This window comes from Passer domesticus, chromosome 3, assembly GCF_036417665.1.
Source record: "Passer domesticus isolate bPasDom1 chromosome 3, bPasDom1.hap1, whole genome shotgun sequence".
Taxonomy (NCBI): domain Eukaryota; kingdom Metazoa; phylum Chordata; class Aves; order Passeriformes; family Passeridae; genus Passer; species Passer domesticus.
The window spans coordinates 60,312,911-60,457,089 of record NC_087476.1 but is presented as its reverse complement, the minus strand read 5'-3'; the positions used below and the strand labels follow the sequence as shown (position 1 = coordinate 60,457,089).

Genomic DNA, 144,179 nt, shown 5'->3' with positions numbered 1-144,179 from the left:
TTGGAAAGATAACACTCTGGTTAGGTAATCTGTTGTTTTGAAGGATCTTGCTTTTATTAAGGAAAACAGTATCTATCTGCGTCTATCCAGCTTAGCTATTTGCAGGACACTTATCTCTGCAGTGTCTGAGAGCTAAGCACGATCATTAAGGGAAATGCTAACATGTTTAAATCCTAAATGAGAACCGCATTATGGGATAAGTTCAATTTCATGTCATAGTGGGAAACCTAGAGCCTTTCTGAAGATGAGCCGAGTATTGAACACAAGCTGTATTAGCTTTGTATGCTGGGATTTTTTTTTCCCTTTTTACTTACTGTTTATTAGAGACTTTAGATCTTGATAGGTTATAAAGCTTGAGGAGGGGGAAAAATGATATAATAAAGCCAAGCAGCATCAGTAGATTGGAGAGCAAGAACCACCTGCCACTCCGTGAGCTGCAGCTGATGAAGGGTACAGAAAGAAATGATTGACACCAGCACACAAACACACGCCCCGACTAGACACAGCAATATAGCTCAATAGCAACGTTATATCCTGTGATGAGATGAAAGAATAGAGGCTTTAAAAGTAAAACACTTTGGAACATAAACTCCCCATATATTGGAGTGAGTCCCTGAGGAGCAGCAGTGTGCCCCGTGCCCCTCCTTTGCTCCTGCTCGCGACAGATCCTGCTCCACAAGCAGCAGGCAGGTTCAAACAAGGTCAGAGTGTCTGGCTTCTTGGCAGGAGCTGTCCTTTCTGCAAGCTTAATAAATGGAGTCCAGGTGCAGGAGATACTCTTTGCAAACATATCCTCCATTGCGCCTATAATGTTTTCCATTGCCAGCGCTGGAGCTCCCAGGTTGTATTAGTCCCCTGCTGATCAGAAAAGGGTTTGACAATGACCAGTTGCCAAGAGAAGGAACTTAATCAAATTAGAATGCATAACATTTCTGAAAAACATACCAAGAATTCAGAGCTGCATGCAGCTGCCTAGAGCAGAGGTCTTGAACACCCTGCCCACAGGCTGGAGTTTTATTTCTCTGTGGGCCATATGGCACATGAAGCCTGGAAACATGCTTACTTTCATAATAAAATGCTGCTCACCCACCTGGCTACAAAGCTAACCTTTAAAAGCAAGATAAGCATAACAGATAAAGAACTCTCTTCCTTATGTGAAATGAGACCTCTGGGAAAAATGAATTCCTTCCACCTTTTTTCCTCCTTTGCACTGCACTACAGTGGGATGTTCACTCTGAAGCCTAGTAATGATATTAATCTCTGCACACAAATCTCTGTCAAAATGACCAGGTATTGTCAAATGAACTAGGAAACAAGAAAGAAATATAAGGCTGGAAGAGACTTTCTAAATCAACAAATGCAGTTACATACTGTCACTGGTAATAATGTTACTATAATATGAACAGTCAAGCCTAGTTTGAGAAAAAAATGAAAATGCTGAAGGAAGACATGGGAAGGAAATTCAGAAGCAAAAGAGTTGGGGCTGGAAGAAAGAAACAAGCAAGGGAAGAGAAGGGGAAAATAAAATGTAAAAGGGTAGCAAAAGAATGGGAGAAGGTAAAGGGGTACCAAAAAAATGGGAACAAGTGACCAGAATACTTCGGAGGCATATTTTCCTGCTGAAGGTAGTAAGTACAACTTGAATAGCTGCTGACATCTCTGAGCCTTGTTATGTGTGAGACACATGGCAGTTCTGATGGTAGTGTAACTTCCTCTGTAGTGTCACTGCTGTGGTGTAGCAGGTAACAAATTTTCGTTTGGTGGTGTTTGTTTCCTGGGAGCACCTGAGTTTTACTTGGGGAGTTGCAAAAAAATAGTATTTTGTCTTGAGTTTTCCTGACAGCACTCTCTACCTGTACAATTGGAGACACAAAGAGTGTAGTTGCACAGTTAGTGCTACACATGCAGGCTGTGTCTAGTTGTGGACCACAAGTCCACAAGAGGCATTATTTCTCTTCCCTACTGGATGAATCACTCAGCTAGCTAGTGTGGGTCAAGTTCTGAATTGTAACTTGCTGCGTTACTTCATCTCCGCTTTGTTCAGTGAAAGACACGAGAACCCACCATGGGATTTAGATGTCTATCCCTCTCTATATTCAATTGAGACATTTGGAAGATGCAATATAATTGGATTTTCATACCAGTTGCAGCTTAAATCAAACTTCATTATTGGCTCACTCAAACGTCAAATACAGGGAAAGTTGTGAGTGACTTTGGATGGGATAAATGAACCTAATAAATTAGTCATCCAGCTGTGTTATAAAAACAATTTTTTTCTGGAGTGTTTGCTTTCAACTTGCCAAGCAATGTCCCAGCTTTCTATGGTTGTGTAGCAATTTTGAGTAGAGCCTGGCAGCAATACCTAACTCACCGTTAGCTTTGTCCTGTGTAGAGTGTCTGTTAAGCTGGCCCCAGCAAGCTGACTTTCCTTTGCAAATTGGTCAGGACTTAAAACTGTCTCCTGTCACTGCCCCTCATTTCACATTAACCTTAACTGATGCCCAGAAGGACCTAACTGCAGGGCACTGGAAACAAATGTACCAGAAATCCATCCTTCCACAGTTTTACCACCAGGCATTAGATATATCAGAGATCATTCTATTTAATTTATGAGGTGTGAGAATCAAATAACCTATATAAAAATTTATGTTGTGTCTCTAGATGTCCAATCGAGATTGAAATATGTCTGGTTAACTTCCAAATAAATTGACTCCTCTAGAGTTTTCACTGAATTTTTCTCCCAGGCTAGAGTATGATTGAGTTTTATAGGTTTAATGTTGTGAAGTAGCACCTTAGAGAGAGTAGAGTTGAGACATTTGCCCAACCATAGGCATATGCTATTGTTTCAGTACCCGTGAGGGGGACTCACTTTAGAGGGAGTTTATGGCTCTGCTTTGTCTGTAATTGCTGATTAAAATAGTACCATAGCAATATTTAAAGAGAGTCAAGCCCTACTGAGGGATAGAGCCAGTGTTGTGGGAAATATTTCTGGATGAACTCATGCTTCCCAGCCAGCAGAAATTCAGCCATCATGTTCAGGTTAGCTGGGATTGGAGAAAAGGAAAGATCTGACTCACATTCTCCTGGGATGGGGGTGAATGTGGGATGCTGATACTTGTGAATCCATTTGGCCAAAGACCCTCTTCTCTAGAACATAAGCCAAACATCTATGAAAGCACATAAATTCAGGCACCCTCCTGCAATGTGCCCCTCACAGAGAGCCCTGAAAGCTGCTGGGACACATGCTGAGGAATTTTGGTGGAATCTCTGCGTCTTTCCTTGTGCCTGGTGTTGGTGCATCAGACTTTCCTTCCTCTCACCTGCAGTGCAGATGGTGGAGCTGAACATGGGATATCGTTGTCCATCCTGGAGACGCAGGCACACATATAGTCCTTCTGGATGTGCAGGTATGTTCCCCCTTTGGTGCCTCTCTGGTTGTTGATGCTATATCACCATGCCTTGAAATGTAGGTGGTAGCTCTAGTTAAGGGTGGGTCATAGTTTAACCCCAGCCAGCAACAAATGCCAGGCTGACACAGCCACTTGCTTACTCCCCCACCAGTGGAACTGGAGAGAGGATCAAAAGACTAAAGTCCAGAAAACTTGTGGGTTTTCATAAAGACAGTTTCATACGTAAAATAAAAGCTGTGCCTGTAAGCAAAGCAAAACAAGGGTCAGTCAACTCCAGGAAAGCAGGGTTGCAGCACGTGCAATGGTTATTTGGAATACAAGCACTGCAAGTCCAAACATCCCCTCCCCTTTCTCTTTTTTCCCCTTGCTTTACACAGTGAGCATGATGTCATGTGATATGGAATATTCCTTTGGTTGGTTGGTGTCAGCTGTCCAGGTTGTGTCTTCTCCCAGCCTCCCACGCACCTCCAGCTCCCTTGCCAACATGTCTGTATGAAAAGCAGAAAAGGCCTTGGCTCTGTGCAAGCCCTGCTCAGCAATAACAAAAACATCTCTGTGTTATCAACTCTGTGCTCAGCACAAAGGCAAAACACAGCCCCACAATAGGTACTGTGATGAAAATTAACTCTACCCTAGCCCAAACCAGCACAGGGTGGAAAGCTGTACTTTGCCTTGATTTACCTATAATATAGTTGAGCTGAGTACCATATGTGGGAGAGAAAACCCAGCACTAGCAATGTTTTGATAGCAGTGGGGAGAGGACTTGTGTTGGTCAGGGGACAGCCTCAACAAAGGGATTGTTTGTGCACAATTACATGAGAGATTAAGCAGATATTAAGCAGAAGTCCATTGCAAATTTGTCATTAGCACTGAGCCTAAAACCTGCACTTTTAACACTCTTTATCCATTCCTAACAAATATTTTGAGTAATGTTAATCACACCGGAGAAGTAATTTGTGCAAAGACTGTGCACAAGACTATTTTTTCTTCTGGAAAAGTAAAAAACAAGATTGGAGAATTGACACAAGATCTGTGGTTTCACAAGCCATTATTTTTTACCCTGAAATCTTTCTTTTACTCTAGTAAATCTGCTGCAGGAGTTGTATTTTACCCTGCTGGGTAGGGGAGCAGCTTTGCCTTACTTTTCATATTGTGTAACATTTCAGGCTTTGACTTGATGATTGTAATGAATTTTGTAGGGTAGGCAAAACAGCAAAACAGAAACATCTGAATCTCTGTTCTTTTTGTGAAAACTTACAGCTGGCACAATGATTAAACTTCCTTGGGTCTGCTAAATCCTGTGGGAGTTCTTTAAAATTATAGCAGATTTCATTGAGTGTATGTAGCAAATATGACCTATGATTCCACCTATGTTTTCCTTTAGTTTAATTCCTACCCCTCCACTTTGCTCCTTTCGTCAGCTCTTTTTTAACTTCGCCCCGTCCTTGATTTTTTCCCGGAACAATCCAGCTCTCTTGGGCTTAGTCTTCATTAAAAAGGAAAAAAAAAGTTATCTAACATGTCTTACCTAACAGCCCTGTTTTTTCCAGTAAAGGTGAGAAAGGTGGTTTTCTTTTCAGGCCTGCCAATTCTTGCCTTTTCTTCTGAGATTGCTTGCCAGCGTGGAGATGGCTTTGTGTTGTGAATTCCTCTTTCACAGTTCTGCTCCAAACCGGGTTACAGCCATCAGGTTGTGCCGAGGTTGCCATGCAGGTATCCATTCAGAAAGATTTCCAATGAGAACCAGCAATGTTTTTCCTTTGAAGTGCTAATAACAGTTATTGTCGGGTTCTTCCTGTCCTGGGTGACTTTACATAAGTGATTATGTATGTGTGTGAGATAGCAAAGCGGGGAAAAAAAAGCAGATGGAAGAGCAGTAATAACTGGGGAGTGGATGAGTCCACAGCACATGGGCAAAGGAAATGCTGGGAGAAATAATTAGTGCTGTAATCTGATTTGCTAATAATCCATTTATAAAACAGTTATGATATATACTTGTAGGAATGTGAATGATCATAACGACAAATGGTATTACTTCCTCCCCTCCCACTCTGTATTAAAGAACCTTAATTACTTGATGGCTCAAGACTTTGTGGGTGACTCATGCTACAAAGAGTCAGATGCTCACAGCACATAATGGAGCTCTTGAAAAGCTTTCATAATGATGGCGGGCTTTGCACTACTTCCCTCCCATACATCCCTCTCTGCCAAAAAGTTATTAGGCAATTTAAAATAATTAAAAAAGAAATAATTAAAAGATTTTACACACACAGAAATAGCACTTGCAGCTAATTATGTAAGTCTATCACTTCTAACAGTGGAACACAGTTACTATTATCAGAGCATTGCGTTAGAATTGTGACGGATAATCCCCTGGTCCCATGTTGTACTCTTGCAAGTGGGAACTGGTTGTCTAGGTTTTTACAGAATGAAAGAGGTGTATGGAGCCTGTGGTCTAGCCACAGCTCTGCCATGAGAAGCTTCCGTTCAGCTTTGTTCCCTGCAGATTTTTACTTAATTAAAACGTAGCAGGGAACGCAAACTCCTTCATCTAATCTTAATGCGTTTGCACAGGGTGTTCTGCTAAACGTGCAGGAGCTCCTGCATGTTTGCAACTCCTTGTAGGCTTGGGGTGGCAGAGTAACTTCCTGACAAGGAGACTATAGGTGTGGGTCATATTAAGTGAAGTAAATGACAAAATTATCCTATGGTCTTGCTGTCAGCAGCATGGGCACCATCTCTATGAATACAGTGATAGGAGTGTGAGGTAATTTGTTTCATCAATCAGCAACACAGAGCTTTCACATGAATAATGGCAGTTGCATAATGGTGAAAAAAATTACATTGTAATTTTATTGCCATAAGTTAATATTCTACCCAAATAAAACCTTTGACACTTTAGGCATTCAGAATCTAATTATTCAGAGAGAAATTTGGCCAAAGAAAGCGAGACAAAACTCCTTCCACCTTTGAAAAATATCTGTAATGCATCATGGCTGCTCATCAGACTGCCCCTAACACTGGACAGTCAATAATCCAACCATTGAACACTGATAATCCAAAGGCTATGGCAAAACTGTAAAACAGCAGCAGAAAGTAATTTTTGGATCGCTTGAATTTTATTTTTTTTTTTAAGAAAGCTATTGGCAATGTTATCTTACTATTTGTTTCATCTTATTTATAGAGGTGTTTGGGTCCTCTGAAGTGGTATTCAAACTAGAAAGTTAATTGAGCACTCCAAAACAGGCTCCAGTGGAATTTGTATCTCTTTGTCCTTTGCCTATAAATGAAACAGAGAAAGGAAACCAGCTTTCGTGAGTACCTGCATTGTTTGCATCTTAGGTTGTAATATGGGCTAACAGCAATTTCCTGACATATGAAATGCTTTTGGAGTTATGAATAGATTTTGCTTTTTAAAAGCTAAGAATTATAATCATCATGCAGTACTTTAGGAGTGGTGTAAGACAGGTTGTATTAAATACCATCATTAATGATCTAAAAGAAAAAAGCGAGAAGAATATGATTACAAAATTCAGAGGATATTGAATTAGGAGGACTAGAGAGAAAATGAGATAATAAAAAGAGACCTAAAGAGATTATAAAGGTAGGCAGGCATTTTTATAGAAACTAAGATTCATCCCGGAAAACTGCAGGATAATAAATCTGAGGGAAAATAATCAGAAACACATATCTCCAAGAGGAAGAAGAAGCCTGGGAAGCAGTAATTCTGAAAGAAGTAAGATGATAATGGTTAGCCAACCAAGCTTGAATTTGCCATATCATAAAGCTGCAAAATGTCCAAATGTAGTTTTAAGCCACAAATGCCAAATGATCATGTCACAAGACTGATAATCTTTTTGCAAACACATTATTACAATAAAATGCAGAACAGCTCAAGCAGTTTTCAACTCTGAGTGGTGAGTTTTGATCTATTTAGTCACTGTGCAGTGTCCTCACTAAAATTAATACCTACTTTAAATTTTTTGAGATATCTGCTTAGAACTGGTGAGGTGCTGTTTTGTTCACGCTGCTGTGTGTGTCGCACAGAACCACTGTGGTCTTCAGCTGCTGTCCACTCAGGTGTGGGAATGCAATGCAATGTTGACAGCAACTCTCACACACTTTCTTCTTAAGTGGAAGGTTTGCATGTGTGGGGGGAGGATGAAATGTGCTCAGAGCTGATACTGGCAATGGGTGGGTTGAAAACCTACCCTATCCAAGGAATGGTCAGTGGGGAATAAGTGATATGATTCATGGTGATTTCAATTAAGAAATTTCAGTCTGCAATTGAGATGTGCTCAGAGCACACAGGCAGGCTATCGCTACACCTTGTCTGAGTAGTAAAAACACACAATTATAGAGTTGATGACTTTTGCATTGCCCTCATCATGCCCTCAGTTCCTTGGCCCTGGACCAGCAGGTCTCTGTGCTATTTGCATTGAGCCACAGCCGAGCAAAACTTGTTTCCAAAAAGTGACATGGTCTGTTACATATGCTGGGCCGAGACTGCTGGGCATTTTGCAGAAGAAAAACGACCTATTGAAGCTGCTGCAGTAGGCAGTGACAAGCCAGCACAGTGAGCTGAGGACAGTTTTGATGTATTCCCAGGAATGAATATTGCCAAAGAGGAGCTCTGTGGGTCAGGTGAGGAATTCCATTGCTGAAATTGGTTCCCACAGTATTTTTTAATGACTGAAGTTTTCAGACCAAGGTAGATTATATTTACAGTCTCCCTATTAAATCATCATAAACTTTTAATGCTGGGAATATGACCTGTTCAAAAAACCAAATGTAAATAGCAAAAGTTTGGAGTGGTTATTGAAACTGCTGTCAGTGTGAATCATACTGTCTTACCCAAGAAATAAGCTGCTGGGTTTAATAAGGCAGAAGTTGTGAAAATGAATATCTTTTCCAAATAAAGCAAAACTAACATTTTACTGTCTTCTGATGGTTGAAAATTTATGGTGGCAGCTAAGATATGAATGAAAGCTAAATAGTCCTATTAATTTGATTACTTGTTTCCAGAGCCATCAGACATGTGGAAAGTAATATCGTGTGGGAAATGGTGTAAGATTTACACTCGCCCGAGAGAAATCACTGCTCCGTCTATCAGATTTGATAGGTGTCAGAGGGCCCTTTGAAAATGAATAATAAGGGAACTGAATAATAAGAAAGATACATAGCTGTTTAAAACTTTTAAACATTTGGATGAATTCTTGAACTAATTAAAACAAAAGTTAAAGTGGAAGTTTTTGCATATATCTGGAGTATGGTAGAACTGCTCAGCTGAGTGTGTGAATTATCTCATGCTCACTGACATGATGGTGGTTTTTGATGTGCAAAAGATTTTATGGCCATTAAAATTAGGCAAAATTTGCGTTGAGTTAGTGTCTGTATCCTTCTATGCATTCATAGTACAGGAGAACTCAACCATATCAGGACATTGCTGTTCAAGCCTTTGCACAGACCTGAGCCATATTGTGTTTACAACAACCCCACAAACAATGTCCCTTCAATTTATTTTATGTTAAAATTTGCTAAGCTATTAAATGTGATAAAGTCATCTCATCCAGGGCAGCAATGGGCCCCTGCTGCTGTAGCAGTGATCACAAGCCCATGCCTGTTTCTTGCCTCGTGAGTGCCAATGGTAGAACTCTTCAGTAACTTCAGTAGGAGTGGTGTTAAACTCTAGAGGAGACTTAGACAAAAAAAATAATTGACCTGAAGTGGTGAACAAATACATGTCATGTTTCATCTTTGTGCCTTTTTCTGCTGGGGGGAATCCTTTGCCAGACCAGCCTGGGGAAGTTCCGTTGTGGAAGTTAGCAGACTTGAAACAAAGCACTGTTCATAGCCTGCATTTCCCATCAAACACAGCAGCTGCTGCACAGCCTGCCACAAAATAGGGTGGATTAATCTCTTATTCTTCATTTGAAAGGCTCTGTATTAAAAGACTAAGGTTTAGGATTTTACATCCATTTAATACCTGGCTAAGTATTGGGGGTATGTGTTCAGATATTAATGTGACTAAGAAGATATATGCTTGGGTTAAGGTTATTTCAAAAAAAGAAGCTCTGTCATTAATAATTTTTGGTCAGGAGCTCTGCCCGTCATCAGGAGATAAATCATCTTCCAGCAGCTGTGACAGCTCTTTAAGTCTGAGGCCTGAACAGCTTAATTGGGGAAATGATCAATTCTAAGATACATAGTCAAGATTACATCCTCGGTGCAGTAAATTCTTTCAGGAATGAACATGAATAAAATGAATATATTTATGGAATAGTGATGTAATTCAGAATCTTGGCTGTTAGGAAGCCTATGCATCTTCATTCCTTCCCTGCCCTGTAGCAGTTTTCTGAGATTCCAACCTCAGATACTCAACTGTGAATGGTCTGAAAACTACTCTAGGTGAATGCAGATTTTGTAAGAATGAAGAATCTTACCAAATATTATGAATGAATAAAAAGTCTGTGTTTCCCATTTAGTATTGTGAGTTGACTGTACCTTATTTTTCTATATAAGTAGTAAACATAAAAGAACACAGAAACAAAACAAAAAAAAACCCAGAACACCAAAAAGTCCTACCTGTGACTTGCTGGAAAATATTGCTCCTTTACAGTGACAATTATGTGCACTGACCACATCTGTAGTAACACAGATCCTATAAGCAGGTGCTTCCTGTACTTTAGGTGCCTGAGCAGCACTTGAAAATCCTATGGTTTTTCTTTGTGCCTTTCTTGAATTAATGACTTTTCAGCTGAGGTCACCTAGAAAGAGAAAAACTGTTTCACCTTTTGGGAATGCAGGGAGTTTCTAAGGGGTGTGATTTGTTACATGGAACAACTGGCAAGTTTTCCTCCGGACATTGTCATTACACGATTCACTGGCAGCACTGACTTCTGCCTGGAACTTACTTTGAAATGGAGGATGGCTCCCATTGGTGTATATGTGTTGCTGGAGTTTCCAATCCTGCCTGCTTTTTCTCCCCAGTGAGAGTTTCCAGGCACAAGACACCAACAGCCATGGAAGGGGGCCGTGGCTGTGCTTCACTGGCTGGGCTCAGGCTAGGAGGGAACCAGAGCACGGGCAGGGCACAGGGGGAGCAAACTGGTGCTGCCAGGGAGTCTGTGGCTGGCCTGGATGTGGTTGTCCACCACTCAGTTCTGCTGCTGCTGTTGTAGCAGACCAGGTGCTTTGCAAGCTCTCAGTGTTGCTTGTGGTAGGGGAGAGTGGTGGGCAAGCACCGCAGAAATGTGCTCCAGAGCCTGCTAGGTATGCACCAAGCAGTTTGGTTTCAAATTAGATTATTTTCCTTCTTAAAATGTGTCGTGCGCCTGTACATGTTCCCAGGGATGACAAAACACTACAGCAGCCATTTGTAAATCATGATCAGTGACTTTATGTGGAAAAAATGGCTTCAGGTTATGTGAAGAGCATCCATTCATACACAGGTTCTTGATTAACCTTGCAGGTTCCCATTGAGCTGTTACAGTGAATAAAGTAAGAGGCTGCATGAAAAGCACTTTCATATTGACATGAAGAAAAGCAGACCAAGTGCTCTTACAGTGTATTTTGTCAAAATAATTTTCATGCTGATGTTTAAGCCACATAGCATAAATATTTTCCATCTAGCAGGCAGTGATCATGAAGTGCATTTTGGATTGCATGACTCAGGCCATCAAAAGAAAAGCTTTAACCATGAACTCTATGAACTCTAAGGAAAACCTCCAGCTGAGCTAATATAATGTATTGGAAGTGACTTGGATACCTTCCTGTCTGTGGTGCTTTTTAATGAAATCTGTCCTCCCCCACTCTGAATGTGTGAGTGTGTACTTAATAGATACAGGGCAGTGAACTCCCCAGGATTAGCTAATGAAAATAGCACTGTAAAATGAATTGAGCAAATCAATACAGCTGGAATTTTGAGCACTGTGACAAATGCACCAACCCAAAATTCCCCTCTCCCACTGCGGCCAATATTTTATGTGCAAGTATGTGTTACAAACTTCCAAAATGAGACTGCTATTTGTAAATTAAAATTGACTCAGGCCACAGGATACTGCTTAGAGAAGCAAAGGAGAAGGGAGAGTTCTTCAAATAGTGGAAGATGGGACTGCCCTTGGAAAACTCTGGGTCATGCTTGCCATTAGAAGGAAGACCGAGGAAAGCCTTGTGAGCTATGCTGGTGTGAGAAACGATGTTCAAATGTGTGAAATAACATGGGGACTGGAGGATCTTGGGAATTTGTCCAGGATCCTCTGAAGCTTCCTGCCCAGTTGTAAGAGCACTGGGTGAGGAGGAAAATTACACACAAAACAAAATGCTGTGGATGGGCCGAAAAAAAAAGCCTGGGTGCCTTATGTAGTCTCAACTTTTGTGACTTTATAAACACATCCCCCTGTTTCCTCCAATGTTGCAAGAATCCTGGCTTTGGGGAATGCAGAGGAAGCTTAGATTTACTCCATTTCAGGAGGAATTTTTCATCTTTCATGCAGGGTAAGTGACACATAATTTCAAATGTGAATGTCATAATTAAGTCTAATTATTTTACCATACTTTTGCCTTCATTAGACATTGTGTTTGCAATAATTGCTGTAATCAACCATATGGTTAGTATTAACTCGTTAACTACATGAGGGCAGATAATCCCTGCAGGAGGAATAGATGACTTCCAGGTCTGGAGGTGTCATGCTGAGTCCCATCACCCCAGAGAATGGCAGGGTTTTGGCTTTCTGTCACCTCTCACAGATGAGCAGGAGAGAAAGGTTTCAGACGCTTCACATAGCTGGGTTCAGAGGACATGAAAGCCCCAAATCTGTGCTTTAGACAAAAAAAGCAAATATGTCTGTTATCTCTGCAGTACCACAAAATATGTCTCTGTGGGTTTTCCTTGTTCCCAGGGAGCAAGGCTGGACAGCTGGCTGATTTGGGGCAGCCTCACCAGGCAGCTCCCTGTGGCCCAAAGCTGGGCACTTTTGCAAGGCAGACTGCCAACAGAAGTATGAAGTGAGTCGGTAGGAAAACCTCTATGTGCATTAGTACTTACATTTATCGGGAGCACCAGCTTCAACACTGTGGAATTCAGGTGTAATTTCAAGAAGCTACTACTAGCATCTGAGTATGTAATGATGGTATCTACCAACTAATTCTCTTTTTGCTGGCTTGCTAATAATTCTGTCATCTTGTTCGTAATGATTATACTCTCAAATTAGTTTTTACAGTTATGATTTAAAAAAAAATTTGGTTTAAGTACACTGTTATTTCTGGGGTTTGTAGGATATATGTTAATTTTTCTTTTGCAGTGTGCCAGGTTGCCAGAATCAGTTAATCAAGTATTTCATCCTTCTGTGTGAGGCTTGCAATGTACAATGCTTATTGAGTAACATCTCACCTGACCTGCTATTAGGTGTCTTGTATTTTCCCTGATCTCACCATAAGTGGACTTCAGTTAGCTATAGAGCAAACCAGAGAGCAAAATTTAATCCTGATGCTATTTTTCAGCCAAATGTTTAATCCATATGTTGATTTCTTCATTTGTTCCCCCTTTTTCTGTTTTCAGGAAAGCAAACGAAAAATGTATTCATTCGTAGAGCCAACAGTGAAGACGTTCAGAGCTAATCCATGACCTCTTCAAAATCTTTAGTGGAGATGCAGCAGGTTTCTTCAAAAGTTTTCTCAGCTTCATGGTGGGATTGGTGGTCAAAGACAGACAGACAGTGCAAAAAGATCCCAGTCCTGACTGACTTTAGCTGAAGTTTGGTGAGGTCCAGACAAAGAGCCCTTACCTGGAAGAGCCAGTACCTTCTGGGTACCCCTCTCAACAGTGATTAGGAGACAAAGATGATGTCCTTGTGCTGATGAACACCTGTCTTACTCCTTTAGCTGGTGACAATAAGGAATGCTTTCAAACTTTTTATGTTGAACCTGGGCTTCAGACAGACCCCAGAGGTGCGGTGATGGGCCTTTTTTTACAAGGGAGGGAATCTTTGTATCCCTTGGATTTGTTTACTTCACTTGTACAACAGCATCCTTCTGATACAGGTGGGGGAAGATTTCAAAGTCCTCGGAAATGAAAAATGCATCCTGGTTTCCTCTTGCTCCTGTGGCACAATCTGAGATTGCCCTCAGCTCCAACAGGTGACAACTCATGGTTCTCCTTTTGCACAAATGATGCTCCTTTTGTACCAATGGAAAGGACTTGCAGGGGCTGGATTCAGCTTATCACGTAGATCAGTCAGGATGGTAACTTTACAGCAGGTTAACAGTTTACTCCCTTGGTGGTCCTGTTCCTTTCCAGCCTTGGGGAGTCAGGGAAGCAGCACAGAGAGGGATACCTGTCTGAAAGGTGTCTATGTGGTATAGTGACACCGGTTTTTGGGGCACAAGGACTAATTATTTAAAGAAGTTTTGACAGACCTTCTGCCAAGGTGCAAAATTAAAACTGGTGATTTCCAAGACATTTTTTACTCGCTGGATATACGCTAGTTTTTCCTTCTGGATAATTCCTTGACAAAAAAGAAGGTGAAGAGGAGTTTTTTGATGTCTGCTCCAAATAGACCACTTCCCAAATCCCTTCTTTGTGATTTATTGTGATTTGTAAAAAGAACAAATGGAGCCTGTATCAACTGTGTGAAGGAAAATGGAGGAATTTGTTTTGTACTGACTATAATACAGAGGATTTATTATTACTCCTAATTGTAAATGTAGTGAGTGGAATGGAGGCATGGAGGCATCTTTTCATGTGGACAAACAAATGAGGTAAGTGCTTTTTGAGGTGTGTAGAGATAAAACCTCAAACACAAGACATTCTGAAAGACAGAAGAAAATCTGTGGCTGAATGCTCACAGGGCTTGTGTGGACTTTGGAAAGCAGGCTTGTGTCTCGCAAAACATACAAAATCCTACCAAGCATGGAATAACCACTTCATCATTTTAAATGAAGGCTATAAAAAATTACAGTCAGCACATAATAGGTGTTTTGCACCCATGCTAAGTACTGCCAAGAAAATAGTTACCTAAGTAAATCAATAAAGTATCATTCCCTTCCAAGGTCTTCCTGTCCCAGTCCCTGAACCTCTCATTTCAGAGGAGTACTGAAACCTGTTCAAGATTTATTTTTATGAAAGTAAGCATCTCTGCATTATCAGGCAGTGAAGAAGTTGTTTACTGCTACTCCAGTAGTGTTGAAAAATCTCTCTGAATACATACTTGCATTGTAGCTATCATAAAAGTGTCTACTAGCTATTGGAGCCCTCAAATTGATTTTTTTTCCAGAAAACAAAGAGTTCAGCCTGAAACCTAGAAATTGCTTCATAAGGAAAACCATTTGTGTAGAGAGAGATGGACTGAGGTATCCTGTCGCATATGATGTTCAAGTTTGGTATAAAACATTTCTATTCACATTCTGTTAGCAAATAAGCCTGGGCTGAGGTAGCAGCACCTGTTCTGGGTTCGTTTCCTATAAATCAGTCTAGATGTTTAATATGTTCCTCATTACCGGGGGGGTTTGAAAACCAGCAATACACCTGAAAACCAATTTGCTGGCATTAATGTTCCAGCAAAGTACTGACTTTCCAGTTCACACTGTCAATTATTGGCAGGAAACAGATTCTGACTTGGCCCTTGTCAAGGATAATACAATTCACAGTCATACTACTCCAATCAAGCTAGGCAAATGCGATGTGCAGGATATGCCATTGCGAGAGCTGGAATTCCAAATCTTTAACAAATGCAACAAAATCTTTTCACAGCCACTGCATATATAAAATGATTTTGTGAAAAATTTCAAAAGGAAAAGACAGTGAAGAAAATCTTCATCTGTTTGCAAAATGTGTGAATGATAGAAAAGCTGACTCAGCTTTCCTGGCAGCGAAAGGCTTGCCCTGCTCAGAGAGGTATCACGCCAAGCAGGTTGGCAGAGAAATGCTGCAAAGGGGAAAATGGCTCATGCTGTGTGCATTTGCCCCAGACTCAAACCAGAGGGGTATCCCTTCCTCTGCTTTTGATCTCAAAACACTTTAGGAGAATAAGGAAGCAGGGGAGGAGTGCTGACCTGCTTGGTGCAGGTGAGTGGCAGACAGGTTTCTCATCCTTGAGAACCACAGAGCCATGAGCTCCCGGGGGGAGAGGCCAAGGTGCCAGGTTTCAAGGACCTCATAGCACCTTAATAGGTATCCAGGGGCTGCATGATTACTCCTAATGAGGGACTAAGAATTTAGGATGAGATTCACTTTTACTTTAGTCAATTAAAAGTTACATGTCTATTTGAAGCTACTTTTTTTGGACTTCTTGCAGACATCACTTTCTTAAGCCTTGGCTTGAAGCCTTAACTTTATCTGAATGGGGTTTCTCACAATTCCAATCAAGAAATACAATTTCGTGAGATGTGGAGAAGACCAGATGTCTGCAAGTCTGAAATCATTAATATTTTAGCCAGAGTGGACGTCCTTGGGCAAGGGGGCAAACTTGCATTACTTGTTGGCACTATGATGAGTGAAGGGGGGGAAAAGTCACGCTTATCATTGAAAAAACACAAGCACTCCTTCTTGTGCCTCATACCTGTGAGCAGGATGCATCAGGTTTTAGCAGACCTGGCACAACAGTGACTCTTTGACATTATCCTCCTTCTCCCAGACGGAAAATGTCATTACCAGTATTTCTTCATTGCCTGAGCGTGTTCTCTTTTTTATTAAATTGAAATACTGGGTTCAGAGCAAATGTTAGTTGGGAGCTTTATGTTTCATGTCCCTTGTTTAACTTGAAATTCATCCTGTTTTTTTGCTAAACTTACATATAAACCCAGCATTTTTGATTAAGTTTCTCATTTTTACATCTTGAATAAGCCTGTCTCATTGATGCCTGCCTTTCTGTTTCCATGTACAAATCTATCAAGACCATCAGGAAATGGTTTCACAAACAGAATTTATTACAAAGCTGATTATGTATTAATATATACAAATGACAAATCTAAAACACAATGTCAAAAAAGCAAGAAAATGCAATCAAGAATTTATTATTCTCCCATTACTATTCAGCTGGGAAAATAGCTGCTCTACTTTACCAAAATAACTTCCCCCTTCCAAACCTTACACCCAACCTGGGTTTTCTAAGTAAGTGCCACAGAAGTATTTGTAATAAAATACTTTAATATATAATAATATCAAAAGCTCACTGTAATATATCCACCTATTTTTCTCACTTCTATATTCCATGCAGGCCTATTATAAAAATTCATTGTCAGTCATACACCTTGTATATATGTGAGTGTGTGTCTAAACTTACAGGTCCATTTTAAAAATGGAATAATTTCTGCGTTTCAGAACCTTGCATCTTGTTCTGTTTTGTACCTGTTTTTCCAACATTGTGGGTAAGGTTTCTTCTAGGAAACATTCACACAAGTGTTTCTCCCCAAAAATTGCCTTATCCCAAGTCCCAATTTAACTTTTCCCAATTTTTTTAAAATGAAAAACAGTAATTTGAATAAAATGCTTTTGAGAATAAAATTAACACTTTGCTTTTCACCTTGGAAGTGACATTATGACAACACCATGTCTGCAATACCTCTTTTATACCCCAAGGAGTGACTGATAACAGGCCTTTTTCAACTGAAGGACTCAACATGCTGACCATTTGTTGCCTCTCATGTTGTGATATATTAGGAGGAATGGGAAATTAATTATGCCTTGCAATGACTTTGGTTAGCAACAGCACTGCATGTTACGTTGGCACCATTATATTTACTTGCCACATATATTGCTAATTACAGATGAATTTTGTATGTGACAACTCCTTTGTGCCCACATAGCAACTGATGAAATCTCTCTCATTTACTTTTGGGGAGTCCGTGGTAGCTGTAGTCCTATGTTTGTCACCAGGAGCTGGTTCAGTGCCACATTATGTGAGGGAATATGGTGGTTCTGGACAAGAGGAGCAATGGGAACAAAGTGGTTGATACGCACACGCACACAAACACGGACACAGATCGTACAGCACACACCATGTGCTGCACAGATACTTGTTTATAGTGCTATCTCCAGTATATATGTGCTTGTGTATTTGTGCACATACACACATGCCCTTACGACTGAACTCCGAGGCACCCTGAGCACAATAAAGAAATGATCTGCCTGTGTTTCACACAGGGCAATCACTCTGCAAGCTCACGTGAGAAGTCATTATAATAGTTACTCTATTTATGGAGAAATGTGTAGCTAAAATGTGGGAAAATTATTGTTCTCCATATTCTCACTTTTTTATTGAAGAAACAAATCACACAGTAAATTACATCTGATTTGCATGAAATGTTGCATGCACCTAGAGCTCAGCATGAACCTGGGAAAAGACATTGTTTTAATTCCATTGCCTTTATAATAGTTTGTTTCCTTTCCTTTTTTTTTTTTTTTTTAAAGATAAATTTTCTGAGCTGTTTCTTATTGGGCTTTGTTTGTATTTTATAGGCACTTCTGAGTATAATTTAATATCTGCAAATTACCATGGTGAGTGAGAAAAAAGTAATGTCCACTACTTAAGTGGATGTAGAGGAGAAGAAGGAGGGAGTACCTGTCTGCCCCATGGTGATAATGGATACTGCCCAAGATGGGATCTGCTGCCACTTGTTGTGGAGGTAATTCCTGAAGGAACCAGACAATATGCTGAATTAGAAAGGACCCACAAGGAACATACAGCTCCTGGCCATGCACAGGACCATCCCCAAGTGTCACACCATGTGTCTGAGAGCATTGTCCAAATGTTTCTTGAACCCTACCAGGATTGGTGTTGTGACCACTTCCCTGGGGAGTGTCCAGGGAAGTGGTCACTGTTCCAATGCCCAAGCACTCTGTGTCTGAAAAACCTTTTTCTAATATCCAACCTAAACCTGCCCTGGTACAGCTTAAGGCCATTCCCTTGGGTCCTGTCACTGGTCATGAGACATCAGTGCCCATCCTTCCTCTTGCCCTCTGGAGGAAGCTGTAGACTGCAGTGAAGCCTCCCCTCAGTCTCCTCCAGGCTGAACAGGCCAAATGACCTCAGCCACTCGTCATATGGCTTCTGTTAAAGGCCCTTCCACCATCTTCTTGGCCCTCCTTTGGACACTCTTTAATAGTTTTATACCCCTCTCATTTATATTGTGGCACCCAGAACTGCCCCCAGCACTGGAGGTGAGCCCACTCCAGCTCAGAGCAGAGTGGAAAATCCCCTCCCTTGCCCAGCTGGCCATGCTGTGCCTGATGTCCCCCAGGACAGGCTTGACTCTCCTGGCTGCCAGGGCACTGCTGACTCATATTCAGCTTGCAATCAACCAGGACAACCAGGTCCCTTTCTGCAGTGCTGCTCTCCATCCCCTCATTCCCCAGGCTGTGCACACAACCAGGGTTATCCTACCTAGATGCAGAATCTGTCATTTTCCCTTGTTGAACTTCATCTGATTGGTGATTGTCCAGCCCTCAATTTGTTGAGGTCTCTCTGCAGGGCCTCCCTGCCCTCGAGGGACTCAAGAGCTCCTCCCAGTTTTGTATCATCTGCAAACTTACTCAGCATCCCTTCCAGTCCTGTGTGCAAGTTGTTTGTGAAGATGTTGAAGAGCACAGGGCTGAGAGTGGAGCCTTGTGGAACCCCACTGGAGATAAGTCACCAGTCTGATGTCACCCCATTCATTACAACCCTTTGTGCCAGACTGGTGAGCCAGTTGCTCAATGATTGCGTGACATATTTGTACACCCATGTACTGGACATTTTGTCCAGAAGGGAACTGTGAAATACTGCAACAAAAGGGAGGCTTCTGTTTGCCTTGGGCCAACCCAACATGCTGAAGATTTTGGTGTCTTCTTTTCCTCCTTTTTTTTCCCTCTTCATATCTTTGGATGCCACCACTAAGCTGAAGAACACTTAATTCCCCATCAAAGTTCCCCTGGGAAGTCTGGAAGATGCAGAAAAGCCCTACATGCACATTGGCCAGAGCACACAGCTGGGCCAGGTCTAGAGAAGAGCAATATGCTTGATGTGAGGGTGCAGTGACACTCTGACTCCAGAGAGTAAACAGATAAAACCTGAAGGCATTAGGGAAAGCCTGCTCTGAGGTTTGTCAATAAGATCTGTGTAGGTCTGAGTGAAAATCTGCCATGCAACAGAAAAATGGATTTTTGCTGAAGTACCCCTTTATTATTTGCAGTGGGTGTGTACCTTCCATAGAAAACTGTGTTTTCTTTAAGTGTATGCTTGAATGTGGAAACATTTTTGTGGAGATACTCTGCCCTGTTCATGTAGTTGTAAGGGACCAGGATGGCTTAGCAGGGATTGGCCTCCTGTTAGAGGCATCCAAGGTGGGAAGGTGTGTCAGACATACATGTGTGTGCACATGTACACCTTGGTACAAGCTCTTTTGCAGAGTTGTTGCACTGGAGCCAGAGAAGACAGCAAGGGGCTGCAATGGTGTGCAACAAGAGAGTGTGAGCCATCAGCATGAGGGTGGAACACGGGGCTCCAGGGAGAGGCCAGGAGAGGGCAAAGGCAGCAGCCACTAGGGCAGTAGAAACAGTTTAGTCTCTGTTACTGTCTTTCCCTCCTTCTCCCCTGAGTTCACATCTGTCAGTGCTTCCTAGGAGTTACAGGTCAGTTGATTTTCATTTTCTCCTGTCAGCTAAGCTGTATTCTGGCTCTGCCTAAAGTTGCTGTGATTCACCATTGATTCTCTTGAAAAATGCCCAGTACCTCAGGACTTTCTCACCATGTGAGGCACAGTCAGATGTTAGAGAATGCAAGGAGGTAATGTGGTATTAGGCCTATAAATACTTCAAAATAAAGTATTTTGGATATGAGTCATGGTTTTCTCATAGTTAATTGCTGCTAGAAGATCCCAGTTTTCTAGACAACGGGTTCTTCAGAAAAAAGTTTGAAGGATGGCAGCAAAAAACCAAAAGTGGACAAAAGTATTTCAGCTAAGCTGGCTTAATAAGCACTCGTATGAGGGACAAATTGGGACGATGTAAACACAAGAGAAGGAGGATTTTGTTTTTTCTTAATTCTGAGAAGTACTTAAATAAGAATCTCAAATGATAGCCCTGGTGAAAGTCCCAGTAAGGTACATAAGGCATGCAGTTGTAGGATAAAACTGAAAAAATAAATAGATTCTTAAGAAGTCTTTCTCCTGGGGTTTTCAAAAAAGAACTGCTTATTTCATAATCTTTACAAAAACACAAAGATTGTACAGGTTAATAATTATGCTTCTGGTCTATGTTTTTTCTGGGAGTGGTCTGTGGAGAGCACAAGTGGCCCTGGCTCAACATGTGAGCACTTGCAGTCTGATCTGAGCTCTTGCTGGCTGCGGGCTCTGGCTGTTGTACAGCTGTCAGCCAAGTCTGTGTGTGGTGACAAGTCCTGTGCTGTGGCTGCTGCTCTGTGCACCATTGTGTCAGTTCTGTCCCGTGTCTGGTGATGAAAAGGAGGTACAGTGGGCAATACTATGCAGTCAGCAACATTTAAAACAAATGAAACATTTTTCTTCACATGGATTTTATCTGAGCAAGCTTCTCTAGCTGGTATGTGGAAGTGTTAAACTCATTTTCATGTGTGTGTGTTTCTAACCAGGTATTGTATACTTCCCTCTTTTATGTTGCTGAAAGCATACTGCATCTTGCTAGAACTGTTTAGTATGCTTCAGGACTCAGAAACTAATCTTGAAGTCTAGCCTTGAAGGGTATGATCTATTGCAATTAGAAATGTATTGCTTTGCAATTACTATTACCACTTGTTTTTACCTGCAGGCATAGAAATAAATACCTGTTGCCTGTGGATATTTATACCCTCTAAATTCCTGCAAAGAAAGCAGTCCTAATTTCTGCAGCTCTTCTGAGGTAAATGCTTCTGCAGCATTCTGGGGATGCCTTTAAGTAAACCTTGTGTCTGCTGAAAAGTACCATAAACAATGACATCTGGGCTGTAACTATGATCATGCAATTATTGTCACCTGTCTGCAGCAAAAAGTTAGAAAATAAGTGTATTTAGAACACCAATCTGATCTGAAAAGTCTGAAGATTGCTGCAGTTGCCTAGTTTTGGACATATTATGTGATTTCTTCATCTGGAGAATAATGATGCCCAGGCACCTTTTTCATAATTCACCCTTCAGTAATACTGGAGAATGATGTCAGAGTTACCATGTCTGTATCATCCCTTGCTCTTGTGTATGATAACCAACTGTCATCAGTATTGTATTTTTGGATATAGCAGGAGCTAATACTTTGGATGTCTTTGCTGCTCTGTGTCAGTTGCTCCATGGGCTGGATGGAGTTTTCAGGCTATAGGCTGAAATTTGGAAAGGAAGCTGATGTAGGTTAAAAATATTCCCTGCCCCACCTTGCTCTTTGCATTTTTTTGCAGACTTGGGTAGACTGAAGGGCCCAGGTCACCATGTGCTCCCTTACACTGTCAGTGCAATTTAGGGGATGAGGGTATGTGCATGGGGCCTGGAGTGCAGAAGGATCGTTGGCTCTGAGCCCTTCTGAAGAAAACCACCATAGATCAGACATTTTCCCTTTCCCACTGGTGGAAGTCTAGAGCAAGTCTAACACAGTTGGCCAAGGCTGGTGTAGCAGAAAGCTGAAATTATCCCATATCAGAAGCTGCAGGATTTGATGGATATTTTCAGACCCACTGTAGATGTTGTTTAACCACCTAAAAGCAGATGGTGGCATTCACTGAGAGCTGTGTGTGAAGTGAAACGACTCTCTCAGATCCTGCCTGGGCTGACTACTGCCAGACAAGACTGGAGACAGTACAGTGGCACTTGTTGGGATTTGTTTATGGGAACAAAATCTGGCATTATTCAGCATGTGTTGGGAGTGCATGCTGGGGATCAAAGTGTCTTGTGAACAGTTAGTTTGATTGGAGTTCATGGAGTTTGCCTCAAAAACAAGACATAAAGGGAGGGGAATTTGCTTTGCTACTTATACTAAGTTAAGGGGGATGGCATCTCCTGGCTATTGCTTGCTATCCAGACACCGTAGGGAAATGAAATTGAGCAATAAGGGACTGCTGTGTGCACCATATACTGTCAAGTTAGTGTGCAGTGCTGCATTGAGGAATGGTGGGATGCAGCTTTTCAGCACAGAAACATTTTGAATGAGTGATTCAATGAATTTCATCACCTCATCTAGTTATTCTCTCTTTAATTTCAAACTTTCAAACAAAACCTTTGACCTAGAGCTAAGAGTGGAGACAAATCTCTTTACAAAAAAGAAACTAGTAGGATTTTTAAAGTCAAATTTGAAATTCTATCCTTGGCAAACCTATTCCGTGAGTGGGCTGTAAGCCTTACTGGAATCCTGTTCAGCTTTTACTTTCTAAGTGTTTAGGATGCTGACTGGTAAAAACGGATAGAAACAGATCCTTCTCAAATTGTGCCTTATAAATCCTACAACTGTAAGAATATATATCTCTTCCTATCAGGTCTTGCAGACATACATATCCCTACATCACAGCATTCCTTGAATCCTACACAGCAATACAGTTTAGGAGAGTTTTTGCCATTGTTTGAGGGAAGATCATCATACTATAAGCTGTACAAACCACAAAGCAGAGTGAAATTTCTTTTGTACAGCAGCAAAAGAGATTTCCTGCTGATAGGTGAATGTAGGCGATATAAATACAAGAGCAAGGTTAACACAGGTGTCACACGCACTTTCACCTTTCTCACTCAGTTAATCAGATCCTGCTGGCTTTTCCAAGGGGGCTGAAATTTTCCATGGGCCATATCTTGAAGTGGCCTGCTGTACCTTTGGTTTCCAGGGTCCCCCTGTGTGGGAAGAGAGGGGAAACCCCTGTTAAACTTGAAAGGTGGAAACACCAGGGAAAGGTGTAGTCTTGCTCTGCTCTTCACTGTGTCCCATTTTCCTCCCCTCTTCTGAATGACCCAAAACAGTCTCCTGCCCAGTGCAAGCGGGAGATTGCTACACATTCTTGAAACCACCCATCACTCCCACCAGTGCTGTTTACTTGACGTACACATACACAATATAGCAATAGGAGCAAGCATAGCTTGCCTTGCAGCATTACTCATCAGCAAAGAGCAAAACCTGCTACGTATCCTACCATGCTGAAATGGGCTCTGTGGTTTTGTGTAAACAATTCTCACATTATTGCATCCTCTCACACATGATTGTTCTGAAGCACTTAAGCAATGTGAAATTATCCTCAATATAGTTGCCACAGGTGAAAAAAGCCTACAGTGTGTTTATGATGTGGTTCAAGTTAGTCATTGATTTCTGGACCTACTGTAGCTCTTCAGGGTATATCTCAAAGCCAAGCAATGTCCTTGAGAGCTGGCTGTTGTATCTGGATTTCTGAATGAGATAGAAAAAGTGCTTCAAAACCTTTGTATGACCTGATCATCAAGTCTGACTTCTCCCTTTGAGGGTAATTTGTATGTCCCCTGTGAAGAGGTGATTCTGTAACGCAATGAGTTTGGGTTTCTGAAGACAAATTAAATAGTCTGGATATCAGGAAGTGTCTTAGCTACTAGGATGTGATGAATTGGGGCATGCTCCCCTGTTTGCCAGAACACTTTTTTTTCCCAAAGTTATTTCCCTCTAGGCAGGGGAGCTCACTAGAGTTGCAGAGCCACGCATTTTAGAAAAATGGTAGTGTGTTGGCATCACTGCTTGTTCTTGGACTTGCAGGCACATAAAGTTAGCCTGCCACGTGGTGCTAATAATACCTGGCTGTCCTGCTGGGCTCATTCTGGGGAAATTGCAAACTATTTCTCATTAACAGGAGAATGATTATTGTCCGCAGCTTTTTGGTGTAGAATGGGAGCTGCAAGGTATGAATTAGCACACCAAAGTCTCTCAGAAAAAAGAAATTTGGACTGTAGGCCAGCCAGATTTCTAGGTCTTGGGCAAAACTCTGTCCCTTCTTATTTGGGGATCTGACTAAAGCACTGAGGTTTTGGTAGATGGACACTGAGACTTGTCCTGTGCTCCAAGGGCCAGGAGAACAACACCCAAGACTGGTACAATGTCAGATTTGTTTGCTGTTCTCATTTGGGATGAAAATCCCAATCGTATTTCTGTTTCTTCCAACTTGGAAAGGCTTCTTCCAGTAGAAGCAATTTCCCAGGACATATAACTTGATTTTATTACTGGCCTAGTTGGGAGATTGCCAAGGGGTGCGTCTTCCACCCAGTCCTGAATGCTGTCTGTGGATGAGGTTTAATGGACAGCAAATTAAGACACATGGACAGTCACTGACTGCAGTGCACTGCTTTTCTTGTCTGTGCTTCATTTGCAGAAGGGGATAAAATTATTCTGATCCATTTCTGTAAAATGTTTTGTGATCCTTAGCTGCTTTTTATACTTTATTTCTTCTGCTGTTCCTAATTCTCTGAGAATAAATTATGAAAGGGTAAAAAAAGAGCAAACATGCATAGATTTATTTTGCTTGAGCTCATAAGGATATATACATTTTCAATGGACATATGGATTCCATCCTTTTCATCAGAATGGAGAAAAAAAGTTCTTTCAATGGGATTGCTAGGAAACTGTCTCTTCAATGGGTTTGCTAGGAAACTGTCCTCAGTTACAGGCTTTGTAGTGAAACACTGGTTTAATGCTTTTGTAGTCTGGAGAACACATACTATGATGAGAGATGCTGAAAAAGAGGTATTGTGTATAATAGAAATATTTTTTTTAAAAAAGTCAGCTTCTTAAAATGATGTACAAAGAAAATTTAAACTGGTTTGTTGTAGATTTTGTGTATTCATTAGTTATTTTTCTTGCCACCTCTTATGTATTTTTAAATGTTAGTTTTATCTACCCATTTTCCTTGCTCCTTGGATTAAAAGTGGAGAGAAAAAAGGAATAGAGAAGTCCCAAAACTGGAAAAGTGAAAAATTGTTTTACTTGACAACCCCAAAAAATTATAAAATGAAAAATGTATAAGAAATAATTTATTTCTGGGGAGACAGTAATTTTTCACATTATAAAGTTTCAGATAAAACTTTGACTTGCCCTAATGATGTTTAAAGCACTGAAACCCATGCCCCCAAGTCACAGCACAGGCATACCCAGAGCCTTGCAGTATGATTTCTGCAGGATAATTAGCATTCTGCATAACAGAAGCCAGAGCAGTGAGGCCAGGTTTCAAAGTGAGAAGCAACGAAGGTTCCCCTGAAATCGAAATTGTGTGTATGGGTTAGATGTAACCAGCCTGGAAAGCTGCATGGTTCAGTTGTTCTTTTAACCCTTTATTGATTAAGGTATTTAGCTCATTGTAGAGGTGCAGTGACCATTTCTGAACAGAATGTGGCTCATACCCACCTTTCCCGTTTCCACTGGTTTCAAAACAGATTCTGTGTTGGCTCTGTCACTAGTGGTCAGGTTCATAAATGAACAATATTCTATTCTGTCTGTGCATTTCTATCTGTATTTTTCTGTATTTATTTTAGGAGGCTGTGGGGTTCCTCCTTCTTTTAGCTCTCCAGAAATACATATATTTTTTAGATGGGCCACTTTTGCTACAAAGCAAAGGCTTGTTCCCAATATCTCTCTGCTACTGTAACACTCTCATGGGAGAAGGTTTTTGGGACTTGATATCACCGTTACAAAAGATGGATGTTTTAATGTTTAACCTGTTAATGTGCTTTTCTGGCAAGACATGTTCAATTTCTGATTCCACCCCAGATTTCATGAGTAAACACTTAGGTCTATACTCCTATGCTTCTTCTGAAGCAGCTAACACCTGTAAAGGTCTGACTTCATCTCTCAGCTCTTTTAAGCTTAAGCAGTATGTAACCACATCAATAATTTTTTACTAAAATGCATCAAGGTCCTCAGATAATGCTGTACTGGAGAGTCAGAGAAGCTGAAATTTGTCCTCCTGAGAGCTGATGTCTGGATGCAGATTTGTGCAAGCATTTTTTGTCTTTCTTGATGCTTCCAGATGGTGAGGTGGTGTGGAGTACAGTTGGGAAAAGGGGATAGTTTTCTGATGTCATATTTGTTGTGCATTCTCCTGGCCACTTTCTAACTGGTCAGCAGTTATAGTTTGGACTGCAAAAGCTTAAAGCAAGTAGAGAAACTCCACCAATAATCAGTGTGCTTTCAAGAGACATAGTCTTAGAAGAAGCAATGATAGGGGAGGGGGTGTGTGGCAAGTTACAAATGAACATCAGTGACTCCTTTAGAGTTGCACAAAATTAACAGAAATGAGATCTCTAGTTACTGAAGAGAATCTTCTCTACTGAGATAGCTATTAAAATAAAACAATCAGAGATTATGGCACATGAGAGTCTTTTTAATTGTTAATTTGCCCACTTCAAAATGACCGTACAGTGAAATCTCTGTCTTTTTAAATAACATTGTTTTCCTTAAAATTGGTTTCCCTTTTCAGCGTTATCTTTCTGAGAGCACTGTGGTGATATTGTTGGGAATTATCTATCCCACACTGAGGAGAGCCTATCTGAGGCTAACACAGTCCTTGCAAAGTGCAAGGTAATTAACCATTCTCCTCCCCCTATTTATCTTGATTTTTGCTTCCATCTAGTTGTTTTTCATGCTTGTAAAGTATAATTTGCATAAAGTTTTAGCACTTTCTTCCTACACAACCCCTTTCTCTCTGGTCTTTCTCTCCACATCACTGCAATGAGCTGAGCATGAATTATCCTGGAGCAAGGGTGGGTGAACTGTTCTGCCTGTGCACAGCAGCACTGAAGACAATGGAGCACAGCATCCACAACTGACACAATTCTCACTTACAGAGACATTTTGTATGGTAATGAACTTCTGATGGCAAGACCAGACTTTTTTGCTTCAGGCAATACCTATCTCTGATGGGAACCTAATTTCCACCCACAAGGACCTTCAGTGTAAAGGAGTGAGCAAAGAATGATGCTGAGCAGTGATGTGACTTTTGGCTTTCCTTCTATGTTTTGCCCAAAGCCAAGTAAATAGAGCCTCTAGACCAAAGCACTTGGCACCTGGTGTTTCCTTTCAAGTGCTTCTATAAGCCAGGCTCCTTTCACTACTGAATTCTGCAAATGAACTTCTCTTTAAAGCAGTCACTGCTTCCTTTGTAATTAAGCCACAAGGCATATCAGCATAGCCAGGAAACATTGACCCAAAAGCTAAGTGGTGATGGTCAAAACTGAGAAACTGCCATGACATGGCAATGTTTGAAATGAATAAGAAGGGGCTTTGTTGCATTTATTTTTGCTGTTTTGGGCAATATAAAACAAAGCAAACACGGAGGTACATTGAGATTCAGGTACCTGTATTTACACACTCTTTATGACATGCAAATCACGACTCTGCTGAGTTGTTTAGTGGAAGGTTGAACACTCAGAGCAATTGTTTCTAGTCTGCTCTTAGCTCAAAGTCTATGGCTTTCATTTTGGATGCAAAGAAGGGCTGATGAGAGCCATAGTTTGTTTTTCCCAACTAGGTCAGCTGGTTTAATTAGAGACTCTGTGTCACCCTCCACTTCTTACTTCCCCAGGCTACTCAACTGTTTGAATAGATAATCCCAATTCCTAACAATTACAGCTACAATATTATATATTTTGCAGAGATAATTCTTTCAACTGAAAATTTAGGGCTGCCAGTTACATCCCCTTGTATTAGCTCCATATCACTAGGCAGAGCCTGGCTTTTCTTTCTTACCTTCCTTGTGCCATGCACAGCTTTTCCCAGGACTGCCAAAGCACTGGTCTGCAGAGGTGTCATTCAACACCAAACCAGATGGGGTGGTGGGACCACTGTGGAGATTCATGCATTTTTGTTTCAAAACAGGTTATGGCAGTTTGACTGGTGGCTCTGCATCAGCAGGTGCAAGTTAATCTGATATTAGCCAGGTTTCAACTGATTTAATAATGTTCACACCCAAAGTTGGTTTAATTAACTTGGATTTACACCAGGCGTAACAGGGGACATGTCGGTTTGGTTATTAATCAAAGGAGTAGGTGCCAGCAGATCTATCTCTCCTCCCTTTCAAGCTCTCCAATAGATTAATGATGTGACCTTGGGCAGATCTCCAGGCATGTTTTTCCCTTGCTCTCCTTGGCCTGGATATAATCAATTTCTCAGAATAGATGCAATACTGAACTCACAGGCGTCTGTGAAACTTAATTCCCTGTGTGCGGAAAGGGTCTTGGCAGCTGTCAGGGAGTGCAGCCCCGTGGGGAAGGGGCAGGGCTTACTTGCTGCCTGGTCCATCCTCTTGCAGAGCAATCTCTGCCAGGAGTCATAGGTGCTGCCATCCGTCACAGCAGTGGCACCTGGCTCTAATCCTGAACTGAAAGTGCATGGAAGTGCATTGGAGATGGTTGGCGTGGTCCTAACCAAGAGTTTGTTCTCTGTTTTGCAATATAGATGGGAAAGCCATCTGATGGCTCATTTTTATTTTTATTTGGGCCAAGGCAAAATGGTCCTCTTTGGGAAACCAACTTCTTCCCTGATTTGCCTCTGTGTGTGGACCAGCTGTAGCAATATGTCTGGCACTTGCAGGGAGAAATCATTGCCCTGCTAAACTTCAGCAAGTGCTGCTCTTGGTCAGCATGGTCAACAGGCTGCTCCTGTGCTCCTGCTCTGGACCCTGCTGGGCACCGCTGCCTGCCTCCCAAGGACCAGAGTACTTCCTGCTGAGGGCCTGATGCCACACCCTGCTCCATGTGGGAAATGTAGTCTTGTCGACTTCTTGCCCAACACCATTTGGCCATCTGCTGCTGTTGTTACCTGATCAAGCCTTTCTGCATCTTCTTTTGCCAGTCAATCCGGCACGTATAAAAGTCCTCCATAGCAATCTGTTAATTTTGTCCTGATGTGGCTTTGCTGGGTACTCCTTTTTCACATTTCCATTTCTACTTATTGTTATTCTGGTTTGTGCTCTTCAGTTTGTTTTTCTCAGACAAACCGTGTTTTCAAAAGTAAGAGAAAGGACCACAGTAATTACAGTGGTTTTGTTAGGGTCCTATTTTGGTGCACACAGGTACGGGATCATGAATCTCTCTTTGCAACTTCAAAAGGAGTCTAGGGAGAAGAATTGCAATGCCTCTTATTTTATCCCCATCAGAACTGTTAGTGATAAGGGATTCGCATTTCTTAGTTGTCCACACTGGTCCAGCATGAGCTTCTTGATCAGAACTCCTAAATAAATTAGATACTCCAGCCTCATGCAGGGGCTCTCCAAAAGAGTAGGAAGTGAGAAAACGGAATATGACTTTCTGCTCAGAGCCCACTTATGGGCTTATTTAATAGATGGAGTTTGCACACAATTAACTAATTATGAGCAGAGTTAGTGCTTGTGGTGAAGAGCAGGCCTTCGAAAATAAGTGCTCGGCTTCATTTGAAGGGCAAACACTTGACACTCAATGTGAACTTAAGCAGGAACTGACTTTCAAAGAGAAAATTGTCTGTCAGATTTAAGTCTACACACATATTCGCTTCAATATTTGGGATTCTAAGCTCTTTGAAGGTAGTCTGTTCACTTCCCCACAAAGCACTTTTTTGTTCACCTTCACAGCAATTTTCTCTCTTCCCTCTCCCCCTCACCCCCAATCCCCTTAATGTTACAAAAGAATTCGCTTCTGGGATGAGATTCTGCTTGCTGAGTTTCAGCCCCAAATTATATTTTAGAGACGACTTTGAAATTCCCTGTAAGTGTGCTCTCATTATTGGATATCTTTGATACAACTTTAAATACAACTGTGCAGACATTGCTGCCATTAGTGCTAGGAAAATATAAAGCCTACACAGAGAAAGCAATAGTCAGAGCCAAAAAGCCCCTGTGATAGATAAAAGTAGGGGTATGTTTCAGATATGGGACCCCAGCTTCGTAAACATTGTGAAACTCTCTGAATTAGTCACTTCACACAATACTCTTAAGGGAGTTTTAATCAGACCGTGTTGTGTAGGGGCTCATCCTGAATGGATTTAGCTTGGAGAAATCACCCTTCTCAAAGCGCTCTTTTTTTCCCCTTTTTTTGACACTCCTCTCTCCTGGAGATCAGTACAGCAAAAGAAGAGAAGATGTAAAGCAAAAGCAGGCCAATCAAAGCAGTATTGTGTTCAGTATGAAACACTCTTGAAGCATGTTCACTATAAGCTACTGCAAACCACACACTTTTTCAACAGACTGGAGGACCAGTTCCCAGCTGGAGGGAAACACTGGTCATGTAAAGAGAATGTGGACATCACAACTAACAGTAGAAACTCCCTGTCACTCATGTCTTTTCCAATAAGCCAAAGCCTTTTTGTGTTTTTCAGACTGCTCAAACTCCTCTTCCCAGGGGTCAAAGAAAACAGGCTAAACTCAGAGGTGGAATTTACTGCTCCAAGATGGATATCAGGATGGGCAGTGACTCATCATCCCTCACCACTGCAGATGGCAGCCCTGTGTATTTGGAAGTGTGCACAAGTTTCCTATGCAGCCAGGGCAGAAGGGTGCAGCAGAAACCAGCCCATGCCTGCATGAGCCGTGCCACAACTCGTGACAAACTCTGCTCTGCCTGGGACTGTGGGGGCTCCCTGGGACAGGCTGCCAGTGCAGTACATGAGCAGCATCACAAGCCAAGCAGCATTACCACCACAGCTTTTGTTTGTCATCACAGTTTTCCTCCAGAATGGAAATGGGACGTTTGTGGATTTACCTTTTTTTTGCATTTTATAGAACATTTAATGTACTATGTATCAATGTGTACCACAACCCTCACCATTTCAAAGTATCCTCATATAAGAGGTGCTTTGAGATCATGCTCTCAGCATGGAGAAGAAGTAGCAAACTTTGAAAGGTTTCTTATAGGGTTTTATGAATAGGGAATTATGAGTGGCAAATTGTTCCAGGAGGCTTGAAGTTTCTGAGGTGTGCATGTGCAAAAAAGACCTGTCAAAAAATCAGGGTTCCTTTACATGAAGCTCCTCTTGCCTGATTTGCTCTATCAACAGGGTATGTTGTACTGATCCTCAAGAAGCAGGAGGAGCTAAGTGTTTCTGAAATCCTCCTGCTGTGTCATTTTGAAAAGTGGTATTCATGTAATGTGTACCCTGGATCTCTTATCGTCAAGCCATTGTTCTGAATATTTCTGAAATCCTCATGCTGTGTTGTTTTGAGAATAGGTATTCAAGTACCACAGATTGCTTAGTGCTGAGCCATTTCTTGCCTGTGTCAGAGATGACAGAAAGAAGCAGATGACAATATGGCTGGCACTGGTGGAAAAAATGCTATTAAAACTCATCAGAGGCAGGATCCAGGGTTCCTTACTGAGATATTATTTGATCAATTGGGATGCATATGGATTAACAAGGAGATGATCCTGTCTTAACCAGCTGATATAATTTTTATTTTGAGGCAAGACTGCAAAGAACTGCCAAGAGGCAGCCGGAGATATAATTTATGCAGGCTTCATTATGCTTTTGCAACAGCAAAATGCAACAGCAACAAATGCAAAAAGGCTAATGTGTGAGGTCAGCAGCATGGCACAGGGGTGATGTGCTTGAATGGATTAAGGGGTGGCCTCAATATAGACTGCAGAGAGATCCTACTGCTTTGGTGTGACCTGAATGGAGGAGTAGAGAATTACATGGACAAGAACTGGACTGTTACTCTTATTCATACTATTTATCTGAAGCCTAAGGAAGATGAGAATACTGTAAAGCAAAATATTTGCAGATAATGCAGAAATACAGAGCGCTGCCACTACAAAGAAACTACATGTGTGATTGGGAAGATGAATGACCTAGATAAAATTAAAGTAATGAGGAGCTGGACAGAACAGAGGACCAGACTCTAAAATATCATACTATGCAGAAATGCAGTTCAGGAAAATTTAGTTCATGGCTAGCAAAAGAAATTTGAAAGATTATAACTGGTGCACAAGTGTGCAGAAATTTACAGACATCTTTGCAAATATTACATAGTGGGTTTAAGTTTCTAGAAATTACCCCTCTTTAGTACTGCACAGACCATACCTGTACTATCATCCTAATTTCTGATCAACTGAGATTAAAGAATTATTATGGTGATAGACAAAGATATAGCAAGAGCAAACAGAATAATGCAGGAATGGGGGCAAACTAGTTGTCCCAAATATACCAAAGGAATTAGGGCTGTACTTTCTTTCTCTTTTATTGAAAGAGAAGACTGAGAGGTGAGATAATTTTGCTCCATGAAGATCTTGAGGGAATAGGAAGAATGGTTGATGCAAGACAGTTTGAATCTGTGTCAAATGCAAGAAGCAGAGGGCACAAATTAAAGTTTTGCATTATGTGGAGGGAGGTCCCGCAAGGAATTTAGTTTAGAATTCCTTTATGCAGGGAGCAGATAATATACAAGATGCTGAAAAGTGCACTCTGCTATACAAAAAGCCCAATGGGAACACAAATTTTTACTGCTATGTTCCCCAAAGCCGCATCTTTGTCTGAAGAGTGCTTTAAAGACAGCACCATTCTTCTACAGAATACAGGAGAGGGCTATAAGAAAAAATAACCTATCTCATCCTCGTGAGAATACTCAAAGTGTTTCTCCTGGCTTATTGGTAGCATTTTCGGAGAGACTGGATGTCTGAACCCTTTTGAAAATTTTGGCTGTGAAGGAATTGTTGCCTGGAAGAGTCAGTGAAGTGGCTTTGAAATTACACAGGACTGGAACTGAAATTATGAGAGCCCTTTGGGATGGAGGACTGAGAAGACTGAATTTCTGCTTTGACTTAGTTTTTGCAAGTTTGAAAGGATTAATAATACTGCAGCAGAAGAGATAAAAAGCACATTACAAAGTCTGTAAGACACAAATGAAAAGTGGCATTATTTGAATGACCCAAAAAAATTACTTGGACGATACATTAGAAAAGGATTTATTTGGGATAGACCTGATTTTGCAATGGATGCAGGTGAATTTACCTGCTCCTCTGGCACACAGGTAAAGGGTGGGTGAAAATATGAGTTTAATAACAAGAAAATCCTGAATTCCCCCATCAGCCTTTTTCCTTCCCTCTTTCTCCTACTGGTTAAGTGAAAGAAATCTGCAGTGGCTTACTGAAAATAAACAAATCCATAAGGTTTTACTCCACTAAATTGTGTCAAGATTTTTTTAAATGCAAAGCAAACGCTTATAAAATATTTGAAAAAAAGTCTGACTCAAAGAAATGTGTTTGGCTTCTCTTCTGCCCCTTTTCATTAGGGGATCTGTGGGCTTCCAGCATTTGAAGGACTCCTTGACCTGTCAGTGACATCTGCTAACATATTACACTCAGCCTTGCACGCAAAATGCTTGCAAGACAGTCTGAATCCAAACCTCTGAAGCAGAGCAGCAGCTGTAAATGAGTCTTTCATACAAAATAGAAAAGAACTAACCCTATTACTGTACACATCCAAAAAACGTAGGCTGTAACCCTTTGATGTCTGCAACTTGATTTTCCCTTTCTTCCCTCAGTGCATGCACTGTCGAGCATCACTTGCTGACACCCAGAGAATTGAATGCACAGAGAAAGACAAGCAGGAAGGCACCTGATCCAGTCATTTACAGCATAGAGTATATACTGCTGTACAGTGAATTATTTTTACATAGGTAATTAATAATGGAGAAACAATGTAGTGACAGTGTAAGTCCCAGGGGAGAAAATTGTCAGCCTATTTATTCATTTATTCTTTGCTAACTAAATTGATGGGATAGTCTGATGCCTTTCTGGATTCCACATGGATGATGAAACTGCAAACAAGTTTCATTTAAATAACAGGCAAATCTTCCAATTAGTCAAAGCCTAATTCTTATGCCTTGAAATGATGAACTGCATGTACTGTAACCTCTGTCAGTTTGAAGGGGAAAAAGCTGTCGACCAAAAACCCAAGACATTGATCTGAACATTTTAGGCACCAATTCAAATACGTTAATCTAGTGTGATTTGCCAAGATTCTGTAACTGTCTTCTGGATTCCTAAGTTCATGTTAAATGGGATATCATTAATTCTTTCATAGAAACTCATCTTTTAGCTATTGGAGAGTTTAGTGCAACTAAAGCACAGTCCTCAAGAGTATGTGGAGGATAGCATTGGATTCTGCTCTCTAATGCATGGCCATGTCCACTTTTCTGTGTGTTTTATGCTTCCAGAAACTGCACCTTGCACAGCAGCTGAAACCCCAGCTTCAGTAGGGGAAGGATTTAGATAGTGACAAAGTGTCACTAATCTAAAAACAGATTAATGTCCAAAGACGACAAACACAAAACAAATATCCCATGGCTATTTCTGTTGTGAGACAGGCATTTCTGCAGGAAAAAAAGTGAGCTCCCAAAATGTGCCTTTTAAGTAAAAATATTGCATTTTTTCTTCTGGCTTAACCTTTCTCTCAGATTTTGTCTACTTTTGCATGTTTATTTTCTGATCTTTGTAAGTTAAAGAACACTTCTACTTCAATATTCTTGCATTTTTAAAATGCAAGCTTCTGGCTGCCACACGTGTGGGGCAAAACCCTCCAGAGCACAGTGAGTAAAGAAGGATTTTTGCTACAACTAGCTACAGATGAATCATGATAGATCATGTTATTTCATTGAATTTATCTTCTGAATATTAGATTTAAGAAGCTGTGTCATGTTGAAATATTGAAATATCTCCAATGTAATCCACTGTAATGCATTGTTAGAAGTTTTGAGGGGGAGAGGGCAGTGAGAGAAAGGGCTGGCTGGTGTTAGATAACCAATAATCTGCACAAACTCTTGGAGCTGGCAGCAGAGCTGCAGTCTCAACACTAGTTTCAGCCTGGGAGCAATTGACACTCCCTGTACCAGCTATTTGGCTGGAACTTAAATATGTCACTTGGCACTGAGAGTTGATGAAAGCCCTGTTATTTTCCAGGCTGAGAGCTAAACGAGACTGTAGCCTTCCTAAACCATTGCACAGTGCTTATAAGGAAATGTTGGTTTATCTGAAGTAATTTAATCAGCCTGATCATTAGATGAATTTGCTACTTCCACACTTTATTCTAATTGTGTTTGCTCATATGCATATTACACTTTTGCCCAGTTATTTAGTTCTAATTAATAAATTGGAAACAAGCATGCTGCGAATGCTTCCCGAAGAGGATCTTCCTGAAATGGAGGACTCTGCAGGGAAAAGAAGCAGGACGACAAGACTGGAAGGTTCTCTCCAGAGCCATCCTTGTAGACCACTGAAATCTGGGGCTGGAGCTGGAAAATCCACCATCCACTGAAGGCCTGTCATCTAAAGCTAATACATTTTCTCTCCTAAGTCAGTGTGCTGTGTAAGTACTGCATAAGTTCTGTGTTATTTCTTGGGAGATTGCTAATGTTTGGGACATGAACACTGTTGAGAACAGTAAAACACTTATTGTTAAACCAAAGGAATATGTCAACATGTGCCCCTTCACTGTACTTATCTCAGGGTCCTTTTCTTTCCATGTTCCCTTATTACAGTGCTCTTTGTGGCTGCACTGTCCATCACACCCCACATCACTTCCAAGATGGTGGATAAAGCAAGCCCTTCCTGCAGAGCAACACTAGAGCTCATCGTATAAAACTTTCACTGTGACAGCTGCAAACTCAATGCTTTTTTAAGAGGAAAAAGTGTTTTTATACACACGGTCTTTTAGGCTGAAGTAAATAATAATCTTACTTTTGTTCTATTCAAGGACCTTTTATATGTGCTCATCTTTTGTCATCTTTGTGAGTATGGAGATATCCTGTGACTGAGAGACAGAATGAGTGTTGTCATCTCTCTCTATTGCCAAGCTAGTAGCATTTTATGTGCCATGTATCGAAGTAAGACTGATGCTTGGCACAGCTTTCAGTGCAGTGATCTTATGTAGCTGCTGTCAGGAGTAAGGTGATGACTTTGAAGGAAGCCAGACTGGAGCTTAAATGCACCATAGTATTTATGCAGGAACACATTACTAAATATGACCAAGAAAATGTATCTTCAAAGTTTTAGAGAATATGTACTTCTCCCCACTTCTTTTGTATTGGGATGAAGTCAAAATCTTTTGTAACAAAATCTGGATGCTACACACAGATTGCAAAGGATTACAGTCTTTGGAAATAGCATCTGGTCTTTGAGATGCTCTTGTACAAAGCACTCTAGAAAGATGTATCCTTTCTCTTTGGGGTGAGCCACCTGCAGGATATAAAGAGCAGGGTGCCTGCTCAGACAAATGGCCTCAGACTCACTGGCTGGTGGGAGAGGCCAGGTCAGAGTCAGGGTAGTGGTGTGCTCTTGTTGTTCACACTGGTGGATTATGAGTGTGCTCCCAGCCCTCTGTAGGCCTCTGTCACCTACTCCTCTGAAGTTATGCCCAGGTGAGGTTTGGAGGGTGGAACTGGTGAGCATTTGTATTCATAGGCATACAGATGAAGCTGAGTGAAACCCAGGGAGGTGGGACAACGGGAGAGGGACCAATCATGCTGTGCTACTTCTCCTGCCCACTCAGGGCTGGAGAAGTGCCAGGGAAGCACCCAACAAGTCATGGTGTTGGCAGTGCTTCCCAGCATCTCATACTGGGTCTCATCCTCTTCTGCAGGAACTCTTGCATTCTGAACAGGTCCTTATTCACTGGAGCAGGGCTGGAGCTGCCTTATCTTGTACAGACATGAATTCCCTAGTACTGGCCTGGTGGGTCTTCTGAGCAGGAAGCTTTGGTCTCCTATTATCTTCCTTTGAATGTTGTTTTGGAACTACTTGGAATGTGGACATTTGTTCCCATTAAACATTTTAATGTTGAATTTGTGGAAAAACTCCTACTAAAAAATCTGATCAAGTTTCATGCTTTTTTATTCTACAAGCCTTCTCTGTTTTAGCAGATGCTGTTGTTTATAAATGCCTCTGGGAACATTGTATTTTGAGCTTTTTTTATTTGGAGAAAAATATGACTGTGATGGGGAATGGTGTCCATCAGAGAGGAAGAGGTTATGTGGAAGCTGAAGCAATAAAGTTCTCAGAGAAGAACAAGAAAAGAAAGACAACATGTAATTCAAGAGGTCTGAAAATGAAAGGGAAGAAAGTTCATGAAAAACTGTGTATGCATGCAAAATTGTTGAACTAAAATATATTCTGCATTCCAGCAACAGCCTCTCTGGATTTTAGTAACTTGTGAGCCTAAGGAGTTAATTTTTTTTCTGCCTTGTTTACTGTTTTTCTGCCCCACTGTGAGTTATTTTTTTAGTGTCAGATCTACATTGACACTTATATCAAAAAGCCTGTGATTTAACTTGATAGATCAGCTACTGTGAGGGGGTAGGGGTGGGTAACTGACCCTACTATTGAGATATATGATGCTTATTTAGAGAAATGACATATATTCTTGATGAGATATACAGACGCAAACTGCAAACTTCTGATTCAAGGTTACTTACAAAAAAAGTAGAAAAATAAGCTGGTTTTTTTTTTTTTTTAGTTTTGCCTTCCTTTCTTTTACTTAAGAAAGGAAATAGAGTTTTCAACCTTATAAATACTATATACTGAGGATGACTCAGGGAACAGATGACCTTTGATACCACTTGACACTTACATGGGAATGATTCAGCAGGGGTAATGGTTTTAGTTAGGTGGTGGTGGAATTTGAAGTTCTTGTTTATGTCTACACAAGCACAACTTCATGCTCACAGAGGATGCACTCCTGAGATTAGGAGATTCTCCATTGTTTCATGTAATATTTTAAAAAATGTGATTAGTGGGAAATAATGCTCTCCTGATGTGTTTTTCTGATTCTAACCCTTTGAAAGAGAGTCAAGAAAGAGATCCATAAGCTTCAATAATGACTTTGGTGAAAAGTCAATGCTCCTTAAGCCACGCCTGAAGACAGAAGAACATTCTTCAGTGTGGTTGGATGGGAAATCTACATTATCTCTTTCAAGGTAAATGCTGATTTTGCTGTAAGAATTTCAGAAAATGAGTGGTTTCATGAAAGTGAATTATTTGCTAATAAAGCCCAAGTGCAAGAAGAAATATCTACTTTACTCTGAACAAAATTATAAACATTGATTTTTTCAGTCAGAAAAAAACATTTTCTTTTGTGTGGTAATGATAAACTAGGTCAAATGAAATGTTTCACTTGAACACAACTCAAGTTTTGGCTTTTTCTTTTTTCAGAAAAATCCTTGGCCTTTGAAAGTATTCTCTGATTCTATGGGATTTTATTTCTGAGGCTCCAAAAACAATTTCAATATCAAATCTTTATGGATAAGAAAATTATTTGCTGCCTAGCCCTTCTTTCTAACAACCTCTTGATATCTCTCTCAGAAAGTTTACAAATAGGTAAATTTCTCCGCATTTCTTTGTGACAGAGAGAAGTTTGGTAACCTTACTAGAGATTTATAATTTGTTTTTTTTCCCCCCACACAGGCTCCTTTGTGAGGAACTGTGACAAGATGCTTAATTTACAATTTTCAATAGCAAAAAATAATAAAAAAATCCCACAAATATGCATCAAAACTCTGCATGGTGGCTGAAAGAGTTTAAAAATTTGTGGCTCAGTCTGTTTTCTATTTGTGATAATTTTGTATATTATTTTTTCTTTTTGTCTATTTATGACTATTTTTAAATGGCTTACATAAGAGGTCTTCTTTACATCCCTTGCCTTTTACTAGAACAAAGCCTCCTGACCATCAGAAAATGGATTATATTTGGAGGAGTTCTTAATGAACTGAAAATTGAAAACTAGGCCTTTAATCCTTAACATTGTGTGAAAATTCTTCACATTATTCTTCATTGTCTTAGTGTCACTGGAAATTAAGATAGGAGAATCTTTCATGAAAAGCATCAAAAGCAGCCGCAGCAGAAGAAAACAAATTTAAGAAAAGATGCTTGAATACCAGAAAACTGGAGTGATGAGTGATCTTCATCAAGCTCTGGGGTTTGGGTGAGACTACCATGTAAATCAGGCATGAAGAATTTTTTTTTCTGAAAGAACAGACTGTAACAGCAGCGTTTTTTGGTCTGCAGTTAGTCTGCACATTTATCCAAGCTATGTGAAGAGATTTTGGATTTTCTGGTAGAAGTTGAATGGACTTCTCCTGGTTGACCACCATCTTAAAAACTTGAAGAAAGCTCCTCAGGGAGTAGCAACCTAAAGAAACTTCTAGATATAATAGGTAATTTGTGGAGGGACACTTTTTTATATTTTGTTTTGTTTTTTCCTCCCTTGCCATTAAGATGGTACATCCAACCATATTATTTAGCTAGAAACAGTGGATTTCCAGCAAGGAATCACATAGTAATACTTTATTAGTGAATTATGGAGCCATCACACCAGGCCATTGGAGGGAGTAACTCTGATTGCACTGTAGCTTTCCAATAGGAAATTTATATAAATAAATAGCTTTCCAATAGGACTAAATGAAACAATGGGACTTAGAACAGGTTGATGCAGCCTCCTCTAAAATTACTCAGGCCATTTGCAAGTTCTCTGCAGTTTCAATTGCAGTCCTACAACTACCTATGGTTATTCATTAATCAGATACTTATAAATATGCAAGGAATTGAGAGGGAGCTTCAATCTGTAAGCAACCCACCTGCAAGAACCTGCAATTAGGGCTTCTGTATTCCTAAAGGTGTCAGACCTGCTGAGCACATGCACACTGCTGGATGTGTATTAGAGTTACAAGATGACTGCAAACCCTAGGCAAATATAAAATAATCTTGAAATATATCCAGAAATAACAGAGCATGTCTGGGAAAACTAATTTTTCCAAAGTGGCCCTAACAATGATTTTTTATGTTGGGAATTACAGGCAAAACTAGTAGTATTGTACTAGAATGTTGAATCCTGCCATTCCATGCAATGAGACAAAGAGGACTCGTGAATCAGACAAGTGAATCACTCTTGTTATGTGTGAATTTGAATTGGTTTTGTTAGCCACTGGGTTAACAGGAAAGCACATTGCAATTTCCAGGAGAATGACAGATCCTACACATAGACAGTGAGAACAAAGAAATGCCTTGGATTTTTTCTGTTTTGAACTTGGTATTTGTAAAAATGAAAATAGTACTTCAAAGCTTGGCAGGAGATTTTAGTGTTCATTTTATCCTCATACTGCTGTTAATTCTGACTGTTTAGCAGGTATGTGTTAATATCAATGTAATACTTCTGAACTTGCTTTGGATGTCCCTATTTTAGGCAATCCTGAACAGGTTGTATCACAGTTTTGATATTTAAATCCCCTTCCTGATTCTTCAGCAGAATAGAAATTGGGCTTGTGATTTCTTCCACAGCACTTCTGCAATACAGATTTTATTACAAATGATACCACTTTAGGCAGAATAGACACAAGCAAACTGTAAGCTCAGAATTGCCCATTGTAATCAAATTGGCTATTTTCCAAACAATTCAGAGTCTCTCTCCCAGTGTGACCTTTCAGAGCCCTGCACTCAGCAAAAGAGGGGTATATTACCTTTCATGCACTAGTGTTCATTTTCAGGAGAAAGGCAGGATTATTGTTCAAATTCTGTACAATTACACCTGAGCACCTCATTGTTTTTGGGGGGCTGGGGAGGCACACACAAAAGAGTCGGGTTGGCATTTGGTAGAGAGATGTGTCTGGCCTTACACACAGGAGGGAAGACACAGAAAACACTAAAAGCACACTCTGCAATAAATATGTGACAAACTGAATGCCTAGAAAGAGAATGGATACTGCCCTATTTGTCTGGTTATTCTCGTCAAGCTGTGCTGATGCTTTCCAGAGGTGTAATTGGACATAATGCATATGTTGAGCAGGCAGTGGGGGCAGATGGGACAAAGAGGATAAAAGAGCAAATGAGATCTGGAGTTAGGGATCCTTTCAGTTGGGCCATTTAGGCTCTAGACTGTTTCTCACTTTCCTGTTTTCTCCCCCAGCATTATAGCTGTTCTTAGAAACCTTTGCGTTTATATAAATACTTTAGGAAAAATCCAAACAGTGATAGATTGCCCAGCAGAAAATTATTTACATGAAAATGCCTGCCTAAGCATAATTTTTCCTGAGATGACATCTGCTTTGAAAATACAACACAATTTCATCTCACATGTAAAAGTAACACCCTCGCCCTTTTTTTTTCCCTGACACCAGGAGATGCATAACTTGCTGACAGTATGTGGTTGATAGCTGTATCAGTCAGTCTTAAATAGTCTATAAATCCAAGTACAGTGTAAAATATCATTGATTTATGTAATTGGGAATTTTTAACAGTACAGTTTTGTGTAACTATGTTTGTTTTTCCCTTTTCAGAACCATCTTCCCTGTGAATCTGGAAGCAGTCTCTGATTGTACAGAGCCTCTATGTATTCCATCCTCGTGCTTCCCTGGAGTATAAGTTATGATATATCAGCATTGTCTTTGAGGTCTACCAAATCTGTGGGTATGCAATATGCTGAAGTGTGGAGATGGAATGAAGTTGAAAGGATTCATGAATAAAATGTAAGTGGATGATACTTCAAACTAAAGCACAAATACTGCATTGCCTAAATTGAAAGAAATAGCTCCTTTTGCTCAAGTAGGAGCAGCAGCAGTAACAAAAAGCCAGGATTATTGTGGCCTTTGGTCTGGGACTCATGTGTTGTCTGAGAGTGGCACACAGAGCTGTTGGAATGCTTTCTTTCCACATGATGGTTGCAGATGAACTTTGGTGAAGAAAGTAAATACTGTACTGTGTGCATAGAGAGTCTTACAGATCTGTGTGAGGAACTTTGCCAACTCTAAGCAATCCCCCACAACCTGCAGCACCTACAGAAATAAATAAGGCTTTCAATCCAAAATTAATGACAAATGTAAGGAGCTATTCTGCCCCTGGCATTGTCAATTTTCCCTTCCTTTTCAGGAACCTGATTATTCACACTTAGTATATAAACATACTGCATGAGGTAAATAGGTACCAAGGCTAGTGCTGGTCTTGAACATAGATCATCATTTTACTTACTCCCTTACATCATTTAACTCTGTTCTGGTGACCCTGGGACCTGGTAATACACACTGCAACCAATAACCATAACTCCATGATCCGTATAGAATACGTGAAGGATGGTGGCAAGTATGTAATTTATTACCTTCTGTAGTGCTGTGTTATTATTATGTGACTGTTATAGCATTCATAGTTTGACAGATTCCTATTAGCCAGTCAGTCAGAGTATGTAGTGTATTATTTTACCAATACCTGATGCATATCAATAAAGTGGGTGAACACTGCTATAGAAGAACAGCTGAATTGGCTTGGATGTTGTAATCTCCCATTCTGAGTTCTTACCTGAAACATCAGTTTAAGCTGACTGATACTTTTGTAAGGCTTAGAAAAGTCTGGGTAACTTTCTTCCCTCTTTGTCCTGAATCCTTGAAAAGAAGTGTCAAAACAGTATAAGAGCTTATTTTCACTGTACTATCATTCCAACAGTAGAAGCAAAATTCACGAGAAATCTTGTTCTGTGAGACAACCTGTTCTCACAAGATTTACAGCCCATTAACTCAAGAATCAGATTGTTTGGACTAGGTTTGCACAAACATCCAAGCTTTTCAGGTGCTTATCCAAAAGGCATTGAACCAAATCTTTTGAGGTTTCCCCACATACTTAATATATTATGCAAATATTTACTATATGCAGAGAGGAGAGCAAGATGGGAAAAATCTCCTTGTCCAGAACAAGCAGAATTAGTTATTGCTGGATGAGTAAAGACATCATGATTTCTGCTGGTTGGACAAAAACATCAAGAAGGAGAGGAAGCACAAACTGTCACAGGACTGAGGGTGACTAAGAGGAAGCCTGAAGCTGCAAAGCAGTGAGTTTCTGGAGGGTGGGGAGAGGAGATGGAGCTTCATATAGCCATGAAACAGTCTCTCAAATTACAAGGAATACAGAGCTGATAAAAGAAAAGGATATGAAAGGAAGGGATAGCTGTGATATGAAAGAAAGGGATAACTGTGATTCTGGAGAGGGGACCTGGATAATACAACCCCTATGCCTGCATGTGGCCAGAGCTCAGGTCACAGCTAGTGGTCTTGTGGGGGCCACAGCAGAGCTGAGCTTGGGGGTGTCAGTCCTGCAAGGGACACATGCTGCTGCTGTTCTCCTGGGGGCAGAAGAGCTGCCTGGAGACTGCTACATCCCTGCTTGTAAAATTTATCCTCCTGCATTTCTAAGAGACAAAGCTTAGATCAGCCAGTGATGTTATTTCAGGATTGTGAAGTATAATGTTCTGATTAGATGCAATACACCTAAAGAGTATCTATCAAAATTTAAGAAAATACATAGGAAAAAATGCAACTTATCCAGATTTTTTTCCTCTTATTTTCATTGCACTGGCAACCTGACACAACATGTTGTATATAATTCAACTATGCTGTCAGTTTTTACTAGGAATGTAATCAATATGATCTTACAAATTTTAATCACGGTCTCTGAAACAAAGCACTTGTTATTATATAGATTCTTACCTAATGCTTTGCAGCAGTATGTTAACAAGCTGATAGGAAGTGTAAATCTTTAAGAAGAAAGAGTCTGACTGGGAAAAGACCATGATTTCTGCGTCACCCAAAGTGTGACTGGCAGTAGCATAGACAGAAGGGACTAATGTAGTCCTCTGTATAAGGTAGTCCCACTGCTCCTGAGGGGTAATATAATTATAAAGTACCAGTAGAGCTGTGTCCATTCACAATTTCATTAATAGTCAAGCAAATAAATTATGATACTTTGTGTTGCTTCATGAGAAACTGCTAAGAAAAGATGAAATCATCAAGAGCTGTAGAGAGGCTCTTTTTTGATGTGACTAAAGACAATTTCTGCAGACCATCAAACTGCAGGTGGAAAGAGAACATAATTGTATGAAGTCATAGGAGGGAGTTGAACTGTTTGCAATTCTGGTTAGCTGACCTGAGCTAAAACACAGGGTGAGCTTCTCTCCACCTAGCTTTAGACATTTATATGGTAATAATTTAGGGATTACCTTCACTGTAGAATTTCTTTGTACTCTGTAGAGAGAAAAAGGAACTTTTAGGGAGAGATTTTTTCTACTTGTTTTAGGTGTCTTCTGTAGGATAAGCTGGTTTGGGACCTCATATTTATTATTCTCCTAAATGAATATAAGGTTCAGCAGAAGTGACTACACACGGTAATGTCTTATCAGGAGAATATTTCCCTCTCTCTCACCAAATATGTTAACATTTTATTCATTGTGTCTTGCATCAGCTATGGTATAACAATATATTTTGCATGAATGTACTCAAATTTTTGAAACAAACTCACAAGGGATGCTTTGTTTTTTGGTCAGCTTAACAAGGAAGGAAGTGGAATCACCATCCCTGGAAGTGTTAAAAAAAGTGTGGATATGACACCTGGGGATATGGTTTAGTGGTGCACATGGTGTGCTAGGTTAATGGTTGGACTCAATGATCTTGAGGTGTTTTCCAGCCTTGACTCTTTTATGAATCAATGATTCTGTTATTTTGTATAAGCTTTATTAACCTCAGGTGACTGGCAGAAAATATGCAAGTCTTCTTCCACAGAGTTTAAAATGTCATTGACAGGAACATGCATGGGATGTTCCTCTACATAATTTTCTTCCACATCTTTGATACCAATCAAAACATTGTTCCTCGGTGGCATACCACTGAGTTTGCACTTTGATCCCCCTCTAGGCAAACTAAGGGATATGTGGAAAGAAAAGTGGAAGATCATTATCATGGTGTCTCCAGTGAATCCACGTGCAAGATGAGGCTTTGCTGGGTGGGACAGTGCTGTCAGTGGGATTGGTGGTGCCACTCCAGAGAGGCTGCCCTGCCTCTTCCATAGACATATCAGCTCACAGACATTGCTGTCACAAAGGATTTCAGCACATACAACCCACTGGAATATCTGTTCAGGGTCCCGGGCAACCCTGTACATGGGATGGATTCAGTGACAGCTTTATTTTTATGGTGCTTACTGTGTTCTAGCTGTCTGTTCTGCAGCTGCCCCTCCACAGACAGCCAAGAAAAACAGTGACAACAGACAACAGTGAAGCTGAGCTAGATAGCTCACATGTGTGTGGTGCTCTAGACTAAGGAGGTGAGCAGATTTGAAAATACTAAAATTTGTCCCAGTGACGTGCCATTGATATTGTGTGCCTTACAAAGCACAAACCCACAGTAAATAGAAAGGGGTTTGCTGCATCATCAAATGAAATCTTCCAAACTCTCAAATGAAATCTTCCAAACTCTCAGTAAAACATGCATTATAATATTTCCATTATAGAAAGAACCAGCTCCATCTTAAAAGTATGATCTTCTGCTGTTTCCACTCAGTTTATTTTTTTGTTATTTTTTTTATTTTAATTTTTTTGTTTGTTTGTTTTTTTGTAGTTTTTTTTTCTTTCACACAGAAGGTGCAGGTGCTTGTAAAGAGTAATCAGAAAGTTACTCAGAAAATTTTCCACTTCTAGCTCATGATCGCTAAATGTCACCATTGCTGAATGCTTAGAGAAGTTTTCAGGTCTGGGTAAACTCTAGCTTGAAGCACATAATTAAAGCAGCTCTAAATCATACATTAAATATCCTCAGCCAAACAGCATATACTCCTCCTCTCACTATTTTTTACTGACCATTTCATTAAACTCCATCACTATATCCACTCAGCATTAGGCTTTTGAGTTTCTCTTTGAAGATGCCTGAACCTCTTCCCTGACTGCATGGAGATGCTAATTTAGGATTAGTTAATGCTGAGGCTAAGTATCTGTTTGTAGATACTGTAATATTTAACACAGACATCTAGAGAAGGGTCTCTGATACTTGCTCTTTTTCATTTAGTACTCTTCATAAGTGTTGAGGAAACTAAGGATGGAGAAACTGAGTCTAGATTTTCACTCTCTAGATTTTTCAGATCATAAAGATTAATGTTTCAATCAAGCCAGAACTGGTGTAGAGAAATAAGCTGGTAGTTAATTACTTGTTCGTATTGCAAAATGTATGTTTCACATCTAAGGAGAGCTTCTTCCTCTGTGTAGAAACATGCATCTCAAAAGTGAAAACTAAAAAATATAGTTTCCTCCAAAATAGTTCTTTATACTTTTCTTCCCCCAATAAATTTTCTGTGCTGAACAGTTCAGCTAAAAGTGAAACTTTGTTTTTGTTGAAGGAGCCAGCAATATTTATTCTGAATCAGTACAACAGCCCTCCTCTCATGGGAAGCATTCAGGGCCAAATGTCATGTCCATGATACGATGCTGAGTAGAAATTGCAGGGCTGTGGCTCACATAACATACCCTTTCCACTAACCAAAATGAAACATGTCATTGTGGAAGGATAAATGGCAATCTTTGGCTGTCATACACTAGGATCTTATTATAGACACAGAGATAATGAAACTAATGTATCCTGAGGCAGTGTTGCTTAAAAGAGTATCAGAACAGGAGAATGTGTGCTGAATTTCATTTACTGAGACTTTTTCTGATGTGTTTGGGGCTAAATTTTGGTGAACCATATAGAGCTTTAGTCCTCCAGAAGTGAAGTGGTGTTTGGACAGCTGGCAGAAGGACAACTCTGCACAGAGTTTGCCAACCTATTTCTGGGGTGTTTTGGGGTTGTTTTTTTTTTTTTCCTGTCAGGAAATATATGGATGCTTATGTGACCCTTTTTATTGACAATCAGTCCTTCACTGACATGAGGAAAGCAGAAGGTGGTCTGGGAGGAGTTGAACCCCATACAAGTTTCCCACAAAATGATTATATCTGTTAAGCAAGTGCTGGAGAGGATGGAAACAGCTGATCCAGAAACTCATAAGGTCAAACGATGCAATTTTTGAAGATGATCAGATGTGACAGAAATGAAGCTCCTCTTATAACTTATCGAGAGTATATATGTTTGGTTTCAGATACATTCTTGGATATGAGATATTGCCTCGTGCCTGCTCCCTGCTGATAGACTGGTGTTTTCACTGTGCCACTTATGACACCTGCATTTATTTCATGATTCCCTGGGCAAGCAATCTGGACTTCAGTGTCTGAGTGGGCACACCATTTCTGTCCAGCAGCTGAAATAACCTACTGTAATGTACAGGAAGCATGTTAATCCTCATAATTAACATGACTCTGGAGTCAGTACAGGTGAAGAGATTTCAAACACCTTTTAATTTTATCTGTGATATTTTCTTCATTTTTTGCCCACCTCTATTTCCTCTCACAGTAGCTACTCAACTTCCACCTCATGCCTCAAATGCTGTGGTGTCACTGACAGTTGTAAAGGGAGCAAAACAATCGGAAAGGAAAATGTTTATATGGAAAAGCTCTCTTAGGAAGGTATTTTTTCTTTCTATTAATCCAGAAAAATGTCTTGAGACATTTAGAAGGGGACACATGTTATTCTGTTGAAACTTTGATTTTTTTTATGATCCCAAGAGTTTTTAAAAAATCTGTATATGGTCCCATGCCTATTGGTCTACTTGGTGTTTACTATCTACATTAGGCTGCTACTCAGAATCAGCATCAAGGACTGAATACTATTATTCTGGGCACATTTCAAATATATAAAAGGTGACTCCTGTCTTCAGAGTTTAAGCTTTCAATCTGACTGGCTTACTAGCATGTTATAACAGTCCTGTCTCTGGCATGCTGATTTGTGGCCTTGATCAAATCACTTAGCCTTTTACTTGCTTAAAAAAACTACTCCTGCACTTGAATGCATGATAAATCAATGGAGTCACTTCATGCAGAGGAGAGGTGTAGGACTGAAAACTCTGGCCATGCAAGCAACATCCCGTTCCTGAGTAGCCTATTCTGCTTTACCTCCTGGCTGAGCTCTTGGGTAAAAGCCTTTTCATCCATTTATATCAAAATGAGTCACTCTAAAACTCTCCACCTCTGAACCCCAGTATTTAAGCTACTTGGTTTCTTTGGGTTGATTCAGTTTTGGGAGAAAGCATAAAGATGAGTTCAAGTAGCATATCTGACTGGGAGACAAGTTTGATTAGACGGCATGGATGTCACCAAGGTTGGATCAGGCTGAGCTGCAAACCTTTGAGGTCAGCCCCTCTGTACCTAAAGAGACCTATTAAGACATACTGCCTTAATCCTTTTATTTCTGGAGTCTGAGCTACATTCTTGGCACTGAAAACTAGAGTATGCTGGTTCTTGTCTCTGCAGACTGATACTCTTAAAAATTTCAGAAAAAACACACTACCTTTTCCAGGTGAAAGGTCAAAACTGGCCTAGAGATGTCATCTCTATGCTGTTTTTAAAAGAGATTTCAAGATAGGAGGATATTTAGGTAGAGGTGAGGAGCAGAATAGTGGTGCAGAAGGAAGGATTAGAAACATAAGGAACAAAAGTATTTGGTTTGAGTAGTAAATGCTCAGCTAAAATGAGCAGCAGTGGAAATGGCAATTGTGGAAGGCAATCTTACATTTGATGAGGAAGGAACATATGTGATGGGAAGATGTGAGCCATGGAGCAGATCAGATGACTGCAGCAGCTGAGCTGTGAATAAGGTGGAGTTGAGGAAGAGAGCTGCTGGGAATCCTAGGTGGAAGAAAATGTAGTGTCAGAACACTGGAGGAGTCTCTGGGTGAGAATGCATAAACATTTAGAAATGGGAGAAGAAAAGATGGAATAGAAGTCAGTGAGCACTTGGATGTTGGAAAGAGTAAGAATGCTGCAATAAGTAAAAACAAACCCTTGCTTCTTTAGGAAAGGCTTCTCATAAACATACCTGTTCACAGAGCTAATAGCTACTTATATATTTTATCTCTGTGTTTTACAGTGTTGGCCTTGTTATCCATTTTTCTTCACAACCCAGTGAAGACCTGACTTCTGCAGCAGTTCAGCATAGTTTGAAGGAGGTCTCTGAGGACAAAGGCTAAAAGCATCTCCTATGAATTTCAGCACTATATTTACTTGTAGGCAACTCTCACCCTTCACATATATTTGTCTAATTGCAGTTATTTATTAATCTGAAATGTAAAGTGTCCATGAAGACATTGGACATTGGCAATTTAAGCTGTTCTCTCAACCTTCCCTGAAGGTTCATCCAAAATAGACCCTGAATGTTTGTCATTTGTCAAGGATTCAATAATTGGCAGGAAAGGATGGCTTTGGGCACATATGTTCCTTTCCTCCCTCTCTCTCCCAAGCATTATGATCTTGTTTAGCTTTGTACTGTCATGTCAGCTTCTTCTGTACTTGCTAGGGTTCATCTTGTATCTTGTGATGGCGCTGCAGAAGGTATTCTTGTCACCTTAAGCATTTTCCACTCTTTCCTCATGTTGACTGCTGTTTCCATGGAAGTCTGTGATGTGTTTTATTCAAAGTACAATTTCTAGAATGTTTGCTTAGAACAGAGGAAGGGAAAAATAACTTCTTCAAGACAGAGTGAAAAAAAATATACTCTAAAAAAAAAAAGTCATCCTCTCTCTAAACCCTAATCCTCAGATCTACTGTATCCCAAATTAATACCATTCTGTTTAGGACTGAAGCATTCAATGACAACACGAAGGAAAACATGTCAGGTCTCAAACCCAGAACATCAAATATTTCCTAATTATCACCCAGCCTTACCAAAAAACAGATGGAACCACTTTCAAAGCTTTGTATGTGTGTGCCTGTGTGTGTGCATATGTATATCTGTCTTGCGAATGGCTAATTCAAATCAAACTTGGGATTCTAGTCAAGACAGCTTCACTGCCTGAACCAGCTTGTTTCTGTACACTGATCCTTACCAAAAAGAAGAAGAACTGCAATCAAGTTGCATTCAACTCCAAAGAAAAAGAACAAAACCCACACTTTCCAATAACAGCCTACTATGCCATACTTGCCTGTGCAACAAACATATGGAGCAGCACATACTCTGGACTCGATTCTGACTGAAATTTCACAACTAACTCCAGCATCTGTAGCTTGACTAATGCAGCTGAAAGCTCAACCAACCTCTTCCCTTTCCCCTTGTTCTTATTACAGGGCTACAGCAGGCACAGAGATACATCTGCTTATGCAGGTGTGTGAAGCACAAGCTATAGGTGCCCAGGAGCACCACCCTACTCCACATCCTCACAAGCTGTACTGGATTATCAAAAGACAGTGCTGCCTACACCCATTCCTTCAGCTCAGCCATGCTGAGAGCATTTTCAATATTGCAGAAGCATAATTCTGGTCTTTTCCAAGACCTTGCAGTGTTTTTCATTACTATGGAGTGTCAGGAATTCAAAGGAAGAAACATGTGAGAACAAAAGGAGGTGCCTCCAGCTTGCAGTAGCAGTGCTGCTAATTGGGACACTTGCAAAACAATGTCATATGTGTCACTGACTTTTAGTAACCACCAGAAACACCTCCAGAAAAATATAAAATGCTTATCTGATTTTTTTTTTACCCTCAGCTTACAGCTGTTTTATAGTGGCTGCCTCTCTTCTCCCTCAGAATGGATATTGTCCAGAAATATTTACAGACAACCGCACACTGGGACCCCGCACACTGGGACACAGGCATTAGGGAAAAATAAAACAAAGGAATCCCAAATGAAATGGAAAGAGCAGTAAAAAGGCAGGGAGGTAACGTATGTGCTTCTCTGCCTTGTTCCAACTGGGTGACACACTAATAGGTTTCTTATTCTGCTTTCTTCTGCTAAGAGACTGGAAGACATATGTCAGTTTTCCACCTTAACTGTGCATTTTCTAGTTTGTTTGGATTTATGTCATAACCTTAATGGGATTTAAATGGAATTTTTATATGTGAATAATATTCTGCATTAATGCAAGAACTTTAGGTTGCTGTGCTACCAGCCTGATTTGCATAAAGGTTTTTAAATATGAAAGAAGAATAGCCAGGCTATTGTAGATGGCAACATGAAAAAAAACTCAGAGTGGCATAATAGTAAGAGGAGAAGCAACTCCCTCGAAACATTGGCTTGTGAAAGGGTTAATTCTCTGGCTTTTAGGTACAACTGGGTGTGAGAGAAGAGCCCAGAGGTCATGCTAGTCATGAATATTTAGTTGCTGGAGGGACTAGGCTGGATTAAATGGCGCAGATGGAAGGTCAATGTCATAGGTTTATACTTTATCATAAAACATTTTATTTTCTAGTTTCCTCTCTGTGTTCTGTAAATGTAAATTGTCTGTCAATGCATAGCTCACATGATGTTACACACACCCCACACAGTGGGGTGCAGAAGTGGCTGTTTCCTTTAAGTATGTTGCAGATTTTGAGATATCTATAAACAATAAACACAATAAGATGTCTCACATTGGAAAATGTGCCATTATGCAATTACATATTATGTATGTTTAATATACATTATGTTGTCCTCCTATTTTCAAGTCCTCGTTTACCCTTGAGTTGGAGCAGGAGAACACTTGTTCCTTTGGTATTTCTTCAGAACCTGAATATGGGGCACAGACAGTTCTGAAGCCTCTTCCTGACAATTTTTTGGGAGTAGCACTATAACTCTTACTCTTAGTTTTTTGCTTTAAACCTTTGCCTTTATTATCCATTTGGTTTTCCAAGCCTCAGCTGTGTATGAGCAGTTCTGAGTTACTGGTGGTTGTGCAGTCAGGGAACTTTCCTGCTGGCATGTTATTCATTCTTAGTGTACCATTATTATTTTTAAATGAATTATGTATATAACACCTTTGGTGTACAGACTACTCTGCATGTGAATAATAAAGTACAGTCTTTGTTCAGAAGAGCTGACAGTCTAAGGGATTGATCCAGTAAACACTTATTCATGGGTGATTTGCTTAGACTACTGTTGTGAATAATCTGTTGATCTGGCCCCAAACTAATTAGATAACTTGATGAAAAAAACAATAGGACATAGCATGTAGTGCAGGAGGGAAGGGATGAAACACAACAGTACATAAAGGTCTAAGAAGAAAAGGATAAACAAAGGCTGGTTTGGATTTGATTCACTTCTCTGTGGCAGTGTTTGCATGGAAATGCTGTAAAGGATGGAGCTTGGGCCCTGGAATGAAGTATCAGGTTTCCTCCAAGCCTTAAATTTTGTTGTGTGTTCAGCTTACTCTCATGGGAGGTGATAGCCTTGTCTTGACCTACTTTTTTTTTTTTTTTTTTTTTTAAATGATCCATCTCTGCAGTCGGTTCCAGAGCAGTCTTCTTAATGTTTTTTAAGAGTAGGTGAGATTGAATGTGTCTCCAGACACACAGGTCTGGAGAGCATTGGGGTGGGCAGAGTTAAACCATTCCTGGCAATTGGCAATGGTAAGGATGGTCAGTGGCTCAGTTCTTGAGAATGAGGTAGTTCCTTCTCTGTGTGGAGCAGAACTGCAGCAGCCAGGTGTGTGTATGACTGTCATGCAAAAAAAGCTTTATCATGGGATAATACTAATTTGGAGTTGAGAACTAGCCTTTTATCTCATGCAGAAGCAGATTATGCAGTTCCTGTCTGCCAGAACATGTGTCCTTCCAGGGACTCCTCCAGGGCAGGGGTGTCAAGCACTAAATTTGAGTTGTGAGATTTCATGTGTTGTTACAAATGAGTTTAAACCACTTTATCAGAACTGAGGCCTGAAAAATCACTGTTTGAGTGTAGTTAATTTCTGTTGAATCATCTTTAGTTTGTACCTAAAGATCCTGTCTGTACTGCTGTAAGTGACGCTTGGACTTGCAGAGACCTTGTTTGCATGGGTTCCACATTTAAAAGCTGCACTAAGGTAGGAAGGCCTTGGCAGAAAGAAACCAAACCTAAACCATGCATTTTTGTCTGGGAGGTGAGCCATGGTAGTTTACCAGTGAAGCTGGGGCAGTGAAGGGCACAATGGAAGTACCTGTTACTGGCTTTGGAAGCCCCTGGCTGATGGAGCTGTAACATCTGCTTAGAAGCACCCTTGAAGCAGTTTCCTGGATCCTGGCTTCTGTTTTCATTTTCTGTGGGATCTAAGCTAAAGGATCTTGACAAGAAAAGTCAATTTATAATTATGGACAAAATGATTGTCTCAAATGATTATCTGCGATGCTCATTTCACCAACTGCTGTTGTTTACAGTATGGAAAGGGCCACAGGTGGCTCAGAAATAATAATGTGGCATTTAGGCAGCTGACCACTGTGCTGGAAAAGGGATAGATGTATTTCACTAAGTTGGTCCCAGATGGAAAACTTTTCTTTAATGCAGAAGCAGATCAATTCTATTCTTACTCTAATGTAGAAGTAAGTGGGAAAATGAAGCAAAATATGAGAAAACATCAAGGTGTTACACAAAATAAAATATTGATTGTAAAAATCCCAAACCAAAACTTGCTTGCTGTCTGAATTTTTCTCTCATGTCTAGTTAGATGAAAATATTTCTTCCTGCTCTTACATCAGATTAAACTAAAACTTCCCGCTACAGAAAACCATTTTGTTTCCTTTAATTTATTTTTTTTAGCAAGGAATATATATCGCTCAAAATCTGCAGGGATAAAAGTTTAATTATGTCTTAGTTGCTTGCTGCGATTTTGAAATCAGTGCTTTAGTCTGAATAAGCACTTGGTGGGTTATAAAATTATATGATGAATATTTCTATTTCTGATGTTAAAATCTAGGTTTTGTAAGGTAATTTACAATAATGGAGTTGACACTGGATTAACAGTTTTGACCTGAAGTTGATACCAAGAAGGGTTTTTTTAAGAAATGAATGAATGAATTTTTTTTAAAAGGACCATACTGTGGGAGAAAATATACCTGCAGCAGTAAGGATTCATCCACTCATGTTTTGCATGACAATCAAGCTGAAGATAAAGATATGTGAATAAGCTAAATCTCACACAAGCACTTTTAATCTTGGTAGAATTTTATGAAGAGTAGGTTGTTGGACTGTGTAGAAATTAACTACAAAAAAACCCCACACTGATACAGAAATAAAAGTTTAGACACAGCTCATGTTAATAGGTCAATCCTAAGTACAGCAGTCTTGACTCCATGTTGAAAACTGGAGGTCACTGAAATGATGGGGAGTTTCTGGACCATGCCAGGGTGAGGGACAGAATGCAGGGACAGCTCTGAGGAGAGATAGTGTCATTGCTAAAGGGCGGTGGTTGGGCAGATAAAATGAGGCCTGATGCAGGTGACTTGGGTAGAAATTGGTTGGGGGAGTCTTGGTGGAGCTTGCTGCTTGGCACAGAACTAATTGATGGCAGTGTTCCTGTTTTGTAGCCTCCCAGCTGGGGCCAATATGGTCTGTTGTTTAAAGTATATGTGCTTGTGCTTCTGCCATGTCACATCAGAGTATTGTTCCACAGTGTACCCAAATCCTGCAGAGTCCCTCCACTTCTAACGCCAAATCTGCAGAAAACTAATTAACAATTAACTAGTTCTCTGAATGTGAATGTTTTAAAATATGCTTCTGGGCTTGTGAACAGGCCACTTATATTGCCTCCCTTACAGATACCCTCCTCAGGGAGACAGAAATAGGAATAAGTGTGTTCAGAAAGGTTTTTTACCCTGAGACATGGTATTTCCATGTCACAAATCAGACAAACTTTTTCCCTGTGAGTTTCCAGCCCCCTTTCAGCCGTGGACATAACTAAAAATGTATTTTAAAGATGGAAATAATCTCTACGACTCCAGAATGTGAAAACCAGAGTCTCTAGGAATGAAATTAGGAACCACTGCCCAGAAAGGATGAGAGTCAGCTGTACCACACTCTGCAAGTCTTGTCCCAGCATCAGATAAAAACTGGAGAAATGCACGGACTCTGCATGCTCCAGCACAGCCATTGATTTGTCTCTGATTCTTCATCACAGTAACTGGCGTTCACTACATTCCTTCCTATGATATGGGTTGTGTCAGAGAGAGAGGGAAATGCAAAGATTGAAGGCTGGGACTTGCTTTTGACCAGAAAGCTTTTAGAGTTAAGCTTCCTGCTGGGCAGTCCTGATATGCGAAGAATCAATTGTGCTAACTGCTTTAGGGAAAAGTATCTAATCACTGCCTCAAAATATTTCCCTCTTGGCAGTGTTAGAGCCTTTCTTGTAAAAACTGAGGGGTGAAACAGAAGGGTGAGCAGGATAGTAGCACTCTAAAACACATTTTAGAGAGAGGAGTTGTTTGCTGTTCATGGTAGATGCTGTAATACTTTTCTCAGATCTCTGTAACTCACTCTTCTATAAAATAAACAAATTCAAACCAATCTCTACTAGATGGAAATCAGTTTTCCTGTAATATCCTGTGTCTCCGATCTTCAGTTTATTTATATAAACAGATTTTTTGCATCTTCTTTTTTGATCTTTAAGAGTCACTGACAACCACTTACCTAATAAGTGTGTATGAACCATGTAGCACAACATTCATGGTGGGCTGATCCTTATGGTAGCAGTCAGCATGGTGTGTGTGTTTCCATCCTACCCCCTCAGACAAAGTAATTGATGACAACCGAAAAGTCCCAAATGTGTTTTTATTAAAGCATTTTTATTTAGATACTGTTTTTAAATATTGTTTGACAAGAAGAGTTTTGGGGGGTTTTTTTGTTTGTTTTTCTTTTTTTTAAGGGTTTTGACAAAGATATGATAGCAATAAAATGAGTAGAAATAAGAGGGTGCTGTGGGATCCCAGGGCCACTTGACTGCTAAAGTAGAAACATAGAATTGGCTCATCCACCAGTGCAAAGCTACTTCAGTCAAGCAGTGGTGATTTGTGCCAGCTGCTGATTTCTGATTTCCTGGTAGCCCTTTGTTTTCAGTTCTGCATTTACATATTTGGCTTTTGTGTGTTTACTGAACATGGCGGGATGTGTAAATTGGGCAAAGAAGTAGAGAAATCACTTGATAAAGGTCATGGAGGGGGCATCAGAGCGTGACAGAGCAGTTTTCAGCTCTGCTAGCATCTTCTCAGAGAATACTCTTCCAGTTCTTTCCCTTCCTTGCTGATTTCTCTAGTTGAGCTGTAGGTTTATAATGTCTTTTTGAGGGCTGATTAAGTGCTAGTAACAGGAAGTTTTGTGTGCTTGTGGAGTTTGAATGGATCTTAGGATTTTGTACAGGATTACTAAAACAGCCATAAGGAAGAAATAGCATAAATAATATATTCAGAACAGTTCATGTATCAGTCTATAAAATAAGATTCTTTTTTTCCCATCATCTTCTCTAGCTGCTGTTAGAAAGGTCTTACAGTGGAAAAAACCTTCATCCATTGACCAGTGTGTTATGGCTAGATTTCTTTCTCATTTGGTACTTCAGTGCCATACATAATTATGCCTATTGCTAACAATTTCTTATTGACTCCTCTTTCTTCATCTTCTGTGTGTTTGTGTTTCTGGCCTGTTATATGGTCTTCTTGCTAACACACTGGTGAACCTGCAGACGTACTGGAGGTTCAAATAATCTTTTTGAGCTCAGTGATTATGTTATGATCTTAGAAATGGATACACTGAGAATATAGAAATTGAAGTAAAAAATGTGAAAGTAAAGGCAAAAATAAAAAGAAAAGCTGAGACATTTTCACACTGAGGAATATAGTTTCTGGGGTATATTTAGTAGTTTGATTTGAGCATGGATTTCTTGAATTTTTTCTACCTGATTACTCTTAATCAGTGCTGAAATAAGTGGGATAAATTGCTTTCTCTTGGGATGGTGAATATACCGGTGTTTAAAGAACTTTTAATGAGGATGCAATTCAGGCCTCAATGGATGCATAGATAAGAAGTGGGGTATACTAAATGTTAATCTGTTTTGCCCTTCCAGTCAGGTCAGGTTAACTCAAATTCTTGTGCTTCTCAAAGAAACTTTGGGCCAAATGGTGTACACTGATCTACACTGTTTTGGTGTGGCTTGGGTCAAATGATTCTTGTGGTTTATAATCAGATTAAATTCTGATAGTTGCATTTTGCTTTTTTTTTTTTTAATAGTTATTTTTAATTTACAATTATTAAGTTTTTTTTTCTTTTTTTTTAATCTCACAATAAGAAAAAAAAAAAACCCAGAGAAAATCTGAGTTTGAGGAAAGTTTTGTACAGCTGTAGTTAAAACCTCATAGCACATAGAACTACCAAGGGAAATCAAGAATTCTCTGGCCAGGACGTTTTTTTGTGACTAAAACCAGTAAGAAGAACATGCTTTCATGACTGAAACAGCAATTAAGTAGATAGTGAAAGAAGTCAGAGTTTACATTTGAATTCTGGTAACCCAGTATCAAAAGAATAGGTCTTAATGTTGTTGATAAACATTAAACAAGAAATATGTCTTTTCAAATTCCTAGAAGTCAATTATGTGATTTCTTACAATCATGTCAGGTACTGTTACAGAAAGCTGAGCTCTGGTGACTGTTCCAGACCTGTTTGATGTTACTGGGCAGCCTGCCAAAGTCTCCTTTTTGTATGCCAAGATGGTAATTATTGACACTTCATAGGGAAAGGGTTTCAAGGAACTCACATCAATATTTCTTCCACAGTCAGAAACTGGAAATGCTGCTATAGTTAAGAGATCTTGAAATCCTTGGGGATTATATTCCTGGACTGAATGAATACTAGGGAGTACTAAGAAAGTTAACCTCAGGCAGACAAAACAGAGCCAACGTGCAGAAGCCTGGAGTGGAGCTTGAGCAGAACTATTTGAAGACGATAAATCTGGTGAGCAGTGGGAGTGGCTGAGAAAACCTTGTATGTGCAACATACTGTCTGTGAGGGTTGAAGGTATATTATAAATCAAAACTAGCACTCAAGAAGTGACTGGGAGGCTTTACTTTACAATTCAGGAGTAAGTCACAGGTCTCAGGGGGAAGAAGCACCTCACACTAGGAAGGTTGAAGGCATCACTTTCTGTGCTTTCAAGGTTTTATTTACAACACATTTGTACATGGCATTTGACTGTCTTGGGTTTTCCTCACAGTCTCAGGAATCAAATTAATTTGGTTTTGTAAGTTTTTAGAGTGAGGAGGGTTGTCTCACCAAGTGAGCAGATTTCAGACCAGAATGCGAAGTTTCTGGTCATCCTGATCCCTTTCAGGCATGAATTTTATCACTGGCAATAGCTGTTATGCTGAGCTCTTCTCCTGCTTGTGTGAAATGGGTGTGCTTCCCTACTGTGACTGACAGCTTCACAGAGGTGTGCAGAAGTTTATGTAGGTTGCCATTAAGTGCTCATACTTGGCCAGCCCTTAGCCACAGTGATTCTGAAGGCAGGCTGAGAGCATTGGGATTGTTCATTCTGGAGAAGAGAAGGCTTCAGGGATAGATCACTGCACCTTCCAGTATCTAGAAGGGCCTACCAGAGAGCTGAATGGAGACTTTTTGCAAGGACACGTAGTGATAGGACAAGGGGTGATGGCTTTACACTGAAAGAGAGTAGGTTTAGCCTAGATGTTAGAAAGAAATGTTCCCTATAGGAATGGTGAGGAAGAGGTTGCCCAGAGAAGCTGTGGCAGTGGAAGTGTCCAAGACCAGTTTGGATGGGGCCTTGAGCAATCCAGTCTAGTGCTAGGTGCCTCTGCCCAAGGCAGAGGATTTGTAATGAGATGATCTTTAAGGTACCTCCCAACACAAATCATTCTGTGTTTCTCTGATTCCTCTCCTGCACTGTTATTTGAATGCTTTAGATACTTGCATATGGTTATCACATCCTGCCCCCTGCTCACTGCTTTGTCAAACTCCATATGCTTAAGAAGATGCTTAACTCATGCTAATCATTCTCTACATATCCCAATGTGTGTCACTTGTAATGCTAGCAAAATAATTCCATAAAAAGCACAAAACATGAAGTTTGAATTCCTGCAGATATTTGCACTTGGGTCTGCTGATTTCTATTTAAAATGAAACTCTTGTTTCAGTCTCTTCCTTAGTTAGAACTGCAAGAAAATCTTTCTTAAGTTGCTTGAAAATACCAAAGACATTAACCAATTTTAAAATTTGTTTGAAGTTACACAGTAAAAGTTATTGAGGAAGGGAAACAGACCAATAGATGGACAGGAGGCTGAAGAGATAAGGTGAGTTGTGTAGGTCTTATTTATTTCAAAAACTCTTGAAAAAGTTAGAAAAGTTTATATGGTAACTGTTACACTTATATGATAGACGTTACATTCTCTGTATTTATGCCCAACACCTTAATTGCAGTGCCAACCCATGTAGCCAAGCAGAAGCTGTACCCTTTCCAGCTCTTTTAGCTCAATGCTCAGCCCAAGGAGTAAGAAAGGCTTGATATAAATAATTAACAATGCCATGTTTTAAGGCAAGATATAAGTGATGATGATTTGGCCCAGAAAGTGCACCCTTACCCGTGGTGGCTCAGGAGCTGACTGCCAGGCAGCTCAGAGGCCTGTGCAGTGTGATGGGGAGGGTCAGGCAGGGACAGGGACCCTGTCAGCACCCCAGCCAAGCCATCTCCTGCCTTTGCAGCTGTATGCCAGCAGCTCTGGTCATGTGCTGTCAGCAGGAGTGTTTGTATTAGCACAGGATAGCCAGGTCTTTGCTGCTTTATGAGCTGGAAGGTCAGCTACACTTGAGCTTCAATCTACCATCGCTTGCCCTCCATTAAGTCAGCTGCCTGAAGCTTAAAGCACAGTTTAGTCTGTGATAGAAACTTATGGGAGTCTGCTCAGGGGCAACACTCAAGCTATACCTCAAACTAATTCGACAATCCCCATGAGACAGCAGGGGTTTCTTGAGGAAGATACCTGAAGCCAAGAATGTGTCTATGCAGTCCAGAATAGCTCTTTATGGTGCTCTAGTAGGAGACTGAAAAATTCATAGGACTGGCCCAGGGATATTTGCCCCCATATGTGATGGGGACAAACTGTTTTATTGAAAGGAACCATGCATTTTGTTATTGGGGTGTAACAAATGAGTGTGTAGTGATCGTTCTTTTTAATTCTAAGAGCAACTATATCACTGTAGTTTAAAAAAACTTGCTCACCAGCTCTGTGAAAAACTCTAACTAAGAAGCAGACAAGGAGGAGAGAAAGGTGGTGATGCTGTCCCTAAAGAAATAATAGGCTGTTTAAAGACCTTGGCAACAGCTGAACTAAGCTGCTGGACTTGGCACCAAACCAGGAAAGGGTTGGCACTCAGTCTGGTGAAGGGGAGGAATGATTTCAGAAAGTGCTTTCTCCTCAACTCTCAGCCTGCCCTGGGCTCTTTGTTGTGCTGCAGCAGAGCCTCAGCTTTGCCCTGCATTCCTGGGAGTTCCAGGGGCTGCAGCTCTGGGGACAGGACACCACCTCCCAGACTTGGAGTTCTGGTGTGGTGGGCCCTGGGTTCCTGTGCAAGCCTTGGCCATGCTGCCACCAAAGGTGGCATGGGACACATTACACCCCATGTTATGCCTCCTTCTCATCCCTCCTGTTTTTTCTTCTTTCCTTTAAAATACACTACACTGGTTTTCCAAACAGAGAGCAGCAAAATATTTCTGCTCCTAAGTCTTTCCTAGACTTCTGGACTTGCACTGAGTTTAGTGAGAAGCTCATAGCCTAACAAAGAGATGGAGGCCTAAGTATTTGGTTGGGAACTTCATGTTGTGAGTTGCTATCAACCACAGTAAAATCCAGTGGAGTTTTGTGCTGTACATTACAATGCCATGCTGTTCTAGTTAAAGTAATTAAAAGTGTTCGTGCATTAAACAAAAAAAAACCCAAACAAACAACCAAAAACAAAAACAAAAACAAAAAATCCCCAAATAATAATAAAAAAAGGTGTTAATCAGTTGTGTTTCAAAGGATGCAGACAGAAAAATGATGCCGTCTGAATGGTTTGGAATAGTCAGGCCTATCCTATTACAAGTCTATATCAGCAGGATATAACAAAGGTAAAGATTTAAGGCAATTTTGACACCTAAAAGCAGAACTGTTAGCACTGCATAGACTTTCAAATCCAAAGAGGATTCAGCCTGCTCACTTACTGCCTTCCACATCTTCAAAGGACCATGAGTCTTTTTTAATCTTTCCGCTTTGCTGTGAAGCCATAGGAAGTTATTGACTTTACAGGCAGTTTTAGTACACAATCAAGCACAGAAAAATGCTGGTGTACTCTGAGGCTGAGTTCAAATCTTCGTCTCTTTATGTCACTCCCCTCTCTGTGCTGAAGCAGAATGTAAAAGTGCAGAACAGATGGTGAGCTGTTATACAATGTTTTGTTTTTTGACCCCCTTGTTGAGCCAAGATTCTCAGAAGACTTTCAGGGATGCTTTGGCTACCTCACACATTTTCCAAATGCAGTTGGAAGAAGTTTTCCACAATAATATTGCCTGATTATAATTAGATACAGTTTGAACTCTGGATCTGAGCTCTGACATTGCTCTTCTTGGAACAGCTCTGGGGTAAGTGAAGGCTGGAGGTCTGCCAGGGAGTGTGTTTGCTCACTGGTCAGTGTCTCAATGAAGTGCTGCCTACTTTCCTTTCAGGCCAAGTGTAAGAGCACTTGAATTTCTCTTTGTTTAATGCCAGAAGGTGCTATTATAACTGATGCTTAAATCACCAACCTCCCTGGAAAAACTGGAAGAGGAACTGAGTCCTTGTGTTTGAATGGGTTTTCCCTGAACTCTGGGAGCACAGACCTCTCCTCAGTTTCACTGGGTTAAGAGCTCAAGTTTCTCTGCTGACCAAGAAAGAGATAGAAGGTGAAAAGGAATAGAAAGCCAAGAATCCAGGAAGGCAACTTCTGGGACTGTGGCCCCACGTGGGTACTCCTGGAGAGGTCCTTCTGCTCACACTGGGCTTTGCCTTGAGGCTGAAGTTGTCCTTCACCATGTGCAGTGTGAGGGAAGGAGGACTTTGTGTCCATCCTCACATTTGCATCTGTATGAAACAAGCTTTCACCAATACCCCTTCCTCAGAAATCCTGAATACTAGCAAACACTTCGGGCTAATGTAGATTCTAAAATAATGTAACAAAGAATGATGAAGACTCAAAAATCCCACAGTAAACTGCAAAGATCAGGAATTCAGTTTGGCATCCTGATCCTGACTGTACTTCAGCAAGGTAGCAAATCATTTTGCCTGTGTCCTGCAGCTCCTAGGGTCACACTGGACAAACTTTCCTCCTAAGACTACACATGGCATTATTGTTTTTTTTAACTGTATGAGATACCTGGAGGGAGGAGCTCAACTGGAGATATTTTCTCATTCTTTTATTTGTTTTCTTTTTGTCTTAGCACCTCAATGGTTCCTCGAAGAACACCTTGAAAACTTTCTGTACTATACTGATAGAACTGCTGCCCTTTAGCAGAAGCTTTTGATGAAGTCTAAATAATAAGACATGGAAGTACATTAGCATAAATTAAAGGCATAAGGTCCTAAAAATATACCAGGGATCACAAGTAGTCACTTGTTTTGGATGTCCCCATTTTGGGACATCTAACTGGAAACATTTAGGATTGTCTTGACTATACAGATGAGTTAGGTGCTCTTGTAAAATTAATATAGTGATAAATTATTATTAAACAGAAGTATTTTAAACCCCTCAATATTCTGAATTTCTTGAACTATAGATTTAAGAAATTTATTAATTACATAGAGAATAACTGAAAAGTAAGGGTTCTGCTTTATCTAGGTCTTATTTAGCATCCGTCTTCTCTACTTAGAAGTCAGGACAAGTAGCATTAATTACATTTCCAAATGTTTCTAGATTTGGACGATTTTTGTATAGCAGTTGCAAATAATATGAATGAATGTGTAAAAACCTGTCTAAACATGTTCAAGGGATAAAAGTGTTAGCATCTACCTGAGCTTTACTTGATGTTGGAGAAAAGTCATTGTGAAATTAAAAATAGTCTAATGAAAACACTTGGAAAGCACAGATACTTACAGAATCTACTGATGATAGCTCTATTTTCATGGGCTGAAATGATACTCTGCCCTCTATAAAAATGAAAAAAACCCCAACGCTGCAACAAGAAGACAGAACTTTTGTTTGCTTCTTTGTTTGTTTGTTTGGGGTTTATTTTGTTTTGTCTGGGTTTGGTTTTTTTTTTTTTTTTTTTTTTTTTTTTTTTTTTTTTGTTTTTTTTTTTTTGTATCAGGAGAGCTAAGCACTGCAAAGGGGAAATTTCAGAGAAGAAAGTTTAATACACCAAATTGGGCCAAAGCTGAATTGGGCCGAAGGATTTGCTGTCATCTCAGGGATGTTTGGAATCTTATTTTTTGGATTCTCTGACATGCCATGAGAAAGTCAGAGAAAGGGGTTCTGTTAGACCTTTTATTTTCTTTCTGTTGTAATTTTTCACTTTGAATGTATGAGTCTCAAGGACTGAATTTGAGGAGGATTTGAATGAGAACAGAATAGTGCTGGGCCTTACAAAGAGATTGCATTTAGTGAGCTACAAATTAAATAATTTGCCATATGAGATGGTAATCCAAAATATTGTTTTAAATGCCACCAGGACAGATGCAGACTCAGTTGGAATGGGGTAGGAAGCTGTATGGATGTGGTATTGTCACATACTGAAGACAGGGAGCACACATGCAAGCTATGGAACATTGCTAAATGGAGACAAGAGTAGAGTTTCACTGGTCCCACAGAAAATGCTTATTTGTTTTCTTGTATTTTTACAGGTTTTTTATAGACCAGGACATGCTTTTTTTCAGCTTAATGATTCTTTGCATCACATAAATATCTAGGATTTCTGGAGTCCAACTGCCAAAAAAATTAAACTATTTCCCCTCTTCATTGAAAGCAGCAGAAGCTAGGAGTGTAATACAATATGCTCCTGTTTGGGTTTCTGATAGTTCAGCTTAGGATGTCAAAACTTTATCAGCCTTTGCCATCCTGAAGAAAGAAAACCAGCTGTGGGCTTCTGCCCTCTTTCACTGTTAGCCTTGCATCCTAGTGCTTTTCTCACTTGCATCCATGCCACCAACCTCCTGTACCACCCAGTCATCTGTCGTGAGCTGGTAAAATTTTGTATTATTGCTAAAATTCTAGTTGCTGTCTTTTACTTTTCAGCAAGAGACCTGGGGAGAATTCATTTAGTTCAGCTGAGGCATTAGCAGCCTCCTCTCTGACAGCCATTACACTATCATGACCTGTCCTGCACCTCTAACACTGATCTATTCATAGTTCTCATATCAGCATGCTGGGCAGGTTTTTATGCTAAATCATCTTTCTTCACTGGTCCCTACTTATACTGCAGCAAATAAAAAGGCTTAGATTAGTGCACCGGGCAAATGGGTCTCTTTATGTCCTACCGTCTCAATGTGATTTTCTGAGTGAATTAAATGGATGGACTGGCAAGGCTGGCCCTGAGACAGACACACGCTGTGGGCAAGCCATCCCACAGAGGGAACCTTCCTCAGCCAGACTGTTTGGAGTTTTGTGATATTAACTACGTGAGGTCAGTGAGACAGCTCCCAGCGGCGGCGGTGAGCAGCGTTTGAACACGAGGCACCAGAGGGAAAGGATCACCTCAGCCAGCAGCCCGGCCGAAGCTGCCGGGGGCGGGCAGCTCCTCGGCGGGGCAAGGCCTGGCTATCCCGTGGGATCCGAGCGGGCACAGGCCCGGGAGCGCCGGGAACTGCGAGCGAGCCCCGCCTCCGAGCGGCTCCCGGGAGGAGCAGGGAAACAACAGATGGGGACGGGCAGACGGAGGAACGCCAGGAAACACAGAAAGTATTAGTCAGCATCATAGGCAGGGGCCTCAGCGGAGCAGAGGTCTGACTGTTGTCAAGTCTTTTGTAGGCAACCCAGAAATGGAGGGCTTTAGAGATGGTGCTGAAGGGAAATAATGAATTGCTTCGTAGAAATTTACGGACAGTGGATCCTGAGCATTTGGGAGAGTGAAGGACAAAAGATAAATGTGTTTGAAAATTTATTATGAGAGCCTTTCAAGCTGTCTAGTGGAAGATTTTGTGGGTGGGAGCCTTTTAAGAGGCGTACTCTTGGTCCAGGATATGAAGAGATGGTAGAAGGCCTGGAAATAACCCGAGAAGAACCTTCTTCTAAAAATGAAAGAGATGACCTTTAAAACATCAGTCTGGATAGATAGGGGTGAAGAAAATGCTATATGTGAGGGCTAAAGAAAAAGAAGATACACTTTTTGGAAATGTTGAAAGAAAAGGGAAAGGAAGGTGTTTATAGGATTTGCTGGTGAAAAGCAAGGAGGACTGCTGTGTGCACAGACAGAAGGTACCACCCGAGCAGCCCAGTGTTTCTTCTGGCAGAGATAGTTCAGTTCACAAACCTGCTCTGTTGTTTTAATGAGAAGGGAAAGAAGACAAGATGTAGCTATATAAAACCCAGCAAGACCTAATGTCCTATGGATTAAAAGAGAAGAAATCTCAGAGAAAAGTCACAGCTGACAATTTTCCTCATGGGCTGAAAAAGAATTGGAAGCCCCAGAAAAAGTGGGCGACAGAGTAAATTTCTGAAGCACTGGTGGATGATGTTGAAAGAGACCTGAAAATGATAGGGGACAAGACCAGAGCTTGGGGGATCTTAGGCAAAGAGGGTAGACTGATGTAGGTGTAGAAACATAGAGGAAGAGAAGCAAAAATAGCTCATTGGCAGCTCCATACAAAGGAGGAAGAGTGGGAAAAGAGGAGTTAGAAGTGGAATCAAATAAGATCTCCACAAGAAGTGAAGTAGGAGAGGCTGTTGGCAAAGCAGCATTAGACTTGGAGAAACCCTTGCTTGTGTGAGAGTCATGATCTAGACAGACTGAAATTTGGAAGATAAAGAAGAGAAGCACTCCAGGTACAGCAGTGGCTGGAGGTGATGAGAGAGAAGAGCAAGACATACGAGATGAGAGATGACAGAATGGCAAAAACTAATAGCAGGGATGGCGTGTGAGAGTGGGGAGTGAGGGAGGGGAAGCGTTGCGGATGGGTGTGTGGGCAGGCAATTAAACCAGTGCATCTTTTGATTCAGTTTCAGTTTGGATTCTGTGGCAACAGAAACCATTCTGGTTTGACACTGTTTTGAGCTTGATAACATTTCAGAATACTTGTGTAGGCTCAGCTCCTAGTCAAGAAAAGTAAAATATTCAAATAAATTTATTGCTAGTTGCAGTTCCAGTTCAACTTCCTGGAGGTAAAAATTGATGTGATACTCCAAAAAAGATGGTGTTAGAGAAGGGTGGTGATAATATAAATGGGGAAATGTAGGCAATGGAAGGAGAGGGATAAAAATGGAAAGGAGAGGAGGAAGAGACTGAGATGACATCCTTGGGTGGTAGCAAATAGATTGGGTTAAAAAAGAAGGAAGATAAAAAAAGCCTTTAAAAAATGCTGTGAAGATTTAAGATAAATAATGTTTGGGAAAAATCCCATTCACAAAGAGTGCAGGGGATGTATGCACCTTTTATGCAGCCAAGTAAAATACAAAACAATGGAGCTGAAAATCAAGTCTGAGAAAAAAAGAAAAGCAGCTCCTGGAAGAATTGTTAAATAGAAGAGCACAGAAAAGCAAATGTCATCATAGATAAAGTCACAAAGGTAAAAGTGACAGAGTTGCTAGTTCAAGCAAGCACAGGCTCTTATTTTTACATATTTTGTAATTTAATATAACCTAATGATGTCTCAAACTCAAAACAATTCAGGTAATTCAAAGCTAAGCCTTTGAAGACTGTAGGAATACAGTATATACATACATTCTCAGAAGCATTCATTTGGCAGGGAGCCTGGAAAATCCTGGTGTTTTGTGAATGCTCACATGTAGCAGTGTGCTGCCAAAATTTCAACAAGATGGTCTGACACAAATTTGCCATTGAATTGATGGCACCTAGTTGGCAGGCAGTATTGGTTGGAAAAGAGAAATTATTTTCACCAGGGAATTCTGAAAAAGAAACCCCAAACATCTCAAATGCAACACCTTTTACTCAGATTTTCTTGCAACTTAAACAGGCAAACAAAAAAAAACAAAAAAAACCACCAAAAAACCCCAAAAACAAACAAACAAAAAACCCCCCCAAAACAAAAAAAACCTCCACAAACCACCCCCCCAACAAAAACAAAAAAACAAACCAAAAACCAAAAACCCCAAAAAAACTTGAACCAAGAGCTAAAGTGCTTGGGGATTTTGAGAAATTAATTTTGTTAATTTTTTGTTTATGTTCCCAGTTTTATTAATGTGGGTGTGAGTGGTGTTTCCCTGGTGCTCCTGAAACATGTGATGAAGGAAGGGCCTAATACCTTAAATCTGAAAACCAGCTGAGCGTTTGATATTACAGGGTTTTTACTTATTTCTATTACTTTTATTTACTGCATTGAAAATTTTTATTTAAAAGTCCAAGCATTCAACTAATTATGGCCACTGATTGTTTGGCAAGTCCTGTATTTCAGAGGAAGAGTAGGGGGTAGATGACTAAGCAGGAGAAGGTTTTATAGGGTTAGAGAGAAGCTGGGTCTTGGAGGGTGGGCAGGACAGCTTGTGAATTATTTTCAATTTTATATCTAGAGGATTTGGCCATCTTGTTACCAAACATCTGAATTATCAGAATATTGTGAGACATTTTGAGCCAGCAGCTATGTTTGGCATCTCAGAAATCTTCATTAGACAAGACAGAGATTTATAAGTTCGGTGGATACAGACATGTATTAGGAAAAAATACTATGCAGGTTTGATTGGACTGGGCTACCATAGTGGAATGAAATTTAATCATCTCCTACAGGCTTTAGAAATGCAAGGAAGTTGTGTAGCTCTCTTTCCTAATTCCCTCACTGTGGCTACTTACTTAATTAGTCAAAAAATGTTGCAGGCTCAAGAGACGCCGGCATGCCCTTGCAAGGCAGATTCAAGTCCAGTTCTTCTGAAGAACAGTAAAGAAGTGTCTGAAACTCAGGGCCTCCCACGAGAGGATGGTCTGATAGAGGCACCAGTACCTGTGAGGTTGGCTTCAAGGGCAGTGCCACAGAGGAGAGAGCTGAGGGACTTCTCTCTCTGGTAAATACAAGGTGGGGAGGTAGTAGCAGGCTGGAGGCTGGAGTATCACTTGGTAATGTAAATACTTTGAGGAGACTGTAGAACTTAGTGGATTCAAGACTGAAAAGCTATTCATATTTTCATACTATAAATAATGTAGAATATTTAACAACACCTTAATATTGATGTTGGTAGCATACTGGTAAGCATTACTTAGCAAGTCAATGAGAATAATGTCAGACAAAGAGGTAGAAATCTTTTATTGTAGATATGTATTAATATTTTGCTATCACCATTGAGGGCTCTTTCTAGCCTCTAGAATGCAAGTTATTTTCCATGCTGATTTCCTCAGGATTAGTGTCAAGCATTGTTATTGTCTTGTATCTCTGCATATACTTATGCAAGTAGATGTGTTAATACAGTATTACATTGCATTGTTTAAAAATGTATAGAGATGCTATCTGGTCCAGCTGCTGTGTGGGCCAGTTACTGTTGTATTGCTTTATTTATATTGTTCTGGGACATGCTTGCTTTTAGAATTTGGTGCTAATAACAGTTGAGAATAAAAAGATTTATCTGTCTAGAAATGGAATAAGATAGCATTCCTTGGATAGGAACTATGGATTGAAATTTGGAAATGTTAATTTTCTATGTTGATGTCCTGTTCTGTTTAAGACCTTGAAAGCTCCCCCAGAAGTTCTGTGTTTGTGTATTATTTTGATAATATTGTCTTAAATTCAGTTCTAATGCCTTTGCCTTTGAAGATAATTGACTAGACTACCACCTTAAGAGAAATGCTGAAGTCCTCTACAGTTCAAGTAAGTATTTTTGGGATTGTATGTGCATGTTTCGGAACTCTAAGTGTATAAACATTCACTCACATAATGTACATGACTGAGCTGGTCAGAGCTGCTTGTGGGTGTATCCATCCTGACAGTCTGTGTCTTCTTGCAGTGCAAAGGCAATTGCAGGCCAAAGACTAACAGCTGAAGGAGGAATCAAGGGAGCTGAACTATTGAGCAGGGCCAAATAATTTAATCTGTTCCCCTTTTCAGTTGCTGCCACCTTGTTCAGCTGGACTGTAAACTGAGGCAACTCTCTTCTATCATGCTGTTCTATATCACAAGATCCCTGTCTCAGGCTGGGGCTCTGGCACAATCACATTCCAGATAATTAAATATACCTCATACTTTAAAATAGTTTTCAATCAAATTTTGTGTTCAGGAATTTTTTTTTTAAATTCTGCATCTGTATGTGGGATAATAATTACTTACAATTATACTTAATACATTATATTACTCCTCCAGAACATAAAGGGTCACAGAGCCTATTTAGCTGTTTTATATAAGCTTTTTGTGAGAATTTTAAAGAAAGGATGATTTGGAATGTAAATAAGGTGGGAGATTTTGATATGAGGTCAGCTGTGTTGCATGGGCAGAGGTGTAAGTGAAACTCCAGTGATACCTATTACAGATGAGCCATCTCTGTTAACAAACCATCTCCTTTTATCTTCCTTCCCTTCCTCTACTCCAGAGTAAAATGGAATTTGAACTTCAGAAAAGACCATGGTTCTTCTGAGGGTTAGGTCAAATCTGTAAGAACAAAAATAGTCTTTATTAACACATACCAGAGCTACTGAACATCAGTAGCTTTTGATTATTTTAATAGGACAGTAAGGATCAAGTACTTTCCCTACACAGCTGCAGTGGTGGCCTGAGATAAACCAAACACTCTGTACTTTGGCTAAGGTGCTCATGGTGTTGGTAGTTCTTTTGAGACCTGAAGGCCTGAAAATACCCAGACATTGCAACATGTCCTGTGCAGGGCAGTCATTTGGAAGACCTGGATTGGCTGCTACAGTCCTGCACCAACACAGGTGAGAAGGGCTGAGCAGCAATTAAAATGCAGAATTTCTCACCACAGATCATAGAAGGGAGCCAGTTATGTTGCACCACTGTCTACTTACAGGTAGATGAAATCTTCCACATTTGGACTCTGCCGAGTGAATTAGAACTTCTTTTTTCCATTTTACAATGGTGTTTTCATTTTTTTTTTCATTTACAATGAAATGTAAATTATTCCTAGTGTAAGGCAACTCCAACTCTACCAGGCACCTTTGTCTAAAGCTGGTACAGTAGAGACTCTTGTTTTTGAAAAGCAAACAAATGTAACTTATTCTGTGGAAGTAAAAATGTTTTCTCCAGCCAGCTGATAAACAAAGTGCTGATTCAAGGGGTCTGCAGAAGATGATTAGAGAAGAATATATGGATCACATTAAACCAGTAGAAGATACATTGGATCCGAACTAAGGTTGGTGGAATAGGCTTGAAATTCAGGTTTTCTGAAGGAGGATATTCAGAATCAAACAGACAGTAAAGAACTGATGTGTTTATTGCCCACTGTTCTTCTTATGGCATACATGATCAATGGAAGGTCATGAATGTTACTAACCTTCAGGTGAAGAGTCATTGAAGAAGGCTTCCTCTGCAGATGTTTTGACTGTATGAACCCAAAAGCCAGCATTGTTTTCTTCCCTGTTAATATGGACTGGATTCTTGTGGAAAAGAGGATTGCAGTGTTCAGAAGTACAAGGTACACAGACCGAGAGAGGAGCAGGATACACCTCTGTGAATCTCACATTTCATAGGCATGGCATAATGAAGGAGAAAATAAAAAGGGTTGCAGGCTCGTGCAGACACAAGACATATGAAATCTTGTACAGTGGTGTGTGTCTGAGAATCTGCTAGAAATTCATGAACAGCAATAAGAAACTAATTTTCATTCAACTATGAATAGTAACATCTGTAGCCCTGTTATGTAGCCGGGCTGGTTTTAGTCTTTAGTCCAGTCTGGTTTGGATATGGTGCTGGGAAGAGAAGGAGAAAAGAAAAGAATTTCCACCTATCTAGCATCTGTGGAAACTTTGGAAATGCCTGAGCAGACAAGCATGTTGTCCTGAGATATTGCTGGGTGTGCAATAGCTAATGAAAACTTTACCTCATGTCTTTAAAAATCTACAGATATTATTGTTTCCAATCCAAACATCTACAGGAAAGACTTGCAAAACTGTCAATGTCTCATTCAGTTAATAGGCAGAAGAAGAGAAAAGTAACTTATTCTGAGCTAACATCCTCACCCTCTTTGTATTTCTCCTCATTTCAAGCACGTCACCTAGTGATGAAAGTGTGGCTTATATCTGAATAAAAGAGTTGCAGAAGAGAGCTTTGGAAGACAATGAACTTAGACATACTCAAGATGTTCACACAACATTGGCCTTTATTTCTCCATCTTTTAGATTTCAGACTAATAGGTATGCCTGCATTTTCTAAACGTATGGGAGTTTTGGATGGAGATGGAAAGGGGAGATGACAATAGTAGCAGACCTGTGGCTTGTCAGAGTGGAAAAATTTCAGTGTTTTCGGAACATATTTTTTATTTTTTAAGAAAAGATCCACTCTGCAAATTGCATGGATTTTTAGTAGAGACCCAATTCTTACATTGTTCTTTTTATTTGTGCTTGAGGAGTATTCCCTTTAGTGTGATTAAGGAATAATTGGATTAATTTTGTATTGTGGTAAATGGCATGGCATCCTTTCCATGGAGTTTCTGGTTCTGCAATTACATTTCTGCAGCACTGTCTAGCAGTCATGAAAGATTAGCCGTGTTTTCTTCTTCTGCCACGCAGTTCTCTAATCTGTCTGGAACAAAAATAGATCAAGAAGTGCAGCTTTGTAGATTGTATCAAATACTTCTGTGTGTTGCTTTGTGACTGTTGGGTCATTCTTGGATACATAGGGTTGACATATATCTCTATAAGAATTATTTCCGGAAATATGTACCGTGCACTGTCACAGGGGTGTTCTCTTTCTTCCTTTTAAGTTCAAATTTCATAATTAGAACGAGATGAACAATAGCATCCTCTCGCAGAAGAATAAAGATGTGCTCAGCTCCTTTTCTACTGCCTTTGAAAGATGAATAAATGGGTATTTTCTGCAGCCTTGCTTAATCTTCTGTTCCTCTTCACACCTTGCTCCATTTTTGAGTATTTCAATAGGGATGCATGAAAAGCTTAGATAAGAGTCAATTCCAGAAAGAACTTCAAAAGAAAAAGGATGAGGCTAGGCAGCCTGGAGAATTCCTTTGGAAAACAAAATGCAAGTGTGTTTCAGAACGTATTGGTAGTTGCCTTTGTGGTATAATTTTACTTTTCCTGTGTATGCACCTTCCTTCCTTGTTTCCCTGTTTTGTCCCTTTTCCTTTTCCTTCCTCTCCCTTCCCTTCACTCTCTTCCCCTCCCACCAGGAGAGTGCATGTTACTTTCAGATCATGCATCTGTGGCAAAAGAAGCTGTTTCCCTTCTATCTCACGTCTATGCATGCTCAGAAGAGTACAAACTTGCACATTACTTACACAGTTGTTTCCATTCGGAGGCATGGGGGATTTAGCAGAGTGACTCTCGTTGCTGTTAATGGGATTTGTTCAGCTAAAGTCTTGTGCAAGCCAGACCTTTTCAAAAGAGAGACTTTCTTCAGAAGTACAGATAGACGTGCTAGAGATTCTTTTTATGAGATATAAGACAAGATCTTAAGAGTGTATCTAACAATTAAAGCTTGTGAACGCCTTTTCACCAGTTAAAAGTCTTAATCTCACCATTATAGCCATATTTCCATTTGGCTAATTACTTCCTGCTGTGTAAAATTCTTCCTATAATTTCACTTAAAGGTATTTTTTATGCTTGTCTAAAATGACTATGGAATGTTATTGCATGATTTTTAAAGCTGAGCTCCTCAATTATCTAAAAAATATTTGCCAAGTAAATGTTTCTATGAAAATCATCATTACCCATCAAGTGATTTAATCCATGAACAGTATTTGCAGAGCTATGCAGCTGGTTGATTACTACGAAAAGAAAAATTACTCTAATAAATTAGTTGAGAAAAAAGGTAAAAATTAATTAAGATAATGTATATGTTGGATAATATTTGTCCAGCTGTTGTTCAAAGGCTATCAACTTTCATTTTGGTGGGCTTACATACTGGTAAAACAATTATTCTATAAATAGTTTTGAGTTTATTCTGTAATCTGCCATCCCTTCTTGAAAAATGCTGTATAAATGATCATTATTGTGATTGTAAATCAAACCCTATTTTAATTAGGAGTAAAATATAATGGCATTTGAACAAGTAGGGCAGTGGGGCTGTAGATGAATTGAGTGTCATGTAGTCATTGAGTCTGATGTGTGCACTTTGAGATACAGTCTTAAGTTGTTCAGAGTCTGGGAATAATGTCTGGCTTCTGGATGCAGTTGTTTGCTTTTTCTTTTTGTGAAGACAAATTTCTTCAAAACTGGTGATGGTGCAAATACAAGTCATTACAAGAAATTTGTCAAGTTCAGTAGACAATATTTCCAACCATCACATATCTCAAGACTTATGAGTTGTTTTGTTGCATTGGCCACAGTATAAATTAGATCACAAGACTTCTGTTCATTCTGTTCTAAAATATGCTATATGACTTATTTTATCACCATGACGTACTGTAGTACTAGAGAAAGATTTTGCTCTGAGTCTGAGAAGTTTACCAATTACAGGTGAATAGAAATTAGAATGTAACTAGACATCTTTTTATGTAAATTCAAGCATACTACTATTTTTCATTAAAAACCCCAAAATACTCCTTCAGCACCTTCAGAGCTCAGAGCCCCTAATATAATAAATACCTCAGATATATAAGCTGAAATATTTTTAAATTGTTCAAATATGCTGAATTTATTTAACACAGAGACAAGTGCTTCCTATTCTGTGATCTTTTCCTTCTGTCTATTGAAGGAGAGAAAACTCCTTCCGTTCCTTGGGAAAACTTTTCTAAGCCTAAATGGGCAAAGGTGAAAAAAAGGCAAGGGTGAAAGCAAAAAGAACTAGTGGAGAGGTAAAAAAAAAGTCTTTTTCTTTTCTTCAAAACTTATTTGAAACAATTGACCTGAAATGAGGGTGAGGTGATTAAATTGAGAGATGCTGCAGACATTAATGTCTGTTTGCATTAAAGGGGAATGATTCAGGGCCCTTACAAATATGTGGTTAATCAGAGAGGAACAGCTAAATTTCAGGGTTGATAAATGCAAGCTAGTACACATTCAAAATGCTCACAGACAGTGCTGGATTCACAAACATCACTTGGATAAAAGAGCAGAGAATCATGGTAGACAGCCCCTTAAAACATCTGCTTAGTGTGATGTGCTATCTGGAAATGCAAATAAAACATTAGATCAATACAGAAAAATGTAAAAAGTACTGTATGTGTTGGTGGCATGTTCCCAGCTAGGCTACTGCATTCATTTATTGTCATTCCATGTGAGAAAGGTAACAGAGGAAGCTTAGGCATATGAAATGTGGGCAAAGCAAATTTATAAAACATTAAGAAATTAACAGAAAAGATGAAAATACAACAATATTTTTAAAGGAATACAATCTTTGAAAGTACACCTTGTGGAGGGACTTTTGGAATAAAGCACACGTTAAAAGAAAGCAAACATCTGATCAGCTGGCTGATGGCAGTGGTTGCGAACTCGGGCATCTGAACAAATGAATGCTTTGCCAGGTGGAGTATAGGGATGGTTACCAGTCCTTGGGTCTTGATAAAGCCTCTGTTTTTCCTTTTCAAAACAATACAAAAGCAACAAATAATAAAGGACCTCCACTGCAAATATAATTCTCTTGTTTTTTTCTCTGTGTTTTACAGGAGGTGGTTCTCCTAAAACACCGCAGCATTCAGCTCGCTGGAGACCGGGGCAAAACCATAGCAAGATGTGCTCTTTCTCCTTGGTGATGAAGAGCATTTTCCATAAATCTCCCACTGTCCCTCATCCGTTATGTGCACGTGTCACAAAAATTAGGGGCTGAAATATCTTTTCATTCAACAGAGGATTTTTCAGAGCAAAGGTTTGTTTCCTTCCACTTATCCTTGGGCTTGATTCCACTTCATCTGACTGTAGTTATGTGTTTGCAGATGAATGAAATAGGAATAAATTCTGTCTGTTGAATAAAAATTTTCCATCAATGTGAAATTATCTAATGACAGAACTTCACAGAATTATGTGAGAAAACTTAATTCCAAGTCAGTGAACTCAATCAACCTGTTGTTTGCCCCTTTTTTCCTGACAGGAAAGGGCTGAAGTATTTCTATGTGCTGTTTAGTTTGTTTAGTTTGTATTTGGCAACCCATTTTCTTTCCGTGTGGAAAGAACTGTAATGGTTTGTGTGTTTATTCAGTTCATGGCTAGCATACTTGCTTTAGCATCACCAACCTTTTATAGGGATGACAATACCTTCTCAAGCATTGAAATGTTAATTCATGTGTGGTGCCAGGTACTAATATGAAATAGAGTTGATACATAGAATTTTCTGCCTGGAGTTACAAGCTCTTGCTCCAAGGGCCTGACATAGCACTGCTCCTGAGAATATTTCAGAATTTCCAGCATGAAATATAAAGCTTCTGCATTTGAGTGATGTCTTCCAAAGACTCAAGTCTGGTGACACAAAAGCTCAGCTCCCCAAAGCTAGGGCACATACTGAAACACAGTGCAGAAATATTTAAAAATAATAGCAGCAGTATTAAAAATTTATTAGGAATATTAATTTAGAGAGTAAAGGTTTTTTGAAAGGTTTTTTTGAAATTATTGTTCTCTTTCCCTCAGCCTTAAACATCCAAATCCATTGCATCCTGTGAAGGATATGCAATAAGATAGTTCAATTCAAAACAGAACAGGTGTGAAAAGAATGGGAAGAACCAGGATGTGAGAGGTGACGTTTTGTTTGTTTGGGATTTTTGGTTTTTTGAGGTCTTTTGGTTTTAGAGATTTGTTTGGATTTTTTTTGTAAGTGATGTGTGTTCTTTGTTTGTTTTGGCTGGGTTTTTGTTTGCTTAGGTTTTTTACCCTCCATTTTGGGCATATATTTGTCAAGATAGAATCAGTTTACTGAACACAAAGATAGAAGAACTGTTTGTGCACCAGCCATTCTAGTATTGAACAGTTCTCAAAAGTAGGTCTCTGGTAGATGAGATCTTTTTATACACTCTGATTTTCTATGGCACAACTACAGAATCATTGTGTCTCTAGGCTACTGCTTTATCACTGGCACATTAATCCTGCCAAATGCCTGTTATATATTCTGTCATGGAAACTAATGAGAGAAAACACAGTGAGGACAACTTGTTGCATCCCTTTTTCCAAGCTCTTGATCCGTGTAGCCTATGAGTTAGTTGAAATGATTGAAACATACAGGTAAAGAAAATCAAGATTCTGAGCACTTCTTGAGGGCTGGTGGTGAGACACACAATCTTTTATTTTTGGTTAAAATCCAGCCTATTGTAGTTTTCTTATAAGCTACTAAATAAGTGGTGATATAGGGAAGATACAAAACCCATTTATCAGGATTCATGCATGTAATTTCCTCAAAAACTGCTAAACTAAGAGAGAAACCTTCTGCACCCTGTCCATAAAGAGCCTTGCGATGGAATGGTCAAGGAAAGGATGATGGAGTCACCAGACAAGGGGCTGCACGTCCGATGCCACTCTTTGGGTTCCATTATTATTTCTCAGTCATATCAGATGTATGGCAGAGGTTGTTTTGTCCTGTTGATATTACCTTCTTACTATATTCAGTGAAGCTGCATTGGCTGGATAGTTGTGTGGCCACACTGTGTGGTGCTGCCAGAAGTGAAGAGAGCAGCTGGTGCCCAGCCTGGGGCTCAGCCCAGTACATAAAATGCCACAGGCTGACAAACAGAGGTCCTTTTGCTTGTTTGCTGTGGTGACAAAAAGTCTTGAATTTATTTTACGTGCACACAGACACAAACACACACAGACACGCACACAGAGGCTCTTCAGTAAGGAGGTGCTTGAGGAAACAGCTGTGGGGCTGTCAGGAGTCCCTTACAGCCAAACTGAAAGATGGGTAGATGTTTTCTCTGCTTCTGAGGATGCCTTTCTGAATCCTGCTAAACCTTCCTGTCTTATAAAGAACATTCTCCCTTGAGACCATAAAGACACTTCAGAGAGAATGCTTTCCTCTCCCCCCCGCCCCCCATTTTCAATGCAGTACATTTCACCAAGGATGAGGAATTTTCTAAAGACCTTCTCTCCTTTTACATTCAAATTGCTCAGTGGTTGAACTGTGAGCTATGCTAGCAATATAGCTAGAGTAGATTTGCTTTCAGATAGAAAGTAGAGCTTTCCATCAAAACCATTTGGTTTATTTGTCAAGTGTAATTGCCCCTTCCTAGCCAAGGTTATGAGAAAATATTTTTGTTTAAATGGGGAGTCAAATGAGTAGTTTCCATAGCCCTTAACTCACAGAATCCCAGTTAAGGTTTAGCACAAATGTATAGACAAAGTGGTGTTTGCTGAATTCCCCTTGTTAAAACATTGGCAGCTCATCTCAAATTCAGGAAAATGCCAGATGTCTGACTTAGTGTAAAAACACAGTGAGTCTGAGAACTGTGGATAATTTCCAACATGAGTTGTTAGATACTGAGATGATATTATCATTATTATGATCATCATCATCATAATCACTACTAGTATTACTACTAGTTATAATTTATTTTTTATTAAAGTGTACATTTAAAACTCAGAAATAAAGGTACAGAGGCAAGCCTGAAACAGAGGTTGTCTTGCCCTACTGGTATTTTTTCCTTTAAAACAAGCATACAGTGATTGTTATATCCCTTCATAATCAGTGATGCACTTTGTGCTTCTGAGAAGTGGCATTCCCATTCATACATGATCTGAAAGGCAGATCTGAATTCAGACCCTCACTTTATATGTTTTGCACAAATACAGCTTCAGTTTTCTCCCACATGGGAAAAATCATGTTTTGGTAAAACTGACCCTGTAGTACTAGGGCATCACATTGTGACTGATACCCACTGACCAGGACACTGGATATTAGCCCAAGGATGAAAGAAAGGCAAAGCACAGTTACATTCTGGGTGAGTGTTTTTTTGTTCAGTTATTGCCTGTCAAGGTAGTTGTAACCAATGTAAGCATGAGCAATCTCAGGACTGACAGGTTTTTCAGAGATCAAGGTGATGTTATTCTACCATTGACTCTTTGATCAGGGTCTGATACTACTGAACTTCAACCTGACTCAAGGGAATATGCAAACGTTTCTCTACTGAGTTTGAGTGTGGTCAGGAAAACAGACCTTGCAAATTGGTGTGTATACCTAACTATATCTGCACTGAGAATATAAAGTGTGTATCTGCTCTAAAAGATAAACTTGGGGAATTATCAATAGTAGAAATGCTATAAAATAACATAAAATTGGGAAATGCTTTGAAATGGGCTGACACAAACTACATAATCCTTCAAATCTGACTGCATTACTCTGGACAAAATTATTTTGTCTCATATTTACAGAAGACAGTTTAGAAGAAAAATAATTATCAGTGATTGATGTCAGATTTTATTTTTTCTCTTCTTAGTGGATGTTGCCATTTTGGCTGCTGACTAGGTAACTGAGAGCTAATATTTTAGATACTGCCTAGTTAAGCCATTCTGCCTGTGAATGTACTTATTCTATTAATGTGTCTACAGTGAACAGAGTAAGACACCTGCAGCTTTAGCAGACTTAGTTTTCCTTTGGAGAAGGAAAAGGGACTCTGGTAATGTCATTAATGTGATTTTCATTTTTTTCCCCCCTTATTGTTTTAAATGATCTATGTCTGACTTTTGAGAGAGGCTCCAAATTGTGCAGCAGAGTGTAAGAAAACTGACCACAGAAAGTTAGTTGACATTACTCTTGACTACTCGTAGCTCAAAATGTTATGTTTTTTTTTTTTTTTTTGTTTTTTTTTTTTTTTTTTTGTTTTTTTTTTTTTTTGTTTGTTTTTTTTTTTTTTTTTTCCCTAGCTCCAATGTTTCCAGACCTGTCTTTGGAAAAGTCTTAGATGCTTTTGTGTGGTGCAATGGTCACACCCAGTGGCCAGTTGGGTTAATCACATATGTGTATTCCCTATGGATATCTGAGGCAGCTTGTTTCAGGAATTTCTTCTTATGTACAATGACAGCTTGGAATCTAACTGGATAGCAGGAAAACAATGTATGTCCACCTTCACCTCAAGGTTTGTTCCCAAAAGACCCTGGCTGATCAAAAAGAAGGTCTGGACCATTCATGAGATGAATAGGAAAGAGGTGATGAATCCCCCATGGAGACATTCTTAAAATTAGGACCTTTGACTATAATGAGCTGGTGCTTTAAAAGAATGATTCAAGGACAGGCTGAAATAAAACCCTGTACTTTTCCTTAGTTTAAATTCAGCTTTCTTTTAACTGTGGAAAGCCTGAAACATTTGCCTGATTATTCTTTTTTTGCTATTATCAAGGTAATTGAAAAAAAAAAAAAAGACCATTTTCCTTTTCCATAAATAAAAAAATTATAGAAGCACCATGGATAAATCAAAGGAGATGCATACGTATAACCCCCCCTTCCCTGTCCTCCCAGCCTAACTATAGCATCCTCTATTAGCATCACAATGACACTGATGTTTTCTTTCTCCCAATGTAGACCATTTTGTCAAGGTCCCTGTTTTCAATTAGTGTCAGCAAATGACACATGGGTGGGAATGCTACAGGCATGTTCAGTGGAGGTGGCACTGTGGTCGCTGATTTTGGGGTGGGGGATGGGAGAGCCAGGTTTCAATGTGGAAAAAAGGGAGAAACTACTCTTCATATAAACCTTTGCCTTGATGCTCCCAAGGACACATATATTAGTTCCCTTGCCCACATCACATCACACTTGTGCTGTCTCCTCTGAAGCCCTGTGTGGCGTGGTGGGGTTCATTTACACAGTGCCAACCCAAGTAACAATCAAATCACAGAAGTACAGAATCATTTAGGTTGGAAAAGACCTCTAAGATCATCAAGTCCAATCTTTGACCAATCACCATCTTGTTAAATAGACCAGGGCAGTAAGTGTCACACCCAGTTTGTTGAGCACCTCTGGGGACAGTGACCTCCTTGGGCAGTCCGTTCCAATGTTTAACAATTTTTTTCCATGAAAAATTCCTCCTAATGTCCACCCTGAACCTCCCCTGGCTCAGCTTGGGGCGATGTCCCCTCATCATGTCACTGGTTCCCTGGGAGAAGAGGCTGATCCCCACCTGGCAACAGCCTCCTTTCACATACATCTAGGAGGTGCTAAGATCTCCTCCAAGTCTCCCTTTCTCCAGGCTAAACATGCCCAGCTCCCTCAGCCACTCTTCACAGGACTTCTGCTCCAGACCCTTCACCAGCTTCATTGCCCTTCCCTGGACTTGCTCCAGCATCTCAATGTCCTTGAAGTGAGGGCTCCAGAACTGGGACACAGTACTTGAGCTGCAGCCTCACCAGTGCTGCATGCAGAAGGAATATTTGTTTGAATAGTTTTTAATTGCTAAATCTTCATTACTTAATTTTGTCAGTCTTCTCCCAAATGCTTTAAAACATTGCCTCAAAGCTATAAATGAGTGGGATTTTTTTCAGTTTCTTACCACTACTTCTTTAGAACAGAAAGTACCTGTCAATTTCTATGCATTTCTCTTTTACCTACAGCATCTGCTACTTGATTCTTCTTGCATTGTTTTTTCCCCAGCACGTGGAAAAGTTGTTCCCTTCTGATATGAAAAGTTCTGCCACAGCTTCTGCATTGTTGACTGGGTGCTGGCACCTGCAGGAACTATACCAAGGCTTTTATGATCTTTTTCTACTGAGAAGTTTCTGTACATTTCCTGGTCAAGATGCAGACTTTGGGTACTGGATTTGAATATACTGACAGTAGTCTTGTTTTTACTTAATTTTCCCTCACATATATAGTCCTTGGTCTCCCAGGTCTCCACAGACCATGTGTTAGACAAAGCAGAAAAGGCATTAATCACAGATTTTTAAAAATAACTGTGAATTCCTTTTTTCTTGATGAAATTTTCTTTTGTGCTTAGATCACTGAAAAAAATCCCAGCATGTGACACTGTGAACATTGAGAGAATGATGCCACTAATTCTTATTGCAACTGGGACAGTCAATCAGGATGAATTCTTGAATCTCTGAAGTGGGCTGAGCGGCTTTATGTCAGGATCCCCCAAAAACCCATGCACTAATATATTACAGCTATTTTTCTGTATTAGGTTTTCTTGCACCTCACAGCACGGAGATATTCAGTGCAGGAGTTTGTCCTCGCTTTTAGTTTTTACTTTGCAGGTCACATTCAAATGAAGCTTCCACATGGGATCAAACTTGCCAAAAAAGAGCAGTTATACTTTAAGAAAGAGAGTTGGCCTGCTTTTTGTATCAGTTCCCTTGCTGGTTATTTCAATATGCATGTGATATAAAGGGACTCTGTCACATCCAGTTTGTCCACCAGTTCAGCTTAGATTCAAGAGTCAACAAACCCCCTAAATTCAATGAAACTTTTTGTCATTTATTGAAAATAATAAAAAAAAATGAGTCAAAATACTTTTCTGAGATGCAAAATCGTGCTGGTGCATGGGAATCATATAGGAAAACTTTGTATAAACAAAATAAAACCATTGATGCTGTTTCTCTGACTTAATTGATAGAACCTAAAAAAATGTTTCCCTACTTTTACTGTATTGATATAATCCCGTTTCAACTCTAGTTGACACATAGGTCTATTTATGTGAAATGCCAACTGTTATTTAATGATTAATAAGAAATAGAGAAATATGAAATTATTTGTAATGTACTTTCCAGCTTCAGTGACCTCATCTTGGAGTAAATAAATTAAAAAGGGGTAAATCGAAGACATGGCTATATGTGTTGCAATGTTAAATAAAGTCTCCTGTGCTTTATGCTCCCAAAATAGATATGATATGTTCTTTTGAATGGGATTCACCCATTCCTACTGCAAGTATGAAATTAGGTTTAGTGGAGAAATACCCAATTACCTGAGCCCCTACACTTTGTGATGCAGATGGAAAGAGGAATCCTCCTGGTCTGCCGTTGTTTTCAAGGTCCAGCTGCACATGCTGTAAGATCTGGGGTCAGCCCATGGAGCTATGCATGCCCTCACTTTTCATCTCTCTTCTCTGTGACCACGCCAAAGTAATTCCTCCTATTAAGAAGGAGAAATGGAACCAGAGGTCCTATAGCAAAGCATTTGCTTCAGGTTTTCCCAGGACTGACAAGTGGGCACAAGGAGTTACTGTCTGTGTAGAGATTCCCCAGCATGGACTTTCTGCATGTGCAGTGACAGGATCGATGTTGTTATGGTCTGTGAAGCTGAAGGTCCACCAATAATGAGAGTGAATTACTTTTGCTGAGAACAGAGCCATCGTGATGGCAGGGGGGATTAAAATCCTGTCAGGTCTGAATCCAAAATGAGGTCAGTGGGAGATTTCTGAGGCATACCCTTCGATCCATGCTTCAAGGTCTGTCGAGGGTGCATTCAGGTGTGCCAAGGCTTGATGCATTTTGGTGCCTCCTAAAGTAGTTATGCCATTGCCAGGGAAAGGCCACTGTGATGGTATTGAACATCCCATCCGGAAGCAGTTTTGTCACCTCATCCTCAGAATTATACAGGGTGCAGAAGATGCAGCACGTGGTTTGTAGCAGGCTATAAGAACACAACACCTTTATATAGGTATTGAGTCTCTAAATATCCCTGGGAAACTCTGAGCAATTTACTTTAGTTCTGTCTGCCATTCAGACCAGGCACATCAGTTTTGTGCTAAGGGCGTGAGAGTGCATCATTGACATTAATGGTGTCAAACATGTGACGTGATGCATAAGCATGATTACATGAATTAATTAAATGGCAACTCCCTTATTCATTTAGCTTTTTCTCTGCAAAACCTTCAACAGAGGATCCAATCTAAACCAAAGAAAGAGACCTTCCCCCCACAAACTTAATTAATCCACACAATGCGTCTGTGCTGTTTGTTATACAGCAGCTTCTCTTACTTGGATCAAGTTTGTTCCTATCACTTTGAATGCAAAAAGCAGTTGATCATTTCATCCATGTGACTACAAGGGTGACTGTCACAGCTTGCAAAGCATATGGTAGCTCTTGCAACATCAATAATAATCTCTAAGTAATGCAACTTTGGGTTATAGTCATCTTTTATTATCACTCCAGTCTTCCAGTAGCTTCCTCCTGTCTCTCATAAAATTTTTGTCTTTCATTATTAAATGAAACCTTCTATACCCAGTGATTACATTATCAAGGATTACCTGCTGAAAGGGATCAACATTGATCAAAATAAAGGCTGTGTTATTCTGAATAAATTTTACTTATTTGGAGGGGCTTAATCAAATTAATTAGAGAATGAAATTAAACAATAAGCAAATAATGTTTTAAGCATTTTGCAGCTGGGGACGCTGATATTTAAAGAGGAAAAAGTGACTTGCCACAGGTTTTCTTGTGGATGAAATTGAACCGAATTTTCTCCTTGAAGGCTAAATGCATCCCTTACAGATTCCACATGGAGTGGAGTTTATAAAGTGTTTATGTAAAATCTGTGGAGGGCAATGAAATACTTTTTGGTTGTCATTTGAAAGTTAAATTCTATTACATAAGGAATAAAATCCACTGCAACTACAGAAGGTCATTTTTCTTTAGACATATCATAGTATTCCATTCCCACACTGAAATGAATTCAAGATTGGGCATATTCACAGCATTCCTTACAATCTCTGTAAGATTTATTTGAATCATTCTAAATGAGATGCCTTTCACACTCTGCCTGCTATGGGGTATTGATAACGTCTGTTTACTAATAAGAAAGCAAGATCCAGTGATTCCATGGAACAGGACAGGTTTGAATGGCTGTCATGTTAAGTCAGGTGGCAGAGTGCATGACTGGTCAGCTAATAGAAACAACAGACAAAATTAAATGGGACAACAGCAAGTGCAGGAAAAAAGCTATTTATGATGCTTATTGTTTTAGGAATGAAAGAGTAAAGCTAAAAGTACAGAAATCATTGAAATATATTCATGTTTTTGTCCAGTTACTCAGAAGCTGGGTTTATAAGTCTCTGATTAAAAGAAATCATGGACTTGTGCTAAGAAGGGATAAAGTGCTGCCACATTTAGTTGCAAAGCCCATTCAATTTGTTTCCTGAACAGGTGAGCTTCATGGCCTTGTGTCTAGTTGTGCGCTGCTGGTAGAGACACAGACCTTGTGTTCTGCTGCCTTGTGGGACTGTAATCAGAGCACTGTCACTGTGAAAGAATGACATTAAAACCATCTCCAAGGGAGTGAGTTCTCAAGTCTGCTCTCACATGGGTTCATCAACACAAATATCCCACTTCACCTTGCCAGGGCAGTTCTGGCACAATATGATGTCAGAGTGGATGCTTTGCAAGGGAAGATAACTTTGCAAAAGGGTTTTTAGGGGTAAGAAAGCATCTTGCTCATCTTGCCTAATCACACAGGATGTCTCTGTAAGCCTAGAAAAGTTGAGTTTGAGGGGAACCCACACTCTCCTTTGCAAAGGATGGGAAGGGGCTTTTATCTTTGCATGATCTTTCAGACTACAGGCAAGAGCAAACTGGGTAAAACTGTACTTCTGGCTAAAATAATTTTTAAAGAAGCAGTCTGATTGTGCCTGGCTCATGTGTGGGTACAAATGAGGAGGAAAGGCATAATGTGCTTTCTGTATGCTCTTCTCACAAAATCAGACTTGCTACATTACTCTTAGGTATCTCAAAGTGATATCTGTTCAGATCTGAAAGTTATCTTGATCTACTTTATTTATAGTTAAAGAAAAGAAATTAAGGGTGCTTTTCTCCTTTAGATGAAGCATGTCATTGTAGCAGGTGTTCTGAGACAGGCAAAACAAATCATGCTGTAAAGCTGAGTCCTTCTTGCCATGGAGTATAAAGGCTAGAGTGACTCAGATTTAGATACCTTCTTTATAAGAACAAAAGTTAGATAAAATATAGATCAGGAATGAGGACCAGCTCTTGCCCTATTTCATTATTCTGGAAGGTGGAGGTCTCCAGGAGGGCTCAGTTTAATGGAGTAATCTTTGCTAACCCATATTGTATTTTTTGTTGATAGATAGCTGGCTCACAGTCCAAGCTGTTGCAGTTTGAGTCCAATCTTTGCTGTTGATAGGTAAGTTGAGACATAGGTCAGCAAAGTAAAGTGCATGGGCTTGCAAGAAAACCTTTGTGTCAATGGAAAACAAGCTCAGGGATTCTGAGCTCAACCGTCATGTGGCCACAAATCCAGCTCTTGGTAATTTTGAAATTTTTCTAGTAATACCAGAATGATTTGTAAAGATAAACTGAGTCATAAAAGATTCCTCGTGTGTCTGAGAAGAGATAACACAACTGAATTCATAGAGCCCCATAATATTTTCCTACTCAGAAAGGACACGTTCCTTTGTCCAACTTTAAAAATAAGCGCTAAGATACCCATCTTTCTTTTTCCCCCTTGCTATTGTTCACTTGTGAATATGTAACACAGCATAACATTCTTAAACTATAATCTGCTCAACATTATCTAATTGCATCTGTCATTTTACTCTGCAATAAAATACTTCTGGGGAAAAAGAAATATGGAACTTAGCACTTGAGCTACTTTTTAAAAAATTGCTTCTGATTTTAAACATGTAGCAATGACATTTACCTGCTAAAATTTAAAAAGCAAAAACAATCTACATGTTATCGAGCTCATATGTGGTTATAATCTCTAGCTCATATGGTACAGTGCAGGTACACCTTTTTCAAGTGATTCTTAGGGCAGAGATGTTCTTGTACAAGAGCTGAGCTGTGGCCTATATCTCTATTTTTATTGTATCCTTTAATCAGCCTATAGACCGCCTGTTTGGTATTGTGTAATTATTGTTCCTCTGAATGTGCTAATTGCACTTTGGCTGTGTAACTTGTCAATGGGAGGGGTGCCAGCATAGTCACTAAGAAACATCTTTGTGCTATCCATGCCAGCTTCCCAGAAAATACATCCAAGATGGTTATTGATCCTTTTTCTTGTGCTTTTACAGCTTAATCTCCCTTCATACCCCCCCCCATTTTTTTTTGATTTTTAAATTGATACCCTGTGAAAGCGATTTCCTTTGTCAAATCCCACGCCAGAAGTGGCCCAGCTTCTTGCAGCCTTGCATGTCACTCGCAGTTTCTCCTTTCTCACCTTTCTTCTCTCTGTTCTTTCCCCTTAGAATATCTCCTTCCTGCTGCCACTGAATGAGGATAGGAAAAGTCTATTATTGCCGCTTGATGGTTGGCATTCTCGAGTTGCACAGAAAGTATTAGGCATGAATTTGTTACTGCCTTCAAAAACCATGGGAGCCTCTACACAGACTTGTCTCCTAAAACTCAAGTACAAAGACAGTCTTGCCTTGTATGTGCTTACATAAAAAGGAAACAGCAGGGATTAATTACTTTAGACAGCTAAATAAATATTTATTTCCCCATAATAGTCTTCAAAAATATCTGTCACTGCTTCACTGCCTAACAATGGCTGGTAGCGACAAGTAGGATCTTTTTCAATGGAAGTTGCTTTTTAATGAGTGTTTTTCGAGTAGGAGGTTTAATCTGATGCTGCTTTTGGAGCAATGCCTGGCCTATCCCAATACAAACTCTCTCTGATTAACAAAAGCCTGCATTTTTAAACTGATCTAGCTCAGCTGATGCTAGTTGATTCTTTTATTTAACTCAGGCTTGTTTATGAGTCAATTAGCATTTAAACTGAGCTCCCAGCCTTCATATAAACTCTCAGCCACCTAAACCAAACAAAACAGCACTTTCTCTTGCTTTTAGGGGCCACTAAGCACCTATAAAATATCCTACTGTAGCATTTTTAAGTTGCCAGGGCTTAGAGAATCCATCTAGTGATTTTGGCTGTGATTCATTCAGGCCAAAATTAGATTAGGTACCATCCGCAGAGTAGGAGTCTGCATTTCCATTTCCCTCTTAGTGTCCCTGCTGCCTTCCCTGGGAGAAACCTCCTGCTAGAAGTGGTGGGGCAAGTGGTTAGGTGAGATACAGTCCACCTAAAATGGCCTGGAAATGCTGAAATACACCCATTCATTCACCTTTCCAACTGTTTGCCTCTCCTCCTTCTACTGTGTTAAGCAGTAAATTCCTTTTCAGTTTTGCTTATGCTCTCTGCCACACTTGGTGTGTAGGACTTCTTGTAGATTTTATGTCCACAAAATGGATCTGTGGCCCACAAATTGGAGACATTCCCTGTGACATTCGTGGGCTCTGTTCTGCTGTGGTTTTTTTGCATAGCTTTAAGAATAGAATTAAAGATGCTGTTAATTTGGGAAATGATCTTTCAAGCAGAAACCATGCCTAGTTCAATTCTGGACCATAGGTAAAGTGCACGAACTGTTCTGTTGATTTTCCAGTGGCTCTGATGAGCTTCTCAGGGTGCAGCAAGCTCTCTGCTGGCTCTTTCCAGGTGCCAAGATCCTTACACATACATAGAAGATTGTGGTGACACTGAAAGCATGTAGAAGGATGTTTCTGTCTTTGACCCCAGCAGCAGACAGAGAATACAGCCTGGTCTTTCGACAGATAATGTGCCACATTCTTACTTCACATGTGCCTTTCAGAAATCTTCCAAACCTCTAGCTTTGAATTAGCAGCAAAAATTTGAAGACACTTTATCTAATGATGGCAATCGTCCTCATTTCAGAGGAGGTAGGAACTCGATGACCATCACAGGTCCCTTCCAGCCACCATCTCTTCAGCCATTTAAACCAGTTAGTATTTAATGTCTTAGGTCACTGAATGCAAGCATTGAAGGCCCAGCCTGTGTTTGTTGGGACAACAAGGCTCTTTTTAGGCCATTGATAAAACTGAGCTGCTGAACTTAGGCAGGAATTATTTGGTACAAGTTTTCTCAGGCATTAGTAGGAGGGAGAGACGATTATTTGAAAGCTCCCTAAAAGGCATGTCAGGGAGAGAGACCACAGATCATTTTACCAGAAAGAGCAGCTGTTCTGCAGTAGTGCCCAGGTCCCTCCTGCTTGTGGCAGAGGGACATGCCCAGAAAGGGAGGGTGCTTTGGCTTGTCCTGGACTCTCACAACAATGACCTGTCTTCCCAGGGGTAGGCCTGGGCTGTGTCCTCCTGAGACAGAAGTGGAAGATGGAGATGGAGAGAGGGAGAGTGAGGGCACGTGGATGTGAGCAGGGAAATAGAGATGGGTGGCATAGGAAAATGAGAGAAAAAGGCATCTCAGAGCCAATGTCAAGTGGAGTCTGGGGCAGGGGCGGAGCTGCCATGTGGAAATGGTGAGTAAGAATAGAGAGAATGGTAGAGGGCAGTGGTGCATCCTCCTCCCCTTGTCCTCAAGGGAGGGAGTGTGCTGTGGGGGGAAAGCATGCATGCACAATGGGATGGGGCACTACACAGAAGTGTGGGGTGAGAGAGGAGACAGCAGGAGGTGGTATGGGGAATCCCTGAAGCAGAGAGAGGGCAGACAGGCTGTCAGGAAGCAGCAAAGTCTACAACCCACAGGATGCTCAAGGGAAGGCTGGATGAGCATGGGCTGTAGTGGTGCAGCCCAACACCTTCTCCAGCTTTGGGCAAGGGGTGGGGAGAGGAGAGTGTTTTCAGGAAAAAGACATCTAATTCAAGAGTCACCTCTCTTCTTCTCCCTTCCCCCATTCTTTATGTTTATTTGTGCAGTCAGGTTCTTGATAGGTGGTTTAATATATTCATTTTATGTAGGCCAGGGTAGCTCCATCCCTGATTGAACTCCACTGAATCCAGATCATTATTAGAAAATTGCTTTATAAATAAGCCTGGACTGAGAGACACTTTCTATGTTAAATAGAAAGCATTGTGCTTCTAGGGCTGCTGCATGTTTTCTTGAAACGCAAACACTGGCAGCAGGCACATCATTGTTAAACTAATTAAAGTTTAAAGAGAGACCTTTATACGTACTAGTCTAGCTAATTTGTTGTCACAGGATCATAATTCATTAAATATATTTTCTATTGTTAGTTAAATCAATAGTGAGCAAAACAGAGCATATGGAATATGTCAGCTGATGAGTCAAGATGGAAGGAAACATCTTTACTGAGTCTTTAAGTTATGCCTTTTTCTACAGTTCCCTTGAAGGTTACAGTGTAAATAACTGTGGTGGACTTTGCTTGCAGATATCCTGCTATGCTGAGCTGTGATACTTCCACTTTACAAAACCAGTGGAAAAAAATGTTAAAGCAACTACTGCTTAGTGGTAATTCAGGCCTCTGTATTGGAGACAAAATTTGGAGATATAAATGGAGGAGAAATTGATCACATGCCATGAAAGTTCTGACAGTTTGATTTAAAATAGATGTGTGAAATGATTCATCCCAGGACACCATACCTGTTTTCATCTCTGCATGTCTGTCCCATTCCTCTTGCAGAGATAGCTCATCTGCTCCAGCAGCATCAGGTGAACTCCTGCACAATAGTATTTAGAGAGAAAACAAAACAGATGCCAGCTGTGCTGCTCCACCCCAGATACTGCTTTGTCAGCACAGGAGCCACCTATGCACTGGCAACAAAACTGTTGAAGACAGAGGCAGGGCAGATGGCTGAAGGCAGAAGCTACAGTGTAGTAGCAGGTGAATCAGAGTTGTCAGGCCAATGTGGCATCCTTGAGCTCTGAGTTCAGTTCTGGCAGTAGTTTATTGATTGTCTTATTGGTTGTGTCAGCCTGCTGCATAGGGGAAATGTTTCTTGGTGTTCTGTCTCTTCTGATTTCCACCTGGGAACCAGGTGGGCCTTTGCCCTGGGATTGGAAGGAAATGGAAATGATCATCCTGGGAGTACAGATTTTTGAAAGTAATTTTTCCTACACAAAGTCAAATCCTCATGAAAAGCCATCTCATAGGTCCTGGATACCAGTACTTCAGAGAGCACTGGTATGACATGGGTTTGGAGGAAGCTGAAACTCCAGACCCTTCTTGTATTTGTATTTCATCTTTGGCCAACCTATTGTCTTTTCCTTGGCATGAATGGTTTTCTGGATTCCTTCAGTGATTCTTGCTTTTGAGTTTGAATGCCTGTCAGTAGCAGGGAACAGGACATTGAGAGTCCAAATGCTCTTGGTCCTAGCAGGGGCAGACTTACATTTTCCCTTTGACTGAGGCTGAATGAAGCTAGCAGTAATCTTTTGAACATTTTTTTTGATAGGGGAACTGTCCCTGAGCCATCCTTTCAGAGCACGTAGCTGCCTATCTCACCTCCTTTCCTTATCAAATTAAAACAAGTAGTTCCGTGACTGTGGTGCTAATCAAGATGAGGGTCCTTGTGGATTTGTTCTCAACAACTCATGCTCCCTCTCTCTTTTCAATATCCCTGCTTGTCCTTCCTGTGCCCCTCCTGCCACTGTTACTGCAATCAGTGCTTTAGGTCCTCCCAGCATCTACTAAATTTCCCTTGTTTTCTTTCTTCTCTCCCATAGTCTTAAGCAATCTCTCCCATCCAGTCTTTACACTGCCTGCATTTCTATCCTGTATTTACTTCCACCCCTTGGGACTGTGCATGATTTGACAGCTCCAGTAGCTGGGCTGCAGCAGTTTGAAGGGATTGCCTGCAGGGTGCTACCAAAAAAATTGGTTGCCAAGCATAACAAATAATAGGGAAGCTCTGCCTATACTGTACAGCAGAAAGGTGGAAATGGCCTCTTTTCTTTCCCAAACTTTGTGATATCCCAAAGTTGTAAGATTTTAATATGTGTTTGATGGTGCCTTTTTGTCAGTTTTGGCTGGAGCCACACATGTTCTTTCATGTTTCTCACAGAAAGGAGGGCAGATAGGCAGCCAAACAGCTTGAAAGTTTAAGTTTCTGGACTCCCTAAGACTTTGGGCTGCATAGGAGCACCACTTCTTTCTGTTATTGGTATTTTGTGTGTCATACTAGTGTTTTGCCAGCATCCAGAAATCCTGATGAAGTCACGGAGGACCCTGTGCTGTATGCCTGGGGTATCCAAGAGTTTGTGTTTTCCCCCCTCATATGTTTTTCTGATATTTTTGTGCTGAAACAGCCAAACCACGTGTTTCTATATGGCAAAAACTTGTGGAAAATTTATAAAATGAAATAATTCATAAGGCCACCAAATAGAGCCTTGTTTTCTCAGTCTGAATCATGTTTTCTCTGCTCGTTGAATGCCCGAAACTAGATGTTGGCACAAATATATCTAGCCAGTAACTGTTGCTGGTCTGTGCCAAATAATAAAAGTTGTTTAAAGGACTGGCAAGTATTGGAACAAATAAAGCAATGATTTCATTGCATTGCAGTTTAATTTCTAAAGTATAGTTAGAAATACAACATGTTTATTGACAACCAAAATGGTGAGTTCTAAAAGTTGCAATCGAAGCGATTGCTCCTCTTCAGAGATCTTGGAGAGTGTGCTATAACTTGGAAGCTGTCAGTGAAAAGAACCTTTTTTTACTAAAAAAGATGTAAAAGATATACTAAAGAGAGTGTCTGATTCCTGATAGCTCTGTCAGACCTGCACATGATGGATGTGATTAGTACTGTCAAATATAGACACTGGGTAATGCTCTCTTTAACTAGCACTGAAGTGTGCCTCACATTAGCATGAACGAGAGCTGTGCCTCTTAAGGGTAGAGGAGCAGAAGATGGTCAAATGGAGACTGTAAATGTGTGCCCAGCAGTAGAAGAACCTTCTCACTGCTTTAAGGCAGTTGAACAATCAAATACTATAAGACTGACTGTACTTATGGGTCCTAGGAAAGTTGGAGAAAGAAGGAAAAGTGCTCCTACCAGAGGAAGGATGAGATATTGGTAAATTAGTCACCTCATGTTGTAGGGACAGAACAAACACGGAGACCTGAATGCTAGCTTTGCTTGGAATAAGGAGGGATGAATGCAAATTGCCAATAGAGGTTATTATCCAGTTTCACAGTATTTGGTCTTTTGCCTGCATTGAGTACACCAACTCAGCCAACCAAAGCAATGCCAGCAGACCTCCTGTGGTCCCACAGCACCCGCGGTGATGCCCTGGGTGCTGGCCTGTGTGTGCTGGAAAGCACCCACAGCATCTCTGTGCTATGAGCACAGTTACTGCTCTGCTGTTGGCACAGGGATTTTGCCTGCCTGGGGGATTCCTGTCTGCCTCTTTGTAAGAGCCAGAGCCCTCTCCTGGGCATGCAGGGTCCCCTACCCTAACTCATGGGTTCTCCTTTAGAGCCACCATTCAACAAAGCTGGAGCTAAAGAAACCATTCAAGGGGAGCAGTTGAGCAGAACTAAACCTGCTGTGCCAGTGCTGTCCTCCCAACACCTCTTACTTTTCAGATAAAATGGGTTGAGAAATTTTGCTCAAAATATTTTGCATCAAATTTGAAAGTAAACAAACATGGTTGGAGTTCAAAGCTGATGAAACACAAGAAATGTACATTGAAACTTACTTTCCTCATAGACCTTGCCACTGAAAAATGAAAGGAAAAATAGAGTAAGTTGTATTTTCTCACCAAAAAACGCATTTTCTGACAAAACCTCATTCTTTGGAGAAAATTATTTTTCAACCAACATTTTTGATTAGCTGAAATTTCAAAATAAAAAAAAGCAAAATACAAGCTTACAGTTGATTTTTTTACTGGCCAGTAGCATATACTTCAGATGAACAATAAAAGCAACCTGCAGCATATAGAATAGAGGGATGGAACAAAAGCCAGAAGAAACTGACAGGCACAGGTTGAAGAATAATTCATCATTCAGCAACATAAGTTGGCAGATTTGTTGTGTAGTTTACCAGCATCCAAAGCCTTTTGTATCTCCATTTTCGCTCTCGGTCCTTCATTCCAAATATTGCAAATCAGTAGTTTAGAATTATTGCACTATCTATTTTGAAATTATTGTTCCTCATACTTCTGAGAGATTTAAAAGGTCGTGGAATGATTTCATGGTCTCCCATGAGTCATGATAGTTACAGAGGGGTTTTACAAATTCAAATCAATAAGGTTATGTTTCACTATAGAGTGGCAATCAAAAAAGGTCATTACCCTGAAAAAGAGCACCATTTATTAATAATTTTATAATAAAGATGTTCCTTGACTCAACAAAACTTCTCTTTCATCTTCTGGAGTTATATTTCAGTTAAAAGCTTCATTAACTGTTCCAATATTAAAATTATTTTTCATTAGGTTAATATGTACATGTATATCATTAGCTTGGAGTAAAGGAAAGAAACCTTTTTGCCTGTTCCTTTCTGAAACAGAGACTCCTCTGTATCACCAGTACTAAAAGGAGAGGACACATACAATACAAACTCATAAGCAGAAGATAAAAAATGCAGCTAGCTGTGTCTTCTCAGAAATCCAGAGCAGTGTAACAGAATCTCCAGGCAACTATTTTGTTAAAAGAGCAAACCCTGAAGTTGCATCTGCATGTAAGGATGAAATGTCACATCTGTTGTTCATTGATTAGAAGCCAAAGAAAGATGCAGAGCTCTTTCTTTTTCAATTTCGAGCCTTTCTGTATAATGGTTGCTCACCTACCATATGAATAGCTTATATTTTTTAAGTTCTTTTACAGAGTCCTTCATTAATAATCATCTCCATTTGGAACAAAAGATGGAAGGAAAAAAGAGGAGAAGGAGAAGGAGAAGGAGAAGGAGAAGGAGAAGGAGAAGGAGAAGGAGAAGGAGAAGGAGAAGGAGAAGGAGAAGGAGAAGGAGAAGGAGAAGGAGAAGGAGAAGGAGAAGGAGAAGGAGGGGAAAAGGTAACAAAGGACTAATATGGAACTAAGAACTCCAAACCAGCTTAATCTCTCAAATAGGAAATAATAATAATTATATATATATATATATATATATATATTTATGTATATATATATATATGTTTAGTTCATGCTAGCAGGTGGAACAGACAGGTGAGGAAAAGGTTACTATATGTTCAATACAGCAAAGCAGGAAGGCTGAGATTTCTTTAAAAACCCACAGCAGATTTAGGAATAGCAACCTGCTTAAGAAGTTTAAACCCTGGGAAATGTGAGGCTTCTGAGAGATTAGTAACATGTGGAGAAAACTAAAACCAGGAAAAATACTCCACAGAATTCTAATGGTGAGTTTTGGAGAAATAATACAAATAATTGAAAATGATGTGAAAGGAAACAGAAATGGTCGTTAAGTACACACACATAACTTCTATTCCATGGAAGAGAAAATTGTGCTTTTTCACTATGAGCTCCTTGTAAGCAGCAGCTTTAGCAGACTCACTGTATAACTGCTGTCACAAGTGGAGCACCAGCTCTCGTGCTGCACACATCTCTGACCTACTCATGGTTCAGGGAGTACATTCCTTGGAAGGACAGCAGCTCATAAGGAGGCAGATTGTTTTCCAGATGTTTTAAACGTTTCCAAAGAAAGCAAACAAAAACATAAAGTGAATCAGTTGTCCTGTCATAGATGTTCCTAGAAATCTCTCTCTGGAGCTGAAATGAAAACTTGGAAATGTTATTCCGGCCAAGTTAGATGAAAACTAACAGAGCTTCCAAAATTCGTTTATTCCACAATAATTATGCAAAAGAAAAATGAGTACTTCCCTGTGGCTGGTAGTCTGAACTAAAATGCATGTAAAATGGGGAAACAAATCCCTAGCAGGGAAATGATTTCTGGGGACAACTGGATGTTTCAGCTGTTTTCTGACAGGGTCCAAAAAAAAACCCCAAAAAACCCCCCAAAAACCCCTAATGTCTGTGCAATTTTAATGCACCATTTAGAAGGCCTCAGTTTACCACATTATTTGGAAAATGATTTTTAAAAACACTAATATTTCCCACAAATACATAATAAATGACATGAAACCATGGAGGAGAAAAATAATAGAAAAATGTTGCAATCAGAGGCTCTAGTAAGCTCCTGGAATGGATTCAAATTAGGAGTTTGAAATGCAGAAGACAAAAATATGAGTTCAAGGTTAAAGAAATAACCAATCTAGGAAAATGTAGCAGGGGAAAAAATAAAAAAAAACTTGGAAGAGGATGCAAATAGGTCTGATTACTAATATATCTGTATACATACATAAAAAAACCATACAGAAACTTAAATAAAAAGCAATTTTTTGGGGGAATTTTATATTCAAACAGCTTTAAACCATTTAAACTGCTGTCTGAAGGTCTTTAGTGTGAAAAAATGCATAATGGGCATGGACTGGTAATCACAACAGGGACTTGCTGAATCTCAAACAGTTGATAAAGAAGGAACCTGTCCTCAGAGTGTATGATAATAAGCACCAAACAAAGCTGGCGGTTGATGCTTCTAAGCAAGGCCTTGGGGCAACACTTTTAACAAGGAATGGTGATCACTGGAGACCCATGGCATATGCTTCTGGATACCTAACTGGAACAGCATGTCAGCATGCACAAAAAGGATCGGGGGCTCTGTCTTGTAGTCTATGCATGCAAAAAAACCTCCATTTTTTTTTAATATGGAGTACCAGTGCTAGCAGGAACTGACAACAAGGCATTAGTGACAATTGCTGAAAAGGGCTTTGCAGGCAGATCTCCTAGATTGCAAATATGATACGATTTACAACTCAAATATATAGAGCAGTCATACACAGAGCAGGCATTCTGTCCAGAGCTTTCAACAGAACTGAACTTGTGCAGAAAAACAGTCTTATGTGCATGCAAAAATTGTTTGGAATTTTTTTCTTTTCAAACAGGAAGTCATTGTCGAGACCTGTCACTGCAGAAAGCCAAAATACTAGATCAAACGTTGCAGAAGGTAATACAAGCTGTCAGTCTCACTAACTGGACAACACTTACTGGTCCTTAAATAATTTAGAAAGATGATTTTATATAATATGGAGTATATTTTCTGAGCATTAGTCCACTGCTGATAAACAGAATGCATGCATAATAACGGTGTATGCAGAAAATGCAAAATGTTTTATCTTACATTTATAAATATTAACTATGGTCAGTGTTGGTGAAATAGTCAAAGAATGAAAAGGTAAACAGTTAATTGCAGAAATATTGGTAAATTAAAAAGAACCAGCAATTATGGTAATTCTTGAAACTTAAGATTCATGCTCCACAGCTGAAATAAATTTATTTATGTCTGCTGTAAAAAAAAATTCACATTCTTTTCAGATCATTATTCCTGGTATCCAGAAATAACATTGCTGCAGAAGTCATCTGTTGAAAGTGTGATCTCATTTACAAAGCTGGTATTTGTCTGCCACAGCACACATCCCATGGCTATGTCAGATAATGAGCCACAATTCAATTATTAGGAATTTAAATATTTTCTAACAGAGTTTTAAACACGTTACTTCTCATTCAGGTTATCCACAGCCTGATGGTAGTGAGGGAAGACCTTTCACACAATCTGCTAAGTCCCACTCATATCCCATTTAAGAATTATTTCATTCCAGAGCAGTACTGTGGATACTGAAACATGTTCAGCAGCAGACATAGATTAAGACTTTAAGACTCTCCAGTGGTGTAGTCAATGATGGTAAAGTGAGGGATGTCTAACTAGAGGGATGTCTAACTATGAAAAAATACATAACAGAGGATGTACTGTATTAATGAATGGCAGGAACAAAATCTTGGCAAACCCAGTTGGCTGGCCTGCATTTTAAGGTAATATATGTAATATCACAAAAGACTGCTTTTTTGAGGATTTGCTCTTCTCTCTGATGAGCAAGTACTTACCTGTTGGACAAAGAAGAGGCAGGCACTTCTCTTTATTCCCTTAGTGGGAAGAGACGGACACCAAATCTTAAAAGCAATAACAAGGTGCCCATGAGCCAGACACCATCATTGGATTGGACACAACAGAAACACAGGGAGTAAAGAACCTTGTAATGTCTCAAAGAATCATCAGCTAAAGGGCACCAGCTCAGATACTGATTTATACCTGTGGATGTATGTTTTGTACTTTAAGTAGTTTGGTGGGGTTTTTTTTGTTTTTGTTTTTTTGTTTTTGTTTTTTTTTTATTCCTATGGAAATGAGAAAAAAATGAAAGCAACTTATCCTTGATGAGTTTGGAGTGTGACATTCTTTGATTAAGAATGGAGGTTTTTACCTGCTTATAAACTAGAGAAAGAAAATGAAAGATGCAGACACAGACCCATTTTAATAGTCTGGGAAAAGACCAATATAAGTTCTGACTGAATGGCTATGTGTGTACTGCTATAATTATGACTGTTAATTTGCAATGAGATTACTAATTAAAATAAATATAATTAAGACATAACAAAAAACTAGAAATAATTATAATATAATAAAAAATAAAATAATTAAAATATAATAAAAACCTAACTTTAATTATATGGTTTTTGGGTTTACATTGGGCAGAGGTTATCAAAACCACAGTGATCTTCTTGGTGGTAGAAGATGAAGAAGCTTTCCTGCACTTCAGCTGATATGTGATCAGGAAATCTGGAGTGAGCAGATTTGCATAAACTGACTCCATGCACTGAGAAAAGAGGGTGGGTAGAACAAAGAGCCTAAAACATATTTCAAGAAAGGGTAATTTTGGGGGAAATTTTGAGGGAAATTGTGGGGATTTTACTGCCCATCTGTGCTGGGCTTAATCCAGCAAAGTTAAACTCCAGGTCCTTGAGAAGTGGCAAGGACGTGACTAAAAGCAAGTCAGGTGGCCCTTTGTGTTTTGGAGCAACTGTTGTGAGGTTGGAAGGCATTAGTAATCTGTACCCATAGCTTTCCTTTTATCTTTGGGAAACTTGTAGAAGGCAGCAGTCTGGATGCATCTCTAGAGACAGCTTAACTTTCACAATGAACAGTTTAACAGAAGTGACAGCTTAGGTAAAATAGTGGGGGAAAATAAACCCAGAAAGGAAAGTGTCTGCATTTTGTGGGTGGAAAAGAGCACAGAATTTTCCCAGTGTCTCTGACTGTCTCTTTTAGCTATGGAACATCTGTAGTCATTGTTGTTTTGCCTTCAAATCAATGGATTTTGCTCTTTTGTCAGGCAGGTTTTAACCTCCCAGTTTGACTGGCATTGCTTCTGATTTACAGAGATGTAGGAAGACAAAGAAGGCACTTTCCTGACACATTCCTGAATGATAATATAGAAAAGCACTCTATATCATGGCAAACAAACAGAAGAATAATTTTTTAGTAGCATTGTTTTTTTCTTTAAATTATGACAAATAAGAGTAGCCACAGTTTTTGATATAGGTATTGCGCTGGTTTTTTTAAAATTTGCATCTTGGGGTGCAATTTGTAATTTCTAACCAGACAAAGAAAAAATAAGTGAACTTATTAAGTGGTGCTTGTTGGAGCTAAGCAAACCTTTCATATGAAGATGACATAGCAGTGCTGGGAAGCATTCAGTAACTCAACAAAAATCCTAGTCTGTTGTGCACAGATCTTTGTGTATGAGTAATTTAGTGTGTGTGTGCATATACATATATATAGATATCTGTCTGTGTACCTATTTATTTTGTTTTACCTGTATTGCTCTTCTGGTTTGCATAATTAAATGGAAGTAGGACACCAGTATGGTATTTCCTGATAGCGCCTACAAATAATGGTGGGCAAATTTCAAGGCTGTTGTTTTGCAAAGAATGAGTTAATTTTAATTTCTTTCTGCCATAGTTTTAAGTTTATTCATGTATTTTAATGACATCCTATCCTTTAAAAATAATTTAACCTACATGAGATGCTAGATTAACCGTCAGTACTTGTAGTCATGCTGCTTTGACCAAAGTGGACCCCCTCATCACAGTGGGATAGTTTCCAAGAAAAGGAAGTGAACACATCTATTCTTCACACCAAAGAAATAACTGTTTCTTTCTCCAGTGCTGGGATCTCCGAAAAACAACTCTCACTGTGACAAATAGTATAGCCATAAAATAGTTCCTTGTCTCTTCATTTGTGTATCCAATTAAAACACAAAGGTACCACAAAACAAAGAGGTGGCATCACATACCTCCATTCCCTTTTCTTCTGAATGTGACCAACAGACTTTGCAACTTTTTTCTACAGATCAAGATAGAGATATTCCAGCCCTCACTTGAAAATTTTAGAAACCATAATCCAGTGATGGAGGGGAGCAGAGGCACATATGTGTCCTTGCTGCTAAAAGATAGATGAAAGGGCAGTATTTGGCATCTTCATGCCTACTGTGCTGTACCTTGCTCTAAACAGTAATTTTGGAAGAGCAAAGCAGGAGCATTCCTTGGACTCTTTATGTATGTCTTTCTCCTGTCCACAGAGCAGCTCTCTGCATGCTAACTAACACCACGAAGGAGGCGGGGGCTCTGTAAAGATCATTCTGGTTTCTATTGTTCTCTGTAGTCACAGGAAAATGAACACAGCCTCTCAAAAAGTTCCCTCCCAGGGGAAGATACTCAAGGAGAGAAAATTGCTATGAATTTGCCCTCTACTTCAGACACTTACTTGCTCACATAGTTCTAAAGTTGTCAAATGTATTTATACATATGAAATAGCAAATGTTTGATAGTGCCTTTTGTCCCCTGGGACAAGATCATCTGCATATTGCCGACGGGGCTTTAGACACGGTGTAAGATGAGTGTTACATGACAACAGCAGGCACATCTATCCTGCCCTGGACCCGAGCAGGCTAGTCCACCTGTGACAGGAGGGAACTGGACAGAGCTCTGACTTCATGGCCAGCAGCCAAGGAGTTGAACTGCCCCGCAGATGTGGGCTGAGGCATTCAGGGAGTGTCTGCAACCTGCTCTGTATTCTGTGACTCCCAGGAAGCTGGCATAGCAATGTCTGTCTTCCTGGGGGAAATAAGTGAGAAAAGTAATCTTGGAATTTTAAGTGGCTGGAGAAAAGAAACAGTTAATTTTCTGACCATCGTTCTTTTTTTTTTCCCCCTATACCTCTGAAACTGACATAAGGTGCTTAAAAACTGTCTGGGCAAAGAAATGCTACTTAAAATTACAAATTGGTGAGGTGGGAGAAGGGGAGAAATTCTGTTGCTAGATATTTGCCAAAAGCTCTGCCCTTTCCTATTTCAATCGTGGCCCAACATTTCTCTCTAAAGCTAAAGGCAAGTTCTGTTGGACTCAATGGTCACAATGTGTTTTGTGTCACACCTACCTAGTAGGTACCCTGCTACCATGGGGGATGTAGAGATCTGCCAGAGGCTTCTGGTTCTATTCGTGGGCTTGAAGAAAGTGATCCAGCAACAAGAACTGCTCAGGAGATAGCCCTGGCACCAATCCCGTGACATCCTCGGGGTGACTACACAGGAAATCTACTTTTAAATGCATCAGGAAGCTGAGTGCCTCCATATGATATTAATGGGACCAGAGAACTATGCAGATTAAGTCAGAGCAGTTTAGTTAATTTTAGTGTTGCTACCTAATTTTCAGCAGAAATTTTAGTCTTGAAAAGGATTTTCTTGTACTGCATTAACAAACTCTTTCTGACTTGAAGAAATATGAAAGAAATAAAGAGAAAAGGCTGGATTACAGGATTCTATACAGGATAAATTTGCACCCAGCAAAAAATGAAAACCCAGGAGTCTGCAATAAAGCAAGCACCTGCCTAACAAAAGTGTGCTGAAGAAGGATGTTTTAGACAGCATCAAGTACATCAGTGAAGCCCCAAAAGAGAAGAAGCAAAAACCTCAGTTGTAACTGGCAGCAAATAAAAGGTTGTTAACCACATGGAGATCTGTCTTTGGACACTGCCAAATTGAAAAGTGAACGGAACATAATTTTGAAGATTATAACTGGAGAGATGATTAGCGGCATGGGGGAAGCTTTTTCAAGGACTTACTAAGGAAATGGGATTGTAATTAGAAAAGGAAATGGAATCAAGAGAAGATTTCTAAAAGGTGAAGAGAAAAGGCTTTTGTAAATAGTAAAAACACATGTTAAGAAGCCAAATTGACAACACAATGTTAGTGTGAGTTCACTTGTAATTTTTAGGCTGAAAATGATAGAGAAGTGCATTTTCAATCTAATTATTGAAAAATTATTTTCTCTATCAGAAATGACTTACAAGATTCCACACTTGTGAGAAAATGGAGAGGGACTCTCAGTCCTGGAGTGGTCTGATCTGGCCGGTGTTGCAGACGTGCTTATTTCCAGGTGTGCATTCCCCCACTGATTTCACTGATTTGCATATGAACATTGGCAAGACTAGAACACTGAATAAGTACTGGGGTTTCTTTTAAGTCCTGGTTGTTTTGTTTTTTGGGTTTATTTCCCCCCCATAAAGACAATTTAAAGAGAAGAAAACATATCTGATTAGATATTAGGAAGAAGTTCTTTACTGTGAGGGTGGCGAGGCACTGGCACAAGTTGCCTGGAGAAGCTGTGAATGCCCCATCTCTGGAAGTATTCATGTCCAAGTTGGATGGAGCACTATTAGCTGTTCTTGCCCACATCTGAAACAAAATGATCTTTAATGTCTCCTCCAACCCAAGCCATTCTATGATTCTGAGATTTTTATTTAAATGTTTCATATATAGTTCCTTAGACAACAGCCACCCAGAATACCAGCTCGCTCTGGAAGTCTAAATGGAGAGGTAATGAAGAGAGGAAAGTGAAAACCACAGTTCCTGAGCAGCCCAAGAGCTGATTTTGCATGAGACCTCCATCACATGGGTAACACAGGGCCTCTCCTCCATGGAATTTCCTAGCTGAAGGGGAAAGCAGATCATAGAGGACAATGAAGCTGATATTCCTACTGCCATTTGGAGTGCAACACAGTCCCCAGCCACCTCTCAGGCTGGGATCAATTCTGGTCATGAGAGTATTTGTTCCAGGGACACCACACAAAAAAACAAAAAGTGAGGGTAGGCAAATCCTATTGATAAAATCCCAGGAGCATCTCGGGTTCATAATCGGTGAACATCCATGGCCTCATCCCAAACTTGGCTCTTCAGGTAATGCTGATGTAATGTTTATTATTAGAGAGTATGATTCACCCAGGTACATCTTGCAGAATCCTTTTCCCAAACAGCCATAGAAGCCTGTTTTTTCACTGCACAATGAAAAGGTGGCAGGAAAAGGGGATTTTATGCTTGCTGGGTTCAGCTGACATATTTCCATATCAGCTCACTGCAGATTACTAAGGTACACTTGGGATAAATTAAGTGACTGAAGTGAAGTGTGTAAACCCATCCACAGCAAACACATTGCCTTGTGGGGTATATTTGCAGAGATTATGATTATTGTTCGAGTTTAAAAAAAAAATAAAGGAGTACTTTTCTGTGTGCTGTATCCTGCCTTTGAGGTGGAGAAAACTTCATAATCCAGTGAGCTGAACTCAAGAGCATATGTTGGGAGGCTCAGGATCTACATGGCCTTAGTGATGGCCTACCTTGGGCATGTCTGGCCATGAATGCTGATCCTGGCTGGCGGTATCAGAGCAGCTCTGAACAGGCTGTGTGTCTACATCGTCTAGTGCTGTGCCTCGCAGAGATACTAATTGGGTCCTGGAAGCAATATAGGCATGGCAGCATGTTGCTGTGTCAAGCTAATTAGTGGTGCTTCTAACAAGCACAGGTGCAGCAGCAGGTTGACATGGCTCTGGTGCTGCCTGTTCAGAGCTACCCCGGCTGCCTCTGCCCTGAGCTCTGCACAACGGCAGAGCTGTCACCTTTCTCACACCATTAACCTCCCTGGGCAAAAATGAGGTGGATTTGAAGTGAGTGGAAGATTTTGTTACATACATATGTGCAGTGCCTTAGATTCTCCATCTGTGAAGCTGGGCATAATAAAATGCATCTGCCTTTGCAAATCACTGAAAATCTACAAATGAAAAGTGCTGCATGTTGTCAGTGTTAGGATCTATTAATTCTTACTCTTCATTATACTCTTTTCCTTGCTTTATAACATATGTGCTGAGACAGAGGTCGTGAATTGAAACCTGCCAAAAGAAAAAAAAAAATAATAGAAAAAACGTTGGAATGGAGAGTAAAAAGGCACTGAGAACTGAACAAAATACGAGCTGAGTTTGTATTATTTATACAGTTTTGTATTCTGCCTACTGTTGAGCACATGAAAGTTGAATATTCCCTGTGCTTTAGAACTGGGAGAAAGTAACAGCAGAAACTGAAGCAGGATGGTTGGAATCGCAGGTGGGAGAATAATTTATAATGGATAATTTATTCAACAAAATTTTCCTCTTAACTCTTCACAAATTACTCTAAAACAGATTGCTGTTTTCTCAGATTCACTTGTTATGTGAAATTATTTACTGAACAATTCTTTTAAGTTGTTTATGATTTAAATTGTAGAAAGTGGGTATGCTTTCGATTTGACAAAAAAGCTCCACAGAGCATGCTTTTGTGAGCTGACTGGAGTGATGCTGCCTTCCCTGGCCTCCATCTGCCTCCACATAGCTCCATGAAGGTTGGATCCTTCTCTAGTGGGACAGCTTCTCAGAAGGGAGCTAAATCAGCTTTTCTGGCACCAACTCCAAATTCCTGACCATTTTGTTTTGTAATGCTTTGCCAATGCAGGGATAAAATACTCCTTCAACATTTCTCAAGAGTGATGCAAGAGCCTCCTGCCTGAAAGGTTATTAATTTTCCCAGCCATTTCATCTCTTCTGACAGAAGTGTAACCTCCCTTTCCCTAGCCTATGCCTTCTGAAAGTCCTTCTCTCAGCCTTTGCAGCCACAGCCACATCATTCCTGTTCACCTCTGGTCTCTTTCATCCATTCCTTTCCTCTTACTGTTAATAACTGGGGAGGTTTCTGAGACTCTCGAGGGCCACATACTGGTTTGCATTAGGTTTGAGAGGTTTGAACACACTGATCTGATGATTCTGGAGAAAGCATTTGAATAAAAAAGCTTTTCTTCCTCATCAGCTGAGCTAAAGTTGTTGCTTCCCTTATGGCACAATATGAGAGGAAGATGCGGAGGCATTAGCCATGTGGCTAGCCCACATGCCAGGTGGCTATTTTGTCACCATGCCATCAGCACTGGTGTCCCCTTTCCCTAAAAACAAGAGTAGGTATGCCTGTGCTGGCCTGTGAGTGAACCTGATTTTCAGCAGTTGTGGGGAGGGGTAGAAAGGTTTTCCTGTGTATGAGCCAGTAATGATCCATCTGCAGAACGTGCCACTTGCTTTTCTTTGCGTGGGATGGTAAGAGATCAATTAGAGCAAGAAAGTTCACAGCCCACTTAAGAAGCAATATTCCCCTTTTATCTCATTTCCTTCTCAGGTTTCTACCCTTTTACAGCTGTGTGGCTGGTGTGCTAAATGCTAATGTGAAAGTACTTTATACAGTGCCAAGCAGACATTCTTGTGGAAATGAATTCTCCCTTCTCACATTTGTTTCTTGCTTTCTCACCTCCCTACCCGGCAGATCTGATAGTCCCTTGGTATTTAGGGACAATCCTTGAGGTGCCTGGCCAGCTGCCCATGCCTGCAGACAGCCTGATGCTTGCCTAGTTCAGAGAAGGTTTGCTGCAGTCTCTTTATTTTTTTTTTTTTTTTTTTTTTTTTTTTTTTTTTTTTTTTTTCATCACAAAAAGAGGTAAGTGGTATTTGATCAGCAGCTTAAATGACTGAACAGACTTTGCTGGATAAAATATTCAGCAGGTTTTTGTTTTGTTGGTTTTTTTTTTTCCTTTCAGTCATTCACATTTGTTTGTGATTTCCCTCTGCCCTTTTAAACTACCTCTTCTCGGTGATTATTGGTCTAATTGTATCTAGTCTATTTAGGTTCTTGTATTAAGCTTATCACTGTGGTGTCTGAACATCAGATCAATGCCATGTAATTACAGTCACACAGAGCACAATCAACAATTATCAGTGATCACTTTTCAGATCTTGCAACAAAGAAATGCTATCTGAGACATTGCTGCAGGATTTCAAATTTCCAAATATTTGCACTTCTAATTAAGCAGATGGAAGACCTGCTGGTAATGAGAAAACAGGTCTCAGAACTTCTTCCATAGCTAATTTCTGCCCAGACCAAAATAAATTATGCTGCAACAATTCTTTTCCAAGGTAAATAACACAACACACCACTTGGCAAAATGCCTCTCAACAACAAAAAAACCCAGAGAAGTGTTTAAAGGTATTGCACTCAGTGGGAGATTTTCACACCACAGTAATAAATGCAACACAGCAAAAACCTACAGCTAGCAGAAGGGAATGCCTTCTTATCTAACTGCTCTGGAGGATATTTGCTGATCAATCCTATGAAAGGATGATATGCTTCTCTGTGTGTCCAGGGGATGAAATAACAAGCCTGAAGGCAATAATGCTCTCATATCATGTTTGAGAATTTTACAAATACAGCATGAGGCTCTGTGACTCAGTCTGAATGGAATTTTTCTTACCACATGAATTTTACATGATATTTCGATAGTAGCTCTTCTGGGCAGTTTTCCTAACACAGTGCTATGTTAGTTTTAGGTGCTTTTTATCATATTGGTAAATACCATGCTACATTCTGTGAAATGTGTGAGGAAGGGTACCAAACCTTAACATTTGAAAATTACCAGGATATTTGATTTGTCTCTTTCTTACTTCTGCAAAGTTTCAAATGCTTTTTGTTTGCAAGGAAGAAACAAAAAGCAGCAAAGAAAATAGAGTTTAGTACAATCTTCACATGTGTTTTTCTTTTTTTTAATTTTTATTTCCCATGGACTCTCCTTAGACTTTAAATTCTGCTTCTTGTTAAAGAAATGCCCTTATGTTCCATATTAATTAAAAAGAAAAATTAAATCGATAGGTAGGGGGTTTTTGTTTGTTTGCTTTTTGGCAACAAAAACACAAAAAGCCCATGTCTTTTTGTTATTCCCAAATCTCTAAAAGCAACAATTCTTGTCATTATCAAATTTCCATATAGAAAACTGGTATGCATGTGGGGGTGTAATAGCACAATCTGATATTCTTGTAATAGCAGATTTCTATAAATAGTGTAATCTGTTATTTATCATTGGAACTATTCATTAAAAGAAAATTAAAAATATATATATATACAGTATGGGCATCTGTTACAAGATTTTTAGTTGACTGACAGTTTTAAATCCATTTAGCCAGTGCTAAGTGGAACTTGCTGGAATATAAACCTTTTCAAGAAGTCTTTTTAGCTTATTCCTGATGTGTGTTTATGACCTTTCTCATGATCTTTGGCAATTTATTTGTTTATTAAAAATTGGCTCCTGGAGTCAGGTGAGTACATGAAAATTGCAGCTTCTATTAAAAAACCAAAGGTTTTCATCATACAGAAGAAAGCTGAAAATTAGACTCTTTTAGGGTTCAAAAGGAGAGTAAGCAGAATACAAAAAAACCTACAAAACCAAAAAAGAAAAAAAACCCAAACAAACAAACAAAAAAAAAAAAAAAAAAAAACCAACAAAAAAAAGAGTCATATTTTTAAGCTATTCCCAAGGCTTTAGGTTCCCAAGGCTTTAGGAGGTCAGACCAAAGGGTTTTGACTTTTTGACTGTTTGGATTTTGTAACAATTTTAATAATACACTATTTTTAAAATCTATTGAAATCCTACTGACCAATGTTGTAGGATTACATATTAGTTCTTTACCATAAGGGCTACCACACTTCACATGTTTACCACACTGTTATTTTAAGCATAAAGCATGCACCCTTGGCAGTGAAGTACAGAAGATAAATGTGCATACACTACCTATGTGATCGCATTTGTCTTTTATTGATAATTTTAAGGTTTCCACTTCAAATTTGTCCTTTTAGTTTTCTCAGAGAAAGTTTTGATAATTGTCTATTGCTGGTGTTCACTGGTGTGAATTTCCAGACAAAGTGGGAGAGAATTTTTTCCTGCAGTCTTTCTCCTGATTGTGTATGGGAGTTTGATCACTTTCTGTTTACAGCATTTGTTTTCTTTTCTACTTGATGCACATCTTCTGTGTAATAAATAACATAATTCCAGCTCCTATGGCTTCAGATGGCACAGTGCCCTCTGCTCGAACTCTTTGGAGAGGGAAACATTCCAGCTTACCGTCAGAGTTTCATTTGCAAGCTTTACTTTGCCTTAGCCTTATTTTAAAAATTTTAAAGCTTTGCCTCTACAAATCAGGTTAAACTGTACATTACAAGGGAGCTTCTTGACCTTGAAGCAATCCGTTTTGAGGCAGAGGTGACGAAGGGGTTCGCAGGCAGGATTTATTGTGCTCTGAGGAATGCAGAGGGAGCACATGAACATAAATATACAGAGAAACAGGAGCGGGAATCGCAGATGGATCTGGCAGATAAGACTTGGGCCTGTATCTATAAGTAGGTCAAAAGTGTGATGGTATCATCTCCAATGGAAATACAATTCAAAATCTTGTTTGGATGGTATATGATGCCACACAAGCCTCCTTGGACAGATAAAACATTATCACCATTATTCTGGTAAGACTGCAGAGTAAGTAGGATACTCAACATATATTACATGCTTGAGAGGTTTGGGGCAAAATGCGTAAGGTAACTGGAAATATTGCACAGAAAACACTGAACAGTGCCAAAGCTGGAGGGGGCTGTGGAATAAAGGACATGAAGGGCTGCTCACTGGTGCCCAAGGCAGCAAAATAAGGCTGGCAGCAGGGTTTGGTGCCCACTTAAGTACTTCTGGATGCCACACATCTGAGCTGACCACCTTGGTTCTCATTCCTCAAATCAAGAGGAAGAAATGACAAGCAGAAAGGGCTGGATGTTTTTAGCTGGGAGTTTAACCCCAAGGAAACAAAGCAGCGGTCACAGTGCCCGATGTCTGTTAAAAAATAAGGAGGACCCACCCCATTAAAATTGAGTAGAAGATGTGCTTGTGTGCCCATTTAGGGAAATAATTTTTGTTTGCTGGACATGTTTTTCCAATGCATTCACTGGACTGATGAGCTGGCATTGCTGTGATCAACTTTTTCAATGCTCTAATACTTGCTGGGATGAATAAAGTGGAAGTCAGAATGATTTTTTCTTTTTTCTTTCTCCGAGTAAGACCTTGCTTTTTTGGTATGTTCTTGCCAGGGAGAAACTCCAAACTACCCTCCCCACTTCCATCCCTGTTGTACCCCCATGTGCTGGCAGCCCACCTCTGCTTTCTGCAACTCTGCTCCCTCTTTGGTCTACAGCTCTCTGTCATACTTCTTTCAAGGTCTTCAGGGCTTCAGCTGCCCCAGAAAGTGGAACAAAAAAGCATGCTGAAAACATTGAAAGAGAGGACTGGAGGAGAGAGATGAAAGGAGATGAGTAGACGTGGGAAAAAGAGACAGAACAAGCACAGCTGTAGAGTCAGAACAGACTACATATTTATTTTCTTTAAAAAGGTAAGTGGTTATGTTTTGAAAAGCTCCTGCTGTTGTTCTTTCCAGAAGTAAAGCCCTTTATTTGAGCTTTATTCAATCTCCTGACTCTTTTCCTTTTCTCTCACTCTCTGTATTAAAGGTTTAGGATGTGACCTTTCAGAACACAGTTGTTGGATTTTTGGGCCCTTGGATGATAGCGGCTCATTATGTACATATTTGCATAATGAGTTAATTAGGCATAATATGTGGTTAAAATTAACTACACTGCACTCTTTTTATAGAAAGTCAGCACAGATTTCTACAAAGTGTCTCCTTAGACTCCCTCCTGGGGGCCTGTTAGGATTCCCTGCCCAGTTTCACATGTCACTAACTTCTGGTGATTAATTTGTGAACTCTGACACTTCATCTCTGCAGATTATACATAAAACCCCCCCATACTCTGGAATTTTAGGGTTATGTAACAATCTAGTTTTATATTTATTAAGAAAGAGGGAAAGAAATTCAAGCCCAGATGATTATAATTAAGGATTTGATAATGCAATCAAGATCCATCTGAAATGTACAGTAATTAAAAAATTAAAAAAAAAAAAAAAAGAAGAAGGAAAATCTACCTTTGTTGTTTTTAATGTTTTCTGTACAACTTCTGTGACAGTCATGTTTCCTGTCCTTCCCATTTGGAGATGCCACTGTGAGTGATATTTAAACTCATGAAGATTTTTCATACATTTATGTCCAATTTGTGTAGTCTATCACTGTAGACCTGTGGTCCTCAAGGTGTTCCATGTTGACCCTTTTAGCTCTCCCCAAGCATGGTAAGGTTGATTTCTGGTGACGTGTTCACTGTATGAGACAGGACATAAGTGATTTCCTAAATTTCAGTGTTACCTCTACTATTTGAAATTGGCCCTACTTTGATCAGAAGACAAGCACAGGCCTCTGGGGACCCCTTCACACTTCAATTATTCTATACATCTCTAGTTATTTGTACTGTGGAATGTGTGATGAGTACTGATGCTGTAGCCGTGGCTATCACTGGATGACAGAAAGTAGACGTCAGACCTGGATTCTCTAAAACAGAGCTAAAGCTCCTAATAGCACTGTTCCTTGGTTCTCTTAGGCATGGTGAAGGACAGTCTAGAACAGCAGATTTTCCTTCCTTTTCGAATATGCAGGCTTACTGCATGGTTCTAACACAATTATGCAGACATTTCCCAACATCTCCCTCATGGAATTGCATTTCCAGTGATCTGTGTGTTGTGGGGCCACACTGTGTGCACCTACTATTATATTGTTTGCTCCAGGTGGTGTAAGGAGAGCTGTGAGTAAGAGGAAATAACTTCAGATGTGTGTCTTTCCTGAAGTGTGTACTGATCATACACCTTGCTATTTTCCTACCATCCCTTTCTCCTTCAGGCATGTGAAGCTCCTCTGGGAAAGCTCTGGCCACTGCCCAAGACAGCATGCTAGAGTAGATGGAGTGACAGCCTAATGCATTTAAACAACATCTAGGTAAGAACTGAATCCAAAGTAGAATTTAGAAAGCAGCCCTAAAGGCACACTCACTATTTTTTTCTCTATTAAAATCCAGAAAACGAAAACCTGCTTTTAGTTAATTCTCAGTGCTCAGTGTTTTGCACTGTAGGAGAAATAAATGGCTGGTAACTAAAGCTGGTGTATGCCACCGGGGAGCAACACAAACATAATTCTATACATTTATTTATACAGCAGCTGCCTTCCATAGGTCACTCTCTGGCCTCAGAAACAAAGGTGGGTGAATCATATTGTTTCAACACAGTGAAATAATTAAAGAAATATAAATTGGATTGCAGTTTTTCTTCAGTTTGTCCCTATAGTTATTAGTCCCAAATCTGGAACATGTGTATGTCTCCTGAACAAGAGACAAACTGCATAAATGAAATCACTATCTGTTGAACAATAATCTGTAGTTGCATAAAAATGAAGTATTTTCCATTCACTTTTGTGTAAGCTACATTATACTAACTTTGCATCACAGCCTCTTTATAAGCAGAGATTAAAAGTCTGGTCATTGAGTTTGAGTTGTACAGTTAGTTGTTTAGACACCACAGAAAAATTTCACAAGTGGGACAGGAAGAGATAAAATCATTCTGCAAAGGCCATGAGTAAAATGGATGATTTTTATACGTTTGCTGGAGTGTTTGCCAGGGTGTTTTTGCCTGTATTCTGACCAGTGGTTGTGGGGATTAGGAGGTTCTTCCCAAGGAATGGCATGACTGCTGGGTGCAGCACTTTCCACTTTCCTGTACAAGAAAACCTCCAAAGATGAAAAGGAGATGTAGTGGGTTTATAAATTGGGTAATTCCAGAAGAGTATATTAGTGAAGACTATGCCATTGAGTTTCCATGGATAGAAAATCCACTGTTGGCAGAATCAGCAAACAGCTGGAAAATTTCAGAAAAAAAAGTTTTTCATAAAAAAGTGTAGATCCATTGAGATGGATATGTTTTGTGGAATTACACTACTTCTGAAAAAACTTCCACTGCATAAGATTTCCAACAACAGAGTGGATTTTTTGGTCTCTTTTTCACACTGGGGTGACAGAAATAATTTCTTCTGCCATCCTTAACATGCGTGCTCTTAGGGTTCTCATTTGGTACAGGTTCCTCCGCTGCCTAATTCCCGTCTCAGCTGTGAACTTTGGACACTAGTTTCATATGGGATTAAAAGCAGGTCTTGTGCCAGGCTGTTTTCATGTTCCGCTTCAAAGAAGGGGAAAGAAAGAAGGAGTATAGATCAGTGCTTATGCTTTTAGTAAGGAATTTGAGTCCTTATCCTCCTGTTTCCTAGCTACAACTGTTATTATAGAAACCTAGAAGATTTCTGATTTATCTCAGATATTCTCACTGGGCAGGGAAAAGACTTTTTTTTGTGCATTAACACTTTAGGAAGTTCCAAAGATGTGCTGATTGAACAGGATGTCCCAGTGTCCTTTCCTTAGCTGTCTGTATAAAAGCATGATTTTATAACTCAAGAAAGCCTCTCTGTCCCCTACCTAAAAAAAAAAAAAGGAAAGAGAATAATAAGGTAACATGGAATTGGATCCACAAATGCCCCATTATAGCTATTTGAAACTCTTCAAATGATTCTGTGCTTGCGAGAGATGGAGGTGTAGTGTAGTCAATCATATCACAGGGACACAACCCAAAAGAGACATTTATGAAGGAAAAAACTGCAAGATAGAAAAACAGGTTTTCAGAAATCAACATGAAAACAGAATCTGCTATGATCATCCTGAAAGGGACAGATGTTGGCTTTCCACTCTCAGCTTGTCTGGCCTATTCTGTCTCTGAATGCTGAAGCTCACAATGCTTTTTTTCCCTCCAATTTCAGAAGTGTCAGACAGGAGACACCGTGCCAGTGAAAAAACTTATACCGATCTCTTGTTAGCTAACTGCGGTGTTTTGTTTCACGGTTACATGTCTGCACAAGCCGTCATTGTGTCAGTCATAATTACCACCTATTCAGTGGCTCCCTTCAGGTTTCATCACCTCTGCAGTATTAAGCAGCCAGCTGCAGGAAGCAGTCGGCTGCCCTGGAGCAGCAACCGTCAGCCTCTGGATTTCAGGGTATAATTGCTGCCTGAGTGCAAACAACTCCCTCCTTCCTGCATAAAACACCCAATCCACTCCTTTTTTTTTTTTTTTTTTTGGCAGAGATCAGAGCCCCATCAAATGCACTTTTTGCCCAGCATAAGAAGACAGACCCTCTCTTCTGCAGGGACAGCACAGTATGGACAGGATGGGGGACGGTTCAGCTACATGTCTGTGCCACCATGCACCACACATGAAAATGTGGCCCAGCACTCCTAATTGGGAAGTGGCTCCAAGTGGCTGTAAACCCCTTCTTCTCTCTACTGTGAAACAATTGAGCGTACTTCTAGCACAAAAGTCTAACTGCAACATCCTTGATAACCCTCAGATGTGGGAGATTATGCTCCTGAGTAAAACTTTGGTGTACCCGTGTTTAAACTTACTTTTCAAGAGCTCTTGTGGAAGGGCAGGTAGATAAGTCTTCATCTGGGCCAGACAGGCAGAAAGAAATGGTAATATGAAACCCTGGAAACTGGGAGGCAGTTTCAGAGCATTCCTGTCAGGCTGCTGCATGGTTTCACATGCCAACTGCCTTTCCTGTCTTGCCATCCTGTTTACCGTGTTTTATAAATTCAGCTTTGGCTGCATGACCCAGACCAGCAGGCCTGCCAACAATCATGTTGCGTTTTGTTAACTGCTTATGACTTCTGGACAGTGTGCTGCTGTGATTGTCACACTCTTTCACTTAAACATATGGCACATGGAGACACAAACTACTCCAGCATGCAGCTTTTCATGATAGATTTTTACATACCAATTGCAGATACAATTTGTGGCTGCTGAGATTGGCGTGGTCTAATCCTAGAAGCAGAGAAAATCCTCTCCTCTGAGAAGTACCTGGCATGCTGGGTTTCTTTGGCTCAATTAGGAAAGCCAAAGATGCTGTCAGACTTTTCTCAATCCAACAGAAATGCTACCAAGCTGGGCTAAGTATGTGTATCATGTTGAAGAGAGAAGAATGACAATAAAAGCTTGGTGGGAGTAAAAAGTGTTGAGAGGCTAACTGAGGAGAAGAGCTGTTTCATTTGTACCAGAAATGAGGAGGAATTTAGAGATGCAAAAGTTCTGCCTGACTAACATCCCCACACAGTGAAGTTTATAACATATTTGTCACTACAACATATACAACTGGGAAATTTTCTGAGATGCTTCCTGCATCTGAGACTATCTGAGATAACTTAGAGACCAAGTCACCGTAGGAAAACCTAAAGGTGTCCAATATTAAAGCTAATATTAAAATAAGCATACAGAAAGCATAAACCCCCTCCAAATACCTACAAACATTCCTCCAAAAATGCACAACCCATCTATGTGCTGCAGGAGATCTCTTACTTTCCTCTCTTCATATAAATTGATTTTTCTTTAGTTTTGAGTCTGAATCATAGAAAAAAATTCTAAGGGATTTTACATGAGTTTCTTGCCACAAAATTCTGGATTGACGATCAACATAGATCTGGCCTGACAAGAAAGAACTGGATAATGATCGCTGTCCCCTTTTTTTGATGAGGCAAAACATAGCACAAATTTGAGGGAAGGAAAACCTGGAGGAGGAATGGTTTTTAAATTCATAGAGACATATTGCACTCTTCACACTCATGTGTTTTCCACCAGACTTGCTGGATTTGAAAAGATGCAAGGGATACAGCAATAAAACTATCCAACTTCAGCAATCTCTTTAGTGTAGAGGAGTTAATAATGAATCTTCAAGTAGAATATCTGAGCAGCTGTTACACTTCACCAACTGCTGCTTTCACTTGTAGTAGTGTTTCATACTGCCAAACTGCATTGTGGTGCGTTGGCATGAGGAACATTAGTTTCAGATCCACTGTAAGCTAGGTCATGGGAAATATCTAAAACTTTTTGGCATTTCAAGCTTTTGAAGTGCTGTAATCCACCAGGATGTGTTGTCATAAAAAAAAATTATATATGTAAGTGATCACTACTGACACTACTTTTCTTCATTTTCCTTGGCCTGTTGACCTACATTCAGTCCTGAAACTCTAGTTTCCTCATATTCCTTGCGTACTACTGTATGTTTCTCTCAATTTCTTTTAAAAGTGCAATAAAACAAATGTAGTTTAATTTCTGAATGTTATTTAAAAGAACTGTGCCTGTCTAAATTTACCTCTTCACAGTCAGCTTCTCTTCTGCCATCCATCCCATGCAAGTGCAGTGTTATTCTATTGTCCCACTTTGCTCCCAATTTGGAACAAGCTATGCGCTTGTTCATGAGTGTTATTTCCCTTGTGAAGTTAGTGGACTGGAGTGGAAATTGACTCAGTACATTGATAGAAGTGGAATGGACTGGAAAAGGAGAAGTTAGTGAATAACAATTTCTAAGGTGCCCAACTGATCTAAGAACATTTCATAGTTGAAGAGCCTTGAGCTAAGTATGGATCAGAATCCCACTTGTGAATAAACTGGAATTGCAGGAAATCTCAAATCAAGACTTTGCTATCTGCTATTTTCTAGAAATACATCAAATCCACTCAATAAAACAACAAATGCACATAAATCATCTGTAGCTTCTGTCATGAGACAATAGGAAACTATAACTGAATGGTTCTAAGATCCTCTTACTTAGTAGTTATTCAGGAGTACATGAGATACGCACTAAACATTTTATTAAGCATTTTTTATTTGCTTTTATCAAGAGCACTTTTATGAAGTCCAGTCTGGCTCTGGAGGAAGAGGAACTGTTTAGAAACAGCTGGTTGTTGATGAGCCAAACCAAACCTGGACACGGTGTGATGTGACTGTATTTTTGCTGAAAGCTCACCAGGATGCTGTGTCAGACAAATGTGCTCCTACAGTACAGGTGGCAAGAAAGGCTCGGCCATATGGAGAACCATTGCTGTTGCTGTCACTGCCAAAAGCTGTACGAGATGCCCCACGAAACAGAAAGAGGATTTACTGCAGTTGAACAGGCTTGTTAACTGTGTTGGTCATAAGATAATGGAAGCCAAAATGTTTTTCCTTCATTAGAAAAAGCAGAAAGAGTGATGTTAGCTAAACAGTGGTCAGTGTTAAGTGAATAATGCAGTTATGTAGGAAAGGAGCTACAGGAAGGCCTTATGAGTATTGCAGCCAAGATAAAGCAAGTATTTGCCACTCTGTCCCCTCTATCTTCTCCGAGCATATCAGCAGTGAGATCGTGCCTATTGTCACTCTTACCATGAGTTATGTGATTCTTTCACTTTTGAACTGGGCTCTGGCCTGTGATGCCCTCTGTGTCACTCACAGTTACGCAGCAACTGAGTGAATTTGTATCTGCAGACACAGCAATGAAGACAGTGACCTGCCAGCTTTTCAATTCTACCCCCAATCACAGAGGGATTTATTTCCTGATAGGAGTGTAAAATTTAGAGAAAATAGAGTTTAAGGCTTCAGATAGTTGCTGGGCATCATCCTGTCTAAACTTAACCGCAGACCAAAGACAGCCCAGATAGGCATAGACACCTCAGACATCCCTCACACAATACCACTGCACAGCAGTTAACTTTCATCACAGGGACAAAAAACATTTTTAAACCTTTCAGAACATGTGGAGGAACTTTCCTGCTCAGACAAAGCTGTCTAGGGATCTGAAGCAAAGTTGGGATAATCCTCCTCAGAGCCCCTGACTGCCATTTCCTCATGCCCATGCTGGTGCCCTGAGGGGAGGTGGCTTGCCAGGAGCAGGCAGGAATGCCTCAGCCTCTCCATGTACCTGTGAGGAGTTTTCAGACTGACAGATGTAACCAGCTTATTGCTTAGGCCCTGACTGAGCGTGTTGGCTTAGCCCAAGTCGGCTGCTGCTCTTCCAAAGAAATGTTTGCTGATGACTTGCTTGCTATGGCATCTCAAAAGGTCATCTAGATTGAGTCCACTACACCTAAATTAGCCCTGAAAGGCATTCATGCAGCCTGTTCTTAAGAGCCACCAGAAGTAAAGATTTCACATCCCCTTCAGCAATTGATTTCTCTGCTAACCTCTCTCCACTGTTTCCCAAAGGTATTTTAAAGTGCTTAATCTAAATCCTTAAGCCAATAATAGCCACATGGACAGGATCCAAAAATAGCACTGACAATGGCTGTTAACACCAGTTCAGTAACCTTAAGCTCCAGATTGTGTGCATACATCTGTTTGATGTCACACCAGACTGGTATATAGGCAAAGTCATGCCATGGCTTTCCAGGGTAAGTCCAGCTTCCCATCACTCCTATGTCTGCCTAGAAGTTCGTTGGGTAAGGGCATGGACAGAAAAACTTATTTGCCTACAGCAATCCACACAGGAAGTTCAGGATTGTGCTGCAGCCTAAGGCAGTGATAAAGAGATGTCTTGGGCATGTTCTGGGGCTGCACCAAACAGCAGAAGGAAAAGACCTTTTTTTTGCCAGGAAGGCTGGCTGCTCTGAGGAGAATAGTCCTGAGGTGGGAATGTTGCTTCTGGTGATTGAATTAATTCCCCTAGAGCTCATTAGCATGTCTCCACAAGGCATTGTGTGTGACCATATGGATGGAGAGGTTTAGCCATGTCCGTGTTTTCTGAATCAGCAACCAGCCCAGTCGTTTAATGTAAGAAAACTAATTTCCTTGCTAGACATAAACACAATCCAAATCTGGTTATAATTAACTAGGTGAAGTCTGAGCTCTTTTCTTCACCTCCATGGCATTTTTCTGTATTTCCCATAGAACGGCTCAAGTGCGGTTCCTCTCCCAAGCATTTCTGGGCTGGCAGTCATGCAAGAGACTTTCCAGTGCTTTTCAAAGCTTCCCTCTTCCGTCTGTTTGGGAATGTAAGGAAAACAGTCTGCCTCAAAATAGACTTCTTTCCACTCTGACCAAAACCACTACCTGTTGGGAAGATGGCATTTCCCCTGCCCAGCCTAAGAATGGCTTTCTGAGAACTCTGCTTTTTCAGTGATTTGGATTCAGCTGGGCTGAAGCACAGCACAGGGACAATATTTAATTCTTCCTTGCTATTTTCTCTAGCTTTGATTCACTGCAATGTAATTTTGGAAGCTTAATCTAGTTTCATCAGCCATGACTGGAGCTAGAAAACAGGGCAAGTTATCAGAAGATACAGAAGGGAGATAACTAAAGGAAATTTCATTTGGCACAAATTATCAGGAAATCCTCCCAAAATCAAGCCGTCAAGGAAATGATGGAAGTACATGATTTCACTAAAAATGAACCCACATGTATACCACAACATACACAAACATAAATAAAAGGCCCCTTTCCATCCTCTGGAAGTCAGTTTGGTTTTTTTCTGGGGCTACTACAAATATTTTAATGTATCCTGGCTCCAGTCCAATCCTCTGCAATTGCTGGCAGCCATTTTATATCATCCCTATCATAAGTTTGACTGTCACAGCAGTTTGTGCTTTGATTTTTACTATGTCCAGACCCATACTCAGCTGTCTGGGGCAGTTCAGGTTCTGCACCCAGGTCTAAGCACAACAGCTGCCCCAAACAGGTCTTTATAATTTCCTGCTTGTGCAATGGGAGTCCCTGGCAGCTGCCTCTGGAGGAGGGCTGTGCTCCCCTGGAGCAGTTTGTGCTGCCAGCAGCTCCTGCAGCTCAAGCAGAGGCAGTTCACGCCTGGGGACCAAAAGCAGTGTGGCTGGGGGAATTTGGGGTGTAAGGTGGCAATTACCAGTAATAAGTCTGCAACAGGATTGCCTGTGGGCATTGCAAGTGCCTAATGTTTTTGCAGCCCTCAGAGAGCTGAGTGCCCCCAGCCCTCCCCACAGAAGCCAAGGTCACCTTGTAGGTGTTTTGTGGGGATCAGGCCCCACAGGCTCTGACTCCATCTCCAGTTTGTCTGGAGGTGCATAACTTCTGGCACACCTCGGTGCACCTAATTGTTGTCACTATTAGAGCACAAGGACAAATTGCTGACAAAGAGGGCTGCATAAAAATGCACTTGGGTGCAATAGCTGTGGCAGTATTTCAAACAGCTTCCCATTGTACACCTCTGAGAGAGAGGCAAGCACGTGTGCTTTATAATTGTGCAACCATATCGCTGAATATGGATAGCACTTACAAGTGCTGTGTAACATGTTGACAACTCTGCACACATAAATATGTATTGTTTTTCAGGCACAACCCAGGCAAAGGGAAAAACTGAGTTTTTATTTTAGTCTCTTCTGCAATGTCTGAGCTAACTGCTACCAGTTTCCTTTATAAAGGAAAATGGGAGTCCTAATGACTTAACAAGCAATTCTAGACAAAGGACCTCAGATCTCCAAGTTCAGCTCCCTAAAAAATTTCTATCTATGGCTCAGATCCTATCAATTATTCCTTTTTATTATCACTATTATTTTTTATTTTTTCTACAGCTATTATCTCTTGAACTTCCTAGTTTGTTCTCTACCTCTTTTGGGTGACTTTTCAAAATTCAGATCATTCCACAGCAAAAGCTTTAACTGTCCTTTATACCAAGATTCTTCTTTCTTTTTGACATCAAGACTTTTCTCTTTGATAACTTCAAATGTTTCTTCCTCTCTGCAGTGAGTACTTAATTCTCACCAATGGTTTTGCTTTTCTATCAAACATAGTAGTAACACCCTGAATGTTTTTAATCTGCTTTGGCCATTGAGTGCTTTCTTTGCCTTTTTTTTTTTTAAACTTTCTACTGTATTTATGTGAAAACCACCACTATTTGTTCGACATTGTTGTGGAGGGTTTTGTTTTTCCTAATTATGTAAAAATAGTCTTGCTTTTTAAACTCAATTAAAGCTTCCTTTATGTGTTAGCAGAGCTGCACAACAGAGGTTTTCATCCTGTGGACTGCTTTCGCTGACTGTGAAACAAATAAAAGCCAAGCTTTTGCATTTCATAACCTTGAAGTTCTCTGAGTAGTTTCACCTCCAGGGCTGGGTAACTGACTGTTTTCAAGTAGCTTAGAAAAATGGGGGGGGGAGGAGAAGGCAGCAGTAAACAAGAATATGATTTCAGATTTTCATGATTTAGACTAAACTGAATAGCAGCAGCAGCAGAAGTAGAGAGAAAGAGAGACTGTATATACATGATGGAATGGTTTTATAATTTAAAATACATACTGTATTAGACTTTCAACATAAAAGGGCTAATGTGTTTCTCATAACATCCCACATTTTGTTATTGCTTTTCACCCCATACCAGCACAAATGGCATTTGAGTGCTGACAGGCTGGAGGGAACATGCAGAGACCATGTTATCTTTTGCTGGGGCATAGCTGCAGATGTGGTACGTGGCAACTGTGCTCATAGTTCTCTGCATTGCCACACTGCAGTTTCAGGACAGACCTGGGAGCTTTACTGGAAAAGCAAATGCACTAGAATGGAGGTAGTGACTCATGAGTGGTTATGAGCTGTGCAGCACTGCTAGGATCATGGGGCAGGAAGTATGTTATTGCTCACACTAAATCATCACTGCCCCCTCTGCACACCCAGAGCATTTTTATTACCACAAGTGATCAAACCTTCCTTGTTTTCCAAATATTCTGAGTCCTCTAAGTTAATTGACTTTTCTTACTGCCCTGCTTTATCAGTACCATGTCAAAAAAAGCTCTATCCCATCTAGAATTACCAGTACTGCTTTCTCTACTGGGCAAGTTTACCTTAAAGGCTGTTCCTTCAACAGTTGACCTTGGCTGACCTTGGCTAGCTTGTGCTGGGATAGAATTGCAGAAAAGTGCACAGAGAAGTCCAATAAGAGACAGCTTTTCGGAAAAAAAATTGGGATTTTATTTACATCCACTATACAAAAACTCCAGTCCAGACATACAGAAAACCCTTGATTTGATATGAGACACATTTCTGCTTTTATAGAAGAAAGTCTGGGGATTAAAAAAGATAAATCAGACTTTATTATATAATGAACCCAGGATGTTTTTTAAATATGCCATGTGTTAGGTGTTTCATGGAATGTAGGTATTCCTGGTGGGACAACAGCTGTGAAATACTACTTCCAAGGCTTGAATAAACTCATAACATGCCTGTGGTATTTATTGTCTGTGTTAAACAAAACCTCTTGACACTCATAATTTGAAATAATTCCTTTAGATTACAAATCAATTTGTTAATGGGTGTCTCCATATATTGAAGTTGGTTGAGTGGGGTGCATATTATTAATCTTGAGTCTACAAAAAGCACATGGTTTTCCCCCTCTTATATTATGCTCCTACATCATAGTGCAGTTACATGCATGTAATCTGCAAAATAAAAAAAAAGCTTACTCTTCAGAAAGCTTGAGAAGAAAGTGTGGACACTAGTAGGAAAAACAGTTCCTTATCCACTACAATTTCAAATACACACACTGGAATCTACTGGCCAGTGAAAAGTACCCTGTGTAGTCCAGAGTCCATCCCTTCTTTTTCTCTAGCACATTTATGCGCATGAACAAGCATGACTACATTTATTTACAGCTCTGGAACAAGAAGGCACTCTGAAGTTTACAAGATTTGCCTGGTCTGCTGTGGCCAGTCTCCTCTTTTCTTCATGGTTCCAGCATGCCAAGACTCTGAGAGACACATGGAAGAGATTTCATAGCTGCAACTTACGTGCAAAAACATGGCTTCTCATTTAACTGACCTGGAAGATGATATCTGCTCACAGGTAAGATGGGCAAATCTCCCTCACCAAAGACATCATAATTGTCTTTTTTTTAAGTGCAATAGACCATTACTTTTGACAGGAGGATGAATGAGATTTGGGGACCAGTCTTATTTTCATGAATGATCTTGAGACCAAAAGTTAAAGTGTGCTGATGTATTTTGTTGCTGGTATGAGGCTGAGGGACATTCTGAACACATATAAAGTTAGAAAATAGTATAGAAGAAGCTGAAGACTTTGGTGGTCTGGCAGAAGGAAACAGGGTGCCATTTAGAGTGCAAAAAGCAACAGAGTAAAATTTGTCCATAGAACTTTTTTGGGAAGAAAATCCTCTCTGCACTAGAGGTTAATTGTGCACAGTTACTATGAGTATGTGATGTGATTTCTGATAAGGAAGTGAAAGGTATCAAACCTCTCATTGTGTCTGCTTTGCATAAATAGGAATCCAAACCAGAGTTAGAACACATATTTTTTAGTATGATAGGACTTTCAAAGACCAGTTTGTGGCAAAAACCAAGCTGCTGTGTTCTGGATCAATTTTACATAATGCCCTCATCCATTACTTCAAGAAATGGGGTCAATGAGGAAAAAGACCCTTTCCACACTTCTTTTCTTTAGTGGTACCGCCCTCATCTTTGATCAGAGTTCTTGGCTACATTCCTAATTTGCTGGTTAGCTGGTATGTCCTTTTGAAAAAACTAATAGAATTTGATTATACCAGCTGTGGCAAAACTATTATTTCTGCAGAAGTAGCTGGGCACTTTTCACAGCTGGGATGGACTTTGTAATGATTGGCATGGGGTCTAGTTGGAGCCCTGTCACTAGAGACACAATCCTGTGCCACGTGCTTTAGAATGACCCTGCTTAAGCAGGGAGGTTGGCCAGATGACCCATTGTGGTCCCTTCCAACCCAGCCCATTATGCAGTTGTTTGACTCTGTGGTTCTGTGACATGGCAGTCTGCTTCCCTGTGTCCACACCACCCCCACTCCCCAGGCTGCCCTGGCTGGCCCCTGTTCCTTGTGGTGCAGTCGGGCTCTCTCCACTGCCCTGTCCCCAGCCAAGCATAGCCCAGCAGGAAAGCACTTGGCTAAGAGAAACTCAGGTCGCTCTGTCACAACACTTCATCTCCAGGACAGATTTTCTAACATAACTGGGATGAGAGCAAGCCTCAGAGGCAAATGGCAAATACCGTGCTAAATATCCTTTCTATACTAAACCCAGAGAGTCTGTCCTAAAACCAATGTCCAGCACCTATAAACTGAAGAAAGAGGAAGAGAAAGGAAGGCCCTATCACTAAGCCATACTTCTATAAAATGCTGTGCTACAGCAGCAGCAATGACCTAAGAATAAAGGCAGACTAAATAAATAGCTGTCCTTGAATAGTAGGTATTATGCCTGACATGTTAAATGGAAAGCACAGTGGTACCTCTGTAAAGGTAAGAGTAGGAAGGATGATTATTATCTTCGAGCCATTTAATCTGTACTTAGTGAACAATGATTACAAAGGCTGCCCATTCAGTAATGAGACTCAGACTCCCTTAGTTAATTGATATATTGCATATAACATTGAAAGAGATCTTCTTCAGTTCAATGCCACTTTATACTATAGTTGTAGTAAGTTAAATAAAGTTTTCTCTGAGCGTTCATATGCAGAAAAATATTTGTTTGAATTTGCTTGTAAATTTTCATTGGAGAGGAAACTGGACTTGTGGGGTTTGTTGGAAGTGATGGAGGTTTTTAAGACACATGCCTGCAAACCTTTATATCATGACCTACTATGGTGTTGTGGTCTCAAGGTACTTCCCTGGCAGAAAAAATAACCCCAATCTTGACATATTTTAGTTCTAGCAGGAAGTACATTAAGAAGAATGAATTCTCAGACTTTCTAAGAACACAGAGCATGTAGCAGGAATAAAAAAACAACCAAAAAGAGGAAAGAATAACACAAGAGTTTCTTATGTAATCCCTGCTTATTTGCAGGCTGAATATTTATGCTTAGATTTTCTCTTCCTGCTCATGTGAATGATGAATTTAACGTGCACAAAAGCAAAGGTGATTGTGAGTACTCCATGCTAATGGTTATTATTCATGTGCAGATGGCAGCTGCAAGATATAGAGGTGATATTAATATTGCCTCACTTTTCCCAACTCCAACTCCAACTCACTTGCTCTCCTGTGTCTGCAGTACACAAGCTGCAGTTTGTCAAATGGTCCTGCCCTCTCTGAAGGAAAGCTATGAATTTGCTGGAGTATGAAGGGGTACAAGAGACATTTTCTTTTGACGTAACTGTAAAAGTAAGGTCCAATTTAGCTAAACAGCTGTTTTGGGTTTTTTTAAACTATCTTTTCTGCTCATCCTGTGCAATAATTGCCCAGAGATGATATTTACCCCAAGAAAGTTGTGTCCTGGGAGCAGCCTAGTCCCAGAAGCTGATGTGACCCTGGACACAATGCTGGAGTACAGAGTGCCTAGTCCCACTGCTGTGCCTGTTGTTAGTGTCCTGACTGCACATGGGATGAAAAAATTGACATTCTTCCATGGAGCTGGATGGGACCTTCTTGGCCTTCCTTTCTTTCTAGCAAATACCTTTGAAGCTCCCTGGCACCCCTACACTTCAATTTTCTGTCCCACACCATCCTCACAATGGGACAGCATCCTACTACTCCCAGGCAATCCACTAGCTCAAGGATGGAGGCTAGTGTAGGAATATTGCTTTGTTAATGTGGTGCGAGAGATGGAAATTCACTTCATCTCATCCCTTCACCTCTCTTCTTTAAAAAACTGCACACTGAAAAAAAATAAATTAAAAGGAACATGAAGACTGAGAAAAATCAATTACTCCAGATTAGCAAATATGGTTCTAAAGGTACTTAAACCTTAGATCAGCCTGTTTCAGTGCATGCTTTCCAAAGCTGTTTTCATTTACATGTCAGGACAAGGAATCTAAAACTGCCACCTTAGCAGCAGAAAAGGGTTTAGTGAAGCTACAGTCATCTTTACATTCTTGCTGACACTGAATCATTTAATTCAGTCAGATAAAATCCTCAAATTCTGTAAAAGGAACTTTTCTTGTGCTTCAGACAAGGAAAAAAATGTCAGGATGTTGTAGTTTCAGGGACAAAATTTTAACAGGGTGAGCTGCATCAAATTTATCTAAAATCCTGCTGTTTTGGTCCTTAGTCCTTTCCAGAAACTAAACCCAAATATAACCTTTCCGCCTCTTCCCAAGGTTTGAAATTATTCTGTTAATATTTTTAGCATGAATTTTCAATTCCTTCCTGTTTCCAGAAAAGCAGGCAGAGTTAATGAATTTCTCCATATCCTGTGGAAAAAGCTGTCAGATATTAAGTCATGTATCTCATATTGTCTGGAATTTCAGGTCCTCAGTGATCTCACAGCCCCATGTGCTAAATGGTATGAAGACACAACAGACTGCTAAGGAGAGCTCATCTTCTCCACCTCACGAGTTGTGACTTCCTTACTCACAAGATACTATAAAAGGATTTCTAATATAAATAATGCATCATCCTAAACTGAAATATAATCAGCAGAAATTAATTTGAATATTAATGCATGAGACGTGTATGCTCATCTCTATTAGTTGTCTACAGCTATCCCATTTTGCTGAGATCTCTGGCCCATACATTCCCTTGCAGCACAGAATGGGAGGGCCATCAGGGATATATTACTGTGGTCAAACTAATCACAATGCACACACAACCCCAGAGGAGTTATACTGGAGAACATTGAATCTGGATACTATCCTCCAGATAGTACCTGTGCTGTTTGCACACAATCTCTGTCTATGACAAAATCCCTTCTTGCCTGGGGGGATTCACCCAGCTCACCATCACTACAAAAGAAATATGGGGGTCACTTTGTGTGATGTTGGCTGAATGAATGATGGGTTCAACCCTGCTTATATGACTGTCCTTACACCAGAAAAAAACCCTCCCTATGCTGCTGAAAGGCAGCTCCTCCTGGGAGCCTGACCTTCATTTTTTAGAGGACGTTATTCTAGCTGAAGCTGAATTTATATAAAAGCTATGGAGAGAATGCAACAAAAAAACCTGAAAATAAAGATCCTGTTTTTAATATGGGTGTATGAATATCTCCTCCACAGGTTTGTACAGCAACAGCCTTGAGTGGAAAAATCACCATGCTAGACATTTTGTGTAAACTGCCCAATCTGTTGCTCTCACATTCCTCACACAATCATAAAGCCTATTACCTCCCCAAGGCCATAACTGCGATGCGGCTGGACAGAATATCCTGAACAATGAAAGGAAAACTCTACAATAAAAAACAAAGCTAGGGGTTGGGATTTGTGGCAATATATCTGGGGCAGAGTCATTCAAACTGTGGTTGTAATTATTGTCTGAAAAAGCAGCAAAACTCAGTCATTCAGAGGGAAAGTCTTACAGAGCTCTAGCATTGCTATGTAAAGACTCAAACAGTGTTGCCTCTGATGCATAAAAATATCTACTTGTACAAAACCAGGTTACCCCATCACTGTAGGTTGATTATGTAAAAACAGTTATCACCACTGCTGGCTAAAAGCAGAAATAATACTTAGCTCCTGAAAGAAAAGGATTCACTTTGTTAAGTTTAATATGCTACTAGGAGAAATACTTTCTAATGATGCAGAATAAGTTGAGAGCACAAATCTCACTTAATTTGAGGCTAGAGGTAAACCTAAGCTGGGGCTTACCACCTGAGTCAATATTCTTCCCCTGTCTTCTCAGTCTTCCTAAATCAGCAAAGACAGGGACTATCAAGAACATATGGGATGCCAACCAGGACATAATCAGCAAAACATGGGACATTCTGAGCGTACAAGGCAGATGATCACTCAGAAAGATGTTGATGTCCTTATGCCTATTCATTTATCTACTTGAATCAAAGGAATGGAGGAGGAGGGGGAATGGGTATTAGTAAGCAGGGAGGGAGTCTAAGCATGATTAACAATAGGTGTGAGACAGGAAGAACTAGATTAAACTGATCCATATGCAAATGATCTGAGTCTGATTGAATCAAACCATGCACAGTTTAATGACTATGGTAAGATGCCTTTATCTCTGCTTGGATGTGTTCTGAAAAGGACTGCTCCAAGATAAAACAGTTTAATAAGGAGGTTTTTCATTACAGGGTCGATCTGCATTTGCATTTCTCTCTCTGAGCCACACAGCTTTCCTTAACATCCATTATTTTCAAGAGATTAGTCGGGTAGGTATTGTTGACACACACCTTAGGGCACTGCATACTTAACATGTGCATGAGTTTTAGCTTAGTCCTTCATGACCTGGGTAAAACATCTCAGAATGAAGACTAAATGGAAAAGTCTTACTTTTTTTTTTGCTTATCCACTGAGCATTCTTTTTCCTTCTGTTATTTTGAAGTTATGTAAAATCTTTTCAGTATTCATACACTGATACACAGAGAGAACATATCTTGGGTACTTACAGCATCATGGGCTAGACTCAGAATGGCATCATGGCTGCAGCAGGGTGATAACTCCAGCTTCTGTGAAGTTAATCTAATTCTGTGGTACTGTATAGTTGAGGTCTAGTCCTCTGTTTCTAAACCATGTGTTGGTTTCTTCCAAGTGGCTGCCTTTGAACACTGAACAAGGTGGCTAGGCACTGCCTCAGCCTCACCTGTTGTATGCTCTGCTTACTGTTACAGGTGCAGGTGAAATAAAACAGAGGCAACCTTCTCCTTCTTGTGCAAGTAAGATGGGGAAATCTCCCAGACTCTCAGGTTGATCACAGGAAAGACAGCTGTGCTCAGACTCCAGCAGAAGTGGCATGTAGTAAGTGGCTGCTTACTTGGGCACAGTAAGCAGCCCAAGTTCCTCCAGATTGAAGAGATAAACTTGGTTGGAACATTTTTTAGTGGCTATATATGGATACTGTGACTTTCCTCACTCAGGGCAAAGTTTTCCTGTCCAAATACTGTGTTTTTCTTTAAAGCCTGTGTACACACTAACATCTGTGTTCACATACTACATATTGCAGACAGAAAGTGCTTCAGTCTCCAAGTGCTGATGCTGCAGTTACTCTCCAGCTAATACTGACAAATAAATACCAGTGGTCATCCAAATGCCTTCATGGAGAAATCACTTTTCACAGCACCTATAGTTTATCTGTGCAATAAGGAGCTCTTGAACTAGGCTGGTTGTCTACCTACTCAAACTCAGCTTCAATTGATCACCTTCATCCTTATACCATGAGCATGAGAAATTTCAATAGAAACAAGGCACATGAATGAAAAAATTTCCATTTATTTCAACAGAAACAATCATAGGCCTAAATGCCTTGCAGATTGGGAATCCAAACCTCTTATTGCATATTCCATTATTAACATCATTACTTCTTTTCCATCCCTGGGCTGCTTCATGACTTTAGAAATTTCTGGGTTTATATTCCTTTGAATACAATGTATGCTTATGTCATATATTCAAATTACTTTGATTCAAGTTTCACTTCTATATCTTTTAGCTTTCTTGTCTCTATGCTGATGTGTCTGCACCTTTGCTTTTCATCATTAATTCTGGCTCAGCAGCTACCAAGTCCTTTCTTGTCTAAGATCATGGCTTTTCCCTGTATGTATTCCTTTACCATTAACGCCACAGCAATACCATCTTTCCTCACAGACTGTGGGCCCTACAGCAGTAGAAGGCAGAACCTTATTAACCCACTCATAAAACAGAGTTGTACCAACAGTTAGAAGAGTCCTACTTCCGTGCTAGCTTACTGTCATTTCTTAGCATCTAAGGTATCCCAATGATGATGGTTCAGGGGCAGTCAGGGTAACAGAACAACTCACTTACTGGTGGCAGAGAACTTACATGCCCCTGTGCCTTGTGAGAAGGTGCACTCCCAGGGCTTGGTGTGAAGGAGGTAGTTTGGAAGCTGGCACACACCTCCTTACCTCTTGGCATGGTCTAATGTGCAATAGACTCATAGAATAATTGAGGTTGGAATAGGCCTGTAAGACCGACTCCAACCATTAACCCAAGTCCACCACTGAACCATGTTCCTAAGCACCACATCTACATGTCTTTGAAATATCTCCAGGGATGGCGACTCCACTTACTCTGCTGGACAGCCTGTTCCAATGTTGAGAACCCATTTCATGAAGAAACTTTTCCTAATACCCCACCCTGGGACAACTCGAGGCCACTTCCTCTTGTCTTGTCATTTGTGACTTGGGAGAAGAGGATGGCACCCATTTTGAAACAACCTTTTTTCAAGTAGTTGAAGAGAGTAATAAGATCTCCCAAAGCCTCCTTTTCTCCAGGCTAAACAACCCAAGGGAGATGGATGCTAAACAAATACAGGACAAAAATACACTGCTTTTCCCAAAATACTTATCCTTGAAGTAGAAGTAAATACTGACAGATGAGAGATGCAAAGGGTTAATGGGGAAACATTCACTGAATTTAGCTTAAGAGAGCTAACTGTACTGTGTGCTATCTGCCAACGTGCTAATAACAGCTGCATCGATAGACCTTGCTGTCAGGCTCCTGTGGGGGCAGTTCAGAGAATTCCTAATCATCCCTCAAAGGATCTTGTCTGTCTTTATGGATTAAACAGAGAAATCAGATTGCTAACATGGTGAATTGAAGTTGGATGCTTAAAATTAAGTGATGTGAATGTTACCTTTCCTCCACTCCCACTTCCCATCTTCTACCTGATGATGGACACTGGCAACACTGCTGGCAACAGTCAAAGGGCTGCTAAGCTTCATTTGAAGGGAAGCATTTTTAAGGTCAGATTTGAAGACAGAGAAGAATGCAATTTTGCGACTGTGGCAGGGAGTTTAAGTGAAATCACAGAGATGAGTGTTGAGAAGTGTAGTGAGTGGCTGATGGAGGCTGGCACCACCACAGCTATCCAAGGCATGATATGAAGTGGCCGTACATTTTTAGGCCCACACCTCAGGCACAGTTCCAACCTTCCTTTGATTAGGTGCTGTCAGATGTCTCTCAGAAGTCTCTGCTCTTCTTGGGCTCAATCTGGATTGGTATTAAAACATGAGTTCATACTGGCATCCTTTCTCAGGTGCCTGTTACAAGGAACAAATCCTTCATTTTGCAGTGAACTGCTTGGGGTGAGATTCTGACCACTCTGTAAGTCTAGCTCACCTTTGGTTTCAGTGACTCAAGACCCATCGATTCAGTTCTAAACATTTTCATCTTCTTATGTAGGTGGGCATCCCTGTTCCAGAGGTGGTCCCTTCCCTTCCCTTCCCTTCCCTTCCCTTCCCTTCCCTTCCCTTCCCTTCCCTTCCCTTCCCTTCCCTTCCCTTCCCTTCCCTTCCCTTCCCTTCCCTTCCCTTCCCTTCCCTTCCCTTCCCTTCCCTTCCCTTCCCTTCCCTTCCCTTCCCTTCCCTTCCCTTCCCTTCCCTTCCCTTCCCTTCCCTTCCCTTCCCTTCCCTTCCCTTCCCTTCCCTTCCCTTCCCTTCCCTTCCCTTCCCTTCCCTCCCCTCCCAGATGGGAAGGATGACTCTGATTTCAGATTCTTAGCATCTGTTGAACATGACAGTTAAACTCCTTGCAATCCTCTCAGTTTTCCAGTTTCTATTTTCCCCTTATAACCAGAGGAGCTGCCATTCACAATCACTCCAGACCTGGTGTGAATATTTAAAACCTTTATAACTTTTTGAATGTCAGTTGTGGAATAGGTCTGATGACTGTGATCTAGGATGAGTAAAGGACTTTTTGGACTCCTCCCATGAATTCATGGTGGGAAGCAAAGCTGTCAAAAACATCTGCTATTAATGCCAGCAGAGTGTGCTTCTGCTTTATTTGTGTAATTTTATTCTGACACCTTAGTCCCATGTCATTTGTACTTTTGCCCCTAGGATCAACACTGGATTCTGTATTGAAAGTTGAGAGCAGGTATTTATTGTAGGCTTTGAGCCATACCTAAATGATGTTTGATCTCAATGCCATTATCATAGCATAGCTGTCTCTTTCTTCTTTCCAATTCTCTTTCATTCATAAGGCTGAAAGACCTTTTAATCTTTATACAATTTCCTCTACAAGGTCTAAATCACCTTGATATTTGGCAACATTGATTCTGTCTTTCCCTTCTTGATTGCTCAATCTTAGAGAATTTCCTGAATAATAAAAATTATGTTCATATATGCAAATGCGGTCATAAGGTATCTTTTGGCACATTTTCTCTATTTATTATATCTAATTTATACAGGATTTGTATTAGTCCAAATGTGTTCTTTAGCAGGCCTGATCCAATTTCTGTTTAAGTCTATGGCACTTTCATGATAGATCTTAATGGTCGTGGGATTTAGCCCAAAGCCTGGTGTATTTAAGTCAGTTTTAATCTGAAGGGCCTGTAATAAAACCAATGACTTTGATCTTCTTTTCTGGGAGTTCAACTGAATCAGAGACTTTAATTTTTCTTTTTTAACCTCAAGTAACTGCATGTTAGCTGGGTGACTGTGAGGACAGTCCTCTTCTGCACAAGCTGTTCTTGTTTAGAACAGTGTGTAGGACTTTGGACTATGAAGGAAACTATTTTAATTACAGGCAAAAGTGGGGATACATTACATAGAAAATTTACTATTAAAAAATTATCTATTTCTATTAAGGCCCAGTGATTATATGCATGTGTGTATGTATATGTGTGTGTATGCATGTATATTTACACATACATACAGGAGCTGTATTGATGAATTAACTTTTTTTTTTTTTTTTCCTAACAGGACACTAAAGCAGCACTTGCCCTCTTCACCCTTACTGACTCCTTTTTGGGCTGTATCATGATATCTTTTATAATCTGGGCTTCTCAAATAGCAGTTGTGATGAAATTTTTCCCTGATATCCTTTCCTATCCAGTAGGAATTGACTGTAGATTACCAAACTGTTACCAAGTAGTAACTTACAGATGCTGTCAAGATTGGCTTGAAATGAACTGGTGAGATAGAGGTGAGAGAATAACTTACTAACTATTCTTTTAAGCCACATATTCCCCAGCACTGACAATTTAACAGAATTGCCAGAATCCTCATCTATTACAATCACAAATCAGATGCCCAACAACCTTAGTGTTTTAATCTTACTCTGCCTTTGTTTCTCCCCTTGTTTTCTGTTTCCCCTCTGCCCCTAACACATACGAACACAGAGACTTTCCGCTTTTATAAATACAATAGATGTTGTTGTCAGTTCAGATAAGAGCAAATGCCAGATAGGATAGCAATATTTTCAGTCCTGGCAAATGCAATCATAAGTTCAGTTTATTAATATTGCAACAGTTGCACTAAATGAGATCACTTGGATAACAAAACATTTATCAACAAAACGCTGCCACCTACTGAAGTTTTGCAAACAGCCCAGATGATTGGATAAGATCACAAATTCACTCTGTCACAAGCTTATGGTCTTTGCTGAAATCGTTCTGAGGGAAAAAAAGCAAGAATGATAACCAGCAGAACAAGACAAGACATCTCTTTCATGCAGTCTGTTCAGCAAGTGTCAGGGTAAATCCTGGAGAGCAACCTCCAAAGAGGAAAGGAGATTTGGCTCTTTGTGCTCAGTATGCTGGGGAGTTTTCAAGCACTGTGGCTAGGGAACTCATCAAACACTTTGGCTTGCAGCCCATTATAAACTTCCAGTTTTCTTGTGCTGATGTTCAAAGCTTCTATTCAGGCACTACTAAACTGACATTACAACTTGCCAGCTTTTTGTTGCATTGCACCACCCTAGATTATAAAGGCTTTGTAAATAAATATAAAAGAAGACTTAGTGATTACAACAAATCTTGTGAATTTTACAACAAATCTTGTGTTGCAAGATCTCAACCAACTAAAAATTTTTATTATTTCAGTATAGGAACGAGGCATGCCATGAAACAAGAAGTCCTGCACACCATACAGGTGTGTCAACCAGCAGATGATTAGACATGCAAGGGCTGATAAAGCTTTGGATAGGAATTGTTGTCCCCACTTGAAACTGCAGACAGTACCTCTAGACTGCCATAACCTAAAATGGCTTTTAGGCAAGAATGTGGATCTCATTTCCTGGAGTCTTGGGAGAACTGTTTTATGGGTTTAGCTGTTAGTTATTGGTAGAAGTATTTAAAAGAAATGCAAACAAAATTATTCATGATGCAACTATTTTTTTACATTATGGGTAGAAGGGGGTATTTATGTTAATCAAGTAAAGCAAACCCAAAGAGTCAGGACAGCATAGTTTAGGAATTACATTCTTAGTGCCTTTACTTCATGCAATGGGCAACCCACCTTACCCTTGCAACAATATTCAGTTTCTGATCTGTACTGATCACAAAATTAATAAATACCCCTGAAACATCCCTGGATGCTAAAGTTATAGAAAACTTACAGGGCATGAAAAAGTGTCTGCTTTTTAAGATGACTACAACAGAGCATTTAAACATGTGCATAACTTTAAGCATGGGAGTAATTCCATTGAAATAAACAGGACTACTCAAATATTTCTGATTTTGCATGTGCTTCTATGCTCTGCTAGCTCAGGGGCTAAGAATTGATATGCTTATTTCAAACAGTGTTTATCTACTAAGCCTATGTTCAGCATTACTGATTCCTTTCCCTTTCATCAGACAGATACAAGGACTTCTCAATTTTTCAAGCCTCCTTCTGGGTCAGTGTCTTGGGGTGACTGTATGATACTGTATCCCCTATCATCTGCTTTTTTTTTTTTTATCGTTTCCTCCTAATTTGTCTCAAATACAAGACAGTCAGTTTCAAACTTTATTCTGCCTTACAACACATTTGCATTTTATACCTGACGTAGAAAACAGCTATAAATCCAAACCCTGAGTCCTGAGGGAGTAAAGTGGGTGACTTGAAAGGAAACACAGAGGTTAGTCTAGATTAGGGGATGCAATCGATATTAGGCTGGGGCTGGATTTTCCTGACCTAATTTTGGACATTTTTGCACTGGGAAATAGGATCTCCTTTCTTTGGATTTAGCTCTTTGTGACTGCCTTTGGGTTCCCCTTCACAACTTGACTGAGCCTGGATTCATTCTCTCTTCCTAACACAGGAGTTGTCCATACTGCTGTGATGCCAAGATTATTTCATGCAGGACATGAACACATATACTCACTACTGTTTTGGGAAACCCCAGCTAATGACAAGCCAGACCCAGAATCATTAACTTGACTTGGCCACTATGTTTAACTACAACATCTTTTAGTCTTTGGTGAGTTTTTAAGTTATCCTTAAGTCATCCTGTTGTACCTTTAAGTTATCCTAGTTGCCCTGTGGTACTTGTAATGTGTATCCAGTGCCAGCTCTACCATCTTTCTTATCATGCAAGCAGAGCAAAACCTGAAATCCCCACTGTGGGCCACCTGGAACTGGTATTACCAGCTATAAGCTCTGACTAGTTTAGGTAGGCTTGGCCTTTAAGCTGTGCTTTGCTGCAGCTGCTCTCCAACACAAAGGAACTTCAAAGGGCTTTGACTCCACTCAGGGACACTGCAGCCAACACATCTGCTAGCTGTGGAGATGAAAGTGACTGTTTAATACACATCATTGCCCTAACAAGTGCACAGGTGCAATTTCTGGCTGGAGCTCTTCGCATTGGCCTGTATGTAACTTTTTCTATCAGGACTTGTGGTTATTTCTGAGCTCAGAGCTCCTGGCCTGTCACTCAGCGACACCATTCCTTTAATAGCAACCAGAGATTGCTTCTTCCATGGGCATCTGCAGACTTTCCACAGTTGTACTGTACCTTGCCCTACGTCCACATTAGTGAATGGCTGTGAGAAGCCACTCGTCTTGTGATCGAAAATGGCTCAGAGAAGAGACATGAGAATACAGGTTTCTAAAGACAAGCTATTCATAAAGCCAAGAAAACATTGATTTAGGGCCAAAGTCCCACTGCAGCCTATTGAGGGCATGGTCACTCTGCCCAAGGCAGAGCCATGTCACCTGATCCCAGGAACAAGACAGCCGTGTCTGTGGGGCTTTTCAGCCCTCCAGTGAAACACTGCTCATGGCAATTGTGCTCCATCATTAGAAACTGCAGGGGGATGTACAGGACCATCCTGAGGTACATGTGCCCATAAATAGGTCTGGCAGCCTATTTAAACAAAAGTGTGTGCACCCAGGCTTTTATGCACAGTGTGGAGCTTGGCAGGTTTTGCCCTTACAGATCTATGTGTCCTGTGAGTTGGGATGGGGGGCAGGGATAATTTTGATAAATCATTTTATTCTCAAGTCTGGAGTGGCACCAGGTTGATGAAATGAGCCCTTACCTTCTGTGGTGAGAGAAGTCTCCAAGCTGTTAGAAGAAGCTGTATCTCTCAAACACAATTTTTAACCTTCTTATAATCATTGCTTGGCTTTCTAAACTGTTGGTGGGGTGGAAGGAGAGATCTTGTGGAGCTGCCTACTAGGCAGCACGGTCCCATTTGGGTGGTGCCTACACAAGATGCTAGCTCTCAGGCTGGAGAAAATAACTGCATTGGTATTGCTACAATGGCAGATCTGATATCCTTCATGTGTATCTTCTGAGAAAATCACTGTTCTCCACCTCTTGCTGCTCAAGCACACTAACAAAATTTAACATCAAAAAATCCATTATGATTTTTAGTAGCTAGTTAAAACAGTGTATTTTAGGAGATTTTTCTAATTATCCTCAGTGGAAAAAACATTTTACTCCATCCAGACAGAATTTTTAAAGGTGTCACATCTAGAGGTTCTCTCTTGCATATGACTTGGATGTCTTACAAGTAAAACTTTGTGTTAGATTTTCTAGTTACACCTATTAAAGGAGTTGGTCACTATGTCATTAAATTAGCAATGTTATTAGTTTGCATTTTTTTGGTCAATAAATCTTTACCAGTGAACACCAGAGCATGATCTCATTTTTCATGTGGAAGTTTAGAGTGGAGCACACATGCAAATATTGTCTCTTTGTTTAGCATAGATTATTATCCTGAGCTATTCCAGAGTGGAGGAAGGGCTTGTGATGGGGAGAGTTAGGCATGAGGAGCTTGGCTGATTGTGGCTGGTAAGAATATCTCCTGGGTGGCTGTTACTTGCCCTCTGAGCAGATTAGCTTTGAAATAAAGAACTATTTTCAATTCAGCATCCTCACAAAATTGACAAGTAGGTAAAGTTCTATGAAGGATTTGAAATCCTAGAGCACTGTGACACTGCCATGACAACAGGCATGGCACCCAGCTTCCATGTACCTTGCTAGGGCATCATATCCTACTGGACTCTAAAGTGCATCTATAAACTCGCTGCAGGAAATATGGCTGCTAGAGAGAAAAATCTTCAAAACACCCCAACTACCTGAGAAACCACCTGAGCTAGCTAGAAGCAAAACAGAATTGACACAAGCATCAAGAAGGTGTGCCTGACAAGCCATGGGCTCCTAAGCAGTCCAGACATGTCACTTTTCTGTACCTCACTGTCAGGAACTTCTACTGGAGGTGACTACATCTTGATAATTGTTTTTTTTTAAACCCAGACTGATTTTCACAGAAGCAGATAAATAACACAAACAAGGCTGTCTATGGCACTCACTGGACATGTGGGTGTTCAGTTCTGCTCTCCACTAGCTGTTGTTTTCAGCTCCTGTCACTTTGGGAAGCACCAATGAAGAATTCTGTCACTGCCTCAGCACAATGACACACGTCTACTGTCAGAAACATGCACATGTATCTTTTAAATTAGGAGGCCGCAAAGCAGCAAGTTTGATTCTTAGACTGAGTGAAGAGTCTTCCTTCCTTCCTTCCTTCCTTCCTTCCTTCCTTCCTTCCTTCCTTCCTTCCTTCCTTCCTTCCTTCCTTCCTTCCTTCCTTCCTTCCTTCCTTCCTTCCTTCCTTCCTTCCTTCCTTCCTTCCTTCCTTCCTTCCTTCCTTCCTTCCTTCCTTCCTTCCTCCCTCCCTCCCTCCCTCCCTCCCTCCCTCCCTCCCTCCCTCCCTCTGTTTCTTTTAAAGGAATACACAAAACTTCTGGAATTGGCTGTAAATGCTAACTCAATTTTTTTTTAATGCACGAAACCACTCACTGTAGGTTCTATCACAGAAAAATGAGATAATTTATTGTAAATTTTGAGATAAAGAATGAACCACACACTGACATGATTTTTTTACTTCTCATATTATTCAGGTCCTTTAGGATGCTTTTAGAATGTGTAAAAATTAGCTCCAACTATAATAACTATAGATATTTTTCAGCTTTCATCGTGTTAATACTTAAAATTTCATTTTATTTACCATTAACAAAAAGAACAACATTTGAACCCCTTCACTCTCTTACATTCTCATTTCTTTCTGAAAAACAAACATGGATATTAATAATCAAAAGCCATTACAGCCAAGATGTATGCCTCATTTCTGGAATCACATTACACCACTATAAATTAATTCTGCATTTTGCCTAGAAAGAAAAAGCAACATTAACCTGGTCCACACAATTGATCCAGTGTCACTCTAATGAAGCCATAGTCATCCTTCTGCAGACTGTATCTGTTCCTGTTTGTTCAGATGGTTAATCCATGGCAGGTCAAGATCACGACTTGTCAAGAACATATGAGATATCCTAACTGTAAAGTTGTTCCTCTGTGAGTGCAGAGGTCCACATTTGGAAGGAAGAAGTGCTGTGAATGGGATGAAGAGAGACTAGGGCGTAGCAAATTTGTGGCTGTGAGGTCCCCCAGCTCTTACAATACTGGGCAGCAGGTGAGAAGGGACACCTGCTGTTCTGTTGTTTTCTTCAGATAGTGCAGCAGTGCCCACCTTGCTGTGGGGGAGGCAGGGAGCTGTCTGCTAAAGTTTTTAAAGGAGTAAATCAATGCATCACAGCAGGCATGATGCTGATTTGCACTGGCCATTGCACAGTGTATATAGGGCTATACCAGTGGTGAACCCAATCCTTTGAGCTGAATTCCTGTCTCTTCTCACTACAGATGCTCCAGTTTAACTAAATCAACATTTCTATTACTTCAGTGAGGTTTTCTTAATTTACATGGAGCCCAGTGTTCTCCACTTGGCACTGCATGAGTTTGTTCCCATTTCATGAAGCCAGCACCTAAATAATCTGTAAGCCAGCATTGTAACTTCCCTGCTCTTTGGCAAGTGTTTAAAAGTCACACTACACAGATTTAAGGCTGGTGGATGGTAAAGAGATTAAATTTTCAAGTGCCAACACATCACTTCAGGTTGACACAATTCCCACTGTGTTGCTGAATTTACTTGAACCATTTATTATGGTGGGGCTAAGGGGAGTCTAAGAAAAATGGTTTCTTTACCAAGACAGCAAATAAGGATATATATGTTTTAAAGTGAAAACTCTTTATTCTGAAAAATTGGACATTGTGCTTTGTGTGATGTATTCCCTGTCTGAAAATTACATAACTATGAATATAAACCATGTATATGCGTAGGTATTTGTGGTTTTATTACAGGGAGCAAAGAGTGAGACCTTAGAGAGCTGGACACCCATGGAATCTACTAGGTGGAATTAATGCTTGTGATCTTTCCTACTGATGAGTTAATAAACCACAAGATTGCCAGAAGCTCATTAATGTGGCATTCTCAAACTGCATCCCATGAAGACAGTGATAAAGACCTTCACTTCTGTAAATGTGCTTCTTTCTTAAAGTAACAGCTCGTGGGATGGGACCAGCCTTGTAACAGCTCAAATCACAATTTCTGGGGACCATTAGAAGGTTTCAAATTTTTCATACTAGAAGCTTAAGGGATAAAAGCAGCAACAAACCAACCCTCAATCCCCTGCCTTGTCCTGCTAACAGCTTACTGTTGGGCCAGGAAGAGATGATCAAAATTATGGAGGTCCTCTGCTCCTCACTGGAAATACCTCTGCTGAGCCAGTGGATGTCACATAGGGCTTTGACTGAGGAAAGCTACCAGTCAGGTTTGGATTCATAACTTGCAGATACCAAAGACATGTGTGCTAACAGATACTCCAGCCCCTGCTATATCTTTTACAGTATTTGCAAACAATGAAATATAATGCAGGTATATCCTGGTCCTCCATTAATCAGGAAAAAACAACATTAGAGGAAGCACTGGGGGCCCAGTTCTGCTTTCCAGCATGTACGCACCTTAACCCCCATTAATTTCAGATGGAGTCACATGTGTGTATCCTGAGGGGGTGATTGCATCCTACATCAGCTACAAGTGACCGAGAAAGGGAAAATAATCGGCCTGATACTGGTCATTTGGACAATGTGTATTTGATGTGTCAGAGTCGTTCCAACCTTCCAGTTACCAGATGTCCGTAAAAATTCATAGCAGGCTATTAAATTTAGCAGATCCCATCTTAATTAGATTAGCTTCTGCTCAGCATGACAGCCGAGTATTTCACTGATGGAGGATTTATAAAGATTTCTGGTGGGAATTCTTTATGGAAGATGTAGTCTTTTATCCAATGGGATTTACAAATGGAGAGGGGGGAGGGAGGAGAGAAAGCCCTGATAAGGACACACAAACATTGTCATGGCATGTTAAAACATAAATGGGAGCTTTTATTTTATGGATGTTCTTTTTTTATTTCTCTTTCACAATACAGACCGGCAGCATGAGCGTTTTTTTGTGTCCTTGCATTATCAGGCCCAGCTAACATAATGGCATACGGGTGGTGGAAAACTACAAGCAAATTCTTGTTGTCAAATTCCCTCCTAAAACTAGCACCAAAGGAGTACTCAATGTTCAGTTGCCTGTCAGGTCATGAGTTATTTTTTCACCTACAGGAAACAGAACTGTACAGTTTGTCTTGGGCTGGTTTTATGTGCTGCAATCCAGCATCTATCCATCCATTGCCCTTCTTTCTTTAAGGTCACTGGGAAAAAAAAAATACAAAAAAAACCCCAACAACCAACAAACCCACTTTCTTATTAATTCTGCCTCTGTACTAGTTCCAATGATTTTCTGGTTTTCTCTGCACAGGTTTTTATGGAAGATATATACCGTTAATGGTGACACTGGTGTCAGTAACAGAACGTGAGCAGCAGCAATGCCTGCGCTCTATTCCCAGAGTGTAGATAACTTCATAAAGAAAAAAGGTGGGTGGAGGGGAGGGGAGATCTGGATAATTTTTCTTGTCATTTGATTCACCACTGAAAAGGTCACTCCCTGTAAGAAGAGACAGTCTTCTCTCCGAGATGTCTGGGGGAGGAGCAGGAATGGCAGAGCCAAAATGGGGGGGACCCTTGCTACCATGCAGCTTTTGTGAGGTGGCAGAGAAGCCCTTCTGAGCACAAGGGCATGCAACGCCCAGAGTATGCATGCTGGCAGCTGATAAAAACAGAAAGGGTCCATCCCTTGCTCACGCTGCGGGCTGATAGCATTCACATCATACACCGTTTGTTACTAGGCAACTGATTAAATATACGTGCTGGTCCTTCAAGCAGTGCTTGCAATTAATTAACCAAACCATTTTCATTTTGACTGTCTTCCGTCCCCCCCTCCCCTCCCCTCCCCACCACCAACCACCTTCCCAAATGCTGACATCTGACAAAAGTGAGAGGGATTTGATGCTCCTCTTGACCTGTGGCATAATAAAACAAAAATGGAATCGTTGCATAGTGGATGAGGTCTACACCTGGGCAGTGGCTACATCTGAGCATCACTGGTGGGTCCAGATAGCAGTGGGCACAAGGAACAGACATTTTGCTTTGCTTTGCTTTGCCAGGGTCAAAGTAAATTGAACTGTGAAAACCATAGGGCAGAGCCCAAAAGAAGTTCTGCTGGAAAATCTATTTGAAGTGTAGTTGTATTGAAGGATGGAGGTTGGGTCTTCTTTCTTGGTTTTAAAATTGGGATTCCTTATCCCTAAAGTACTCATTCTCAAATTTAAAACCACTATGGAGCACATTTGCATGTGTACACATACAGACACAAACATATATATTGTGATAAATATAAATATTTATACAGCTACTAATGTATGTGAGTGGTGTTAAAGTCCAGATGTCACCAACTCTAAGTGAGCACTTATCTGTCATAGCTGTTGTGCTGGGACCCCAAAACCAGCCAATCACTGCACCACTGAGCTCACAGTGTCTAAATTGCAATGACAGGCAAAATGGAAGAAGGGATCTAGACATCAAAGGTTGTTCAAGGTCATGCAGGGGGTCAGCAGAAGAGCTGGGAATAGAAAATAGCTTTTGTTTCTGAGATCATACTTTCTAATAAAAAAGAAAAAAAATCAGTGAGTCATCTCACCCCAAATCCTCCCTCTAATTTTGTAATACAGTTGTCATATTAAACTTGTATGAAATAGACTGGAATTACACATGGAAAATGGGTAACTACAAGGATCCTGGAAGATCTGACTGTTCCTATTACACTTGATCAAATGCAACTGTCAGCTGCTTTGGCAGAGATCACCTTTGATGATTAAAAGGAGAGGACTACATTACAAGAGGGTTTGAGCAGGAAACCACTTGCTGCAATCCACAATTAAACAGGAGAGGCTATTGTTCTGTTTCTGACTGGGAACAGAGTTACAAATTTATTGGAGTTCACAGGCTTGCTGCAGAGCTTGTCTTTAACAAAATTGTAGCCCCATTCTGTATCAGAGCTTCCTACCCCGCTCAAAACCTCGAGTGCATTAAAGAAGCAATTTAGGGTTTATTTGAAGGGGGAAAAATAGAATGTCGAGTTGGGTTTCTTTCTTCCTTCCTCCCACTGGCTTTCTGCTGAGGAGGGAGGGATTTGAATCAGCAGATTCTCAATGGCACTGTCGCCTATCAGAGCTGGTATAGATTCAGTAGAAATGGGTAAGAAGCAAATAATGAAGCACAGACTAACTGACAATTTAAGGGTTTTTTAACACACTGGCCAGTAGCTGATTTGGTATGAACCATCTGTGGAGCCACACTGCTTTGTGCTGCTTGTGCCTTTGAGTCAGAACTGGAACAGTACCTCTGAAAAAAAGCACTCTTTGGGTTTTTGACTCTTTTGAATGAGTGAAGGCCATTTTCCACTCCTGATGGGACTCAGTTACCTTGGCCTGCTTTGCTTTGACTCTGGCCTGTCATTTTTGGGCCTGTACTCCATTTTGAACAAAGAAGGGCTCGTGGCTTTTACCAGCCTTGCAGGAGCTGGGTAAACCTGCACAGTGGCAAAAGCAGACCCCCAGCTGCCACCCTCTCTGCCACATGTGCTCACAGCCTATGGTGGTGACAACTGGCACAAGTTATCCCTTATGAGAGAGCAAATTAAGTCCCTCTTTGCCAAAAATGGCTGTCTGCTTTCAGCAGTCCCACTGAGTCATGCACTCCTCCTCTTTAACTTTCACTGTGGTCTTGCGGACCTTTGAATGAGAAAAACATTAGTAAAGAGCAATTTTATGCCCCATATAAAGAGTTATATGTTACTAGGCAATAATGGAAGCAAAAACCAACCTGGCCAAAAGATCTCAGCATCCTTCCACTGCTTTCTAACAATTCTGCAGCATTGTTAATCTACTTCGAGCTTGCCAATGGCTGGAAATCCCACCCAGGTGATGTGAAGACATTCACAGTGCCAGTATGGGTCCTGCTCCTAAGCCCTGCTAATCCACAGGGGTGGAGAGAGAAAGTCAGAGAACACCTGTATTTCTTGCAGGTTTCTGCATGCTGCTCCTTTCCTCTTGTCCTTACCATGATTTATATTTAATTGACTTGTAATTATACCCCCTTTTTTTTTCCTCCTTCTAGCTCATCTTGGTTTTTCCATACCCATATATGGTTGGTCACTAGCCTCAATTTTTTTCCACCACAATGAGCCAATAAATCCTGTGGGGCTGGACAGGAAACCCAGCTTGCCAAAGAGAGACAGGATGAATATCTCCTAGAGACAGCCAGAGGTTTGAGTGCGTATTGTCCACACAGCATATTTCAAGGAGTGCCCAGGGCAAGCCTGGAAAAAGTTTTATGTCTGCAACAGTATTTCTTTCTGGAAAAACAGATTTTTAAAAAAGCCCACTGTGTATTTTTTACTCCTTTTATGTGTGTGGAATTCATGATATACAGAAGTTGGTTCATCTCAAAATTTCAGCTAAGATCTGTTTTTTTATAGGCAGAAGATAACCACATAGAAATGCTTCCTTTAGAAAATGTGCATTTGCTGTGTCCTCAGCTATATTTGTGCATATTCCTCTAGTTGAAAACAACTTCTGGGATCTTACTGCTACAAACACTTTCATTAAAAACACAGAGTAAGTTTTATTAATACTTTCTTGGGCTTCCAAGCATGTCTAGGCTCATTCATGTTTATGCTTCACTGCAAACACTGGTGAACTTTCTGATCACATGTTCCACCCTGCTGCTTGTTCCTTTAAAGGCAACAGAGATCCTGAGACACTGGGATATTGTAACAAAACTCAGATGAACTCAATAAAATGGTGGTAAATGGCACGCTAATGACACAGTGACTCCTCTGCATGTTCTTTAAGAAAATACATATCGTGGATCCCTTTTGAAGGAATCCTTTCAGTAAGACTCCTGTGGTATTTGTAGTCCAGAAAATCCACTCCCAGTCTTGCAAAAATATTACCTTGCAGTAAGACTATGATGATGTTCAGACACAACACTATCTTACTCTGCATGCCATGACTTTGCCTTGCATCTTGGCACAGTGGTGCAAAATCTCCATATTTGAGAAAGCACTGCTTTCAAATAAGAAGAGGTTACCATTGTTGCTGCTAGTGTAAGTTCAAAGGAAACAGAAGCAGAAGCATTGGTACCCTATTATAGCTGACTACATTAATCACTATGTCATTCAAATTAAGCCACTTACTGACATAGGAACTGGTTTGTAAACATCAGGAAAAGAACTGGATCTTTGATCGTCAGTACATGGGCAAATAAAATTCCCAGATATACACAAGTCTGGAAGTACAGCATCACTTAACTGCACTCTCTTGTTTGCACACATACACAGCCACACTCCTAAAGGGTTTTCCAGTGCAGTGTAGTGTTGAATTATACAGGCTAACTCTACAAGCTAGCTCTACAGGAATTAGCTTGGGGACCGGAATAAGCCTTACAGCAGTAGCAGGATACATTAGCTCGCATGGCTGAGTTAGCCTGTCTGGCAACCACTAAGATTAGAAGGCTTCTAGGATTAGATTGCTGGAGCTAAGTTATGAAAGCTACCTTGGGTCTTTCAGTGGGTGGATTGTGACCCCCCCTCCTCCCCCAGCCCCTGTCCAGCAAAGAGCACTTTGCAAGACACAGGCTATACCTACTTGCATTCAAGATCTGGATTCTTAATGGAATGAACTGCCCTGGCTTCACTGTGGAAGTCAGTGGCACAGCTACACTGATTTACACTGACAGACTCCTGGCCGAGATGTTTCAGTCTGTCAGTTGTACTTACCATGCTCTGCCAATCTGGGGGGGGGGGCTAGTCATAGTCTTATTCCTTATAATGATGATTCTGCTGCAGTTTTCTTTTTTTGCTTGTTGCAGTTAAGGCCAACAGGCACTATTATGGTCTTCTAGCTTGGTCTTGCAATGATTTTAGCTTTAAGGGATAATTTTGAATAGCACTGCAAAAGCAGTAGCATCTTCCTTACACTGCCAAACGTCAAGGCTCAATCCCTCAGTCTGCTTCCCCCATGTTTCAACCTGCAGAGTGTTATGCTAATTTTGCTTGCAGCTTCAAGTCAGCTGAATTTCCGGCTGGCTTCAACTTAAGCTGTTTTTATTTCAAATAAGGTAAATTACCCGCTTCAGCCCAGGGCTCTGTTTCCAAGCTTCCGTTCTGCCGGTTTTCAGGCTTCACTTCCAGCAGCTCTGCATAATCCTTGCAGAAGGCATGTCCTCCACTCCTCCTGTGCCAGGGACACGCTGCTTTGCTTGGCTGCTCCCTGGACTGGAATCCTCCTCTTCCTCCTCCCTCTTCTCTCAGGACTTTTGCTCTGAAATCAACAGAAGTTATTTTTAACCTTTATTTAAGAGACTTCTGTTAAGAGCAGCTTTCCAGTCCCTAGACCTTCTCCCCTGTTTGTCTCCAGGCTTTGCAGAAGCTCCCACAGCAGAAATGGAAAGTGTGCTTGCCAGTCATCCCCATTACTGGCTACAATTGTGCAGTACCCCTGATGGGGCTGAGAGCTGCTTAGCAGGCCCATAGTTGCCAGCTTGCCTTTCCTGAGGCTTAGAGGGTTTGTGAAAAATTCAGTAGTAACAAGACTGTGACAGTGTGAAGGTAATCCTAATCTGATACTGTAGGAGAAAGTAAAACCAGGAGCATCTGTGGAGGCAAACTTTGGTGGTTTGCCATGGAACCCAACAGTATATCCAGTCAGATTCCTCTAGCCATGGAGCTACTATGCACTTCCTAATACATCAGAGGACAGCCATCTCTGCCATTGTCCCTAAAAAGCCTGAAACAGTTTCTCTCTAAAGGGATTACATTCAAATAAACAATCCAGATAGGTGAAGGAAAACAAAATACAGAGAGATGGGGTCGCTTACTTGTGGCCACATGGCAGATTAAAGCTGAGATATCAGTCTCCCTTACTACACTGATCCCATTAAGTATCATGGCCCTATGGAGCAGGTTTTGTATGGTCCTGCTTCAAAAACTTCAGGAAACCAAATATAAACCTAGAAGAAAACTGCATGAGGCATCATATTATAACATAAAGGAATAGCATTTCTTTTCTTGCTTTGTGGAGAGCTGACATTTTATGTGCTGTGTGTTGGCATTTCCTGTGATATTGCC

At 40.3% G+C, this 144,179-nt stretch overlaps 3 long non-coding RNA genes across 22 annotated transcripts in view; 2 read left to right on the top strand and 1 right to left on the bottom strand.

Moving 5' to 3' along the window:
• Window positions 1-5,357, bottom strand: part of LOC135296711 (uncharacterized) — a 34,570-nt gene extending 29,213 nt beyond the window's left edge. For 2 of the 4 annotated variants that reach the window (XR_010358731.1, XR_010358728.1), the window contains exons 1-2: window positions 4,939-5,357; window positions 3,321-3,650 (exon numbers count right to left, since the gene is read on the bottom strand). This is a non-coding gene — a long non-coding RNA (uncharacterized LOC135296711). Of the gene's footprint in view, window positions 859-3,320; window positions 3,899-4,938 lie in introns of all 4 variants that reach the window. The other 2 variants (XR_010358730.1, XR_010358729.1) reach the window with 2 other exon arrangements.
• Window positions 5,358-12,976: 7,619 nt separating this feature from the next.
• LOC135296714 (uncharacterized) lies at window positions 12,977-36,723 on the top strand. 2 transcript variants are annotated; one of them, XR_010358735.1, is made up of 3 exons: window positions 12,977-14,168; window positions 17,866-18,032; window positions 35,405-36,723. It is a non-coding gene; the product is annotated as an uncharacterized LOC135296714 (long non-coding RNA). The 2 variants fall into 2 exon arrangements; XR_010358736.1 differs by lacking the exon at window positions 35,405-36,723 and adding an exon at window positions 30,660-33,403.
• A 28,005-nt stretch (window positions 36,724-64,728) lies between these two features.
• Window positions 64,729-138,324, top strand: LOC135296710 (uncharacterized). 16 transcript variants are annotated; one of them, XR_010358714.1, is made up of 13 exons: window positions 68,855-71,389; window positions 74,818-75,017; window positions 75,773-75,878; window positions 85,138-85,194; window positions 93,594-93,790; window positions 95,734-95,795; window positions 97,377-97,510; window positions 108,107-108,278; window positions 109,671-109,766; window positions 120,282-120,471; window positions 130,204-130,426; window positions 132,524-132,682; window positions 136,907-138,324. It is a non-coding gene; the product is annotated as an uncharacterized LOC135296710 (long non-coding RNA). The 16 variants fall into 16 exon arrangements; XR_010358713.1 differs by lacking the exon at window positions 136,907-138,324 and having other exon boundaries at window positions 68,855-70,671; window positions 71,243-71,389; window positions 132,524-134,321; XR_010358721.1 differs by lacking the exon at window positions 136,907-138,324 and adding an exon at window positions 125,620-125,697 and having other exon boundaries at window positions 130,337-130,426; window positions 132,524-134,321.
• Window positions 138,325-144,179: the final 5,855 nt, after the last annotated feature.